Source organism: Desmodus rotundus, chromosome 4 (genome assembly GCF_022682495.2).
Source record: "Desmodus rotundus isolate HL8 chromosome 4, HLdesRot8A.1, whole genome shotgun sequence".
Lineage (NCBI taxonomy): Eukaryota > Metazoa > Chordata > Mammalia > Chiroptera > Phyllostomidae > Desmodus > Desmodus rotundus.
In genome coordinates this window covers 117868179-118012357 of record NC_071390.1, presented here as the reverse complement: position 1 = coordinate 118012357, position 144179 = coordinate 117868179, and positions in this window count along the sequence as shown.

Genomic DNA, 144179 nt, shown 5'->3' with positions numbered 1-144179 from the left:
TCCAGCCCTCCGCCTTGTTTTATCCGGCCAGGCACCTTGTTTCTACCCCGTGCCTCCTCCAAGCTCTCACTTAACTGTTAAGGAGTAGTTACATTTATACAGTCCTAACATTAAATTTGGCCCTTTGAAGGCAGCCGCAAGACTGATGTGGCCCTGGTGAAAATGAGTGTGACACCCCTGTTAAATAGTTCTTCAGAGAGCAGGTTGATAGCTTTGACTTAATCTTATTTTTGCTCAAATTCTTCCATGGTTATAAGGCTGGAAAACCAGAGAACCACATTGGTCTTTCAAGCCAACTAAGGACTTCTAAGATTAATGAGCTAGCTAATGACAGAAGTTAATAAATGAGAAATATAGCCCATAACCAAGCATTTGTGGTGAATGTTACAGCTCATAATGCTAATCATTGCTCCAACTGATATTTTCCTCTAAAGTTGCATATCTACACATATCCAATCAGGCTTTTAATCAAACTTTTCAATTAGTTCAGCTTTAAAATTAAACATACGTGCGTAGAGCAAGAGCAGAGTGGCCTCTCTGAATATTTTCACAATCCAATACGGGGTCACTGTCAGCCAAGTGCTATGTCAAGAGTGAGGTAATGAGTTGTAGGAATGCCTTTAGGAGGGACCTGGAACACCCAAAATCCCAAGTCTGGACACTGGATAAAGACTCAGTGTAGATATTCATAAAAGTGGGACCTCAACACACTGTGGACCATAAGAACTCAGAAATCCAAACACCCAATGCTGGCACTTGGCTGTATCATGGGTCACACCGGAGCCCTGCCAGACTTCCACTCCACCTGCCGCTTAAGACCAACACCTGACTCTCTACCTGCCAATGCTGCCAATGACTGGGACTTTCCACCAGATGCTTGTTCTGCCCACCTCTATGGGGAAAGCCTGCCCCCCCACCCACCACCCACCATCTCTGTGTGTACACTATTGGCTTATTGGGGGTAGTCTCCCCTAATAAACCTGGCACTACGGAAAGACACAAATGTGTGTGAGTGACTCCTTTTGGGGATGCTATCTTGCTCACGACAATATTCAATTAGTCATTGAAACCACCCTATTTGATTGAATTGACCACTTCCTTAAAATTTTCCATTTACCAAGCATCCATACTTTTAATCAGACACAGACCCTATGAGACCTGTACTTCCTTCCTGATTATGTCTCCCATTTTGCAGATGAAAAAACAGAGGCTAAAAGGTTAATAATCTGTTCAAGGTAAGTTACAGGGTTCAGAGCAAACCCAGGTCCACCTGACTCCAAAGCTCCAGGATATCCACTGTGGTGAACTACATCCCAGTCAGTTCTTTCAGATGTTCAGAGGAAATGCATGGAGATTGAGCCAGAGTATTGAGAGATTCCAAAAATGAGCTCAAAAGGGTTTGCCAGACTTAAGTGTAAAAGAGCACAGTCACGGCCGGATTCCCTCTTCGCCCACCGACTACTTAGCAACAAGGGGAAGAACTACGGCACAGGCAGGAATCTGACTTGATGTGTTACTTCTGACAGTTTACTCTTTCAGCCAATTTCATGCCTTTCCAGCCTCTGCTTTGGGGAAATACAGACTGGAAAGGAAGGATCAAGCGTACTCAGAAATACAATCTGAGGTATTATCCCAGCAACTCCCTAAAGCAATTGTAAACATTGTTTGCTTAAGTCTTAAGTGCTTCTGCCTGGCAGTGTACAATGCAAAGTTCAAAGGTTTGCTCATTACTATAATGGGATAAAACCTTTGCCGCTGGCTGTGGAATAATGAAGACGATTCTTGGGGGTTGTTCCTTCAATCTGTGTTTATGAGAGTTAAAGAACTTTGTTGTGTAGCTGTTTTATTTTTCTTTATTTTTTAATTTCTCTGGAAAGCCTCTCCTTTCTATGATCAGTTCTAAGGCTAATATTCAACAAGTTCCTTCATAAAGGGTAGAAGATTACAAGTTGAGTTTTGTCCCCCACAAAAAAAAAACTTATCCCTTAACTTTTCATGGTCAATAAATAACACATTACTATGGTATTTCCTTATTTGGCAATAATGAGAGACTTGCTGGCCTGACAAAGGCAGATGTAATTAAAACACACAACAAATGTGTTCACAATATTGCAAAAAAAATAATTGGCAGGCAACAAATGAGAACATATTGAAAAAATAGAACATCTCTTTCTCCTACGTGATCACTAGCTACAACTGTGATAACAATTACACAAAGCAAAATAATGATTTTCCAACAGCGCACTTTTAGGATTAACTTTTGAGCATATATCAAAGCCAGACTCAACCTATAAAGCATTTACTATTTTTAATTATTCATGCCACATACTCATGCCAGAGACGCACATTCCAAAAGTGGCAATGTTTCCACTTTGGGAACACTGACCTAAAGAGAGGTATTAGGGGGTGTAACCACGTTGTTTCTCGTGCTTTCGATTATTTGTGGCCACTCATATGCTAACAGCATATGCTTGCTCCAGAAACTGTTCTGGGTAACTCCTCCTAGGAATCCCCAGAATTGGAGGATGAGGGGAGGGGAAGCAAAGAAGGGAGTGGGAGGTTTGATGAAGCCAGCCCTTCAGCCCTGCCCCTCCTGACTTCCTGCAAAATGACTGGGAAGCATTCCAGTGGCGTCACCTTCCTGAGCACCTTCTACCTCACCTGCCCAGGTTCACCTGACTCAATGGAGAAACACAGAATCTGCACTTGCTCTCTCTCCAAAGAGCAAGATAATTTGGGAGGATCTTTCCTTCATCTTAGTTTCATCTTTCCTGTGCCCCTAAAAAGAAGGCTTATGGTCTGGGACTTCCAAAAATAGACTATACAGTACATGAAAGTTCACCATTTCTCAAACCCTTTTCTCTCTCAAGTAACCCCTCCCTTCATCAAGCCAGCCTGTGATCTTCTGACTTTCCTCAGGAGACTCCTCTGCCTCTCTGGAAAACGGGGACTTTTTGGTAGTCTCTTGTCTGGCTTAAACACTGGAGTCCGCAGCCCTTCACTAGGTGCTTAATGAGGTGCTCAGTTGCAAACTCAGGAAAGGAGAGGGAAGGTGAGATTTAGTCCCACAAGTAAAAGCCAAGACTGTTGCTCCGATCTGTTCCCTTTGCTCCATCAGGGAGGTCTGTAACTGCTTCTCTCATGACTTTACCTGCGCAACAAGCGATGGCAAGGTAAGCACTGATGTTTCTCTGAGGGTAATCAAATCCACCGTTTATGAAGAAAAGACATTCCTCCTATTAACGTGACTTGCGATGCTGCCCTTTTGAAACAAGAATCCTGGTATTTCACAACGAGACAGTTTGGCCCTTTCCTGAGCCAAGCTACCCTTATAGAAGCCATCATTATACTGGGCTGCACAAAGCGTCTGTTTAGTTTTCTCTGTAAAATAAAAGAAACATTTTTCATTCTTACCAATAACTTTATTGATTTGGATATTTTGAGTATGTCAGCTATCTTCTGCATGACATAACATCGATCGTTCTCAATTAATGTTTCAATTTGATCGCTATCAACTTCAACTGATATCCCCAACTGTGGAGCATTGTCCAGCAAGAAATCTCCAGCACAAAAGTTCAGAAACCGCTTTTGACACATTCAATCAGTCACAACACCTTCTCCATATGCTGCACAAATCTTTTTGTGTGTTTCAATTGCATTTTTACCTTTCTTGAAATACTGAAGTATAATATGCTGAAAATGATGTGCATTTTCTTCCATCTTCAATATTAAAATGGCTATACAAAAATTCACCAATTTTGATATTTTTTTAATGCATGCTGATATGACAGCTATCACAATGCAATCTAACAAAACCATTTTGAATGAAATTAAAGACAACTTAAGAGCTAATAGAGCCCTCTTACAAACCAAACAAACTTTTTGGCCAACCCAATAACTGCGACCAGCTCTTTGTCTAGAATCCAGGAGGAATGGCATCAATTCCAATAAGATCTTTTATTTATTCCAAATTCTCCTCACCAATATTAAAAACCTGAGAGAGGACATTTCCTCCTGCCACTGATGTAAAATGTCCTGCTTGATGATACAGATGAAAGACAAAGAAGAGGCCTGTTATCCAAGCAATTTATATTCTAGTAGGACCATATCAGTAATAATGATAATACATTATATTTTTAATATAATATAATATAATATAATATAGCCCCAACATGTAATGGCTTAAAACAACAAATATTTATTACACTGACATTCTGGGGACCAGGATCTGGGTACAGCTTAGCTAGGCGCCTCTGCCTCAAAGTCTTTCGTGAGGTTGCAGTCAAGCTGTCAGCTGGGGCTACAGTCTCGCCTGAAATCTCAACTGAAGGGAATCCACTCACATGCGACTCACTCATGTGGACCTTGATCCCTTCCCACATGGACCTCTCTACCTGGCAGCTTGCTTCCTCTGGAGCAAGAGAGTCAGAAGAGAGTAAAAGAGAATGTTTAAAATAGAAGCCAAAATCTTTTCATTAGCAGTATCAATAGTGACATCCCATCACTTGTACCATATTCTGTTTATTAGAAGAGAATCACTAAATGCAGCCCATGTTCAAGGAGAGGGGACTATACAAAGGTATGGGTACTAGGAAGTAAAGATACTTGGGGGCCACCTTAGAGGCTGCCTGACACAAAGTCACAAAGACAAGCACGAAAACAGTTAGACAATTTATGTCAAGTGAGAAGTACAAGTTTTCAGGAGGGAGAAATCGCTCTTGTTAGAAAAACAAGAGGTTTCATCATCACAAAAGAGACAGCAGTTAAACTATCCCTTAACAAATGGGCAGCGCCACAGAAAGTGGAAATGACTGGAAGGGCAAGGGAACACGGAATGTTCAGGGAATGAGAGACCATTGTGACTAACATGTAGGTCTAAGAAGACAAGTAATGGACTTGGTTCGTCACTTCTCTTGTTACAGGTATAAGATTAACCCATTGCAACAAAAAAGCAATCTCATGCAGAGGAAAGATGGACGTGGACCCCATGGCACCTGAGTTCAAATCCCAGTTCCTCCATTTAATTTCCTATGTGACCTTAAGCACATTGTATAAATTCTCTGAAAGTCCTTATCTGAGAAATTATGAGAGTCCTGATTGCAGACTGGGTATGAGAATGAAATGCATAGGACTTACCTAGCAAAGCCCTCGGCACATTGGTAGACATTCAATTGTCTTATTCTCTGTATCCATGCTAGCATCTCCCATACAATGGGGCCTCAGAAAACATTTATTAAAATTAAGACATAATTAATTGATGCAAGCACGCTTCACAAACAGTTACACCTCTCAGCCAAATGATGAGTTTCAGCAGTACAGTGTTATTCCTTGGACATCCATTCCCTGCTAGAATAACAATGCACATTTCATCTACCTGACAGAAAAAAGAATGGGGATTAATGAGTGATATTCAAATAAGTGATCTGTACATATTAGTATTATTACTTGCTAAGAGTATGTAATACTGAAAAACGCCAAATAGTAATAAACTAGGTTCCTAGGGCAACTCTATTTTATTTATCTATCAATACCCTTACTTCAGACTTCAGGTATATTACAAAAATAAGAATAATCCCTCAAGACTGCTCAAGAGATAAATAAATCAGGACTAGGCACAAGCAAGCGCCCATGAAAGCGAGCAGAATGAGCGCACAGAAACACAGGCTGTGGGCCTCTGCATTATGGGGAACATTCCACAGCATCGAAATAGAGTAAATCTTTCTCTTTCCTCCTCTTTCATCATCCTTTGTCTTTTCTCTGCTTCCATTTCTGAGTTTGCTCCCTCTCCGACTTTTCATCTACACATTATTTTCTTTCTCAAAGCCCTTCCCCTTCCAAATAAAAATCCACTGGTTCTATTCTGCTTCTTCTCAACCTAACCATATATTTGCCACCAGCAAGAGGAACAAAAGGCCATTATCCTCCAGGATCAACGAAAGACAGTAAGGACACTGTCTAACCCAGATCAAACGTTTCCTGCAGGGCCAGTCTGACTCAGGTATATTCGTACGGGCTCTCGATGAGAGAACTAGGAATGTCGGAGCCTGTGTATCTGGGATACTCTCCCAAAATATCCCCCAATATCCTGACTCCTGGGATCACTTTAGATGAGGAAATATGTGAGAGTTTGTCTTGTCCCCAGAAAAATCCCCTTTGGTAAAGCAGACAGAAACTCTGTAAAAATCATCTACGCCACTGAAAGCAGGAGACACCACTATCTATAATTATCAAGGTTTTAAAAATTGGCTTGCGTCTCAAGAACGAGTCAGATCATCAATCATCAGAATTTTGCACCAGCACTACCACTTGAAGAGTGTTCCTGCAAGTGTGCTTCATTATCAATGGACGAGATGTGGTGAGGACTCTAGCTGCTCACCAAAATCCTTTGTCTCTGCTACCTGGATGCAACCGGACTGTACCCCCCAGCTTCCGTTGCTACCGTTACTTTTGAGTAACTGAGCTCATGTGAATGTGGGAGTAGGTAATATGTACCATTTTCAGGTCCACTTCTCAAAAGCATCTTCAGGCACTGGCACTCTTCCCTTTCTGGCTGTGATGCTGACCTCCAGGATGACACTGAAAGCCACACATTGAAGGTGGCAGAGACACAGAAGTCCTGGTCCCTCAATGACTGCCACGGACCAGGAACACTGACTTGGATTATTATTTGAACAAGGGATAATCTTCTATTGCAGGTGACATCTATTTGACCCAATGTACCTTTCCAAGGTCAATTTGTTACAATAACTGGTGCTGTGCTAACTAGTAGAGGAGGTAGCTGTTTGATGGGGGACCTGGAAACTTGTATGGAGTTCAGATCATAGCAATTGAAAAGCTGTAGCCAGAACAGTGGCTCAATTGCGTAGGGGCCACTAACTCTCTTTAAAAAAATCTGATGAAAGCTAAAGTACCTCCTCCCTGAAAAATTAACATGAGCCCAGACATAAGCACCCACACCACACACACCACAACTAAAACAGGACCTTGGGTTGAAAGTGACCGAAATATCTTTACTAACCACTTACTATAGATAGCTGACTCATTACTAAGCACCAGGGTTAACAGGGAACTAGGCCAGCACTCCTTGCCCTCAGGGAGCTCGCTGTCTACTGGATCTAGACAGAGTTACTTCTGTCTACACTCAGTCTGAAACACTTATCTGTTTAAGAACTACAAGTATCTTAATGGCAAATCCCCATTAAGCCCTATCGCCCTCCAAAAATCACCAGGGGTATTCCTCTTCTCCCACAGATCTCCTCTTTTCTCCTTCACCCCTGGCACACCCCTCCTACTACTGCCAGCACCCTCCCTCACCCCACCCTGATCCCTAGCTTCTCTCCCGCATTACTGCCCCAGAAGTGGCAGAGGGAGGCACTGTGAGGCTGGGTCCCTGCTGCCCCCTGGTAGGCACATCCAGCACTGGCCTGGAGAGCGTGCCATCCTGGAAGCCCTGCAGCCTCCATATGGCATCGCATTCACCCTGCAGAGGCCCTTCCTGCCCCGGAAGAAGGCTGAAGAGGGACGTGATCTCTGTCGCAGAGGATGGGCAGGCCAGGACACACTCTGACAGGCTCCTGCTCTTCTCAGGTCCGCATCCTTCTTCCATCCTTTTCCTGCATGTTTTCCTCCCTTTGACCCCTTCTTTTGTCTTTAATTGCTTTACTTTTCACATACTCCTACCTATGTCTTGAGCTTACACCTGGACATTATTTAAAGACACAAATTCAGCTGTAACTGTAAACTGAGTGAGCCACTGCCTAACGGGTATGATTTCAGGGGTTTGAGGAAACAATACGACCAGTTACGCATTCCTCTACCCCCGAAAACTTCTCCCAAACTACTTATGATGACTAAAATTGCTTTAATTGATTCAATAAAGACATATTGACTACGTACTACATGAAAGGTAGAGGCCTAGGCACTAGGGATAGAGTAATGAACAAAACATAAAAATACGTAGCAAATATTGTTATTCCACAGTTAGTACTCCCTTTAAATGCAAACACTGCTGAGCAGTAACGCACAGATTTACAAAAACACTGAATTATTCATGCATGTCATCAAATTTCTCTGTCAGAGTCATGCATTGGTAGGTGGGGGGGGACTATTTAAGGAGTAGGGGCCTCTTTCTGTTTCTCCTATGATCACACCACAAAAGCTTTTATGACAACATAATTTTGTAGAAAGAAGACACACTTCACAGTTACATAGATACAGATTTCATTATGGCTCCATTATTTGCGAGCTGCGTGTTCATCGGCCAGATAATTACCCTCTCTGAATCTATATTCTTTCATCCTCAGAAGTAGAGAAATCCATCTTGGTGTATCATGATTGTGGTGCGAGATCACACGAGTTAACACCCAGAGCAAGATCTGGCATAGAATAAACCCCATAAACATTAGTTTCCTTGCCATTCCCAAAGTGGCCCCGTTTACAGCCCAAGACCAGCGAGCTGGGGTGACTTTAATGATGCCAGCACATAATGGCCGAAATAGCTTCAATAAGGGATCAAGGCTTTGATTTCACGCTTGGTGTTTTACTATAATTAGCAAAATCAGTCCCCCTCATTTGCGGTTTGACTGTACCTATTCCTTTGGAGCTCGAAGGATGCCCTGGTAACTCATGGCACTGAACCTAGGAGGTTAGACTCCCCTGGAGCCCTGGAACCTGTTCAGGGTATTGGTCTTTCGTGAATGGCCTGGCACAGAGGCCTCCCGGGGGTATGTGAGGGGGAAGTGTTGTCAGAACTCAGGGAAACCAGGGAGGGGAAGAACAAAAACACCTACCTAGTGTCATTTCCCCCCTTTGATGTCATTTTGTGTCATTTTATTGACTGCCTCTAGGGAATCAATTAAAACAGTGCTAATTTATGGGTCTTAATGAACAAGGTATTATGCAAACTGTTTGTAAACTTGGCAGGCTTCTTGAATGGAGAACCCTCAAAGCACTGTTGCCTGATGTGACATTCTCTTACAGCCCTCCGTTCCAGGTTCCAAAATGGCCCAGGAATGCACTTGAGTGCATTCGTGTGTGTTGCTTGCACATTACATGTAGTAATGTACTTACTAGCCCCACCCACACCCCTCCTTCTCTCCTAAGAATGGCAGGATATTGACTGAAAAACTCGAAGATTGTCTTTTTAATGCAAATGGTGCTTTGCCTTACTCGATCGCTTCTTGGACTAACCAATACACCTATTCCTTAATCAACTCACGTAATAAATACTTGTATTTTGAAGTCCCTGATACCAGAAAGACAGCATCCCAGGCTGTAGAAATGTTAAGGTGAATAAAATCCAGTCACCTGCTTTAGAATTCACAGGCTAGCTAAGGAGACAGACACAGTAACTACAGTGCCACAGAGAACAGACCCTTACCTTTGGGGAGCAGGGAGCATAAGGAAGTCAGGATGAGCTTCACTGCATCACTAGGGAGAAAGTCCCCTCTCTCTTCTCCTGTGCTGATTGGCCTGCCGGTGCCTTAGAGCCCAGCTCTTCAGCCCAGCGCTGTGTGGCTCTGTGAGCTCTGAGCTCCTGTTCTAAATCCCATTTCCTATCTGCACAGACTCCTGGCAGGATCTGTGTGTGGGCCCTTCATGTCATGGTTCCCCTGGCCTGAAACAGGAGTTGCCCTGTCTCATGTGCTCAATGCCATTAGACCTGGTCACAGCCAAGTCCCACTCACCCAGGGTCCAAGAACACCTGCCTGCTTCCCAACCAGCTGGCCGTCCCAGCGTCTGGTCGAATTTGAAACTGGACATCGAAGTAGTAGCCCAAATCATTATCTACTTCCTGCACAAAAATGTTCTCCCGACCAGAACATTCCTTGTCACTGCGCAGAGTAGTGTTCTACTTCCAGAGGCAGGGTGGTGTGAGGCTAGGAACCCACTCCACGGCCAGGGCTGCCAGGGTCAAGTCCTAGTTCTGCTACTTGCTATGTGCGACCCTGGAAAAACTACTTAGCCACTCTGTGCCTCGGTTTGTTCATCTTTGAGGCGAGGATAATCACAGTTTCCCCCTCCCACGCTTGCTGTAAACAGAGCATGAGCTTCGAGCAGCTCGGGGGGCAGAGTCGCAACACATCAGTTTCCATCCCAGCTCCTTGTAAGGCTCCTCCTCTCTCCCCTTGTCCTCACTTTGACCTCCATGTTCAAATCCGGTGATGTTGTCTTTTCTTTCTTCTCTTCCTTCTTTTTGGCATATCTGAGCTGTGATAGGACAAGGAGGTGCACATTCCTCAAAATGTCACGATTCCAAACTGGGGAAAAGATTTCTACTTACAAGATGGAGCTAATGGCACTTCAACATAGCAGAATGTTTTGTGGAGATACTTTCTGGGTAGTGTCAATGAACCAGCAGCGGGTAATGCTTCTGAAATTAAAGCTCCACCTATCCAGTCTACGTATGTGTCATAAGCCACTCTCCTCGCTCAGTCTGGAGTTTACAGTGACGTGGAGTTTGCTATGCCCCAGGTAGCTTCCTGACAGAGAGGGGTAATTCCTCTAGTCTAGGAGTGAGGGTCCTGCTTACTAAGATTCTGGGTCACACCCCATCTATGAGAACCCTGTAGAGGGCCTTTGCATCCACTTCCTTCGGTGTGGCTCTGGGGTGGGTAGACGGGCTTTCTGGCACTGCGGACTTCTCTGTTCCCCTCCAGACAGTGAGATGCGAGATGGCAAGACTATGTCTTAGGAGTCTTCATATCCCTAGAACTGAGCTGAGTGCTGGCATGTAGTAGACACACAATCAGTCTTTGAGTATTTAATTAACTTAAAGGTAAGGACTTGGCTCTTTGAAGCACTTTGGCAGCCCCCAGGGACAGCTGAGTGTGGACGTTTTCGTTTCCGATGAAGAACCGATGACACAATGTGCGTGGCGATCGTCGGCACGCACTGAGCCTCACTGGGCCCGTTGAGGGGGTCCTGCTGGAAGAGGCAGCCAGTTAACACCGGTGCTTATGGCCACCTGCAGCAGTTAATACACTTTGCCTCCCAATACAGACCACATTGGAGAAACCGAGGCAGTACAACATTCTCATACTTTCTTAAAGGTAAACTTTCCTCTCTGCTCATAAAAAGTGAGCTCGCCGCTCTCTGGAAAAATAGGGAGGGAAGCCAGACAGCCTGGGCTGGCAGCACAGCCCAGCTTTACCAATTGCTAAGTACATGACCTTGAGTGAGGTATTTAACCTCTCTGTGTCTCCAGATCCTGATCCCTCAAAGGAATGCTGGGAGATGAGGAGTAAAGGAGCTGATATGTGTACAGAACATAGGGCAGGCTTGGCGCTCGGGATGCGCTAGCTGAGCGTTTGCTAACAGTATTATCTGGGTATGATGCTGGATGGGAAGAAAACACAGCTATGAATACCACTGTCACTGAGGAAGAAAGTTCCCTGTATCTCTGGTCATTATGGGAGAGGCCTGGGTGGGAACAGTAATGACCGTAATTAACAGCAAGTTTCTAGCCCTGAATGGTGTGGCTCAGTTGGTTGGGCATCATCCCGAAAAGCAAAAGGTCACCGGTTCGATTCCCCAGTCAGGATACAAGCCTGAGTTACGGGTTCAGTCCTGATTGGGGTGCATACAAGAGTAAACTGATTGATGTTTCTCGGTTACATCAATGTTTTTCTCTCTCTTTCTCCCTCCCTCTCTCTAAAAATCAATAAATAAAATCAAAAAAATAAAAAGTAAGTTTCCATGTCTCAGAGACCCTGGTAAATGGAACCACTTGTCAGTTTGCGCCCTGAGAAAAAGCAGCGCTGTAATAGGCCATAAAATTGCTCTAACCTCCCTTCCCTAAGTCGTCACGTGCGGCCAGATCAATGCCTCCCTGGCAGCGCTGGTCTTTCGGGAGCGCTGTCAGCCACACCTCTCCGCCGCTGCATCCGAGCCAAGAACAGCAGCTCAGGGGACTGAAAAAGAAACCTAAGTGCCAGGGGCACCGCACCAGGCCGAGAGGAAGGCAGTGGAAGGCAAAGTGGCAGGCAGGGGCCAAAGGAGAAATGGAAGAAGAAACGTCAGCCTGCCCAGGGGAGCACCAATCTTAAGAGAAATGACAGTGGAAAAAGCTTGTTAATAGCAACAGGACACAAAGCCAATTCTTTCTTTTTCTATAATTTCCACAAGACCCAGGTGACACTGAAACCTGATTTGTGCTCTCTGTGCTGCCTGGTATTTAGCCTACAGGTCTCCACATTTTCTCTTTAATCTTTTAAAGTATAATAACTGCCCTTGCCTTCCTGCAGCATGTGTTGGAGACAAAGAACACAGGAATATGTCATCGTCTATAAAGGCCAGGAAGAGTGTAGTGACCAGCGAAGTGCTAAAATGACATTTGCACTTCGGTGACAAACAAGCCCATTCCATTCCAGGTAAAGGCCAGGGATTTTTCCTGCAACAGTAAAACACGGGAAAGTAAAGGCTGCCCTCTGCAGGGCACTGTGGGAATGACAACTGCTCAAGGCACACTCGGGAGGAAGAATCAGAGTTGGAAAGACATCTGCTTTGAGGTAGACACCACCTGAGAACTTGGCCTTGACCAATATTCCCCCAGCCCCAGCACACTATGAAATAAGCACCCAATCAGGAGAGAGCATCCTTGTTAACGCTAGTCAATTCAGCTACCTACTCATATAAACAAGGGCTTTTTTGAAATATGATTTTGAACAAACTGAACTTGAGAGACAAGCTTTTTAACACCAAAAGAATTTTAAAGTACATGCATTCGACTAATGCACAAACTGTGGCTATTTCTAATGCACTACTGGACTAGAGAGACAGCAGCTGGTCTTCACAGCACCAGAGGGGAAAAGGAAGAGTGACCATCGAGAGCAGCGAGGGCACTCCTGGCTCCCTCACATGAGTAGCTGCCTGGAATCGGGCAGTGCTCTCTCCACTGTTGGACTCAGTTTCTTCATCCATAAAATGAGGTGCGTGCAGGGAAGGGTCCCTGAGATTCCTTCCAGCTGAGACCTGTTATGATCCATGACTTTTATTTTGCACTCTGAGCCAGCAGCGGAAGTGCTCCGAAAGAAGTAAATGGAGCAGAGGAAAAACTAAACTAAGGATGCCGTGCCAGCCTATCCATTTTCTACAGCTCATGGCTTCGCCCCACCTGAGGGTCCTTCGACTTAGGACAAAAGAGTCTGCAATCCTGCCTCACACATCTCTGCGCCATTTTTAACTGCGGGTATGATTTTTTTTAATTATTTACCAACATAGTGAAGTTTTGGTACCCTGACTTCGTATTTTCTTAGTTAACAGAGACCAGAAATGTAGTTGTTAGCAGGTCATGATTGAAGGAAAGTTTTGGTTGTAAAAAGAAAAATCCTTAACTGAACGACGAATTCTGCGGTCCAGGAAGGTTCGTGTGTGGGGGCACAGCAGCGTGGCTGACTGAGGAGGGCAGACCAGCACGCAGCACGAGTGGCCAGAGGTGGCTCACATGCCTTTTGTCACCGGCAGCAGCACTGCGGCAGCCCAAAAGGACCCGTGTCATGGGGTCATCCTTCAAACGCCAGCTGGTGAAGCCTCTTCTCAAACCTTTAGCCCATTTTCATTGGGTTGTTTTGTCCTTATTGAATTGTGAGAGTTTTTTATATTTTTTTAATGTCTTTGGATGCATTCTTTGTAAATATTTTTCTCCGAGTCCGTGGTTTGTCTTTTCATTTTCTTAACAGTGTCTTTGAAGAGCAGAAGCTTCTGTTTGTAGAATCCAATTTAGGATGTTTTTATTTTGTGGTTGGTGCTTTTTCGTCCTATGAATACTTTGTTTAACCCCCCATCACAGAGATGGTCTCCTCTGCTTTTGTTCTTGTGTTTGCCTAGCTTAGGCTTTATGCTTTAGGTCCGTGAACCATTTTGAACAAATTTTTGTCTGTGGCGTTAGGTGTGAGTCTAAGGACGTATACGTGCCCATGTTCAATTCCCTCAGCACCATTTGTTGAGAATGGTGCACTTTCTCCACTGAATTACCTTGGCGCCTTTGTAGAAAATCAATTGACCATGTAAGTGTGCGCTATTTCTGGACTCTCTCTTCTAGTCCATTGATCTTTATGCCTATTCTTTCACCAATGCCAGAGTCACTTCGCCAAAAAAAAAAAAAAAAAAAAAAAAAGAGTGTGATGAAAATAACCACAAGAAAATACGCCCCACATCATTACTCATTAGGGAAACAAATCTACAATGTGATATCACTACACACTGCTGTAATGACTGCAGTAAAAACATTGAAAACACGAAGTGCTGGCTAGGACGGGAAGCACGTGGCGCCCCCACACTTTGCTGTTGCGGTGCCACCACTTACCAAAAGAAGTTGAAGTTTCTTAGGAAGCTAAACACACACTGGTCCATACGACCCACCCATCCTACTGCTAGATCATCAAGAAAAACAGACGCATATGTCCTCACAAAAAAATCTGTAGGTACATTTTCAGAGCAACTGTCATACTCAGACACGAGAAACAGCCCAAATGTTCATTAGATAGTAACTGGATAAACAAACTCAAGCTCATCCACACAATGAGAACCACTCAGAAGGAACAAAAGGGTACATTCAATAACATGGACTAACCTGGGAAGCAGACTGTGCCCAGTGGAAGAAGCCACACACACAAGCACTGAGGAAACAGCGGAAGTGTAGAAGGTCAAAACTACAGTAACAGAAACAGTGGCTTCCAGGGGCTGGGGTAGGGGCAGAGTTGACTATAAAGGGACACAAGGAGATTGGGGGGCAACAGAAATACTCTCCATCTTGACTGTGGTAATCACATAACTTTATACATGTTATAGACTCATAGAAACTCACAGAAAAAGGGGGAGATTTTACTATATATAAATTACGCCTCAATAAACCTGACTTTAAAAAAAAAACTAGTTGGCAGACACAAGATTGGCAGTTTGGTAGTGTGAGAGAGGCGAAAGCTCTCTAGCCTCAGGTGCCAGCCATTGGATTAATGTGGCTTTATGTTAATTAAATTTATTAATATAACTCTGGGATAAGAGTATCTGTCTTCTGGTTTCAACAGTCCCAGGAGTGATGGGAGCAAGGGAAATATGCCAACCTAGCAATATTCTATGAAATTAATTACCTCCGGAATTTGTGTAAGAATGAACCAACACAGGTGTTACACTCAAATAACAAATTAAAAACACCAGTCTACGGAGAGATTTTATAATATATCCATAAGAGTTTGTTGCTTTGCTTGAATCTCCTAGATGGCAGGGTTGGAGGTTATGCTGAGATTTTACCACCTCCATTCATTATCCACTGTGGGAAAGGAGCTCTTGTTTTCAGCTGCATTTCCTTGTTTCTAGTCTTCCTGTGGGTTTTTTTTTTTCTCCTTTTTTTGATCATCAGGCCCTTGGCCCCTGAGAGGTGGCTCTGGTCATCAGCACACGTGACCATGTCCAGGAGAGCCCATCAGGTTACCCTGATGGAGCCCAAGGGTGGCACAGACCTGAAGCCCCCAGGTGCACACGGACCTCCTGGAGAGTCACAAGCTCTCAGCCTTTCAGTTCCGCCCCAGTCACGACCCACCATCCTGGACAGTGTCAGTGCGGGTTGGCTGTTCTGGCTTTGTGTTTAAATCTCCTCAGACCAGACCACAGTCTTTTACATTACAAGGCATTTACGGCTCCCAGCTCCAGCCTCCATTTCTGATATTATCTCCTGCCCACCCCTCCCCAGCCTATGTCCCTTCCTGTACCTCCACTGGAGTCTGCCTAGTCCTCCCTAGGACCATGGGACTGCTGCCCTGCCCGTCAACCCAGAGCCTTTCCTCACTTTTGCTCCTGTATCCACATGTCCTCAGCTCAAACGCCCTTCCCATGAAAAACATCCACGTGTGGAAAATCATGGTCTTTCTTCAAGGCCAGGGCAAAGGTTATCTCCTCTATGATGCCCTCCACACTCCCCCACCCAAAATTCTTCTCGCAGTCTCCCGCTTCCTTGGGGCACTGCTGCACCCCCAACGCCCCTTCCCACCCTCAGGGGAAGCCACCCGAGTGCCCCCCATGCAATAAGGGCACCGTCAACCTTCGTTAAGCTGGACTGGACGTACCCCTATCACATGGTGTCCCCTGCTTAAACATCCCCTTGAATGTTTCCAGATAAACAATGCCTCGCAGGACTATGGAAAGTTTCCGTGAGAAAATTTTCACTCTCATATTGAGACTGTGAACAGACCTCCACAATAAGGAGCAAAACAAATTCAGTCAATCCAAACAGTAAGTCTTACTGAACGGACAATTTCCTTGCTGAATTCAACTGCTTTTTAAAACAAAACTATACTCTAGAGGGTATTAAGTGAAACAAGTCAGAGAAAGACAAATGCTGTACAATTTCACATATAATGTGGACTCTAAAAAAAATGAACAAATACACTCATAGATACACAGAACCGCTGGTTTTCACAGGGGTACAGGGTAGGAGATGGGTGAAAACGGTGAACGGGAATAAGAGGTACAAACTTTCAGTCAGACAATAAACAAGCCACGGGAATGCAGTGTCCAGCCCAGGGAACACGGTCAATAGTATTGTGACTACTTGGCGCAGTGACCCTTGGTGACTAGACTCATGGGGCAGTCACATTGCGGAAGGTCCATAAACGTCAAATCACCATGTTGTACACCTGAAACTAATGTAATGTTGTAGGTCAACAATATTTTAATTTTAAAAATGTAAAAACGATTCCTAAAATAGGGTTTTTTTCCGTGTGAAAGCAGCCTCTACTCAGCAGCCACACTGCCCTGCACATGGAGACACAGACTAATGTCGCCGTTGGGCGTCCCAGGGCTCGTGCTCCCGTCTTCAGTCCATCACATCAGCTTTGAGAGGAGCTCTATGTTCCCTAAAAAGCCAACAGGCTAGGAAAATGGTAAGAGACTGTTTTTTATCAGAGAAAATATAGTGCCTTTATTTTGTCTCTAATCTTGTCTTCCTCCAAACTTCCACCTGCTGGTTAGAGAAAAATAAATTAACTACACGTCTAACCTGGTTTAAATTTAGTCTGATCCAATAATTTAAACAGTTGCTTTAGGGAATATCCAGTCTCTCCTGAATAAAATTTCTCCGTCTTTCAAACAGCCTTGCTCTCCCACTACGTCTCCCCCTGTAGTGGCGATGACATTGATGAGTGGGGGTGGGGAGCTGGGGTGGGGCAGAGGGTGAGAAGCAGCCGCTACATCAGGCCTATTGGCTATGAAGAACCAAGCACCCTTAGAACAGAAAATGAGAGACCCTCACAAGTGCCAATAGATCTCTCCTCTCTTAACTACGGCCCTCCCACCTTGGTGTTGGCCCCTCCCAGAGTCTCAAAACAGAAAGCATTATTTCTACAGGGAGTATATATGCCTTCCTATTCCCAAGCCGAAAGAGAGAGAGAGAGGAAATGCTTGACTGACCCCCTCACCTCTTTCTCTCTTCTGTCCTACCTCTCCCCCTTCTCTGGAAATGGCAAGACTTAAGTGAACTGCTAAATCAGCCCCTCTTTAACCCCCTCCCTAACCTACCATGCCTTTATTAACTTTTACTCATCCTCCTATCAGTGTAGAAGCCTTGTCGTGATCCTGGGAAAATTTGGGACTTCGCGAGCCCTGGGAGGCTGTGGCCATCATTCAGATCTCCGATTAGAAGCAGCTCTTCCTTGTTTTAATTTGCTGTTGGTTCAAGCTGATGGGCAAACACCTCAGCCAGGTCTACTGAATATGAATGCGCCACAACAGAACCACGACGTGTAGTGACAAGCTGTCAATTTTCCCAAGAGAAGCTTCAGTTATCTGGACACTTTGTTAAAATGCATTTGAGTCAAAGCACATCTAACCTTTTGCCTCCTGTCAATCACAGATTCTTCCAGAACTGTCTCCCAATCTGCTCCTTCCGACCACTGGCTGGCTTCAGCTGAGCACGATCCTTCTTGACCTTCACCTTTACCCTCTGCACTATGGCACTTTAAGCACTTGAAGTTTGTACCTCTTATACTCCTTCACCTTTTTCACCCGCATCCCCACCCCTTTTCCTACGGCAACCATCAGTTTGATCTCTGTATCTATGAGTCTATTTCTGTTTTGTTTGTTCATTTGTCCTTTTTTTTTCTCTTTTTAGGTTCCACATATACATGAAATCATATGGCATTTGTCTTTCTTGGACTTATTTCACTTAACATAACATTTTCTAGGACATAGTTTTTTCAAAGCAGTTGAATTCAGCAAACCAATTGTTTTATTGTCCAATAAGACAAATATTTAGTGTAAGTTTTTATATTTAATATTTTATATTTTTAATAGGTGGAGCTTTCCAAAATTCCTCTCTTACAATTCTTTTGTCTCCGAAAACAACAATTCTCTTACCCTACTTTGAGACTGGCTCCACTATCAGTGCAAATTCCAAGCCCTGAAGTTCGTTTCAACTTCCCCTGTCTGTTCCTGTCTCTTCCCCTCAGGTCCATCAGAGGTGCCTCCAGGACCAATTACTCTCCTGGAAACTGGGAAGCCCATTCAGATGGCACTTTACAGATGACTGTGACATTAACTCTTGCAACCCAAAAAGGGCACTCTGAGCTGGCCTCAACCTTCATAGGTTTCAGTCTGAGCCCTTCACTCCACTATTCAAATGCAGTTCTTCAATGAATTCAGACCTTCTCTTCTAACTTTTAAAAATTTCACCCTGCTAGTTTATCTATGACACACACAAACTATTCCTTAACCTGAGAGTCAGGAAATCTGGAAACTTTTTCGGCCTCCAGCACAAGCCAGCCTCCTGACCTTGAATGGGTGTTCTCGCCTTCAGCAGCCTCAGTGCCTCATCTGTGTGTAAATTAAGGAGGGTTGTTGGAGTAACTGATCCCCTGGGCTCATTTCGCCCCCCAGTGCCATTAGTTCCAATAAACGTGCATCTTCCTTACACATGATTCTTTGCATTCCATGGAGGCAAATAATGATAACTTTCCTTCTCTCTCCTCACACCTGCTGCACCTTTAAATTAAGACAAATAAGAAGCAAAGCTCCCTAAAATATAACTTAATTTCTTCCCTTTCCAAATGTTAATGGACTTTTTAACAGGTATGTTTCACCCAATTCCCCACTCCAAAATTTTAAAGAACAATACTTTCCATCACATTAGCCAGAGCCTGCCAGCGTTATGAAAAAGAAAGCAATCAAAGTTAACAGAAATAAATGAATACAGAAACTATTTTTATTCAATGTTCAATTGTATTAGGCCAGTGTATACATCTCTCTACCAGCCAAGAGCTGATACTTTTTTCTTGAATCTCCTTTTCTTTCTTTTACTTCCACACCTGTTTTCCAAAGTCAACACTCACCATTCTAGCACTCAGAACATGCTTCCAAATTCCTCATTTGCTCACTACTTGCATTGTCCTCTGAAACTTCTTCAGTCTCTGTGGGAACAATGTTACTTTTTTGTGGTCACTATTGTTGCCAATGTTCTTCTCCTTTTCTTTATATTATATATACTCTGTAGTCATTGTATTCTGGTGAACTTCAGATTCCTCTGTCTCTGAATTTTTCCAAAAAATTAATTAATTAATTAATTAAAAGAGGCCCTTTGCATTACTTGTCATGATATTAAAAGTACTACCTACATTTGAAACAAAGGTTTTGTCCAAGACAGCCAAAGTATGGAATGATTCTAACTTTCTTACACAGATACTGTAGTTGAATCCTTGCTTATATGTATCTATAAGGATGACAGAAGGGTTGATAAGGAAATGCTTTGCAACATTCACAGAAGGAGTCCGTGCACACTCTGGTTGTATCAAACAACTGGTTAATTCAATAAAGATGCCAAAAAATAGCAATCAATTCAGTGAAAAGAAAATCAATCCCGAGGTTGTTTGGCTGTTTTGTAGACAAAACAGTCAGTGGAGTGATTGAGTTTTTCACTTTTCAATGAGTTGTTTTGGCCTTGTGTGGCTGCAGCCATTAACTCATTACTCACCCAGAACTCCTGAGCAGCTGAGAGAGGGGGATCATTATCTTCCAAGTATAGATCGAATATTAACAATATGCAAAAGGCCTGCCAGGGTAAATGTGCTCAATGACCCCACTTGAGAAAAATGAGTTTCCCAAATATTTTATAGCATATGGAGGTAAACTGACTTATCATTTCACTTTCCAATTGTAAAACTCTGTGTCCTTTAGTATAACTTTACAGAGAAATTAATGGATTTGAAATATATTCATTTCATCCATAAATTAAAGTGAATTTTAATTCATAGAGTGATACGAAATAATCCTGGCAACGTACTGAGATTCCCCACATTGATTTCACGCAATATCAAAGTGGAGGAATTTTGCATACATCACAATGAGCTCCCATCTATGCTGTATACATACATGCCAGTCTGATAAATATGTATGTTTTCCCATATGGCGTTGAATGTTAGCTTCTAATTTACCTCTTAATTTTTAATTAATTTTAAATTACATTCTAAATGAAGCCGACAGGAATCTAATTCTTGCACTCATTTGCATATCTGTGAACATGCTGCTTGCATTGTTTATTCAGCCCCTGTCCCTGGGACAGGCAGAGGTTCTCCTCACCCCGTGCATGCGGCGAGCTGAGGCCACAGAAACACCACGGTGCCCTCTAAGGCTTCCAGAGATGCTTCTGATGCAGAATGAATGAGACTGGCTCCCTGTTCCCCACAGGGGCCACAGAGGATTCTGAGAGGCCAAGGTCAATGGAAGTAGGTAAGCCCTGTGTTTTCTCAGAGGGCTAGCAGTAGATGTGCTACATCTTTAAAAAATAAAACTATATACTTTTTTCACACTTTGGGTTTTTGAAACATATAATGCCCAGAACCCTTGAAATATTAATACCAAATCGGACACATCCTACTTATGTCTCTGGATGGATGGGCTCCTAACCCAACCAGAAGGTGGCAGCACTGAGTGAAAGCAGTTTCCCCTGCCACAAGCAATGAATCATGATTTTCTTGGTCTGATAGGCTGTCCTCTGGCACCACCAACAGCAGCTGAGCTCTGTGGGTACCTTGCCTTTGATCACAAAGCACCACCCATGCAACTCCACTGGATCAAAAACCCATCGGAGGCAGGCAAACAGTTCGGGATTCAAAGAGATTTGTTGCCTTCCTGCACTTGAGCTGCACCACCAGACAGGACTTCAGGGAGACCCCCCCACCTCCTCCACCTGGAAGTATGGCTATTTTCCTCCTTATTAGCAACTTCAATGTGCCATGGTATTGTGAGAATCTTAACAAACTTGCCCTGCTAATAGAAAAGCAAGCACCATACTGAACACCTATAGGAGCTTGGTGATCATGTTCAGGGTTAAACCCACCCATTCGTAATCCCAGCTTTTCTGCAGTACAGCTGTGTGGCTTTGGGCAAATTCCTCAACCTCTCTGAAGCTTTACTATCTATCTCCATATGACAAATAAACATATTAGACATGATTATCTTTTAGGGTTGTTATAAAGACTAAACAAGATGGAATCTCCTGAAACATTTTCTTCTTTTTTCCTTTCCTCTCTAGTGGAACTAGACATCAAGTCCCACCTGGCAGACGTTAAATGTGGTACCTCACAGCACATGAAGGGATCAGACTAGACCTGTGGGGAGCATATGCAGTTCTCCTGATCTTTACTCCATTGAGCCCAGGCCTGCTTTCTCGTTTCTGTAAACTTCCACAACTGCCCTATCAAGAGAGAGACTTCCCCTTTCAGCTAAGTGTTTACCAAAATCAACCCAGGCCTCAGTGGACCGAATGTAACATTAAATGTGTTGGGATAATGGGCTTTCAGCTGGACTGTCATCGTACAATCAATCAATCAATCAATCAGCCACAGAACAGGAACATTTCCCTGGAAAAGAGCAGAAAAATATCCTTCCCTCTGAAATTGTCAGGACTCATTTACATTGAGCATTGCCTGGGGCTCAGAGAACTTCCTTCCTCCTGGATGCTGGGGCTTACCACTGATCTAGCCTATGAGGTACTTTACATTGAAAAATTTTTAAAGACATCACGATCGCTTTATTCATTTAAAGAGAGATTCTCTCCCTGATACGTCTGTCTCTACAATCAGGATAGAAAACGTGCAAGTAAATACTACATTTATCTAAGTGTCACTGTACGCCATGTTGTAAAAAATAATATCTTCAGGGTCAGGGGAAATGTAAAGATTGTGTGATAAAGACAAAACCTGGGATAATAGAATAAGTATCGACTCTGAAGCCAACTATAAGTGGGCTTTATGCCAGTTCTGTGCGCCTCTGGGCCGACCGCTTCACCTCACCTTTGTCTTCTATAAAATTGAAGCAATATCAACCCTGAAAATCCAAGACGCGGAGTTGCCACGCAGAGAAGAATGCCTCCTATACTGCAGGTGTTCCACAGTCGGTCTGTTCCCCACATCCCCACTTTGCAGTCTTCTTGGTGATGCACAACTTTGGGAGCTCTGGGTCACGGAAAGCGACTGACAGCTGAAGGACAAATTTGCTCCAAAGGTATTGACAGCCTCCTGTATGTAACCCTGTGCTCGCTCAGGAGGATGCAGAAGAGAACAAAATCCACAAGGTCCCCATTCACAGAGCCTCCATTCTAGGTGGGAAGATAGAAGATAAACAACTAAACTAATGAGGGGGTAGTATTACAAACTGTTAATAGCACTCTGAAATAATAAATACACAAAAGATGTTAGGAATAGAGAATGGGAAGTCCATGAAGAGTTTTAAGCACAGGAGTCGTTACCTAATTGGCATTTCTAACAGATCACTGCAGCCATTTGGAGGAAGTGGATTAGATGGTTGCAAGTGTGAAAATGGGCAAATAAAAGTCTCTTTGCTCTGCTACAAGAGGACAACAAAACGGTAGCCTTCACTGACTTCAAGATAGTCTTCAAAATGATAAATTAACAACTTCTGTGTGTAAGGGGTGTGTCTTTCAGATGCTTTAGGGGTAAAAACAGTTCTGTATGATGGGAACCGATAAGTTAATGCAACGGTTCTCATCTCCAGCCTGCACCACTGAGTAATACAACACAAGACTCCAAAGTTGCAGATGAAGACAGGCAGTGCCAAATTTGGAATAAAGAGCTTTAGAAAGCTGCCAGCAGGCTCAGGGCACAGATTTCAGATGGCAGAGGAGGGGAAGATAGTGAACAATGCCAGCTAAGTCTCTCTGTAAGGAAGGAGCCAGGACAAGCTCTTACCAGGGAGCTGAGCTTGGCCACTGGAATTCCATGTGTGAAGCACAATGTCAGTCTCTCCACCTCAGAGGCAATTTGACACAATCTGAAGAGGTTCCTGCTGCCTGTGAGTTGGGCTTTTGTGGAAGAGATGTGGCAGAGAGAGGAACTAGGTTAGACCTGTGAATGTGTATACATACATATATTGATACATATGTGATACATAGACATGACCAAATTACTTTGGTTCATTAGTTTTACTCCTCCCCTCCAGTCTTTTTGAGATGTAGCTGACATATAACACAGTGTAATTTTCAGGTGTCCAACATAACGATTTGATATAGCATATATTGCTAAATGATCACTACAGTAACTTTGGTTAATATCCATCACCTCACCTAGCTGCACATTTCTTTCTTGTGATGCGAACTTTTAAGATCTGCTCTCTTAGCAGTTTTTAAGTTCATTAGTTCTATAAATGATTTTTCTGTGATACAAATTTCTTGCAAAATAATATCATATCCCATGACAAAGTTAACAGATCAGAGTCTTTGCACAGAGAGCCTCATCTCTCAATTGCTGGGATTATTAGTACTTTGAATACAAATTAAATGTGTTCCTTGGTCAGGAAACTTCTGCACAATAATAGTAAAAGACTGGATTCTTTCAACAGACTGGTTTCAGTGAATGAGAAGGGACCTCAAGGGATGCATCTCAGAAGAGTCCAGCTTTGATGCGGGGACAACAAGGAGCAGGCGAGGGCAGGTGACACTGAGGTCTCAGCATTGATGTCTGAGCAGCACAGGCCCAGCTGGTGCCAGAAGGTCACAGAAAGAGACCACAACCAGGAGGGAAGGGACAGGGGACACTGAAGAGGAAACTCACCCCCATACCATTGTGTTCGGAGGCCGTCCCACCCATTCTCTTGTTTTCTGTGGTGTTCCTTTGCTTTGTCTGTTTCCAGCCGGAGAGTCAGGCTAGACAGGCAGCAGACAGACTCCATCTCATTTCTCACTCTAATGCCCTCCTTCAGATGGAAGGAGCCACAGGCAAAATATGTCCTGGAAAGGTCAAATTGAGACTGGAATAAAATATGGGGGGAAAATTCAAAGCCAAAGTGGCTTTAGCTTTTCTGTAGCTTCTATGAAGTCACAAGCAAGAACTAGGGACATACATGTACTGGACAGAACAAGAAGTCTTATGCTCCGTGCTCTCTACAGGGAGAGATGAGGTGAGTCCCTGGTGGCTGATCAAAGTTCCCCACCTCCCTGGGGTAGTGGGACAAAGGAACCACAGGAGTGCTGCGCCCTCTCGTGGGAAAATGAGGGACAGCAGCATTCATTTGCCCAGGTTCCCCACCCCACACCCACATGCCCTGGTTTTTTAAAGGAAGACTCAAGAATAAAATCCGATGCTGAATTGACAAGAAAAGTACCATCAATCAAAATATTCTCTAGTACATTTCACACAAAGTGACTTACAAATTAAAAGGACTAAAATGTGACGTCTCGCTAATGCCTTAATTTCTCAGAAAGAAATATAATACAAATAGCTGATAGTTCTTGAACGTGTACTTCATGCCGGACAGGCAGCAATCCAGGCACTTTATGTGCATATGCCGTCCTCACGACCACCGCAGGACACATGCCTTTACTGTCCTCTTACACGGGAAAGGGAGCACGGAGCTGTCCGGGAGCTCGCCCCCGGTGACACCGCGGGGAGGTGGCAGAGCAGGCACACAGCCACGACCTCGAGCTCTTACGCAACACGTTAGGCTGCTTCCTGACACAGTCAGTGCAGCGCACTAAGACTAGATGTTATTGAGTAAGGTCAGGGGACACAGGACTTTGAAAAACGTGTTCCTAGAGCACAAGACTTGGATTCCGAATTGCTTCCCCAAGCAGAGAAGTGTAACTCCCTGAGGTTCCTTCCTACGACACATAACTTTACAAGAAATAACTTCCTGAAAATCACTTTTATAACAAATCAGGTCCCCTTGGCAGAATCACAGAAGCCGGAACCAAAGGGCAGGCTCCCTTGAAAGTCATAATCATTGCATCACCATCTCCATCCTCACCGTCATCACCACTGCCACCGTCAAAACCGTCATCGTCAGCGTGACTAGCATTTACTGTTCACTCTGTCAGGCACTGTGTTCACTGTTCTGAGGGTATGTGGGTACAAACCGTTACTGTATAGGTCAGTGAACTGAGGTGCGGTGAACTTTGGAGATTTGCCTACAACTCCGCCCACAGTCACGGATCCAGCTGACAGCGTGGCCACTCACAGCCCAGTGCGCTCCCGCCCCTAGATGAAACACCCACCAGCAAGCAACATTTGGAAGAATAATGTCATGTTTTTTCCATTTCCAACTATCTTATTAACACTAATTTTCTCCAAAAATGCTCTGTTGCTCCTTTGAAAACCATTATCTTTGTTCTTTTCTGGATGACATGTTGTCATTTCAGCTTGGTTACTTTTGATGCAATTTAATCTGATTTTGCCAGAAACCGGTTATTCTTCTTACATCTGTTTAATCATTCAGCAGCTAATAGGCACTTTCCACAACAGCTGATATGGGGAAGAAGAGAAGTGAGTACAGCTCACCTCACACACCCCAACTCCGTGAGCTGAGCATGATTCACATACTTTGAATTCGGAAAATGCGTAAGCTTTGTGCCACAATGAGGTGCCCAGGCAGAACTGGCTGCCAGGGACACAGAAGGTGAGAGGCCCACCCAGCTCCTAGCTCCCCACAACCTCCGAAGCAAAAGCCAACACTCAGAAACCCAACTGCTCTATTAAAACACATGAAGCAGCTTAATTTGTGAAATTCAAGTCATGGTTTTCTTTGAATAGGAGTAAACTTCTTTTTATCCAGAAAAGAAAATTAAAACCTACAAAGCTATAGCTAAGTGATCTGTGTTGTACCCACCCCCGAATCCCAACCTGTTCTCTGGACTTGTGGTCCCCGCAGCAGAACCACTTGGTCCGAGATGAGGTCGCCTTGGACACACTCCTTTGAAGAGATAAGATCTCTGGGATGATAAGAGAACTTGCAGGAAATGCCAGATAAATAAAAGTACATTGTAGTCTCTCTGCCAGGAACCATAATATTTCCCCAGCCATTTTCAGGAAAAGCTGGGGAAGGAGGTTGCTGGGCCATTACAGGTCATTTTCTCTCCTGAGTTGCACCACCCCATGCTCCTTTTTCATTCCAATTGCTGCCTTTCCAGAGAATCATATGGCCATTTTTCTCCTCCCTGTCTAACACCAATCGCACTCCGGGGCTGCTGTTCTCACCATTGACAGTGTTAATCTCCACAGGAACCAATGTGACTCAGAGGGTCAATGTGTGCTTGGCAAGTCCTGTTACAATCGTTGCCAGCATGTTACTAGCAAAGGCAACATAATCCACGGTGATCACATTTTTGTTTTGTGAATTTGCAGGTGAGTCATACAGCTGAAAGGCGACAGACTCAAAGGAAATCTTAGCTTAGCACTTTGGAATAAATCTTACCACAGCCAGCTTCTATGCAAGCCACAATCCAGCATCACTCATTTCATAAGTCAGGGAGTCCACTACTTGCTAAGGATAAGGCTTTCCTGGATGTTTTCTCTGTATCCATTATGCTGGGGTCATGCCTTCTAGCTACAGATAATAAGGGCCATTTAATGAGATAGCGATGCTGTTGGAAATAGTGGCTCTTTTTCATTAGAACCATCTCGTTTTTCTGCGGGTGTTTCCATTTGCTAACATAAAGTCTTCCCTGTGTATTCCTGTAAGATGACTCCAACGAAAGAAAGCTGTTTGGTCAATTGAGAAATGTGTCACAAAATCTGGGTGGCTGAAGACAAGTTAGAGATTACAAAATCCAACCCCCGCCCCCAGCTGGTGCTGGTATCCAATAGATGCATCCAGAATCACGTGGATTAGTACACAGCAAACAGAACCTCCCTCTCCTTCCTGAAGTGTACCATTCAATGGTGGAATGCTCTAACTATAAGAAAGCCCTTTCTTCTATTGAGCCAAATCTACCCTCTGTGCCTTTTACCAACATATTATTGTCCTCCTCTCTGGGGAAGCACAAAACACGTTCTTCCCTTTGTCTCCATCGTGTCTCTCCCAGGCTCCTCTAGCACACAACCCTTCCTGCCTCAACATCAGGACTCTTCGCATGTCTTCAGTGTGCCTGGCTCCCCCACCAAGTGAGTTCCTTAAAGACAAAATGCACGTCTCATTCTTCTTGTGCAGTGACCGCCTACCTTTGGTGACACCCATCCAAATCCTCCGCACTGGCCTTTATTTCTCCCAAGGTCAGGCTCCTGCACACTAAGCATTTTCAATTCCTTCAAGTATTCCTCAAATCACAGCAAGTAGATACTGGCCTCTCTTCGCCTTCTCCTTCCAAGTGAAGTACTAATGGGGGGAAAGAAAGCAGATTATATCATGTAATGTCTCCGTGGCAAAAACTATACTTTAAAATCTCATGCTGTGTGGTGAGGGTAATGAAGTAGTTCAAAAATTCTATAAAGGATGCTCTGGGTCCTTCACACAGCCTTGAAATCCTACAGTAAATGAGAATTTTACAACAGGAAGAGACCGTAGACATCACCTCATTCAATCAGTACCAAGGAGGGACCCAAGAATCAAAGTGAATTGCCCAAGGTCACAGCCTGTTATTGGAAGAGCTAAGACTAGAAATGTGTCTTCTTTTTCTCTATAGCACGTTCTTTACAACATACTACACCAACTGAAAGGGAATAGCATACCAAGTACTTTGTATCCTCCTGAATAGTTAGCTGGCGATTTTAAACATGGAAAGTGCCTTCTTAAATCTTGGGAGCAAAATTTCAGCACTCTCTCTCCTCCTGATAGCATTTATGTGGTACTAAATATTCCAGCAGGGTTTTAAGGCTTATAGTTACTGTCCTTGGCTGTTAGATCATGTCAACAGAATTTCTAGAACCTGATAGAGTCTTTCATCTTTGTTCTTATCATACGCCAGCACTTAACACAGTGCCTGGCAAATGTTAGACGTTTAAACAATAGTTGCTGACTAATTAATAACTCTATAATTATTCATTGATGAATTCATGGCAAAAGTTCAAACCCAGACTGAATTCTCCTACCATTGGCCTTCTTCCTATTTCTGGATCACATGCCCAAAAATCAATTGATTTATGTTCAGGGAACTTAAATACTAATGTTCATCCAAACAAAATATAGTTTGAAACTCAAATATACATACAAGACTATTCCAACTTGAAAATGGGCAGCATTCTGAAAAAGGATATGTAAACTAGGGATTAGAACCCGAAACATAATCTCAAGAAAAAAATAAAAGGAAGCAGAAAAGGAGAAGAGAAAAAATAAAATCTTGTTTCCACTAAAAGGTAACTGGCATGATATTCCCTATGTGTAAGTGAGGCACATTAAGAAGAACATGATATAGAGTAAAAGCAGCACCTACTTCTATTTCTGAGTCTACTTGTAATGGCACCTATGACCTTGAGTTAGATAGATTTCCAGGCCTGAGAAATAAGACATCATTTATGAGACTATTTCTATAGGGACCATCAGTCCCGCTTCAAAATGCAGGGCATCAGAACTCAAATTCCAGTTCCTAAACCAGCCTTTTGCCAGGTGAGAAGAAAATTATCGCTGTACTCATTGTGATCAAAAGAAAGCTTTCGGTAACCCTGAAGCCAGCACCTGCTGTCATTTCCAGGTCACTTTGCCAATGTGCAGTAGGAACTTTCTTAACCAATGTGATCGGGAAAATTAGGTATAAAAATTGGTTCAAGCAGAAAACTCAAAGAACACATATCTTAAATATTTTAACTTAAACTTCAAACACACAAGTGTATCATGTGTCCATCTTTGATATGTAAACACTACCTGAATTTGAGTCAAAGTTCTTTTTCTATAAACCACTCCCAAAACGCCTCCTCTACAAGTGGTGGCTTCGGTTTCCTAACATGCACAACACTAAGATACCTGAAAAGCAATCTGCCTGCATAAGCCTTCTTGATTGTTACATTTTCAATCTTTCCAAAACGTATCATTGTTTTTCAAAGAAACAATAACTCTACTTCCATATTCATAGTTTACCCACTACATATACATAACAATAGTGTTGCATAATTACAAGTACAGTGGACAGAAATGGACTTGGAAACAAATGAACTGAGTCTTGGTAAGCATACAGCTCAACTCCTGGGAGCAGAAGGAACTGGGTACACTACAGGGGAACCTTCTCACCCAAAGGGCCCACCCAGCCTTGCTTCCTGTGCAGAGGGCATGGAGAGTGTCAGCGCATCTGGTGAAACAGTTTTCAAAAGTTCCTTCCGCATGTGTAACAGTGAAGCCTTCGTGAGTCTCATGATTGCTGACCCTTCTCCCCAACTCTCCTGGCTGTACTTTGATAAGACCCCCTTATATGGGTGTCCTAGGAAAGTCACAACAAATTATCACAAAGTGGGCTGCTTAAACCAACACAGATTTATTCTCTCACTGTTCTAGAGATCAGAAGTCCAAAATCAAGGTGTCAGTAGGACCATGCTCCCTCTGAAAACTCAAGGACAGAATCCTTGCTTGCCTCTTTTAACCTCTGGGCTCCGGGCGGTCCTTGAGTTCCTTAGCTCACGGCACCACACTCCAAGCTCTGCCTCTGTCTTCACCCAGTCCTCTTCCCTCTGTGTCTGTGTGCGTGTCCTCCCGGGGCCTTGTTATATGGACACTAACCAGTGGCTTTAGGGGCCACCTTAATACCACATGACTTCATTTTAACCTAACTAATTACTTCTGCAAAGACGCTATTTCCAAAAAATTCACATTCTTAGGTTCCTGGTAGACACAAATTTTTGGTGGACGCTGTTCAACCTGGTATGCCATACTTTGACAATTCCCCTCACCACTGGGCCTGAAGCATGTCCTTCCTCTAAGAATCCCCCTCCCCCATTCTTTAACACAGTACATTCTCACATCCTTCAATACTCAGCAAAGAAGCCACTTCTTCCCAACTGTCTTCCTGGGCTGGGTTAGGGGCCCTTCTGGCTGCTTCCTCAGAGCCCAGTCACTGCCTCCCTGATATACCATTCATTCCACTGTGCTGTCAATGCCTGTTTTCATTTGCTGTCTCCGCCATCAACCCACTCATTCAACAACCACTGACTGTGCACTTGCTAAGGGTCTGCACTATGCTAGCTGCTGGGGACGCCATAAAGGCTAAGACAAGTCCCTGATTTCTGAAGGGCAGAATGCTTTGAGAGTTTAAAGGCGAGGAAAACACCTTTGATCTTGAATCTCCAGAGCCTAGCACACTACCCGATGTGCATTAGACACTCCATAAATATCTGTTGAGTGAATTAATTAGTAAAAACTTCAGAAGGCATAGCAAATACTAATGGGTAGATGGGACAGTTGGAAATCTGAGCATATGGATTTTTACCTGGAATAAAAAGGTTCAGGTAACTTGAGATATAGAAAGGAAAATGCAGTGCCTCCTTTTCACTTATTCATCAAACACTTTACCTGAAGTGCCCAGCCTCCCAATCGATGATTTTTTTCATCCAACTCTAAGATATTTTTTATTCTCTCATAGATTAAATAATGAAGTGATTACTTATCTCTTAATTTTTCTTCTTTTAACAAAATCAAAAACACTTAAATATTCAACACGGTAGTATTTTCTAGCTAGATTACATTTCCTCTCCCTCTCCCTTGTGATTAGGAGTGACCATGTACATAACTGAGTTCTAGCCCATGGACTATAAATGGAAGTGATATGTGGCATTTCCAGGCCCGGCCCAGAAAAATCCCCCAGGATTGCTCCTGCGTCCTCCTTTCCCTGTCTTGCAAACGATATTGCTCCCAGGAAGTGAAAACCATTGCTTGGGGGAGCAAAGATCTCTTAGATATAATAATTGGTGGTTCTTCAAAGAACAACCCTACCTAATAAAAATGTTACTTCTCAGTATTTAATTCCTCTTGTTAGGGAGAAGTTACATTTAATTAAATTAGTTTTAGTTAACTGGGTTTGATTAATTTCATTTTTCTCCTGAGGGGGGAAATGAAAAAACACTTGAGGAAACAGTGCTCTGAAGCAAACTTGGAAGCGACATGTTGGAGACAGTAGAACTTCTCAGACTAGGTCTCTGAGTGACCACCTGGAGGAGAGGTGCCCTGGTCACTAACAAGTACCACTGATGAACAAAAATCGTATTTCGATTTTGTTTGAACCATTAAACATTTGCAAGTCTGATATAGCCATTAGCCCATCCTAAAGACTGTAACTACTACTTTACCCACTTTACACATGGGGGAAGCTGAGCTCAAAGAACACAAGTCCAAGGTCAAGACTATTGGTGAATGTTAGAGCAGAGATGTGAAGCTTGTCTCGATCCAAAGCCTGAACTATTGATCCTCATGCTCTGTTGCTTCCCCAACTGTCAAAAGCTACTTGTTTCCACTGCATTTGATGATTTTCCAGTCTGACTTACTGCTGAAAGCAACCTCTAGTTTGGGGGTTAAAGTTATAGTGGTGATAAATGCCTTCAGAAAAGCCGATAATGATTTCAGAAAAGTTGAAAAATGCTTGCAGAAATCTTAACTTTAATTCAGGGTTACAATATTGCACTACAGCAAGTCCCTCATAATCAAATGTGGGTAGTATTGTGATATGAAAGGTAGCATGCAGAAATAAATTAATATTTCTTTGGATAGACACAAAAAACAAGATACATCAAATCAGGATAAAACCCATCAAAGATTCAAGTACAGATGAGCCATTCTCAAAGGGCTGTGGAATTTGGTTTCACATGCACTAGGAAACATCAAAGTTTTCCCAGCTGACAATGCAAAGTCAGGCTGAAATTTTCATGAGAAATCTTATCAGAATTATTTCAGAACTTACGTTCTAAATATCTTACCAGGTAAGATCATATTCCAGACAGTGATGGCCTTTGTCCTAAGTCTGTGAATCTATGGTTCTCCCATAGAAATTGCATATGATGTGTCCATGTAGAAACTATTTAACTTGCTTTATCTGCAAAAAAAAAAAAAAGTATTATCGATTCACATAGAAGGTTTAAGAAAACTTTCATTATCTATATAGGTTCACACATCTTTAATGCAGTGTAAGTCTTAGAATTGCTGAATAAAAAATGTAATATAAAAAGTTGGCTACAAAGCCTACTGTGGTGATAAATGGGAAGAGCATTGCTCAAACCTTTTTAATTCTCTATATGAATTTTATTATGCACCCTTTTCTGATGGCCTAGATACACAATTGAACAGAGGTCTCCAGAGAATTTTCCTCCTTTTTGCTTCATTTTATTTCATTGCTACTAAAATAAGTTAATTCACTGCTCTGGGACTTAAATGCATCACATTCCAACCTGGAATATAGTAAATGGGGGGGCGGAGTTATTGAATGCTAGATGGAGATTATAGGCTCTTTTAGATGAGCGTTGGGGCGGAATTGTCTTCTATTCTTATATATTTAAAAGGGTGCTACCACTTTTGAGCACATTTCCAGATGCAAAATTAACATCACAGAGAAACAACAGGCTCACAACTTTTATATTTAATACCAACTCTTCTGTATGCCGTGAGTAGCCCTGCCTTTTAGCATTTAAGAGATAAAACCCTGTGTTAAATTTTCCAATTATTACCTGTCTGGTACCGTTGCAACAGGACCATATCAAGTATTTGAATTTTACTAGGGAAACGTAATTACAGTTTGAAAAATAGTAGAAAATGCATTCCTATCACATCCTTAGTGGCAGTTTAAATGCTAAAAAGAAAAACGCTTGGGGTCTAATTCATAAGAGCTTTAAGCTTCATTTACATTTTTTCTGTGCAGTTTACTTGGAAAAGAGCATAATGCATGGTTTTCAAGTAAAATATGCCATTTTGGGATTCATTCAACTTGCTCTCCATTGTCCTCATGGAGGGCCAACCGTTCTTTTTGACGACCCTAAAGGGCACCGGTAAATGAAGTGGGTGGAAAGCCCTCAATATTAACTATAAGAAATGCCAAAAACCATTGTGCAGATTATTTAGAAAATTTACAGCAGTCTCCAGCAGTCAAATCTGCGGAAAGCCTATTGTGCTTTTACTGTGCAGACTGTTTTCCAAGCCTTTGTGTAGAATATTGAACAAATTACATGACAATACAGATATTTTTGAGGGCTGCTCAGAATTCACAAGATTCTGACCGTTTCCCAGCCAATCCACATTCTTTTACTTAGTTCGGTGTTTCTCAAAACATGGCCTGTATGTTAGCAAGCACCAGAATCGACTGAGATTTCAGTTAAAAATATAATTTCTTAGGCTCTACAACACTGACTCAAAAATTTGGAGAGTGAACACCTGGAAGTTGAATTTTACGAGTTCTGCAGGTGGTTATCACACACATCTTGTAATGATAAGCACCCGACAGAAAAGCCCATCCCTGTGTTTTAGACTAATGCACTCAAAGAGTTCAGTTTTAGGTAGGGCCATACACACTGTTGTTTAGTGGCCAACGATTTGTTAAACCAAGTTACCTAGCTGGTATATGACCAACACAGGAGGAGACCAGTATCATGTGTGCAGGAGACCATAATCGGGTCCTAAGCATGAAGTGGTGACCTGTGAGAACACAATATGACCCTCAGTCCTTCCTGCTTCTACTGTTTTCTAGGTGCTCCGAAACGGCATGAAGAAAAGGCCAGGACCAAAAAGCATTTCTCGCAGTGCTCACTGACGTATTAGGAGTTGAATATTGCAGACAATCAACCAGTTATTTATTCTGCACACTATCAAGCTACCAGGTCCATTGTCTTCCCCCACTGAATTCGTTGAACTCATTGGGTGGTTTTGGCATCACGTTGGGCCTATCCCAGCCTGATGTCAGAGGAACTCTGGGGCCCAATTTAACTATTCTAAGAAGGAGTTGTTGCTGTCTCTAGTGTAACAGTTGTAATACGTTTATTGGAAGAAGGCCACAGGCCTTGATAGGTTTGGCTAAATCTACTCCAGGTTAGAGCTGGAAGTTCTACTTCTTTTATTTTAGTACTTCCTTGTTGATTGATAAAAGAAAAATCTTAAGTAGTAGAAATTCCTAATTACATCTGGTGAAGATTGTATTTCCATGCCCAGGGAAACAGAAGTGATACGTGTCACTTTTAGGGCAAAACATTTGTTTGCCAGTATGAGCCTGCCAGCAGAGTCTGTCCCTGCCACAAGGACCGTGAAGGTGCATAATCCCAATGGTGCAATCACAGGATGGTGACCGCTGTCATCTTCCTGGACCACTGGGTCATCCCAGAGAGTGACCTGGATATGCAGTCATCTTTGTAAGCACTGAGGTATGGGACCTCTTTGTTACCACATCCTAACTTATCCTACCCTGATTAACATAACACCGTGTGGTATAATATATCCACATGTTAGCCTTAGCAAATAGAACATTCTAGACTGATACCTGGCAGAAAAGTTACAATGACCAAAGAGCTCCCTCTTGAAGAACATTTCATCTTCATGTTCTGAAGTAGTATCAGTCTCTGGGTGGCATGAAATACTTTGAAAACTTTTCTGGGCCTGGGAAGGCTTTGGGGATCTAATTCAGAAGAGATCATTTTGAAGATCAAATGAGATAATGTATGCCAAAGGGTTCTGTTTACTGCACAGAGCTATACAAACAGGAATCGGGCTTGACAAAGAGCCCATTTAGAGTATACTTAAATTCACACCGATTCTAAAGTAAGCACTCTATCATTTTGCTTTGCCTTGTAGGGATTTATTTTTAGGATTTTATTTATTTATTTTTAGAGAGAGGGGAAGGGAGGGAGAAGGAGAGGGATAGAAATATCAATGTGTGGTTGCCTCTTACACAGCCCCCAACTGGGGACCCGGCCCACAACCCACGCATGTGCCCTGACTGGGATTCGAACTGGTGGCCCTTTGGTTCACAGTCTGGCACTCAATCCACTGAGCCACACCAGCCAGGGCCCTTGTAGGGATTTTTGATTTAATATTGCAAACAGAGTAAAATTTGTTGGATAAAAGGGAATCCATATGTTATAAAATCAATTACATTTTCTATTTTGCCACTATTTTCCTCATTTATAGTCATGCCTTTTTTTTCAAGCTATGTGAATGAAGCACCTGCTTGAAGCATGGTAGGTGTGTGTGAGAAGTGGAAAGCTAGAGAAAGTGTTCTTAATGGGCCTCCAATGTCATCATCTGCACAATACAATTAAAAGCTTCTAACCTCCCTTATGTTTCCACCCAGAAATACTCTGAGTAAAAGTGCTATCATTTCTATTAAGTGCTAAGTGTGGGAAAAGGTCTCAGCAATAAAATCCAATTTTTATGCATGTAAATTTGTTTGAATAAAGTTGTTTTTCTTCTGAGAAGTGGTAGGGATTAATTAAGCACAGGTATCTGGATAAGAAAAGGTTAATAGAAATATTAGAACCCTTAACTCACTCGTAAAGCTTGAAGACAAAGAAAAAAAAAAGGAGAGAGAAGACTTTTTTTAGGCACTTCTAAGAGAAAGAAACCATTACACTGTTTTCTTCTGTGTCAGTTTGCCCTAAAGGGATGCTGCTTCCCGAGCTTAATGAGGGCCCTATTTCTTCTTAGCCCTTCCAGTCTATTAATTACTGTGGCAGGTGCTTAGAGACATTTCAGCAATCATTTGTAAAATGATAGGAGCCCTCGTCATTCTGAGATGTGGATTTTAGCCATGTAAAATTAGCCAAATGAAACAGATGTTGCAAATATGAGACCTTATTAGAATGCTTTCTTCTCATTACCCAGCAGAAAGGTATGTTCCTCACACCCCAGCCACCTATGGAGGGGGTGTCTAAGAAAGCCAGGGCTGAGCCTGCTGCCTGTGTCCCTTTCTACCGCACCTGAGGGTACCCAAGGAGCTCTGGTTTGCATCATCGACTCGACAAAAAAAGCCAGACAGAAGCAGCCCACCACGACCCAAGAACGGGACTGCCCAGAACCACCCCTCCTACACATTTCTCAGAGTAAGTTCCCTGACCTCCCTTCGCAACGAGGAGGTCAGTGACACACAGGCCATTTAATGAAGACTTGGGGAAACTGACTTTTTAGGCATGCTGTTAGCACTGTACGATGGGTGTTTGTACAGCGGAAATGTCTTCTGTTTGTGGTGAGTAGGTCCTTTTATAATACAAAAGAGAGAAAGGAGAAGAAAGCTATCGAGATATATTCTGATAAATGGCACATACCATTTCCCTTCCTTCTTTCCCTATCCCTCTGGAATGTACACTTCATGTTCCAGAATTAATGCACTCAATAAATACTGAATGCTTACTGTGGGCATTACTCTGGTTACTGAGGAAACAGCAATGAAAAAGACAAAGTCCCAGTTCCCGTGGAGCTAACACTCTAGTGGGAGACAGACAATTGTGAAAACCGATATATAATATAATGTTGGGTATACACATGCTTAGAAGAAAATAAAGCAGGGTAAAGGGAAAGAAAATGAAAATGCCCCCAATTTTCAACAGGATAGTCAGGAAAAGCCTCACTAAAGATGTGATCAGAAAGAAACAAAGAAATAAAATGAAGTGAGGGAATGAGCCATGGGGAAATCAAAAGTGAGAATTCCGGGCAGCAGGAAGAGCAGGTGTGAAGAAGTTTAGCAGGGAGCAAGCTCGGTGCATTTGAAGGACAGCAAGGTGTGAGGATAGAGAAGAATGAAGCAGAGGGTCACAGGAGTGGAAGTAAGAGCGGTCTTTTCACATTGACTTGCAGGTCACAAGAGGACTTTGGATTTTGTCCTACATGCAATTGAAAACTACTAGGAAGTTTGAGCAGCTGAATAGGTGATCTGATTTCTTTGTTCAGATCATTCTGGCTGCTATTTGATTGGGAGTAGTCTCATTGGGCAGAGCTCAGGAAACTGATGGGGGGAGGAGAAAGAAATCAGAATCCCGTTTGGGACAGTGTATCTCATCACTCACCTCATGCATCTTCTCAGATTCCTGTCACTGCCTGTTTCTCTCTTTCTCTAGGTTGGAGCCCGCCTGTGTCAGGTGGCCCTCTGCTCTAGAACTTAGGCAACATTCCACATCAAAGCTCACGGACCCTGTCTTCCCAGGCAGCACAAATGGAGCCATACGGCAACCCAGAAGGGCAGGGTAAGCTCTCCATGGGGTCAGCCTTGATCGGCCTTGACCACTGAAAACCACAAGATGGGAGGAAAAGAGGCAAACCAAATCTTCTCTTTTCTCTCTCTTGTAGGCCACTCCAAGGTATAGTGCTTTCTTACAACCCTTCAGGAGACCTGAGTACCAAGTAAGCAAGCCTGTGGGTGACCTGCCGTGTTCTTTCATAGCTCAGTGTACAGCTAGAGCCAGGGCAGTAATGTACCTCATGCATAGCATAGCATCTCCCCTTGCTTCACTTCCCTTCATTCCTCACCTCGGGAACCTGAACTTGCACTTTAAAATACATTGATAGTATCAAATGCTTGCCTCAGGCTCTGTGCTCTAGAGGGTCTGCCTTAAGATGTGCATGTGAGGTTGAAGATGTTCTTATTAGGTAACCAAGAAAAAGTTGGGTATACAAATCAGTGTTTCAAGAAAATGATTAAGACTAGAGATATACATTTTGGAGTCAGGTATAGATGATATTAAAACCACAATGCTGGATAAGGTCACCAAAGGACAGTCGATAGTGAAGAGAACTGAGGTTTTACTGAGGGGCACTCCAGCACTTAGGAGTAGAAATGAGAAGTCCAAAAAGGAGTCTTGGAATCAGGTAGAAGGATAAGGAGGAAAAGGTGGAATTCTGAAAACCAAAAGGAAAAAAAATGCTTCAAAAAGGATTGTCAGAGTTACTGGTACGTAAAAACAAGGAGTTAAAACTGACCATAGAGTTTAGCACATGGAGGTCATTGGTGACTGGGCAAGAGAAGTTGTTGGAGTGCTAAGGGTACAAGCCTGATGGCGAAGGTCCAAGAGAGGAGTGGCAGGAGAGAATGGGCAAATGGGCAGGCAACTCCTCTGAGCAATTTTGTTAGGGCAGAAAGGAGAGAGATTGGGAAGGTGTGCTTGCCTGGGTGCTTCATGAAGCACACGCCAAACCTGTATTAAACATGTAAATATTTTCTTAGGGGGACTGCCTCTGTGACAGGAGACAGAGGAGGACCTGGAGGAGGCCGGCAGAGCTGACAGACAAGGCAAATCTGACACTGAGTGAAGAAGAAAGGATGAAAGGGTTGAGTGGAAGTATTCTAGAATGTCCAAGGAAAGTTCAACCAAGCCATCAGTTCTTGAGCCAGAGTTGGCCAACAACAGAGTTCTGTGTCGACCAAGAAAGAAACTGGATTAGTATCCCTGCCAAACTCGGTCATTGGTGGGGAGCAGTGTACCCGGAGCAATGGCTCCGTACAAAGACAGGATAGATTCCAAATCTCAGCAGCTGGGGCCTTCGACCAAGAACACTCACTTCAGTTGGACATCTACAAGCACATCCTCAAGGCTGTCAGAAAAGGTTATTAGAGAACATGAAGGGTCAAGGGAGAATTTTGTTTTTTAGGATGGTAAATGACCGAGTAGAGAGAATCCAATGAAGCTAAAGAGAGAAGGCAGAGGCAGAAGCAAGCCCCTGAAATGACAGAGGGAGGGCGGAGGGTGGGGCCGTAGCTGGACGGGTGCCACAGGAAGGAAAACAGAGTCTGCAGCAGGAATTCCGCAGACTGGCAAACTGCCTGGTGAGGGAGCGAGGAAGGCCTTTCCTGACCCCCGTACTTTCTCAGGGAAGTCGGAAGCAAGGTCGTCGGCCAAGCATGAGGAGTGGGGAGCGGGTAATGAAAGTCTGAGGAGAAAGAAAATGTGGAGAAATAGTCATCAGGAACTGTGGAGAGTAAATCGATCAGGAAATGTGGTAGAATTGTGGGGTTCACTGTCTATATGCAGACAAAATACACAAAAGGATTTGTTACATCGTAAAAAAAGTGTCAATGAACGATAAAGTAACTGTAGGCTTATTACATTACAGATAGTGAACAACAAAACACTGTAGCAAGGACTTTCAGACTAACGTCCACAGGCTCTACAGCAGGACTGCTCGATTTCTACACATGTCATGTACATTTACCCATAGTTCCTGCTTCCCACTGGTCCCGCTGGCTGGTGGCCAGAGGCGTCATGCACCTCACAGACAGATCACGACACAAGCCTGCGCACCTGGCTGTTACAGCAGAGGCAGGTAGGGGCAGCTGCACTGAAGGCTCCTCTCACCGCCACCAGATCGAAGGGACTGAGTGGCTCCCATTCACACACATCTGAACTTACTTTGCACATAAGCAGGTGTCATCATGTTTCCCTCAAAAGGAGATATTAGCCACAAATGTCTAAAGGGTGAGGAAGGAGCAAAAGATTATTGCTGGTCACTATTCAGATGTAAGGCCAGAATTTGGTGCACAGCATGGAGGTGTGGAGGGAGACCCAGGCATCAGTATATTTTTTTAATTGTATTTAGTGATTTGACAGAGAGAGAAAAAAGAATAAAAAGAGAGAGAAACATCAATTTGTTGTTCCACTTATTTATGCATTCACTGGGTGCTTATTGTAGGTGCCCTGACTAGAGATCAAACCTGCAACCTTGACGTATCGGTGTGATGCTCTAACCAACTGAGCTATCTGGCCAGGGCCAGACACCACTATTTTTTGTTTAACTCTCCAGTGATTCTAATGTGTAGCCAGAACAGAGAGCCAGCATGCTAAAAGAGTGCAGGAGAGGGAACAATTCATTCCAAGTAGAGAAATGGACCATATTTTTTGTGATAGACTTGAGTTGGGCTTTAAAAAAGGATTTTAGCAGAAGAAACTGAGCAAAAGGAGCTTCTAAGGCTGAAGGAAAAACATGAAAATTTAAAAAAAAAATACACACTCTAAGAGAGGAACGTGAATAGTAAGCTTAGAAAATGCTGTGTTCCTTGAGGTTAAGATGCCAAGTGCAAAAAGCAGCATAATGATAGGTGACTACAGACAGGGCCAGATGAACAATGGGAGGTTCGCCCTATTCCAGGCAATGGGGAGCCATTACAGGTATCTGAGCAGAGAAATGACATATAAGGACAAATGACATTTTACAACGCCACAGAACGAAACACCAACTAGAATTCTGATCCTATGAAATCATGAGGAGTCTTGTCTAAACAACCTTTCATCTTGTAAAAACACATTTTGCCCGGCCTCACTGTCTCACTAATTCAGCATGTGAAGAGATTTCTTAACTCTTCACTTTGAGTCACTTTCCTAAGATCATCGAGTGAGTTGGAATAACACGCTGGGAGTAAACGGAGTCAACGATCCTGTACGCAAAGCGTCTCTGGTGCAACGGACTCTTAACTATCGTTAAAAAGCAGGTTTCCGGTTCATCTTTACCAAACTAGTTGAGACCATTGAGGGAAAAAGCATGAAATACCCAATCTTAAAATATACAGGGGTTAGCAAAAGTAGGTTTACACTGTGAGCACATGAAACACGGCGCACTTGACACAGTGCACTCGAGGAGCGCGAGCAGACCACGAGAGTGGGTCAGGAGTGAAGGCCAGCAATTGAGCACTTACGAGAGTGCGCCCAGGTATGCTGGGCCATGGAGACATTCTTTTGCGCTAACCATAACCATAATCTGCATGCCTTTTTCCACACAAATAACTCTAAGCCTACTTTTGCCCACCCCCATATAAATTTCCGGGTCTTCATATGCTTTTTAACATCGATGAAGAGCAATCCAAGTTCAGGGAACCCCAACCTTGGAAAAGCCTATATAGAGAAATATATATACACACACATATACATATATACACACCCATACTCATAACCCTTTAGGAATGATTTTCAGATTTGCAGAGAAAATCTCTTTCTGCTTATAATTTTTCTTCAGTTAATATTAATGTCAGTTTGCATTTTCCTTGAATATATAGCATAATGACGGGGAGAATGCAGACTGACGGTACCCCCGTGGCAAATGAAGGGCAATCTGGCTTTTCCTTTGCCCCAGTTAATCCATGAAGTGAACGTTTCACAGGTGACAACAATGGAGCTGATCATATGTGATGGGCCATGAGAACTGTGTTCTATCATCATAATACAGAATAAGAAACAAAAGAATGGGCTCAGATTCCTTTGCAAAGAACCAATGAAAATTTTTTTTCAGTTTAATGTGTGATAGGAACACTTGGAAGGCACTGTACATTTCCACATCAGTGGTGAATGAAAGAGAGTTTCACTCTGAAATCACTTATTCATGGATATTATGAAAATAGAAGCTCATTTAAATGATGTCTACCTATTGTTAGTGTACTGTTCTCATGGTGTGTATAAAAGCATTATGATTATTTTCCTATGGGTGTCTTTAATATTACTCATTAACCAAGAAAACATAAAGAGTAATTCAAAAGCGTCTCTTGGAAATGGACTTGCTATACAGAAGGCAATGGAAATGCGCTCAGAAAAGACACAGATAGCTCAGGACTTCTTAGACGGCAATAACACTTGAAGGAAGAAAATCACTGCCGGTTTCCAGGTTGATGCTACTGGACATTGACAGACCTCTCCTACCTGCTGCCTCCCATCTTTACCCCAAGTGTGTTCTAGATCCTTCCCCTGGCTCTGAATCTGGCCTGCCTTGTAGAGAGCAAGGACACTGGACAGGGAATGTGACAAATTAGGCCTCAACATGCACCGAAGATGGCGATGACAGCTCCAAATGGGACAAAGCTTCAGAATCCCCAGAGAAAGATGACTAAGGAGGGCAGACCTGGGAAAGCTCCTCTGAGAAAACCATTTCCATCTCTTTCCTGAGCCCCTCCACTGTGGAAGCCACTTATCCTGCAACACTCAGAGCCATGTCTGATGTGTTCTGTTGCTTGTGTTTCTCAAAAGGTAAATTTAGTCCTCTGCCTCTAGTTCCCTTCCACTCGCCTCTCCCTAGGTAAGATGGAGATCAAAACTGTTTCTTTCTCTCTCTCCTTCCCTCTCTCTCTCCTCCTCCTCTCCCCACCCCCATCTCCCTCACTCTCATTTTTCCTTTTTAAACTGAGAAAGAGGAACCCACAGGGCTTAGAGGTCCATTAAGATCTCCAGCAGCCCATTGAGTCAATAACACACAAAGCAATTTTGATTTATGCATGCCCAGAGACGTTGCATTGAGAAAACAATGTGTTTTGAAATTTAAAAAATTTACAAGAACCAAGATGGAGGCATAGGTAGACACACTGAGCCTCCTCACACAACCAGAACTGACAGAAAATCTAATGGCAAGGAAATCCGACACCAAGGAGATAAAAAATAAACATTCATCCAGACTGGTAGGAGGGGCGGAGACGGGCACCCGGGTGGAGAAGACTCACGTGGCCATGGCGGGACTGAGACAGGCGGAGTGTGGGACGAACGGGACAGGCAGTCTGACCACTAGCAGACACTGTGGCCCCACATTCACACACAGATAAACCCGGACTAATGGCGGGGAGTGAAGCAGACCGCACAACCCAGGGCTCAAGCGTGGGGAAAATAAAGCCTCAAACCTCTGAGTGAAAATACCCGCGGGGGTTGAGGCGGCAGCAGGAGAGACTCCCAGCCTCATAGGAGAGGTCGTTGGAGAGACCCACAGGGGCCTAGGGCATGCACAAGCCCACCCACTCGGGGCCCAGAGGGGCCCAGTTTGATTGTGGGTAGCAGAGGAAGTGAATAAAATCCGTTGGAGAGCAGAGCAAGCGCCATTGCTCCCTCTTGGCCCCTCCCCCACGTACAGCATCACAGCTCAGCGACCAGACCAGCGTTACCCGGCCCAAGGGAACACCTAAGACTCCACCCCTTTACATAACAGACGCGCCAAGACAAACAAACAAAAAAATGGCCCAAATGACAGAACACTTCAAAGCTCCAGATATAATTCAACTAAGCAGCGAACAGATAGCCAACCTATCAGATGCACAGTTCAAAATGCTGGTAATAAGGATGCTCACAGAATTGGTTGAATTTGGTCGAAAACTAGATGAAAAAATGAAGGCTATGCTAAGAGAAACAAAAGAAAATGTACAGGGAACCAATAGTGATGCGAAGGAAACTGGGACTCAAATCAATGGTGTGGACCAGAAGGAAGAAAGAAACATCCAACCAGAAAAGAATGAAGAAACAAGAATTCGGAAAAATGAGGAGAGGCTTAGGAACCTCCAGGACATCTTGAAATGTTCCAACATCCGAATTATAGGGGTGCCAGAAGGAGAAGAGGAAGAACAAAAAATTGAAAACTTATTTGAACAAATAATGAAGGAGAACTTCCCTCATCTGGCAAAGGAAATAGACTTCCAGGAAGTCCAGGAAGCTCAGAGAGTCCCAAAGAAGCTGGACCCAAGGAGGAACACACCAAGGCACATCATGATTACATTGCCCAAGAGGAAACAGAAGGAGAGAATCTTAGAAGCAGCAAGAAATAAGGACACAGTTACCTACAAAGGAGTTCATATAAGACTGTCAGCTGATTTCTCCAAAGAGACCTTACAGGCAAGAAGGGACTGGAAAGAAGTATTCCAAGTCACGAAAGCCAAGGACCTACATTCAAGATTGCTCTATCCAGCAAAGCTATCATTTAGAATGGAAGGGAAGATAAAGTGCTTCTCAGATAAGGTCAAGTTAAAGGAGTTCATCATCACCAAGCCCTTATTATATGAAATGTTAAAGGGACTTATCTAAGAAAAAGAAGATAAAAAGTGTGAACAGTAAAAATGACAGCAAACTCACAGTTATTAACAACCACACCTAAAACAAAAACAAAAGCAAACTAAGCAAACAACTAGAACAGGAACAGAACCACAGAAATGGAGCTCACATGGAGGGTTATCAATAGGGGAGCAGGAGGGGGAGAGTGGGGGTAAAGGTACAGAGAATAAGTAGCATAAATGATAAGTGGAAAATAGACAGGGGGAGGGTAAGAATAGTGTAGGAAATGTAGAAGCCAAAGAACTTATAAGTATGACCCATGAACATGAACTATAGGGGAGGAATGTAGGAGGGAGGGGTGGATAGGATGGAGTGAAGTGGGGGGGGGAGTGGGACAACTGTAATAGCATAATCAATAAATATATTTTTTAAATTTTTTTTTAAAATTTACAAAAATACGTACTGGCTAATACATCTTCACCATCTTTACTGATGTCTGTAAACACACATGCCAAAAGAGATAGAAAAGTGGAAAGAACAACCAATTGAAAGAGGTGCTTTGCAGCCTGGCAATGGATACGGCACTTGGTAACCAAACATCATAATTCACACTTTATGAGCATTCCCTTGATTAGACTTTTTTCATGTTTAGTATAACAAATGCTTTGTCTCATCCAAATCTCTTTTTAATTAATTTGAAACTATGCTACAAAAGCTTTGAATTCTGTCCATTTACCTTAGAAGTGTGCAGCCCTTTCATTAACCCCCCTGAGCAAACTGTTTTTTATGTATATTAGGCCTTATAAGACCACATGTTGGCTGCTGAGTCCCCTGGAACAAAAGGGGGTGGAAAATGATGGGGACAATGGTAGGGCAGGCATTAGTGTGCTGGAGCATCGACTCATAGCACCCAGGAGACCTAAAAGAATACAATTGCCTACCAGAGATCCTACCTGATGACTCCCAAGGCATAGCTTACACGGCCTAGGATTTATTTTAGAGGAACCCTATAGCCCAGTGCCTCTCCTCATGGGCTCCTGGGAATCTGTGCGTATGCTTACGGGTGCTGTACTCATGCATTGCATATTCTCATTTCAGTGATCTTTCCAAAGCAATATCAGCGCACTCTGGATTATTTGGATGACCCCTTACATTTGAGTGCTGTCAAGTGAGGATAACCTAACGTGGTGGCAGTTAACTTTTCGTGCATTGCTTCTGAAACTTGAGGTCCACATGTGCGTGGTGGAGTGTGAGCTCAGGTGTGGGGGGTGCTGCTCTGGTCAAAAGCTAAGGATGGAAGGACAGCCTTTCTCTTCTTACTCCCCAATCTTGGTATGTTCCAAACTAATGTTTCCTCTTCTGAACATTATTTCAAGGCCAATGAGAATTTCTCTCAAGGGTCTCTATGTTCACAAATTAATTTGCCTCTATAGTGCATGTTAAGCCCAGAGCAACCTCCCTTCACATTTCATTCCTGATTCTTCTACTCCTCACTTCAGGTGGGCTCTGTCACCTGTATTAACAGACCACAGCTTCCAGACTGGCAGAGCTACATGCTGTGACTTGAGAGGTACTGAGAAATCTTTGCTAGTGCCCAGGAAAACACTCACAAGAGTCCCAGGCTGTCAGATATGTCCCAGCAATCCTTACTGGACACCAGTATTCAGGGAATATGGGATCAAATTCCAGTCAGAGAAAATTCTTCCTGATCTATGGATTTTCTGGAGCTGATTGGGATGAACCAAAATGAGGAGAAGTGATTGGGGAAAAAAACTTCTAATATTCCCCCCACAAGAATAAAAGATGTAAGCCAAGTGAAAACACGGAGTTGATTTCCCAGACGATTCCTTGGATTGATTTAGATGCAGCCGTCCCAAAGTTCATGCAGTTCTGATTAATACCCACTTTATCTCCTCCGTTGCTCACTTTCTCACAGATGAATTAAATAATGCCTCCCTGGGCCACCCCAAGTCCTGCAGGAGCACAGCCTTGTTGCTCAGAAGTGGTCTGTTATGGTAAGTATGGAAAGCAATCATAATAAATTACTACTTCTCCCTCTCTCTCCCCCCTCCCACCACCCCCCCACACACACACCTTCCCTTTCCCATTGCTGTCTTACAGCAGTCCTCACACTTCAATAGGCTGATTAAGTTACATGACATAAACAGCAGGTTGAAAATGAGCCATCTTAGAGGCGGGGCAATAGAGCACAACTTTATTTCATGTAGTGTGAGGGCAATTAACACAGGTACTGTTGATACCTGACACCTTCCTAATCTTCAACGTGACAGGTAAAACCACTCTTTCCTGACCCTTCCTGTCTGCTTTCTCCCTCTGGCACCTCTTCAGGTGTTAGCTGCCACGCATTCCCTCCAGGTATTTCTCTTCAACCAAATCAATTCTCTGATGCATCTCCCTCAGGGCTCTCTCTGTTTCTGAGTCTCGTGAGGCACGCGGAGGGGGGAGAGTGAAGGCAACGCTGTTTCCAAGAAAGGAAGAGAAAAGGAGGGGCTGCATTGTCTTCTAATCACCAGCTCAATCAGAAACTTGGCAGCCTGGAAATGTCATGCATAATATATGGAGCAAGCACTTTTAAAAGTGGATTATAGGGGTTTTTTTCTGATATAAAGCCAGGTGATTTTTCACTGATGCAGCGAAATGAAATAATCCTTTCTTTGGTCCTTCCCTGACAGTCATTTACATATTATCTTATGCGTGGTTTTTTCACCCTGGGTTTCTTTCTCCCCTATTTATTTAACAGATACACATCCTTGAAATTTTCCTTGTAATTTTTTTGTGTATTATCCTGCCGTTTTCATGAATACACTAAAATTCATTCATTTTCTTTCATCAGCTTCTATTCTGTTGGACAAATGAAGTTGTTATTAAAAATACGCCTGGATCTAAAGAAGAGATGCTGAGCTTTAGATACAGGAAGAATAAAGTTTAACTACTGCTGATAAAATAGGTGAGTATTGTTATATCTCACAGAGCATGTAGTAAATGTGATTAAAATCACTATGTTAAAGAAATAGAACATGGGTACCATTAAGCCAACCCTCTCTTTTGTACACAAGTCTGCTAAGTAATAAGATCTTTGTACAGAGGGCTAATATTGAAACAGACTTGGCTCACACCACACAGTGAATCCATCAACAAGGCTCCCTCTCTGCTAACTTCAAAATATAAACCAGATCCAAAAATTCTCACCAGCTCCGCTGCTACCCAGCCTGCCCAAGCCAACATCACTTCTCACCTGGACGGCTGCAATAGCTTCAGAATTACTCTCCCTGCTTCCATACTTGCTCCCAAGTAACAGTTCTCTTACAGCAGCCAAGGGGGACCCAGAATATGTGAGTCAACCCATGTTATTCTCCCACTCAAAACTCTCCAAGGTCTTCCCATCACAAAATCCAAAGTCATTAACCAAAGACCCTAGGTCACTTGTCTCTCGCTGTGACTCTGATTTCACCACCTTCCTTTCTGCACCCCGCTCACTTCATTCCACCCCGCTGTTCCTTAAGCACACAGAGCACACTCCCAGCTCAGGGCTTGGACGCATATGGTTCCTACCTAGAAGGTTCTTTCCATAGATCATCTCAGGGCTCACTCCCTTATTGTACGCAAATCTGTGCGTACATGTCGCCTGCTCGAGAGAAGCCTTCTCTGATCACTGATGTTAACAGTCACCTCAAACACATCGTTTCTGCCTCCTTCCTTTTCCCAACTCAAATGTCACCGAATTTTGATCTCTAAATGACATGCCATTGTGTATTTGTATATTCACTATGTCTGTACTGACCACAGCCCTCGGTGTAAAATAGGTGAGCAGGGCCTCTGTCAATCATTCAGTGTTGTACTCCCAGAGGCACAGAGTCGGCAGGAGGCCCCAGCCTTCTGGCCCGCGGCACAGTTACAGCTCTGTGTATAGGGATCTAGACAGAAAAAGTAAAGAATGTCTGTCTTCCTTTCCGTGGCTTGTAGAATATCCGATTTGGAATGTCTGAGGGTTAGTACGAGGTAACCAAACATCTAGTTTTGGGCCAGTTTGAAATATTAAAGGACAAAAATAAGATCTCCTGGGAAGATCTTACCTTCTAATAGCAAACCTTTTCTTAGTAAGGGCACCTTAGTTTTTTCTTGTGGGAAGAGGCTGGGCATTTGTAATTTTCAAATTACAAAACCCTTGTGAAAGCCAGAGCAGGGGCATTGCTGGAATGTCACGTTGAGTAGGTGACTGTAAACATCACTGAGGCCCTGATAAGGGGGTGACAGACAGAGGCCAAAAGTATGTGCTCTGGACCCAAATCCTGGCTCAGTCACTTATATGCTGTAATGGTTAGTTTTATGTGCCAACTTGACTGAGCCGCCAGGTCTTCAGACATTTGGTCAAACATTATTCCCGGTTGTGCCTATAAAGGTGTTTTGGATAAAATTACCATTGGAATCAGACCAAGTAAAGCAGATTGCTCTCCCTAATGTGGTGGGCCTCGTCCAATCAGTTGAAGACCTAAACAGAACAAAAAGGCTGCTCCTCCCATCGGTAAGAAGGAAATCCTCCTGCCTGATGGCCTTCAAGCTGGGACATCATTTTTTTCCAGGCTTTAGAGGAGAACTTCAACAGAAGTTCCTTCTGGGTCTGGAGCCTGCCAGCCTTCGGACTGGAGCTCCACCGTGGGCTCCCCAGGCCTGTAGATCTTGAGACCTGTCAGCCTTTGTAATCACGTAAGTCAAGCCCTTACACTAAACACTTGTATGTCTTTATCAGTTCTTTTTCTCTGGAGAGCCCTGACTACTAACACACACGCTGTTGGTATCCTTGTCAAATTACTTCACTTTTCTATCCCTGTCTGTAAAATGGGAATAATAAAATTCCCAGCATCCGTCATAGGGAATTGTCGTGAGCCATAAATAATTACTGTATCCATTGATTAAGTAGTCACTGGCACATAGGAATCATTCTGGCACAGTTAGCTATCATAATCATTCTTTCAGCCAGGAGATTTTTTTAAAATAATGTTTCTGTATTGAACAATTTGCCCTAGGTACAATTATGGAAGGGGTATAGCAACTTCTGTCTTAATGTACTTTAATTTACCTTACACCAGGACCCTAGAAGAGAGGATGGCATATAGGTTACCCATTAACAAAATAATCACTGACATCTTTACCTAAATATCTGCAACAACTGAAATATCCCCAGTATAGTTATTTAGCCTTTATAACCAAAGGAAAAAATATGGGGCGGGGCACGGTGGTCAAGATTTAAAAAGTTGTTTTCTAAGCAGCAACAGAGTTTAAGGTTGGTATTCAAAATCCACTTTACAGATAAGAAAATGGGCAGAAAAGACATTAGCATTGCCAAGGTCACACAGAGGACTATAAACTCTCCAGCCCACTCTGGACCTCACTGAATTCATGCAACCAGCAACAAGGCAAATCTCTCTTCTAACGCACTTGGTCTCTGACACCTTGAAGCCACTAGAATCCCAGGCTCATTCTGAACAATGATACATCTCATACTACTTCAGCCTCCCTGGGCCAGTCTGGGACTTAAGCTTTAATTAAATCCTGTAGAGTTGCATTTTTGAAGGAGCTATTATCTTTAAGTGATTCTGGTTTATGAGTGTCTAGGAGAAGATGAGGGAGAGGGAAGGAAGAAGGAGAGCAAGAGGTGACAGCGATGAGGAAGAAAGAGTACAAATCAAACATCTTTGATCTAAGTTGATTAGTTATGCGTTTTTGCCAGCGGTAATTGAAAGACACAAGGAGAATGTGAATTACCGGCAGAGAGCCATCGCGTGGGGTAGATGCTCTTTCTCCTTCACCTGTGTCAGTGACAGAACCCAAGTGCTGGCAGTGCATCACGGTTTTCCAAAGGCGATTTTGGACGTCACGTAACACCGTTCTTCACCCTTACAATTTACATTTAGATGCTGCCGGAATAAGTTACGGAAGCAAATCTAAGTTGAGTTTCCAGTCTCAATCAAAACTTCTCTTTTTTGTGATGTTTATTTTTCATCCTATACAATGTCATTACACGGTGAGGAAATTTTCAAGGACAGTGTTTTTACATTGCCCAGTTTGCCCTGAGCTATGGATAAAGCAGGGGTACAGCTTCTTCTAGAAAATAAAAATGAACTATTCTTCGACTTTCAAAGAGCAATTTTGGATGGACAGTTATTTGGGGGATTCATAAAATGGTCCAAGCTACCAAAAATGGTGCTCCTTCCCAGATATTTTCACTCCTGCAGTACAGAAACAAAGAAACAGCTCCTTTCTATACAAATACAATGGACCCGGGCTTTTCTTTGCAATATTTATGATCATATTATATTTTTAATGTCTTTGGAACCCTAGAAACAATTGGAACTACATAATTAGCTGACAGTGCTATGTTTTTAGTGCACACAATAAATCTAGGTGTAAATTCCATTTCAATACTGTAGCCTCTGAGGTTGCTAGCCATTTGATCTTTCAACGTCCACATGTGGTACAATCTAATTCAACAAATGGTGATTGCCTGCTATAGATGGGGCACTGTGTTAGGCACTGTGGTGGTTAAAAACAAGAACACAGTTCTTGCACCTAATGCACTCACAGTGTAGTGAGGAGATGGAACTTGTAAAAGAGACAGAATAAATGCACAGGCTAAAACAAAATGTAGAATAAGATAGTATCGCGAAGCTATATACAAGATGCCCTGTGAGGGTCAAATGTTTCTCTCTCAGCCCATGAATCCCTTTGAGGTCATGCTATCAGCCTTCTATTATCCTGTTCCTCCCCCCTGCTAGACTTACCTTCAGATCCACAGGCCACTCCTCTTCACTCCTTGAAGATGCAGCACCTGACTCACTGTCTCTCTCTACCACTGCTCTTGGTGATTTCAGCATCTACTTGGAATCCCTTCCAAAATCCTGGCTTTTTAATGTCATTGCCCTCTCAACTATGATGATCTAATCTTCCTCCCACCTCAGCTTCCCTCTTTGCTATACACACTGTCATTACGGATGACTGCACTGCTGCCATTGGCTCAATTTCAAGCATCCCCTTCTCTGAGTTCCATCTGCTATCCTGGCTCACTACCTCTGGTACCCCGACTCCAACAATTCATTGAATCCAGCCACGTTTACACTGTCCCTTAGTCTACATTCCACAACCCATCCTTATTACTCACTGCATTGCACATGTTCTAACCTCCTTTACACCCAACCCTGATTAATTGCAACCCACACTCCGCACCTGCACCTGAATCACAGGCACCCAAGCCACTGGGTAGGGGAACACATAATTATGCTGATTAGTCACACTTCAAATTTATGACTACAAACTCCAAGTGGGACCCTGCTGCTTCCTCACAAGCATATTACATTTCCCTGATCCACTCACAGTCTCCCACTCACCAAACGAATATTCCATATCTTCTCTCTCCCAAACTTCTAACACCTCCCCTGCTATCCTTTCTCTAAGCTATGAGCTCAGAAAACAGAGGCAGTCAGAAGAGAGTCCAAATCTTCCCAGAGCCATAAATTTGCCTGCATCTATACCTATATACTCTTGCTTCCCTCCGGTTAAAATGGGTGAACTGTTTATGCTCCTATCAGAAGTCCACCCCTTAACTTGTCCATTGGATCTCTTCTGCTCTTGCCTCCCCAGAGATTTTGTACATCCCTCACTTACACATCACTGAATTTTCCCTCTGGATCATTCCCATCAGTATACAAACATATGATAAGGTCACTTATTTTTTTTAATATCCCTCCCAGATCTCATATTCTGTCCCCCATTACCACTTTGTTGCTCTCTTTTACAGCAAACCCATTTTTTGTTATTTACACCTGCAGTGTCAGATTCCTCTCTGTCAGTCCTCGCTTGACCCAGGCTTTTATCGCCACCTTTCCACTGCAATTGCTCTTAATCTCCAACACGGCAATGGTCATTCCCCAGCTCTCATCTAAGCTCTTACACTGTCAGGATAAGACAGGGTTTACTATTCCTTTCTCCCTAAAATGCTTCCTTTACTTGGCCTCCAGGACAAGGATCTATAAGCTGACAACTTCAAAGCTGATACTGCCAGCCATGACCTCTGCCCAAGTTCTTGCTCTGTGACTCCAATTGCTGACTCGGTGCTGCCCCTTGTACACCTAACAGGCATCTCCAACTTCACATGTACAGAGATTACACTAAATCGTCCCCTCCAATCTATTTCTCCTATAGTCAAGCCCGTCTCCAAAAAGCTATCCATGCCGTCTGTCCAGTTCTTATGTAGAAAGTTTGAAACCATCTTAGTCCTCTTCCTTCCTGCATCCAACTCAACAGCATATCTTGTTGGTGCTGCTTCAAAATATAGCCGAATCCAGCAATTTCCTACCACCTCCACTATTACCCTAGTCCAAGCCACTGTCAAACCTCATCCGGATTTTTGCAGTTGCCTTTTCATGAGACCCCCTCACAGAGCCACTAGAGTAGTTTTTTTGTTTTAATGTTAATTGTTTTGTGTCATTATCTACTCAAAATGTTCCAGGAGATCCATATGTCATTCAAAATAAAAGCCACAGTTTTCTACAGATCCACATGAATCAGATCTCGCAGCCTCTCCGAGATCACCTCCCACCACTCGCCCCTGGCTCCCTCTGCTCCAGCAACACCATCTCCCTTGCTCTCCCCCAAACATGCCAAGCACAGGCTTGCTTTGGGACCTTTGCCCCTGCTGTTTCCTTGGGCCTGAAACACTCTTGCCCTAGGTATCTAGAAGGTGGACTCCCCCCCCTTAATTCAGGTCTCTTGCTTGAATGTCTGAGTTAGATTTCCCCAAATACTTTAGCAGTTACCTTGTGCCTTGTCACACACTGTCACTTCACTGTGCTTCACTTCCCATTTTAGTACTTACCATCACCTGAAATATTACATGTTTATTTGTTTGTTTGAAATGGCAATGAATGCCTTGAGAACAGGATTTTGTTTCTGTTCCCTGCTATATGCCGTGTCTATAAAGATGCCTGGTGCACAGCACGGGTACCAAATAAATATGCATAAAGTGAATAGAAAACGCCTGCCATGTTGCTGCACCTCGCAGCAGCACCAAGAGAAGTGGGAGTGAGGGACAAGCCCTTCTCCATGATTTTCACCAGTTCCCTCAACTCTGATTGACATACAGGTCAATAAAAGCACTGGGTTTTCTCTGTGGCTGCAATCGAGGTAACAGCTCCCGGCTCCCTTACAACCGTATTGCAGCCCTGAAGCCCTGCCTACTAAGGAACTTCAGAGAACCCACTGCTACCCTGTCCCACCCTTTCCACCTCTCCCAGCTCATCATCCTCTCCAATATTTCTGTTATCTCTCTGGCCACTCCTTTTCTATCTTTTTTGTGGGTTTCTCTTTTCCTTCTTCTCACCTTAAATGTTATTTCTTCTTAGATTTCGTTTTCTGCCTTCACTGCTCATTCTCCTTGGTTGATCTCATTCATTCACATCAACCACCATACATTTGTGCGTGGCTCACTAATCTATGTCCTCATTCCAGGCCTTTCCTATTCTCCAGCCCTGTCTATCTGGCGATCCTCTGAGCAACTCCACCTGGTGGTCCCAGGTACACAAAGCCTCACATGTATGTATTCACCAGAGTAGACTAGTTTATGTCGTAGTTATATGCAACTCCAAAATCTCTGAGGTTTAACATACAGAAGTTTATTTCTAGCTCACTCAAAGTCCCCCTCAAATCCAGGTATCTCTCCAGAGTAACTTCTTCCATATCCAGAAACCCGGGTGCTTGAATCTTTTTAGGTCCACCATCTCTACACAAAGCCTTCCCCATGGTCCATATAGCAAGGTAAGAGACTGAGCAAAAGATCTCGCATTAATAATTAAGTGCCTTAGCCCTGACTGGTGTGACTCAGTGGGTTAGGCATTATCCCACAAAGCGAAAGTTTGCCAGTTTGATTACCAATCAGGGCATATGCCTGGGTTGTGGACCAGGTCCCCAGGTGGGGGCGTGCAGGAGGCAACCAATCATTGTTTCTCCTGCACATCAATGTTTCTCTCCCTTTCTTTCTTCCTCCCTTCCCCTCACTCTAAAAATAAATAAAAGTAAAATCTTAAAAGAAATAATTAAGTACCTTTACCATAAACAATATGTTTATGTTTATGCGTCACCTCCACTCACAACTTATTGCCCAAAACTACTTAAATGACTCCATGCAACCACAAGAGGGCTAGGAAGTTCGGTCTTCCAAGAGTCTTGAAGGAAAGGACAACCACCCCTGGCACCAGTACGTTTTCCAAAATGTTCAAGGCTGATAGGCCCCTGCCAAGCACCAAATCATTGTGCAGAATGTAATTATGGAGCAAAAGATAGGGCTCAGCATGGAGGCCAACACCATCACCATTGCAACCCCACAACACTGATAGAGCAAGTGGCCATGATGTTGGCCTTGGCCTTCAGTGAGTGAACCATACTCACAGCCAGCTGAGGCACAGACGGCACCAAACAGGTCACTATGACAATGGCTTAATCAGAAGACATTGAGATTCTGGAGCACACAGTTGAGGTAGTCATCACCTCTCCAGAAAGCCAGCTCAAGGAGCAGACAGTCATCGTCTAGCATGGGTGACCACAGGGTCCCAGTGGGCTGGGCTGGTGCAGGGGTAAGAACCCAGAGTGCCTGCCCATACCTGTCTGACCTGGTACAGAGAAAATGGGGCACAGAATTCAGGCATTCACAGAATATGTGGGAATGTAAATATACCATTTCTTTGCTTTATAATAAAACATGAACCTCCCCCCTAAGAAAAATGTCCAAGACTGATCTCATCAACCTATCAAGATAACCCCACTTTTTCTACTCAACCTGGCTCTTCTGCCTCTATCGTAACAAATGGTACCAATATCCACCCAGGTATTCAAGCCAAAAACATATCAGATCCTAGCCCCTGTTTTCATCTTTCATATCTAATTATTCTTCATATCTTATAGGTTCTACCTCCTTAAATATTGCAGTAACTGGACCCCTCTTCTCCACTGCTGCCATCACTACCTTACTTTAGCTTCTCGTCACCCCCCATTTGCACGTCTGTAGACTCCTGACTGGCCTCCACACTCTCAGTCTTCTAATAGGTACCACATCCCAGGGAGACATTTTCTGATCTTTCAATTCAAATACTCCCCTGACCCCAGCCTCCTTCTACTGCCCTGTTCTATGTTTTGTCCAGATCCCTTGTCACTATCCGATGTTACAAATACGTAGGCTTTCCCCGACCTGCTGCGGCCACCATACACAGAAATGTGCACTGGAATGAGAGCTCCTGGAGATGAGAGGCTTGGCTTATTCAGACCTTCAGCTCCAGCTCCAGGAAGGATGTCTAGCACAATGCAGATCCTCCGTGTATGTTTGTGGGATGAGTAAATTTTCCATCATGAAGCACAAGAGATCTTTCTAAAACAAATCTGACCATGTAATTTCCCAGCTTAAAACACTCCAATGACTCCTTATTGTATTTCCAGGTAAAATTCCTGCTCCTTAGCAAATTTCTCAGACTTTCCTTTAACTGTATTTATTTCTCTGGTAACATCTTAAACTACAATCCTCTCATTCTCAAGGGGTTTTTCTCCCCTCGTGGAGTGTGTCACTCTTTTTCTCTCTGGGTAAAGTACTTCTAAGGCAGCTGCTTTCTTTGCATTTTTAACTCCAATTTGTTCTTCAGGATTCAGGTCAAACAATGACTCCTCTTGGGGTCAGAGCCCCTCTTATGTACAGCGAACTGTGCTAGCCTCCAGGTTACAAATAGGGAGCATGATAGACACTAGGTTACAACTAGGCCCTAGGCGAGATGCTACATCACAACTATGAACATGACCTAGCACATACTGGTAGCACAACTAGTTCTAAAATCTAACTCCCAAACCTAACTTAATGTATTGTTCATGTAAAATAGTGTTATTAATATTGTTATTTTATTATTACCCCCACTATTGCTATGTTTCTTTTATCCAATGACTTTAATTATCCGTAATGACCTGAAACTCAGAAATAAGCAAACGAGGTCTCTGAGAAGCCAAATTAATGTCACAAATACAACATACTTTATTTATAATCTGGCTCCCTAGGGCCTCCCTCAGAACCTAGTTATTGTACAGTACATTCTGATTAAAATACATTTCAAACAACCTTCGCTCTTTGGCTCCTCAGCCCACAAGATGGGAAAATCAAGCAAATACTGTTTTATTGAGGGTCTACAAACAAAAGACACTCTGTGGAATTGTGGAAGGTATAAGAACGTATAAAAAGTGCCCGCTCCAAGGGGTACATGGGAACTCTCTATACTTTCCTGTCCATTTTGCTGTGAACCTAAAACTGCTCTAAAAGAGTTGATTGATTTTTTAAAAAATTAGGTCCCCATTCCTGCCCTCACCACCACCCACTTTAAAGAGGTACCCCAAATAAGAAGACAGGATCAAGGCAAATACATCATGAAAGCAAGAAATGAAAACTGACTTTTTCAAGTAGAGAGAATACAAGAAAAAATATGAAAATCAGCAATAACAACTTAATAATTACATAAGTTTAGAACTACTCACTAAAGAGATGAAAAACCCTAAAGAACTTCCGATCTAGGACAGTGGGAAAGGCAAGCAGCTGGCAGGTAAGGTCTGAATTTTCACCTAGGTTGCTCTCTGCCTTGCTGTGCAGTCTTCCAAAAGTCCTAGCAGCTCTTTGGGCCTCACTCACTTCTGCCTGTCGTGAGGGAGTCGCACCAGCAGCCTTCACCAAGGCCCACTGAGCTTTAAAATCTCGAGATCTGTGCTCAGAGTTCTGACCTTGAACCACCAAAATAAAAGTAAAATACATTACTGTACTCTGATTTTAAAGGCAGGCAGAGAAGGGTATTCATGTATTTTAGAAGGCTTTATATAAATGGTAATTTTTGTTAAGTTTGCTATTTAGCAGGATTAGTTTCAGTTATCTGGAAAATCTACTTATGTGGAAGACCACTATCCCCTATAGCGCCAGTGAGTGAGGATTTCACGGTGTTATTTAAACGGCCCCACATGAGTTGACCAAAATAGTACAAGGCCAGAGAAACAGAGAAAACCTGCAGTGGATTCCTCTCTCCCTGCAGTTTCTATAGAAAGGACTGACCAGTGGGGGTAAATTTTTCATTCCCAAAGAGCACCCCATTAAGAAGGTAGTGTGGCAAGGAGTACCAGTCACCTCCTAAGGCCGGACAGGCAACCGCTGCTCTGTCTCTGTAATCACATCCCCCCACACCTCGCACCACTCCGAGCAAGGCACAGACACACTCTGCTGAGAGCCGGGCATGCGCTGTCTCACAGGGCCTTCCACCGGGAAGTTATTGGTAGCCGGCAGAGGGTGTCCAGATGAACCCCTGTCCAAGTGACTGCTGTTTTAGTGTCTTAAAACTTTAGTACAACTTTCATTTCATGTGGATACATCACAGGAGAAGACTGCCAAGATGAGAACGGCTGCTCACATCAGTGCCCAGCTGAGGTACAGGAGGGCTGACTCCTCGGGAAGCTCAGGCTTTCCTTTATTCGTTCATTTACCAAGTAGTTCCAGGCCCCTGTTATGGGTCAGGTCGTCTGCTGAATCCAGAAATTCAATGGTGGGAGAAGAACACTAGCCAAAATCTTTGCCTTTACATAATATACTGTTTGTAAAATTCCAACAGTCTTATGTGCTATTGAGGATTAGTAATACTTAAGAAAATAATATATTGGAATAATCCCTATTAAACTGACATTTTCATTCTTTTTTGCTAATATAAATAACGCTGCATCTAATAACCTTGCAATAGGTTATATTGCACATTAGTAAATTACTGTAAGATAAAATTTTAAGTTAGAATTACTAGGTCAAATGATTTGTACATTAGTATTTTTTATTGGTACATTGCTTTCTACAAAGACTGTGCCAATTTACAGTCCCACCAGCAATATGTGAGAATCAAATATTTTTATCTTTGCTGATCTGTTGGTCAAATAGTGGTATTTTAATCTCTATAGAGATTAAATCACAGTGGAATTTTGTCCTTTCACTTAAGAATGAGGTTGTGTATCTGCTTGAGCCATTTGTATATCCTTTTCTGTGAATTATATCATTTAAACATTAAAGCAAATAAAGAGAAAAGTGGATTATAGGGTGGAGCAAGGGATGGAGGGTTGATCTTGTTGTGGGGACAAGGGACAGCAAGGAAGCCTTTCTTTTACAGAGATGGCATTTGAACTAAGAACTGAAGGTTGAGCCGGCATTAACTTCTAGTCCATTGTTTATGGCAGCTGGTCAGTTATTTGCCATCATGTATCAATATTTCTCAACTAGTATGCAAAAGCTCACACAGCCAAGTACACTGGGAAAATGCAAAGTCACTAGATTACTTCACACTGCTCCATTCTGTCCATTCCACTCAAAATCTATTAGACAAAAAAATCTAGAGAATTCTAATCTCTTGTAGGGTTATCTTGAGCCACACCCACCTCCCCTATTCACTTTCACCTGTCAGGAGGGCTACTCTTAGAAAAGTATGAGAAGTTTCTGATGTATCACTAACAAACTGAGCTTCAGATATGATTCGGGTTTATTTTTATCTCTGAACTTTAAGTGACTTGATGGATATGTGTTTATTCTAGTAGGAGCAGGAGTAGTAATACAATAGTAGTAGCTCTTGCTGTTGTAACTATTGCAATAGTAGTAGCTGCTGTTATAGTTACAGTAATAGAAATAAGTAGTAATGCTTGTTAACGTAGTCATAGTAGTAATGGCAGAGATTACAGTTAAGAGCTGTGTTGGACCTGAACTCTACCACTTACTAGCTGATAGGATTGGACCAGTTATTTAAATTCCCTACATCATTAGAATGGGTTAAAACATCCACCTTTTAAGAGTGTTGCAAGAAATAAATGAAGTCTATAAAAAGGCAGGTGCTAGCACAAAACAAGCACTCCATAAGTCTAAGCTACTTTAACGTATTATCTTTATTATTGTTGTTATTAGCATTATCACATATCTCTACATCCTGCAAGAGGAAGTTGGAGGAAAGGGAAAGCAAGGCAAAGTAAGTCTGAGGTTGAGGAGCAGGACTAATAAAATACTCTCCGTCCAATCTGAATCAATTTCGTAAGGGAAGAAACACTTTCCATACAGGGTTCTCATCATAATTTCCTTTTGAAGTAGCTTTTAATCTCCCTTTATGCACTAATACAAGTCAAACTAATTCATGATGTGCTTTAAAAGAAAATATTATATCAAACCCCAAACAGGGAAGGGGGTACTTGGTGTCTTCAAGGAGGTAGACCTAGCATGGCTTTTGTGTTCATAGTTACTACTTCTTTTATGTATTTATGTATTTATTTATTTATTTATTTATTTATTTTGCTTCTCTGGAGTAGATAAATTACCAGAGAGGTAATTACTCCCTGGTTTCTACAACCCATTCTTTCAGAGAAAAGCAAGTCATCCTTAGCCATTGAATTCTCACTGCAGAACCCAACGGACCAATGTAAGCCTTCAAGCTGATGTCGCTTAGGGTTTCCTATAGCCTTGCTGTGTGAGAGCCTTTTCCTCTTTAAAGACTAGTGAGAACCCCATGACTTAAGAACCCAAGCAGCTGGACACTTAATCTTCTTAGCCTGAAGCACAATAGCTTATTGACAGACCTGGTAGAAAAAATATAAACATTTTGCCCTAAAGACAAACTTAGCATTTAGTTCAACTGCATGCAAATAACTTAATCCTTTCTCTTATTTTTCTTAGCTGCTCAAAAGGCAGTCACATTCTCTTCGGAGATTAGGCAGAATGTGATGACTTAATTCACATTTACTTACATGCCTGGCTTAACATTCTTGTGAATGTGCTTTTTGAACATTCTTCCTAAAAGCACTGCTGTCACTTGCTCTGAGAAAAGTGTCTGCAAGTCCAATCATTACAGCAGAGGCCCAGAGTACTAAAATGTGTGCAGGTGAAAGGCTGGATCCTGGTTCCAGCCCCATTCAGGGAGGCAGCAACAGAGGTCATTACGGACTCCGGCTTTGACGGGCACCGTGAATCGCAGCCCCGTGGCTTGTCAGCATTTTCTTGATGGATGGTGATAAACTTTAGCAGAAGGTCTGGGAGTAACAGAGGTTTAGCATTCAGGGTCACTGTTCCATAAGTTTGTGGGGGTGGGAGTTAGTCCTGATGCTCCTTCTATTCATGAAGGCCTGCCCTAAAACCAGTGAATTCAGTATAGTATGTCTTCCTTTCTTTCTTTCTTGTTCCTTATTTTTTTAAACTCACACTTATCGAGTACTTACTAGGTATCAAGCACTTTGCACATATTAATAATATCCAACACATTTTGAGTGCTTCTATGGGCCAGGTACTATTCTAAATATTTTGTTTAGATTGACCCATTCATTGCTCACAACAGCCCAGCACAGTAGGGATTGTTATTATCCCCATTTACAGATGGAACGGGAGCCCAGAGGGCTAAGTACCTGGTATGAAATCACACAGCTAGGAAGCAGAATCCGCATAATTTGGGAAAATGCTATCTGTGAGTACCTAGGGACTTATTTTAACATTGGTAATGGATAGGAGGAACAGGCAAGACCTTCTAAGCCATCACTATCTTTTTAAAATCTACAAAGGTTTACAATAACAAAGAGAATATGCTTTAAATGCATCATCCAAGAGTTAATGGTAGGAAAAAAGCACCATTACCAAGGGGGTGGGTGGGAGGGGGATAAAGTGCTATTTGGGGACAAGTGGGCCTGTCACTGACCCTGCCCCTGAAATCTTATCTTATAGGTGGTCACAGATATGCAGCTACAGTACTTTAGTGTCCAGAAGATCTGATTTTGGAACCATAGGACCTGAGTTCTCTGTCCGAATATGTAACCTTGGACAAGCCACACTTTCTACATCTCCATTTTCTCACCAGGTAATGGGGTTCATGGTAACACCTGCCATATCTACCTAAAGGGACTGCTATCAACTCAGGGGCAGACTCTACAAGACAATGTTTCACAAACTAAAGAGTTTTAAGCAAATGTGCTATTGTGTTATGTGGAAATGCACTTATTTTGTGGGAATATTTTTCTATATAGACACAGGATTTATGACTGTCACTTCCTAAGAAAAAGGAGCTTTAGCTACAAACATGTTGTTTCTGTTACACTCTAAGACACCTTAGGGTAGTGATGGTGTCAGCTATTTACTCAGTTCTTGGCTAGAGACCGCTAGCAATTTTAATCTCTGATATCCCACAGAAATTTTTAGTCTGACTCTCTAAACCAGACCTTGATACCTCTGTATTGTCAAAATGGCTTGAAAGGGCCCACCTATCCCAGGAAAGTAAATAAACTTCCAGTGAGCGGGTTAACAAAGCTAAATAAACCTGGGAAGAAGAAAAACTATTCTTCTAAACTTCACATAGTTCAAAAACATAACCAAAGCAAATCACGAATAGTAAGAAATAAAACTTGATTCAAAATGGGAGACATTACAGATGGGATTGTAAAGTAACAGACCACCCAAAACGGATTTCACAGAAGGCAAGGCAGACCTGAAGCTGCTCACAGGATCATCGGGAAGAGAGGAACCCCAGAGGTCCAGCCATGTTTTCTTCAGATCAAAAGTGCTATGCGTCTATAGACTTAGAGCAACAAGGTCAAAAGAAAAAGCTTTGAAGGTCCTTGGAAAATGACAGAAAAGTAGATTAAGATACTAGCACTTACTAAAATCTTGATTCTATTTCTCCATTATTCCACCTTTTCCCCTCCCTTAACCAAGTGATCCAAGCAGGTCTTACTTACCTCCCCCCACAGGTCACCTTTAAAGATGAACTATATTTTAATTTATCTCAGAAGCCCCTATAAATTTAAGAATCATAAACTTTGTGAACATATTTCAATTCATTTATGATTTCCAACAGGGTCATCCCTTTGTGAAATGAGTGCTATAAATGTAGAACTTTCTAGAAGGGTAGTAATGACAGATACTATCAACATATTCCCCTACTTTCATTTAATTTTCAGAATTGTTGTAAACATGATCAGTGAAACCCTTTTCCACACTGAACTCCTTTATTTGTGTGTTTTGTTGTGGTTGTTACTGGCCACTCCCACTGTCTATGCGACTTTACCATCAAAAGGGACAAGCGTGATGTTAACATTCACGTGCTGAAAGAAACAGACAAAAATAGCCAAAAAAGTGAAAAATTAAAATGAGGAAGATTAACTGTCAGATATTGTAAAAAGCCAGAAAGCACAGAAATTTTAAAATCTTCCCGTGAATTCACTTAACCCTTTCCTGTTCTCAGAAAAGATGAGAGCCCGATAGATCCCTTGTAAGAGTCACAGGCAAGCAAGTCACTTTGCTCAGGAAGGTGCTTTGCTTTAGAATAAATGTTACTGCTGTCCCTTGCAATCACGGGGGGGGGAAACAAGCAAGAGAACAGGTGTAAACATCTCTTCCTATAATTGGTCTGCAAAAAGCTATCTTTATTGTTTGATATGAAATATCACAAATCACACCACCAGCACAGTCATTTGAATATAGGTTGCAGTAGTGGGTCTATAGCCAAACTACCATCCTTGCTAGATATCTTCTCACCGAGTCTCATCCGAGAGAAGCAAGGGCATCTGTATGTTCCAACACAAGAGGATGAGCACTTGGAATAGTCATTAATGCTGTTTGTCACTTATTTCCAGGTCTGGGTGGCAGGGCACCTGGTACATTTGCACTTCCTAATCAGGGGAGGCCCTGTAATTCTCTGGACCTTAAGTTATAGGGGAAGTTACTTGTCATTTCTAGGCTGAACATTTAATTGCCAGTGTGATTAGAAATGCTTGGGTACCCTTTTCTCTCCAATAGGAAGCAGCAGCATCTTAGATGGAGAAAGATCTGTCACCCTGGTCACTGCATGACTCTGTGACTCCAGTGAGTAGGGGCTCTCTGCCAACTCATGGTGATGCTTACCATATTCTCCCTGAGCTCTAAATTTTTGATCTCCCCTACCAGGCTGTAAGCTCTTGAGGATAAGAACCACACCTGATTCACTTTTACATTCTTCGTGAAGTATAGCACCCACACGGACAGCAGAGGCTCGATACTATTGCTAAAGGTATTTACAACTGATTCATCCCACAAAGTAATTAAATATATTTTTGTATTATGCAAAATATTCAGTCTGCTCTTATTAAACTATTATCTCTATGTAACATAATCACTAAACTTGTCATTCTGTGCAAACCAAGTATTTTCATCTTGGGCAGAGTGTATGTGAATTTTTCAATTATTAAAAGGGCAAAATTAAAAAGATAAACATCATGTAGATGATATTTCACATGTTAGGAAAGACACACTAACTTCCTAAGATGCAAATTATTTTCCAATATTAGTAAAAGGCCCAAAGTCAAGCCCACTACTTGTGATAATGGTAATATATATTTATTCTGACACAGGGTAAGCTAGCTGGCCAAAATGATAATAATATCAAGTGATGACCTGGATGAAAACTATTATTTCCAACATCTATTGGTTCATTTTCCTAATGGCTGTTTTTGTTTTGACCAACGCTGTTTCTTTATGTTGTGAATGAAACTGCTAAACTCGAATGTTGTTTTCAAAGGAACACATCTTTATTCCCTAGTCTGCTTGTGTTTACTGTTTCATAATGTTAATAGATTCAGCAACTCCTCAGGGTTAAATCTCTTCGAAAGAGTTGGATCTGTAAAACATACTCCTTGGATTCTTAACTGAGCATTAGACTGAAATATCTTTGGTTAAGATACCCTTTCCAAGTACTTTGTTGATGTGTTTGATTAGCTGTCTCCCTTCCTCCCACAGAGTTCCTATAGCAAACACAGATGCAGGAGTCATTTTATTTCCCCAAACATGGGTAATAACTCTAGTACAGTTAGTCAATATTTATAAACAACTTTCTTCTAACACACTTTTGTGCATTTATTTTTTATAGCCTCTTAATTATTCATCATTATTACTTTCCATAACTACTATTTTGTTGTATTTAGCTCATAAAAATTTATATAATAAAAACCATGCAAAACCACTTCTCAAATATGTATGATTCCTCAAAGTTCTCTTAAACATTTCTTACAATGATAGTTAAAACAACTGACTGCAACATATACTATTACCCAAATTCTCCTCTTTGTACATCTATTCATGAGCAAACAAATGCTACTTCATTCCCCACCCGTCCTTTTCTTCCTCAGAGGAAGCAAAAACCTATATCCCTGTTTAATACAGAATTTTTATTTTAATGGGTACCTATAACAAGAGTGTTAAAAACAAAAAAACTTTCCTTCTCTTTACATTTCAAAACTTTAATTAAAATGTCTCAGCTGATCTACCTGCTAATGACTATTTGGACAATGATGCAGAGAATCCTTTTTCTCAAAGGAATGAACACCTTCTAAGCCAAGAACAGCTTTGGGTCCAGATGTTGCTGTTGTTCGTTCTCACCATTAATCACCAAACATTGCAGTAGGACCCACCATGGTTATTATTCAAACAGAGACTCAATTAAATTCCGAGGCAGTCCATTTAATCTTCATCAGCTCAAACAATGGCAACTTCATCTTTCTCAAACAAATGTTGGGTCAGAGAAGAGAAACTTCAGAGATTTTCATTTCATTGAATATTGTTATAAAGTAAATGGATTTACGGCTTGACTTTCGAAAAGGACGGCCGCGGCACTTTGCTGGAAGGCAACGCGGCAGGGAAGACAGGCCATCCTGCACCAGCAGGCACAAGTCGTAGTTGTTTCGTGACTTTAAAGAAAAAAGATTCATTTGCTTCCCTAAAAGCTGTGATAAGTTAAGAAGGAAATAAAACATTCTGCTTCGACTCTGCAGCGTGAAGATGGATGTGAAGCAGGGAAAGGAGGGAGGGAACTAGAAGTGGAGGAGGAAAGGGGGATACATCTAACACATATTATTCACTTCATCTAGTCCAAGGAGGAAAATAGCTCCTTGGAAGGGTCCTGTCAGAAAGTCGCCTGTGGGCATGATGAAAGAGGCATTTCTAATTAAAAGTGGCATCAAATTGCTAAGACCTTTCCTACTATGGTCCTGACATTGACGTTTTTTTTAAAGTAAGGTAAATGCAGAGGAAGTGCTACCTAGATGTCTTCGGCCATTAGTTTGGATCATGACTGCTTACTCCAAGGGACTCCACTGGGATAGTAAGAGTTTATTTAGGAACTCTTTCTTCCTCATCTCTGTACTAGTCAGGATTCTCCAGAGAAATCGAATTAATAACAGACAGACAGATAGATATTATAAGGAAGTGACTCACACGATTATGGAGGCTGACACATCCCAAGACCTCCTGGGCAAGCTGCAGATCCAGAACAGAAGTTGTAGTTCCTACTGAAAGCTGACGGGCTTGAGATCCAAGAAGAAACAGTGTTTTAGTTCAAGTTCAGAGGCAGGAAAAGATTGACTTTCAAGTCCAAAGTCAGGACATCAATATTCCCTCTTAGCCTTTTTGTTCCATTTAGTCCTTCAACTGATTGGATGAGGGCCACCCACATTAGGGAGGGCAATCTGCTTTACTCAGTCTACTAATGTAAATGTTAATCTCACCTAAAAATACCTTCACAGACACATCCAGAACAATGTTTGACCAAGTATCTGGATGTATCCATGGCCAAGTCAAATTGACACATAAAATTAAACATCACAATTTCTTACACTTTGAGCAAGTTGGAGATAGTTAGAAAGTTTCCCTATACAAGTACCCTAATGATCAGAAGAGAGGAATTTGATGAAAATTTAAGAGTTTTAGTAATTCCTTCCAAGCTCATTCCTAAAGCAACCAGATCCTGGCAAAATAAGGTGAAAGATCATGATGATGATGATGATGATGATGAAGATAAGGATAGTAATAGCAAACACAATATAGCACCTTTCCTGTGCCAGGCACTGTTGAAGCATACTTTACAAACTCCTTCAATCCTCACAGCAACTCTCTGAGGTAGATGAGAAAACTGAGGCACAGACACACTAGTTATTCTGCCCCAGGTCACAAAGCTAGGAAGTGGGGGAGTCAGGAGTCCCATCCAAGTTATCTGGCTCCAGAAGTCCACATGCTATTTCTTGTTTCAGTGAGCATTCATTGAGTGTTCCTTGTATGCAATGGGAAGGACAGGTTTCTGCTTTCCTGAAATGAAACAGTGGTCCAGTGTGGCAGTGTTATAAACAAGGGCTGTGATACTTACAGAATGCACCACTCATCCTGTCCCAGAAATCAGGGAGGCCTCATCATCTGGGGGATTTGTAATGTAGGAATGAAATCGACAGACTGTCTAATCCAACTTCCACCATTACTCTTCTCTAACTCCAGCTGAGCTCCACCTCACACGAGAGCAGGGCACATCTCTCTGGCCTGGACTACCAACTAACTACCACCTGACCCATCCACATCAACAGTTCTGGTCTAGTCTCCAACCAGAATCTGGAGGCATCTTCTCAAAAAAAGAAAGAAAGAAAGAAAAGAAAAATGCACTGGATCTCCTTGAGGAAAAACCCTTCAATTGCTTCTTACTGCTCTTAGGACAAAAGTATTTAGACTAGGATGACAAGCCCTGTATTACCTGCCCCTCTTTCCCTGGCCCATCTCATACCACTGTGCTCCCCTTTGCTCTTTCTTGCCAGGACACCCAGCCTGTGTCTTTGCTGTGCCCCTCCTGCAACAGGGCCTTTGCTCATGCCATTCCTTCTTTTGGACAACTCATCCTAGAAGACTGTACTACAATTATGTTTTTTCTTTCCTTTCTAAGATGAGAAATCTAATTTTATTTCTTCATCTATTAGATCCCCTAAGAAATCTCCATCATCTCTTCCTCAGGAGAGACTGCTGACCTCTCTAAGCAGGTCAGATCCCCCTACTATAAGTCCTCATAACAGTTTATGCCTCTGCTTACAGCACCTGTCACAGTAGCAATTGTACATTTGTGATAGGTCCAGAAGATCCAAGAGGCCAAGAATAGCATCTGCTTTGCTCACCATTGTATCTCCATTGCCTGACAGTGTCTGAACACTGTCAGGCAATGTCAGGCATAGCAAATGGTAAAAATACTGTCTGGGTCAATGAATGACAGTATAGCAAACCTAGGAGGTAAAATAAAACACATGACCAGAGCACTGAGGCAAGAAAGGGCATTGCATATATAAGGAAGGGTGAGTAAGCCAAGACAGTAAGTTAGAACTAGAACTCAAATGATGCAGACATAGGACTGAAAATAGTTTAGGGACAGATCACAAAGGGCTAGGAATTCTAAGGAACACAAGCTTTCAATTCTACAGGCAATGGGTAGACACTGAAGGATTTTCGAGCAAGAGAAATAGAAATGATCAATGATTTCAGACATAACTATACATTGAATTCATTCAGAGAGTTAAAAAAAAATGCTGATGCCAGAGTCCAATCCCAAGAGAGTCTGGTTTAATTGGTGTAGGGTATGGTCTGGACATCAGTTTTAAAAGCTCCCTGATGATTCAGATACACAGAAAAGTTTGAGAACCACCTTAGAAAAATTATTCTGGGATCTGTTTTTGGTAAATTGGAGAGGGCCACATTCATGGCACAGAAACTGGTTAGGAAGCTCTCTTAATGCAGGCAATCCATGCTAAGCATCTGATCTAAGGCTGACCTCGAGAATGGAAGGGATGGTTTCTTATGAAAGAATTTTGGAAGAATCAAACTAAGGTGGATAAATGGACATGGGAAACATACATGAATAACTGGAAAATGACTCCAGGGTTCCCAGCTGGGACAACAGCATAGATGTGCTGGGACAAATTAACAAATTTAACAGAAAAGGGAACACAAAAGGAGAAATGGGTGGGAAGCAAAGGAAAAGAAGAGAGGATGCTGAGCCCACTCCCCAGTCAATTTGGCCTTCACCTTCCTCCCCTGGCCCTAGAGCTGACACCACCAAATTAAGCCAATGTTAGTGCGCAACGACCCTGCCTGTTACCAGTGAAAGTCAACAGATTTTGGCCGCCACAGGATAACAGGACATTTATTCTGCCTCTGATGGCCCTCTCCTGAGGCCTCCCTGTTGGGGAAATCCGATATAGATTTTTTTTTTCCCAAGAGGACTTCAGCATTTCAGCTGTCACTGGCCCCTGCCAAGAAAGAGAGGGCACAGTTCAGGAGTGAGGATCCAATCACCATGAGCCCACAGGTCACAGTTTCCACCTTGACTCCTTGAATTGTGTCCCCAAGCAGATGGGAAGCCAGCGCGGACCCAGAGCAGATGCCTGTACTCCTGCAGAGCATGAGCGAGCTGTGTGGGTCTTCCTGTTCATTTCTTATCCAATAACAAGCCTCCAGTCCCAAGATCCACATGGCTGGCAGACTGCTGCACACCCTACAGGGCCGAATTTGTCGTCTCTATTACTCTTTTTAAGTTAATAATTAACTGTGCACACACCTCCATAAACATTATTTATAGTTTATTCTCTCTCCCCAAATGAAACAATTAGAGGAAATATTTTTAAACACAGGTTTGTCTCTGCCCTGCCCAGTAAAAGCGTGTTGAGAAAAGCTGCAGTTTTTCAAAGGTAAGGTTTGATCCCTTAGGGTATATAAACAGAGGCTGAGGAGAGGATGTTAACAGAGAGGGTGCAAGTCAGTTTTTCCTGCCTATAGCATGACTTGAGGACGAAGCACGCCACCGCATGTCGGGGCAACCTCCAGAAGGGCCAGCTTTAGCAAAAGTGCAGCCCCCTTTGTCCTGTGTCTGCCTGCAGAGGAGCACCAGGGCACCTGGCCATCCTCTCGGAGCCCTAACCTGGAAAAAATGTCCCTGCTGCATTTTCCCATGGGGGTGGGGGACTTACTATGCTAATGCTGGCCACAGGTAACTCAAGGACCTTCAGAATCCACGAATTATTTTGGGTGCCTCGTATTAGGAGTGTATGTGAGAGATTCTTTGCAGTAGCATCGCCTGCTTCTCTCCTCTACTTTCCATAAGGGTTACCGGTGTCTCCCAGAACCGCAGAGTGCAGTCTACCCTCCCATTGCCAGACTGGTCATGGAAACATTCTTCCTCAAGCAAGCTGGAGAACTGGGGAGATTCCTTTACAACGCAGTGGGCTCAGGTTCTGCCACTTACAAATGTGGTGGCCTTGGGCAAGTACTTAACCTCCCTGTATTTTGATCGCACCACCTATGAAGTGGGTTAATGATGGTCCCCAGTACAGGGCTGCAGTGAAGGTTAAATATATAAATAGGCACGTGCTTGTGCCTGGCACACAGTAATTGCCCCCAGCATGTTCGCTGCTCTCATTGTTTTTCTAAGAAGCAGTGCAGCTTAGTGACTAAGAACAAGCACTCCACAGCCCCACGCTTGGGTTCAAACTCTGGCTCTCCCATTTCTCAGTAGTGTGACTTAGGACAAGTTATTAACTTCTCTGTGCCTCTATGTTATTTAACCTATAGAAAAGGAATAATAATAGCATCTACCATAAATGGGTATGGTGAAAATTTATATATATATATATATATATATATAAAATATATTATATATACTCATGACCCCCAAAATTTTTGTTAAAACCTATTTTCCATGTGATGGTATTTGGAGGTGGGGACTTTGGAAGGTGATTAGGTCATAGGGGTGAAACCCTCTTGAATGGGATCAGTGTCCTTATAAAAGAGACCCCAGAGAGCTCCTTTGTCCCTTCTGCCATGTGAAGACACAGGGGAAAGAGAGCTCTCTCTGAACTAGGAAGCAGGCTCTTACCAGATACTGAATCTGCCTGTGCCTTGATCTTGGACTTCTCAGCCTCCAGAATGGTAAGAAAAAAATTTCTGTTTCTATAAGCCACAAAGTCTGCACTATTTTGTTATAGCAGCCCAAACACATTCTCTCTCTCTCTCTCTCTCTCACACACACACACACATACACACACACACACACACTAACTTAGAACAACTCTTGGCAAATAGTAAATAATATGCTAGCCATTTTGTTATTATTGGGATGATGATGATGATGATGATGATTACTACTATGGGTTAGGAGGATAATACATAAGCAGTAAGTAGTAAAGCATCAGTTCATACAATTGGAAGTCTTAGAGCATCTCACTTACATGCAGAAAGAACCCTGAATTTTAGGCCTGATAACTCTTCCCCTCAAAATATCTGAGCCTCATATTCCTCATCTATAAAGTGGGATAGTAAAATAATCCTTACTCTGCAACATTATTACAAAGATTTAAAATATTTGTAGAGCTCTGTTTCAAGGGACTGAGGCTGATGCTCTTCCCCTCTAGAGTCTGGCCAAGGGAAGTGTGTACAAGGAATCAAGTAGACAGATAACTAAGTGCTACTCTCTAAGTGGCTTGCAGCTACACATAACTCCCTAGAATAACCCACTGAATTTAGGAAAGTGATTTACATATGATTAAAGTTTATTACAAAGGATACAAATTAGGACCAGCCAAATGAAGAGATGTACAGGGCAAGGTCTAGAAGGATCCCAAACATGAAGTTTCTGTGTCTTCAGGACACAGCAGTCTCCCAGCACATCATATATGGTTAACAAGCAGGGCTCACCCAAGCCTTGGTGTAAAAATCTTTGACCACATGACTACGTCAATCTTAAGCCCCTCTCCCCTCCCCAGAGGTCAGGAGGCTGGACTGATATTATATGGCCCAAAGCCTCAACCTTCTAATCATATGGTTGATCTTTCTGGCCTGGCCAGCCCCTCTTGGGACACTGCCTGGAGGCTCACCACAGTCACCTCATTAGCATAAACTCGGTGAGATCCCAGGGACTTCACCATGAATGACAAAGATACTGCTACCACTTGGGAAATTCCAAGAGTGAGAAAGTCCTTCCCAAGAACCCAGGATGAAGACCAGAAGGACTCTTTACTGTACAATGGATGGAAAGTTTATAAAACTGGATTTCAATCAACTACCTAACTTGGTAAGGCAAACTCAAAAAATGGGAATAAACTGATACCTTTTCCCTTGACTGTAATCATTATACACTAAAATATATACCATTACAATACATGGGCCTCCACTTACTAATGTTAATTATTATTATTATTATAATAACTGCAATTTATTGAACAGTTAATATATGCCAAGCACTTCGCGTAACTGAAATACATACCAACCCCATCCACAGGAAAAAAACTGAGGGTTAGAGATGAACTCCGCATGCCTAGGATGAGCTTCGGCAATCTGTGGCCCACAAGCCGAAGCCGGCTCACCACCTGTGTTTGTGTGGCCTGGGACCAAAGAATAGTTTTTACATTTTTAAGTGATTGAAAAATATCCAAAGAATGATCGTATTTTATGACATGTAAAAATTATACACAATTTAAATTTCAAGTCTATAAATAAAAGTTATTCAGAACACAATCATACCCATTTGTTTCCACGTAGACTACAGAGGCTTTCACCACCTGGGCACAACCAAATAGTTCCGAGAGAGACTACGTAGCCTGCATAGCCTAAAATATTTCCTATCTGGCCCTTTACAGAAAGCTGACTGACCCCCGGCAGAAGTTCACATGGCTTGTGAGTGACAGAGGTGGGATATAAAGCTAGTTTACTCTGGTCCCAAAGTGCCTAATTATAGTGGCAACATCTCCTCATTATTTTGAGCCTACTCTGTGCTCCAAATGGACAGAACCATGTTCAAACATCTCAGTTCAGCCTCAAAAACTATTAAACCGATAGGAGAAATTTAGTTCAGAGACTTCAAAAGTAACCTCCTTAAGGTCACCAAGTCAGCTCTATGCAGCTCCATGCCCTCACTCCAATGATACCCATGCCTGAATCCAACTCTACTCCAGAACAGAGCAGATAGCTTTCAAATTTCACATTTTCACTCTGCCCAAGAGAAAAACCAAAAAGATTCGTTCCTTTCCCAGAGGGGCCACAGTTTCTTTCTTTCTGGTATAGAAAGAACAGGAAAAACTTAAATGAGGTCCAGACCTGCTGAAGTGGCCCAGGATAGAGTTCAACCAGCAGGACGCCATCACTACTTGTGGTTGCAACCCCAAGGCCATTTGCCCAAAGGCTTTTACTTCCTTTCTCCACTCTGGGAGCCAGACTCTGGAAACCTCCAGCTGTCATACATTTGGAAGAGAACTCAGAATAGCAAAACTGATGTAATTGAAGGGCTGAAGATAAATACCTCAGGTTCATGCCAAAAAAAGGCAGGAAAAACATCTATGAATATTTGAAAGATCACACATCAAAGGAAGAAGGAAATAAGAAATTGCTTGCTACTATCCGAGGAAAATGAATAAATGGAGCATCAAGAAGCTTAAACTGTTCCGAAGCACAGAGAATGTGTGGCGCACCCAGCCCAGAACTAGCTTTGCTCAGCTCCTTCTGGAAGCAGTGGGAACCTGCCAAACTGATCCGCCAGCTCAAGGAAGCAGAATGTTCCTTTTAATTTCCAGTTGGGGTTTATTCAGTTTGTTTCATTACAATGTAGATTCTTTTCTTGAAAACTTAATAATGACAATGAAACTGTCACTGAGAATGGCTGGTCCTTACACTATGGTGTGAACAGCATCCTTCTTAAGAGTTAAGTTAAGCAGGCTCACACTCATCTAGTAAGATTTGGTCTGTAGACCCACTCCAGGCACACGCAGTATCATTGCTCTCCTGAAGAGCCACTTTGGGATGAGAAGGGGGAAGGGAAATGGATATACTTGGGGGAAGAAAAAGGATATTCTGATGGGGAGAGGGAACTACAAAGGAAGACACAGAAGATACATTGACCAGAGCTGGGCTATTGTCCACTGGGGTCCTTGGATGGGTTTCGGGACTGGTCACTGGGCTCCAGCACATCTACTTCAGGGACCTGGCAGGCTATGGCTGAGATGAGGAGGCGGCCCATTGCCCAGCCTCTGCTGGGACCCAGCTTAGTTCTGGGGCTCCAGAGACATCACCCTCCCTGCGGTCACTGGATTCTCATGATGTTAGCACCAGCAAAAGTGTCTCTGCCAGTGGGTTGCAGGCAGCAGGTATGGACAGGTGGGAACCGGCACTGGAGAGAAAGAAGTTGAACAATAGAAGTTAGTGCTAATGATTTAGGTCAGCTGACTACCATTATGTAAAAACTCCCAGAAATAAGTGAGAAGATGCCCTGTGCATGAGGCCTAAAGTGTTATTACTTCTTAGGTGGGGATAATAATGATATAATAGATATGAAGGCTGTGGATATACAGAATAAATTATAAACATTTTGCTGCATTATTCATTCCCACTGTTCATCACTGCACAAAATTAGAGAAACCTCTTCCTGGCAGGGGTTGGCCATTGCGTTTCTGACTTGGTCTTATCTGAGTCTTCTTGCTCTGTGCTGCAAGCTCTTCCTGGACCACATGCATAGGCTGCTTATCAGTATCAGAACATTGCCTCAGTCTCTCTGTCCTCGGTTGTTTAATGTTCACATTTGTGTGCAGCAGCTGCATCAGTTGCAGTTCTCTAACTCCGACTTGCTACAGTGGGTATCTATGTAATAGACTGGGTTCTCCTCCTGTGTGTGCTCCTCCTGGGGGACGCACCTGTTATCCGAGAAATAGATTCTCTTGTTCTGCATGACACCTCTCGCTTCCTGGTCTCCTGCTTAGTCTGTCTCCCTATGCTCCGCAGGAATTTTATGTTCCATGCTGCAAAATCCAGTATGGATTCTTTGTGGAAGGAACAAAAATTCCAAGTTGCCTATTACCTGAAAAAGAATGTTCCCCATTATATAGAAGCGACATCCAGAGGCACACTGTCAGGTGTCTGACAGCACAAAGCGACCTGGGATTTATTGATGAGGCAGTTCCTGCCCAGCATTTGTACCTGACACATCTTCTGAATCATCAAGTCTGTTGCATTACAAAATATGAATATTGAGATTTTGTGTTTGGAACCATAGAAACTAGTCTAAAATGACAGAACAGCCACCATTTATTAGGCAGCTACTTTTTACCATAAGTGTTTCCAGTTTCACAATAACTCTGCAAATTAGGCATAATCCCCATTTTACAGAAGAGACAGAGGAACCACAGAGGGTTTAAAGAACTGGCAGCCTCTTTAAGGTCGAACTGTGCATAGGAGTGTTGGGACTCTAACCTGGAGTGTGTGAGCCCAAACCTTGGTCTCATTCCCAATTGCACACTTGCCCAGGAAGGAAACAACAGCATGTTACAGTGTCTGAAATGTCAGGGCCATCCTGAAGGTGCTAGGACAGCCATTTGTATTGAATAAGTGATTAAGAATAAAATATTATCTTTTTTAATCTTTTCCAATTTGATCAAAAGGAATGCTGTTTGATTTTAGCTCGTATTTCTTTGATTACTAATGAAACGACTTTTTTCATTATCATTAGTCATTTTCTTCTTTCATGTACAGCCTTTTCATGTCTTTTGTTCTTTTTCCATTGTAATTTGAAAGTTTTTCTTACCCATTTTTAAGACGACTTCATACACTGAGGCCATTAATCAGTTCACCATCATATTCATAGTATCATAAACATTTTAGCCCAATTTATCATCTTCCTTTAAATTTTCATTATGATCATCATTCCTTTTAATTTTGATTATAATGATCATTTATGTGTGAAAGTTTCAAATACTTATATAATTAAATCTAAATCTTTAGATTTACCTTTGCATACATGTTCCTTTACCTTTGCACCAAATTTCCCAAAAAATGGTCAGGCCCAAGTAGGATTATGATGCATTATCCACACTTCCGTAAATGGGTTGATAAAATACTAGCATATTAATTTACAATGAGGACCATATTCCAGCAGCAACTCAAACACCACATAGGTAATTTGCAGAGTACGAATCACTTTGCCCCACTCTCTTCCATTGTGGAGTCGACATTATATCCAGACCTGCAAACTTAGTATTATTATTCCTTTAAACTGGAGAAAGAAACTCAGAAAGGACTCACTTAAATAATGGCTTAACAGAATGAGCACCCAAGTCTCCTCTTCACTATTTGGTTTAAAAAAAATGTAAAATGTATGTTTTGATAAGAACACAGTCCTTATTTGTGCCAACGCATGAAAAAGCAACACAAACATTTTATTTTGCCAAACACAAAAATCACTTAAAACATTAAAAAAATGAGAAAAACAGATGTAAAATTGTCTAGGAAAATGGACAACTTGATGATTTGTTTGTCATCGTCTCCCCCCTAGCCTTAACGTAATACCGTAGCATATCCCACGACAGCTCCTAGTGGGCCACTGCCACCGAGTCACTAGCTGTCATGGAGACAGTGTGAACATGAGATACCTTAGTAGGGGTTATAAAAATGCAGATTCTTCTAACATTACAGAAACAAGTGGAAGTGTTTTGTAAACCAAAAATATTCAAATGCCTTGAGAAGCAGCGATGTTTGGAACCAAAACTACTGCATAAATATCTGCAGTCTCACCCAGGCCCTGCTTCTCCGGAATTTACATCTATTCACCGTGTTTAATTCTCTGGCTCCGGCTTGTTTAAAAATAGTGTGCAAGGGCTTATAAGTCTCAGCTGACTTTGAGGGGTACCTGTTGGAGGCACGGAAGAAAGCTGTACAGGTAAACAGACAAGACTGCCCTCAACCAGCAGCTGTGTGCCAGTCTTTCTGCTCCGTGTTTCCACGGCTCCCCGTGCCCTTGAAGAGACAAGCTCTGCTCGTGTAAAAGTGAAGACATTCTCTCCCTCTGCCTCTTCCACATTGGGAGGATTAAGATATTTCCATCTCCTCTGAGTTCTGTGACTGTGAAAGCCCCTTGGCATCTCAGATATTAATATGGCTCGCACTGATGTGACTTAAACAGCCTTTTTAAAATCGAATCTATAATACTATGCTTATTTACTATTCCTTGGCAGGTACCAGATCTGATTGAAAAAGAGTTTCTCCAAACATTAAGTATTTGGAACAGTCAGGTAAAGATAAGAAGAATGTATTAAGGGATTGAGGGCAAACAGAAAGTGAAGATGAGGGCAGGACTGAGAAAATTAAAATAGCAATGAAGTGAGATTTTGAAAAATGACATTTGTGAGGACAAATGAAATTAGCCAAATTTAACTCTATCTGCCATGGAGCACATTTTCAGCAGTATTTAAAGCATGGTCTCCTCCTGCTGTGTAGCAGCAAGTTTTGCCCAATTTTTTCTCATTCTGGTTAGCACAATTATAGTTAGCACTTAACCATTTCTATGCTATTCACCATGTTATTTGTTGCTGTTCAGGATAAAATGTGTGTATCTTTCTCCTAAAGAAGAAACAGGGCAGGTAGCTTTGGACCCTGTTCCTCAGTAAAAAATACAGAATCCAAATACAGATGGTACTTATATTTCAATTCCTCACTCCCTGTTCACCACTGATGTAAACATCTTCAAAGAAGTACTTATTTCCAAAAGCCTCTTTCTTCTTGCAAAAGAAAATGTATTTTCAAATTCTTGAAAAGGCTTTACAGAGAGCCCTGTGACTTCCCAATTAAAGGGCCCATTCAGCCCATATGGCAGCCATCGCCAGTTCCTGGGCTGAAGACAGCAAGGCTCTTACTCTGCCACTTCGTGAGATTAGCAGGGAAGTGGCAGGCATATTGTCAGATGGAATATTGCACCATTTTGGCCCCCAAAAGAGATGTTAAGAGCTGTAGACTCGTGGCATGCTGCTCAAGAAAGAAGACAGTCAGCTTTAGTAATGAATTCACAGCTACTGCCCAAAATGCAAAAAAACTTATTTTTCTTCCCAACAAAGAAATCCAAGGTAGAGACCATTACCACTATCTATTCAGGGTCATTCCCCGCTCCGTGGAAAGCAAAGCTTCCCCAACAACCTGACTACTAAATTTCTACAGAGCTTGCCTGTACCCTATGCCAGCGACTCTCAAAATGTGGGCCAGCAGCAGCATCACCTGGGAACTTCTTAGAAATGCAGATTCCCAGTTCCTGCCTCAGACCTACTGCATCAGAAACACTGGGCATGGGACTCCACAATCCAGCAAATCCTCTAGGTGATTCTGATGAGCACTAAAGTTTGAGAACAAGTACTTTATACCATGCTTTTTTTAACCCTCATTTGAGAACAGAAAACATTATTGTGATTTAGAGAAAGCACACCTGGCCACAGCAAATCTCTTCACCTCTACTATCTCTGATGCTGCTTTTCAGCAATGTTGTCGTAAAACCCTTTGAGAATCTAATGACAAACCTCTGAGAATCAAGGGAGAAAACACAAAAATGCATAAAGGCAAATTTCACATTCAGTCTCAGGAGGTTGCTGAACACCCTGAAACTTGGCTGTGTATCCCATCAAAGGAGCATCTACTTTATCTTTTTCTAAGCATTTTTATCTGCTCTTTGCAATAATCTGCAAAATCAACAGAACAAGTATTATTATAATTTGTAGCAGAGGACTTTGAAGCTCAGAAACCTAAGGGTCCTGCCCCAAATCTCAGAGCTGGTTATGAGCAGAGGGAGCTCATACCTGGGGCTCAGCTCCACCTACAAATTCTTCATTTTACGTTTTACTCCTCTCACCCTCTCTGTCCCCAATTTAGAATGTTGTAAACAATATAGTGATTGGTCTGATTTGCTAAAATGAAATAGAAATGTTCTGTTACTTAGTAATAAGAGTGCATTATTTTCATTGAAAAAAGAAGCTGGAAAGAAAACCTCCAAATACTCTTTGGTAAATGGTGGAAGGATCTGGAAAAGGTCATTTGATGCACAGCTGTCCATTAAGCCTCATTTCCATCCTGAGACAGCTGAGCCGGTCAATGTAGTTGAATTCGGTTCAAATATAGTTAATTGAAAAGAAATCAGTCATAAGAGTTGTTGATGACTGAAAGTCTCAATTTCCCACTTTTCAATTTGTCACTCTGACCAAATATAAACTTACTTTTAGTTATGAGAAGTATCTTCAATTCAATTTTCAGTTATGTGGCAGCTGCTGTGTACAAAGAGCTGTAGGAGTAATAGGAAGATATATAACTTCCCTGCTCTCAGGAAACTGACAAATAGGTAATGAACTCTTAAGAGTGAAAAATATGTGACCTGTCCAAGAGAGTGTTGTTGCATTATCAGTATTGTAGCAAGAATCCAGAAAGCATCTGCCTGCTCACCCATACATTCCTGACTGTAATGAAATATTCCATGCTGCCTTATCTCCTGGACCTCCCAATTTGCTGTATTCCATGGTAGCTTCTGTATCAAAGGTAGAAAGCTTCCCTAGCTGTTGCAGTCCTGATTCTGTGTCTGTGGTTGCTTCTTTATCTTTGTTCACATGACTTTTTTTAATGATCCCTGATTTCCACCATCTGATCAGCTCCCCTGAAGCCTATCCAGACCATCACCTCTCATCTTGTCAGGGACACCACTCAATTAGTTTGTCTCTATCATCATCATCATCAATTTTTACTCTCAATCATATCATCCCATCACCATATACTATACTATACTATATATACTATACTATATATAGCATCTCCAATCTTTAAAAATCTTCTCTTGACCTCATATATCCCTCCAACTGCACCCCTCAATCTCTAATCCTCCTAACAGTAAAACTCCTCAAAAGAAGTTCTGAACATTGTTTGCTCACATTCTCTCTTGAATCTATCTGGTCCAATCAGGATTTAAACTCTAATATGCAGCCACCATGTGAAAGCTCTCCACTTGTATAGTCAAAACTATACAACCATGTTGTGAAATCCAGTGGTCATTTCCCAATCCTCACTTTATTCAATGTATCTCCTCCCTGAAACACTTGCTTTGCTTAGCTTCCAAGCCGCTGTCTCTCAGGTCTCCTCCTACTTCATCGGTTGATCCTTATCAGACTTTGTTTCTTTTTATCTTTCCAACATCCTAACATTGGCAGGTCCCAGGGCTCAGTCCTTGAACTTCTCTATTGACACTCACTTCCTGGATGACCTCAGTCAATTCCATATCTCTAAATACCATCAATATGCTGATATGTCCCAAATTTTTATCTCTACACCATCCTGAACTTGAGACCATTTATTCAACTTCTCCCTTGACATCTCCATTTGGATATCTAAGTAAGTTCCTCAAACCTAACATACACAAACTTAAGTACTGATTTCTAACTCACCACCACCACTAAACTTATTCTTCCCATGTATTCTCCTTACTGCATCTTTCTAGTTGCTTAGGCCAAATCCTTGGTGTCATCCTTGACCCTTCATCCCCTCTCATGTGTTACTACTAATTTATCAGCAAGTCATCTCAGCTATGCCTTGGAAATTTTCCAGGATCCACCAACTTCTCACCACTTTCACTGCTGTTATGTCATTAAAACCATTGAATTTATTACATTATTGTAAAATTTAAAAACTTATTTTTAATAATCTCCTAACTTGTCTCCTTGCTTCCACTCTTGCCTACCTGCAGTCTATTCCCAATACTGCTGTGAGAGTAAAATTTTTAAATATGTCAGATTGTCACTGTTCTACTGAAATCTCTCTAATGGATTCCTGTATTACTCAGAGGAAAAGCCAAAAAACTTGTTATAGCCTAATTACCCAATATGATTGGCTCTCGCACTCTCTCTGATAACATCTCTTTAGACACGTTGGCTACCTTGCTCTTCACTAAGCACTAAAGCACGTTTCCGCCTGAGTCTCAGCACATGCTCTTCCCTTTGCCTGCAAATTTCCTCAGATGTTTACATCACTTACTCCTTTATTCCCCTTAGGTCTTCCCTCAAATGTCATCTGCGGAGTGCATGCACCCCAACCACTATCTGTAAAAAGTTTCCTATAGAGAAACTCACAGTCTCGCTACTTACCTTGCTTTATTCTTCATCATTGCTCTCATTGCTACTGACATAATTGATATTTATTTTATTTCTGCCATGCCCACTAAAATGTTGTTCTGTGACCACAGAAACTTTTTTTGGTTTACTATTAAAGCCATACTCTAACATAGCAACACAGCCATAAGTTAGGTGTTCAATTAATATTTGAATGAGTAAATAAATATTATACTCAACTACTTATTGTCTACCCACTCAATTCTAACCCAGGATTTTTATTGTAAATCAATTCTCCAAATCAGACCCTTTTCTGAATAAATATCAAAGGAAACCAGAGCAAATTCCTCTTTTTCTATCATTAATGTTGAGACCCACAACATTACTTTTATTGTTGTTCTATTACAGGTGTCCCAATTTTCCCCCTTGCTTCCCCCCCGCCCCCGCCACAGTCAATCCCCACCCTGTTGTTCACATCCATGGGTCATTTATACCTGTTTGTTGATTGGACCCTTCCCCTTCTTTCCTCCCTTATCCTCCTCCCAACATTAATGATAGGAAAAGAGGAGCTTTTATGGCTTCTTAACAATGATAACCTAAAAATAAACATTATCTCCAATTTTCATATAACTCTGCAAGTTATTTATCATCATCTCAGTTTTACAGATAAGGAAATTGGAATTCAGAAATGTTACATGGTTCATTTAATCAGTGTCAGAGCTGGGATCTGCATCCAGCTCCCTCGAGCTCCAACGTCTGCACTGTTTAAAATCCCCATCCTTACCATTCACTATCGGCCCATTCCACAGCCTCGATTCCTTATTGCTGCCTACAAAAAAATGTTTCTGAAAACCAAATATAAAAAATATATAATGATAAAATATAATTACTTAATAATACTATTGCTCACAATTGGCAATATCTAAGAAAACCAATGACCAAATGTCTGAGCTAGAACGTTTAGAGATAGTTAACTTTTCTACCAAGTCTAATTTCTAGGTTTTATAGAAAACTGCAACCTACAGAGGTTAATTTGCCTGACGTTGGCTTGCTAGAGTGGGAAGGGTTGAGTGACATGGTTAGAAGCAGTGTTTTAAAAGCCAGATAACCTGGTTCAAAGCTAGATTCTACCTCTTATGTGTGACTTTGAGACAAGATTCCTAATCCTCACTTTGAAATGGGGACAATACCTACTTCATAGAGTTGTTCTGCAAATTATAATTTTATATATACATGTGTATAAGAATATATATTGTGCTAGGAGATAATATATAAAATTATACCTCTATAACTTTACAAATTATGATTTTATATATATGTGTGTAAGAATAATGTATTGCACTAGGAGATATATATACACCTATATGTATAGAGATATGTGTGTGTGTGTATCCTAGCACAATACATTACAGCTATTATTACACAGTAAAGCTATTATAAGAGCTCCAGTCCTCTAACATATACTTAAATTTATCTTATAAATCATTCTTTTCCTCAAACGGAACAAAATATTAACCTCCACAGGAAGGTACCTACTGTTGAGTCACTGTTCAATTACAAAATCCAATTTTTCAATCTTCTTTAAGAGGATAGTTTAAAACAGTGTGAACCCTAATGATAATACCAGGGATATTTTTGCTGCTTTCTAATTTGGGCATAGTACTGACTTTAACTGCTGCTTTCTAAGAAGGAGATGGAGAAGGAAAGAAGGAGAAATGGAGTCTTCTAAGGTGATGGAATGAACACTCTCAAACACTTAAATGTGGATGCACCAAATTCTTAAGTAGTGGAAAAGTACATTTGAAAATATAAATATATATTTTTCAGGGATTATCAAATTTGTCCAATAACAACAGAAACTGTGCTCAGAAGGACGGGGAAACATTACGTTGTTCTATCTACTAATACGCTTCAGGGTTGAGTTCAAATGGCCCTATCACATAGTAAACACAGTTTCTCATGAAACTTATAGGACAAAAGGTTTAAAAAGTCAAAGACACTTGAAAAATAATCAAAGGAACTAAGTAAATTGGTCCATGCCCTGCTTAAGGCCTTTCCATGGCTCCCCTTCATCCTAAGGAAAAAGCTCACATTCCCTGGCATGGTACCAATGCCCCCCAGATCAGGCCCCTATGTGCTGCTCAGTCTTTATCTTTTTTCACCCTACCCTTCACTCTCTAAGTGGCAGCCCCCACGCCTGCATAAATGCTGTTCCCTCTGCCTGGGATATGTCTTAATGGAAGAAAACAAAATGAAGAAGCAACTGCTTCAAGCTCTGGCAGGAACAAGATGAGCTTTTAGAAGTGAGGGGATTGTTTTACAAGTGGTAATTGTACTAATGGTTTGAAGCAAGAAAACCTGCATTTGACAACTGAACCATTTAGCAACTTATGCCATGTAAAGTTAATTAAAAATACACAAAGGTAAAGTTGACTGACGCCATGCAAAATATGGGGTAATTCAAAAAGAACGGCACACTTTTAAAACTATATTACTCAGTCAACCAGATTATAGAAATGTGTGGTTTGAATGTAGCTTATGTCAAGAACTTCATTTTGTAGCCCTCTTCCTCATAACCATGAGAATATAAAGAACTGTACCGAGGCTGCCATTTTACCGTAAGGCTGATATGCTAAAAAGTACTTGGAATGAATTGGACCACAGGATTAGCATGTGCCTTGTGATATGAGGGGCACATTTTCAATATTTGTATAGAAATTACTGTCATGGTTCCTTTATAAATTGGTCTTGAGCAAATGTTAATGCACAGTAAATTTTTGAGAGTAATTCTTTCTGAATTACTGAACACACACATGTATACATACACATACACAAGGACTGAAAGAAGTTATGGGAAAATAATATTTTTGCGGCAGTAGAATTTTAGGTTTCATCTAAATCCTCTCATTTTCTTTGCCATAGTAAAATTATCCTTGCAATATAAGCCTTGAACCTAAGTCCTGCCACACTCACTAATAATTTGGGCAAGTCACTTAAGCCTTTGCAGCTTCATTAAGAAAAATTGAGATCATAATTCTAATCTCACAAGATTGATATGATGATTAAATGGTATATTTTATTTGAAAGTACCCCATAAATTTTAAAGCATGACACTAAATAAATTTTTATTATAATTACATTAATATGCAAATATTTTCTTCTCTAATGCCCCCTCCACAGAGAGAGACCTGGTGTCCCTGATGTTCCTGATGTCCCTATCTAAAATAGCACAACTGCCACCAAAAATAAGTCACCCCCAATGCCCTTATCAGTGTTGTCTTCCTCACTGCACTTCTCACTCTCTGAAATTATTATTTACAATTGGTTTAGATGTTTATTGTTTTCCTTCTAATGTAAGTTTCATGGGGGCAGAAGCTTTGCCTGTTAATTGCTAGATCCCCAGCTCCTAAGAAAGTACCCAGCTCAAAATGGGCACTCAGTAAATATCTACGGAATGAAGGAGAGCGGGGAGCAATGGAAGGCAGCGTCCATGCAGGTGTAATTCCCTCGTCTCATCAAGAGGAATTCGACACAAATGGCCAAAGGAGAACAAATGTACAGTGGGTAAGCTAACGAGAGTAACTGGGCAGCTCTATGGTTAATGATTTAGCTTACCCTCCGTCTTCAGAACTCGGTACTAAATCCAAGAGAAAACAATATTGTCTATTTAAGGGAATGATTTTTAGTGCTCTCTCCTATGGCACAAATCTAGTCTCATATCAATCAGGTGAACTGTGAACTCTACTCTTAAGCTGTTGCTTTGTACAATTGTCAGATCCTGATATTCTCTTTTTCTGGTTTAAGTGTTTGTGTTTGCTCATTCCTCTCTAGCGGATTTTAAAATCCAAATCACTGCAGTAATTCATTTTTTATTGTTCTCTTGCTCAGCCTCAACACATGTACAGTAGTAGTGTTCACTCTTCAGGGGGATAATGGCATTTTTGGAGATTTTACTGTAGTCATTACTCTTGCTTCTTTATTAAGAGACTTGACTTTAATCTTCTGCTTCAGCTATGTGGTTTATCTTATGAATATTAATATACAACCCAAAGGAATCTATCCAGTGAATATGAATTAGAGAGCGCTTTTTTATATTGAAGAAAGAGAAAGCCATTTTCTGGTACGCACATCTTTTGGGGTGTACGAGCTCTAATTTAATCAGCATGTAGTCATCATGTATGCCACCAGCACTCCAGGCCATGAAGTAATTGAAATGATTCAAGCTTGTTTAATAAAGTAATTTCAATTATAGCAGGAGTTGAGTCAGAAAATGTCAGCCATACAAAGTTTATGCTGCTTGGAATCAGCCATAGGGCACCAGTGCTCACTGGGAAAGTGCCATTGTGGAAATGAGTTGTACTTTTTCAGGCTTTGAAATACCAGTGTTCATGTGAGACCAGCTTCTCTTGGGGTGATATGTTGGTCAACAAAGCCAAACTCCATTTTGTCCTGATCATAGTGTAAAGAAATTTACCTGTAGCCCTGGTAGGTGTGGCTCAGTGGTTGGAGCATTCCCCCATAACAGAAAGGTTGCAGGTTTGGTTCCTGGTCAAGGCACATACTTAGATTGCGGGTTCATCCCTGGCCTACACATGGGCATGGGTGACTCCTGGTCTTAATGTGTATGATACCTGGTCCCAGCACAGATCCCCGATCTGGGTGCATAGGAAAGTTAATCGATGCATTAACCAACTGATGCATTGGTTAATCAATGCATCTTTCACAGTAATGTTTCTCTTTCTCCTTTCATTCTCTCCCTTCCTCTCTCTTTCTAAAAAAGCAAACAAAAAGGTCCTTGGATGAAGATTTTTTTTTTAAAAAAAGAAATTTACTTATAGCCAAGAACTCAGAACTGAACAAGTCAGAAAGTCCACCCTCTTTCCTCTAAACATAACCAGAAGCTGACACTTCACCACAATCTCCACCACTCCCTAATGTCCCAAGCCAAGTCATCATTTATGTTTGGAGTTATTGATGACAAAGACAGCTCTACATCCTCTCCTTAAAAATATTAGAAAGAGGGACTTCCAGCCAAGATGGAGGCATAGATAGACACACTGTGCATCCTCACACAACCAAAATAAGGACAACAACAATTTAAAGACAAAAAACAACCAGAACTGACAGAAAATCAAACTGTATGGAAGTCCAACCACCAAGGAGACAAAGAAGACACATTCATCCAGACCAGTAGGAGGGGCAGAGACAGGCAGCCGGATGGAGACGGGCAGCCGGGTGGAGAGGACTCACGGCAAGGTGGTGGCTGGTGGACCCAGCAAGGTGGCAGATTGTGGAGCGGGGCGGGCAAAGCTGCAGCTGGCCAGCGAGGCAGCAGCTGGTGGACCAGGTGACAGACCACACACCCCAGAGTTCCCACGTGGGGAAATAAAGCCTCAAACCTCTGATTGCAAACACCTGTGGGGGTTGAGGCAGCAGCAGGAGAAACTCCCAGCCTCACAGGAGAGGTCGTTGGAGAGACCCACAGGGCCCTAGAATGTACACAGGCCCCCCACTCAGGAATTAGCACCAGAGGGGCCCAATTTGATTGTGAGTACCTGAGGGAGTGACTGAAATCCGGCAGAGAGTGAAGCAAGTGCCATTGCTCCCTATTGGACACCTCCCCCACATACAGCATCACAGTTCAGCCACTAGCATTACCCTGCCCTGGTGAACACCTAAGGCTCCGCCCCTTTACATAACAGGCACACCAAGACAAAAAAAAAATGGCCCAAATGAAAGAACAGATCAAAGCTCCAGAAATACAACTAAGCAATGAAGAGATAGCCAACCTATCAGATGCACAGTTCAAAACACTAGTAATCAGGATGCTCACAGAATTGGTTGAATTTGGTCACAAATCAGATGAAAAAATGAAGGCTATGCTAAAGGAAACAAAAGAAAATATACAGGGAACCAACAGTGATGGGAAGGAAACTAGAACTCAAATCAACAGTGTGGACCAGAAGAAAGAAAGAAACATCCAACCAGAAAAGAATGAAGAAACAAGAATTCGGAAAAATGACGAGGCTTAGGAACCTCCAGGACATCTTGAAACATTCCAACAGCCAAATTATAGGGGTACCAGAAGGAGAAGAGGAAAAACAAAAAATTGAAAACTTATTTGAACAAATAATGAAGGAGAACTTCCCTCATCTGGCAAAGGAAATAGACTTCCAGGAAGTCCAGGAAGCTCAGAGAGTCCCAAAGAAGCTGGACCCAAGGAGGTACACACCAAGGCACATCATAATTACATTACCCAAGATGAAACAGAAGGAGAGAATCTTAGAAGCAGCAAGAGAAAGGGACACAGTTACCTACAAAGGGGTTCCCATAAGACTGTCAGCTGATTTCTCCAAAGAGACCTTACAGGCAAGAAGGGGCTGGCAAGAAGTATTCCATGTCATGAAAGGCAAGGACCTACATCCAAGATTGCTCTATCCAGCAAAGCTATCATTTAGAATGGAAGGGAAGACAAAGTGCTTCTCAGATAAAGTCAAGTTAAAGGAGTTCATCATGACCAAGCCCTTATTATATGAAATGTTAAAGGGACTTATCTAAGAAAAAGAAGATAAAAAATGTGAACAGTTAAAATGACAGCAAACTCAGTTATTAACAACCACACCTAAAACAAAAACAAAAGCAAACTAAGCAATCAACTAGAACAGGAACAGAACCACAGAAATGGAGATCACATGGAGGGTTATCAACAGGGGAGTGGGAGGGGGAGAGAGAGGGGAAAGGTACAGAGAATAAGTAGCATAAATGGTAGGTAGAAAATAGACAGGGGGAGGGTAAGAATAGTATAGGAAATGTAGAAGCCAAAGAACTTATATGTATGATCCATGGACATGAACTATAGGAGGGGAATGTGGGAGGGAGGGGGTGTGCAGGATGGAGGGGGTGTGCAGGATGGAGTGGAGTGAAGGGGGGGAAATGGGACAACTGTAATAGCATAATCAATAAAATACATTTAAAAAATATATTAGAAAGAAAATTCCACTTTTCTTTATAATATATGATTGCATATTGTACATCCTTAAAGTCACATTTTCCATCACCAGTAACAAAAAATATTCCAAAATTTTTCAATATGGTGATGTTAGTATTTCATAAATTATAAATTCTACTATGTTTTCCATTCTCTTTCTTCCCCCTCCTCTTTTCCCTACTTTGTTTTATCCTTCTACCCAGTACCTCTTTTGGCACATTCTACCCAATTAAAGTCTTGGGTGGTCTACTACCACCAAGATCTTTAGTTCCCAAATCGAATTCTATTGTTTTTGTTCTGTTTACTCTTTTCTTTAAAGACTTCTTTTTATATACAGATGGTTTGCTTTTTACTTACCATCATCCCAATATCTAGTACTATTACCTACCCATACTGTTAAGTAAATAGATAGTTGGACCATTTGCCTTCACTGTCATAAAACCAAGAGGCCTTACTAAATTCTCTTTATGTTGGTTCATCCATTCTCCTCCAAATAACAACTCTCTCACCTTAATCACATTTGGTGCAGGTCAATTTATTAATGTAAAAAAATGATTCATTTTAGATATGAAGTCACAGTTGCCTCCAACGATAACAGAACTCTTGCTGATTTCATCAACACTGCCATTGTTTGAATCTTCTTTTGGTCTAGTTCTGGGACTCAACGTCCATGGACATTAGAGAGGTAGGTCTGTTATTATGTTAAATGAAGATAATGAGCATCTCCTCTGTAAATACCCCTTCCTATGTTTCCTCCTACTAGGGACACCCACTAATCAACTACAGCAGTCACATAGCTCAGTCTAACTTCAGTTGAAACAGTCAGGACATGCAGTGAGATAATAATTAGTGTCCATTGTATTTTTCAAATATATGTGTAGCCTAAGGATAGATGTCTAACATCTTACCAGAATAAGTAGGTAAATTAAATATTATCAGACTATATATTTTACAAAGACTAAATATTCCATAAAGTTGAGTATTAGGATCTTCAAGTGCGATTTCTTCTTAGGAGTTGGGACCACTTGTTTCTTCCTACAGAAACATTTCTAAACATTTTGAAAGACCATGCAATGACAAAAGTTAGTATATAAATATTTACTCTCAGCAAAACTTTAGTTTAACCTTTCTTTAAAAATCCTACTTCCTAGTTCCTCATTGATCCGTTCTCAACCCTAGCTAAGTCATACTCTCAGTTGAAAACTATAAAGAATAAAAAGCTCCTGGTTTATGTAGTACCTTCCCTTTATAATCGTCAAAGGAGTATGTAAATGCAAGATCATTATGAGTCCAACTTTATAAACGGGGAACTTGAGTCTCAGAGAGGGTAAACAGCATTACCAAGGTCAGCTAATAGGAGGGGTTCAAAGAACCTAGTCCCCATAAGTTCTAATTTCCCTCATTACCCAGAAAGCCATGCTACTGCTTTAGTAAGGAAAATGTGCTTTCACATGTATTGCCAGTAAATTGTCCCTGCTTAGCCCTTCAGAAAAAGAGAAGAAATTAAAGGTTCAAATACCATATTATTTCAATCATATGTTGAATCTAACAAACAAACTGAACTAACAAGCAAAACAGAGACAGACTCATAGATGGAGAGAAGATAACAGCTAGTGTGGGGGGTGGGGGGTGGTGTTGGGTGGAGGAGGCATTGAACAAAAAAGGGGAAAGGACTTGAGAGCATGGACAACAGTGAGGTGATTGCTGAGGGAGGGGAGTAAAAGGGGACTAAATGATAATGGAAAAAAATATAATAAATATTATATTTTAAAAGAAATTAAAGATTCAAATTCTTTTTTGGAATGAAATGATTACAACAACAGAATTCTATGCTAAATACTCTAATTTTTATATCATTTCATAAGAAATCCTTCTCTACCAGAGGATTTCTGATATACTGATTAATGATACCAACTCCTTACCGAATAGCAATACCTACTTCTGTTCTTTTTATGGCTATAAAAAAAAGAGGTTTTTATTTTTAACATGACATGTAAAGTTTCTAAAGAGTAATAGTTGAATTCAGAATAGAATTCAGACAAACTGCTAAAATTGTGAACAGATAAGCCATGTACAAAGAGGCCTTTCAATGTTAATCTTCCCAAGAGAGAAAAATGCAACAAAATTAAAAGGTAAAAAATTGTTTCATTCTGATGCAATCATCCCTGAAATTCTATGAAGTGTGCAGAAATGGGTGCCCTGCTCAATTCTTAGGGGACAATGGGAGAAAGAAGAGTGATATGTGGCAATAGGAGGTGTCAACCTCTCTTGTCTTCCATCTGGCTTCTCAGAGTTAATGAGAATTCGTGAGGCCCAGGAGGTCTTTGTCCACACCCTCCAATGGCAGGTAATATTAGGGCCCACGCATCCCAATGCTACATTAAATGTTTTCAAAATGACATCTCAATTGCAGACAGTTCTCTGCCTTTCTATAAAGCACACACACTGACTGATGAAGTCAAAGACCCAGAGAATTTATCATAATAATGATGGAGAATAAAATTAAGTTTTGTAATTTACTAAAATTTGCATTAGTTGTAATTTAAAGACACCTGATAACCTACAAACTAGTCTGAGTAATAACCACACTCTTTAAGCGCCCAGTTTCGCCCACTCTCGGTAGAAAACTTCTACTTTGGAGAGAATAATGTCAATGCCATCCAGCTGAAATTATTTTCTATTCTTCATCTCTCATACACACTTTACATGAAACCATGACAACTGTGTCTGCATCCACACCCGGCTCTACCTCCCACTCTTGCTTCTGGTAGAAAATTTTCCCTTCAACTGATGGTCATCAAAACCTGTCTTTCTGAGAAACGTACGAAACATTACCTTGCCTCCCCAATGTCAGAGCCTCTAATTAAGCTTTCAACAATTATTACTGTTATTGTAACTATTGTTATGATATGAAATGGGTAGTCTAGAGAATTTTGCACATGATGGTAGTGTTAAGTACTCTCCTAGGGCAAAAATTGGACTAGCTTCTCTGTTTTGGAGTAATCATTCATTAAAATTGGGAGAAGGCAGGTCCTTTGGGGACACTGGGCAAAAAACTCTATATACTTTCATAGAAGTCAAATAAAATTTAGGTTAATATTGAGATCTTTGAGGAGAAAACTGAGTAAGTTGAAGGCAGTGCAAAAAAGGTGGGTATAAAGAGAGATGTACAGCCCCGCCTTTTTCATTGTCCATGGGGAAGAGAGAAGGGCGTGTTTTAGACTAGCTGTTTGAAACAGCAAAGAATTTTAAGCACCATCAGATGGAGTCACTTCCTTCCCCTCTAGCTGTCTTCTTGAGTCACAGTGTCCAAATTCTCCCAAATGAAGGTGACTGTTCCACCTCCGCCAGCAATCACAGTGACCACCAAATCCTACCTCAGCAGCACAGGCATATTTGTTTGTCTTTTTTTTTTTTAAAATTGTAATCCACACCTGATGTAAATACCAAGGCTGTCAAACTCCACACAGCACAAGAATGAAGCCTCCCTTCTCTCAGAGAATGGACGCAACCATAAATGATATAACTAACTTTAGGGACGCCAGTCAGAGGTGACCCTCAGTGGTACTTCTGAGCCATCCCAAAACAGATTTCAAGGCTTCTCATGCTCTCCATCTGGCAACATATGGGATTTGTCCATTTATTAGACTTGTAATTACCAGGCTCATGTAGGTGCAGCTAAAGGCATTTTTCTTGCATTTATAACTTTAAGAAAAGGGACCTTTATTGAGATTGTTCTTTCTTTTACAATTCAATCCAAAATCCACTAATTTCCTCTTTCCATTCATCTTCCAGAAATCCTATAGCCAAGACAAATGGGATTTATTATAGCCTTCTTTCCGTAATACTACAATGAGCAAGAGTATTTCAAGAATTCTATTCATCATTTATAAATAAATATTATGGTACTAGCACTTAGGCAATCTAAAGTGACTTTCCTGAGCAGATCTCAAGCTCTGTAGTAACACAAATGCATTAAACCTCCTAATTTCCTTGCAAAGCAAGCTAAGTAGCCAGAGCTAAAACATGATTTCAGTACTTCAACTACATGGCAGGTCACCTAGAAATGCTCCATCTGTTAAAAGAAAAAAGTGGTGTGGAGGGGATTATGGTAACAGCAAATTAATAGGAATATTAGCACTGTCTCATCTGTTTCCAAGTCCAGTTTCCCAGGGAATGTTGGGTAACAGTGAAGGATTCACTTGTTCATCATATAGTTATTTAAGAACTACTTATTAGGTGGCTACATGGTGCTGGGCACTGGGTTAGACCCAGGGAACATAAAGAAATTCTTTCTTTGTGGAGTGTGCAGTCCAGTAGAGCAGGAATAGCTGTTAAAAAAATAATAATAATAAAATACCATGTAATAGACAAAATAATGGAAGTGTATCCAGAATTTATCAAGGGTGTTCACCTTTCAGTGTCTCTGGGACACACTGGAAGAAGAGTTGTCTTGGGCCACACATTAAATACATTGCAATGTGTAATCACAAGAAAATCTCATAATATTTTAAGTAAATTTATGATTTTGTGTTGGGTCGCATTCATAGCCATCCTAGGCCACAGGTTGGACACCCCTGAAGGTAGTGGATAACTTTCTTTTTGTAAGAAAATGAAAAGATATTCAAGAAAAGGCTGCCTTAAGATACAACGTCCAACATAGAAGGTTGAGTAAGAGTTTGGCAGTGTTGCGTGTATTCTCTTTCTAAAGAAAAGGTGTCTTTGTTGATAGTGATGAATGTGATGTAGCAAATTTTCATGGGTACTGTGAAGACAGACTAAAAGAGCTACGTGTGATTTAGAAGACAATGGTACTTCCTGCCCCTATCTGCTACTTCAAGACGAGTGCTGGGAGGGCCTAGCCAGTAAATCTTATAAAAGTACCTCTTCTTATAAAGATATGAATGTCCTGTGCTCTCTGTTTTTTCTTCTGTCATAGCTGCTTATAAAACAGGGATAGAGTTAGAGTGGAAAAATGGGCAGCACTCTAATTTTACAAATGAGGAAATCACAGCTCTGAGAAGTTGTGGTTTTCCTCAAGCTACAAGGTTGTTAAGGAAGAGTCCATGCATGTCAACTGTGGTTGAAAAATAAAATTTACCGCCAACTTTTAAATACTAGTGACTATATTTCTAAAAGTTCTAAAAAACAGGGAAAAAGAAAATTTTAAAAAAGAAGAGTCCAAAATCCAGAGAAATCAATCATATTAACCTCTGATTCTACAGAGAAGCTCCAAGTCCACAGGTCACTCTATTTCCCAGTCACATGCTCCATAGTTAATCATACGTGTCCCTATTTCACATAGACTATGAGCCGCCTAAGGGCAATGTCTCAAGATAGAATAGGTTTCACTAAAGAAGCAGGTAAACTCCAAAATCACAGTGGTTTAAAGCAACAAAAGTTATTTTTAACTCACACAGAATTGGTATACAAGAAGGGGACATCCATTCAGTGACTTGGGGATTGAGATTTTCTGAGGCCATTATCTCAATACTGGGCATCCACGGCTGCCACATCAGGGACTTAACTATATTAGCCCAGTTAAATGTTCACAGTCCATTGGTCAGAACTTGTCACATGGCCCCAATTCAACTGCAACAAAAGCTGGAAAGATACAGGGAATTATATGAATATTTGAGGAGCACTGAGATCACTTCTTCTCATAGAATCTCCAGAAATAATAGTACAGTGTATGGCACAGAATACATGTGACAAGGCTGTACTGAACAAAGGAATATATAAAGAAATCACTCTAGTCATGGTATTTTGTAACACTACCAAGGGATACAAAGATATTCAAGAAATAATTGCTGTGTTCAAGGAGCTGAAACCTGATTTTGAAATTAAACACAAATATACATCCAAACCAAATAAAATTAACCATCCACAGCAATGGAAACTAGATGACACATGAATGATCTTCAAGACAAAAGAAAAGAGAAGTCAAGATTTAGAACAGTTCGGAAATCCAGTCCTCTGTTGTTGTTGTTGTTGTTTTTTTATCCTGAACTGAAAACATCTCTCTCAAAAGATCCAAAGTCCATTTGCCTCAGAATGTTATTTTAAACTGAAAGACAAGGAAAATTATGAAGTAATAAAATGTACCTTCAAACATTTTGGAATACAGTTGCAAACATGGGTATAGTGTTAGGAATCATTTCTAATATTTTTTTTTTCTCTACAGAAACAGAGTATTTCCAGAGCTGAGCATTTTCTGTGTCATATTCATATGTGATACCCCCACACCAGGGCAACAGATCTGACCCTCACTGATATATCCAGACTTCCTAAGTGTACTAGCAATAGGAAGTGACTGCCAAAGGACAGCAGGAGACATTCTTCATGGAAATTCTAGAGAATGTTCAATAATATATGAATCATTTGAAGAGTATTCATCATTTTCTGGCAAAATGCTGCCCCTTTTTTACAATGTATTATTAACCTTAAGTAAAGGAAATTAAGAACCAACAATAACATTTTATAGCAACATTTCTCAAGCCGTATCTCAAGTTCAAAAGTTTGCAGGTACCAGCTGTGTAAACTGATATAATTTTGAAAAATCAATTTAGCTATATGAATGGTCTTTAAAATGGTTGTATGTTATGACAATTAATTTCCTTTATAATAAATCCTATACTAAGGTAATGCTGACAAAGATATCATCATGAAAATATTCACGCAGCATTACTTATCATTGAGAAAAACTTCCGACAACCTAAATGTCAAATTCTGGGGAAATTATTAAGCAAATTAAATTATATCCAGACTTCTGGTCAAGATGGTAGCATAGGTAAACACAGCTCACCTCCTCTCACAAGCCCAGCACAAGTAGCAGCCATCTCAGATTGCTTTATAGCTCAGGCAGGGTGGCCCTGGGAAAAACACAATCGGGGCCTGACCTTGGATTCGACCACCTGGGAAAACCCCAGAGCCTGTGCGCCCAGTGGACAACTACAGACCATGTCAGAGCACCACCACCCTGCCCCTCCATAGCTGATCCTCCATGGAAGGTGGTGGTTGGTAATCAGTGTTCACAGCCAGTCCTTGCAGCTGACTTGCCTACATACATCCTTCCCTCCCATTTACCTGTCAGCAACAGTCAAGGCTCAACTACAAGAGGAGGGTATACTCAAAGGGTGCACATCGAGTACCCAGCTTGGGTGATAGGGAAGGCCATGCCACTGGACCCTACAGGACACCTACTACATTAGGCCACACTACCAAGACTGGGAGCATGGCAGCTCTACCTAATACATAGAAACGAACACAGGGAGGCTGCCAAAATGAGGAGACAAAGGGAAATATGACCCAAATGAAAGAACAGATCAAAACTCCAGAAAAAGAACTAAACAAAATGGAGATAAGCAATCCATCAGATGCAGAGTTCAAAACACTGGTTATAAGGAGGCTCAAGGAACTTAGTGAGGACTTCAATAGCATAAAAAAGATCCAGTCAGAAATGAAGGATACAGTAATTGAAATAAAGAACAATTTACAGGGAATTAACTGTAGAGTGGATGAAGCCAAGAATCAAATCAATGATTTGAAACATAAGGAAGGAAAAAAAAGAAACCAATCAAAACAACAAGAAGGGAAAAATATCCAAAAAAACATGGATAGTGTAAACAGCCTCTGGGACAACATCAAGCATTCCAACATTCACATCACAGGTGTATCAGATAGAGAAGAGAAAAAGGAAGAAATTGGAAATCTGTTTGAAAAAATAATGAAAGAAAACTTCCCTAAGTGAAGGAAGTGGACATGTAAGTCCAGGAAGCACAGAGAGTCCCAAACAAAATATATGCAAAGAGGCCCACTCCAAGGCACATCATAATCAAAATGCCAAAGTTTAAAATAAAGAGAGAATCTTAAATGCAGCAAGAGAAAAGCAGTTAGTTACCTACAGGTGAGTTCCCATCAGACAATCAGCTGATATCTCAAAAGAAACTTTGCAGGCTAGAAGAGACTGGCAAGAAATATTCAAAGTCATGAAAAGCAGGGACCTACAGCCAAGATCGCTCTACCCATCAAAGCTATCATTTAGAATTAAAGAGCAGATAAAGAGCTTCCCAGACAAGAAAAAACTAAAGGGCGTCATCATCACCAAACCATTATTATATGAAATGTTAAATGGACTTATTTAAGAAAAAGGAGAAGATCAAAACTATGAACAATAAAATGGCAATAAATACATATCTATCAACAATTAAATCTAAAAAACTAAGCAAACAAGAACAGAGACAGAATCATAAGATACAGAGAGTGTTTTGATGGTTGCCAATGGAAGGGGAATATGGGGGAATGGGTTAAGAGGTGAGGGGATTGAGAAGCACAAATAGGGAGTTACAGAATAGCCATGGGGATGTAAAGTACAGTATAGGAATTGGAGTAGATAAAGAATTTATACACCTGACCCATGGACATGAACAATGGTCTGGGGATTGCCTGAGGGAATGGGGATGATGAGTGGAGAAGGGCAAAGGGGAAAAACTGGGACAACTGCAATAGCAAAATCAATAAAATGTAATTTTTTAATTAAATTAAATCCATGTATGGGTATATTATACAACCATTAAAATTGATAATTACAAATTCAGTACTATCTATGAAAAGTTCAAATCAGAGATATTACTGTTCAGGTCTTCTGCCCACTTCTTTTTTTTTTTTTTCACATTTTTGTATTGTTATTCAAGTACAGTTGTCTCCATTTCCCCATCACCACTCCCCCCTCACCCAGCCATCCCCACTTCCCACCCTTGATCCTATCCCCCTTTGGTTTTGTCTATGTGTCCTTTATAGATGTTCCTGAAAACCCCTTCCTTTTTCCCCTATTATCCCCTCCCACTTCCCCTTTGATTACTGTCAGTTTATTCTTAATTTCAATGTCTCTGGTTACATTTTACTTGCTTGTTTGTTTTGTTGTGATTAGGTTCCACTTACAGGTAAGACCATTTCTTAATTGGATTGTTTGGTGTTGAGGTATATGAGTTCTTTATATATTTTGGATATTAACCCCTTGTTGAAGCTTTTTTTGCACATATCTTCTCCCATACAGTTGGTTGCCTTTTTGTTTTGTTGGCAGTTTCTTTTGTTCTATAAAAGTTTTTTAGTTTGATATAGTCCCATTCATTTATTTTTGCCTTTACTTCCATTACCTTTGGGGTCAAAGTGATAAAATCTCCTCTAAGACCCAGGTCCATAAGTTTAGTTCCTATGTTTTCTTCTATGTAATTTATTGTTTTAGGGCTTATATTTAGGTCTTTGGTCCATTTTAAGTTAAGTTTTGTAAATGGGGACAAACAGTAGTCCAGTTTCATTCTTTTGCATCTGGCTTCCAGAGGCCAACAGATATATGAAAAGATTCTCAACTTCACTAGCTATTAGGAAAACACAAGTCCAAACCACAAGATGCCACCTTATATCTGTTGCAATTGCTATTTTTAACAAGTAATAACAAGTGTTGGAGACGTTGTGGAGAAATAAGAATTCTCATTCACTGCTAGTGGGAATGTAAACTGATACAGCCACTGTGGAAAACAGTATGGAGGCTACTCAAAAAAAAAAAAAAAAAAAAAAAAAAAAAGAGTTACCATATGACCCAGAAACCCCTCTTTTTGGTATGTACCCAAAAAATATAAAAACATTTATTCATACAGATATATGTCCCCCTCTGTTCATTGTATCCTCATTCATGGTGGCCACACATGGAAACAACTGAAGTGGCCCTTGACAGATAATTGGTTGAAGAAGATGTGGCACATATATACAATGGAATACTATTCAGCCATAAGAAAAGATAAAATACTGCAATTTGTGACAGCACAGATGGATCTTGAGATTATCATGCTAAGTAAAATTAGTTAGATGAAAAAAGTCAAGAACCATATGTGGAATATAAAACAAAGCAAAAACCAAGACAAACAAAAACTCATAGATGCAGACAACAGTATGGTGGTTACGAGAGAGAAAGGGGGGTGAGGATTAGAAAAGGGGAGAGGGGGTCAAATATATGGTGATGAAAGGAGACTAGACTTTGGATGAGCACCCAATGCAATACACAGTTGGTGCATTGTGGAATTATACACTTAAAACCTGTATAATTTATTAACCAATTTTACCCAATAAACTTAATGAAATTTATTAAAAATAAATACATAAAGTAAGGGAGTTGTGAGAGAAATGTTAAGTAACTTACACTGACAAACGGCAAAGCCAGAATTCAACCCAGGCAGTTTGTAACCAGAACCTCTGCTGTAAAACACTACACTGAATTCCCTCTCTTCCTCTTCCTACTTGACATCCACGTCAGCTGCCAGGAAACTCACTTCTCAGGGCTAGCTGTGGACACACACCAGTAGTCTCATAGCTTTGCCAATTGAAGGCTAGATCAGGTTGCTATTTTACTGTTTCTTGTGAAAAAAAAGACAAAAATGAAATTCAGAGGTGTGAAGCTACATAAATTAAAGGAGAACAAAGAAAATAACAGAAGCAAAAAGTGGAGATGGATGGAGCCCTGATGCATGGACCCAAGTGAATGAGCAAGAATGTCCAGAATGAGAGATCCTATTGGTAAGTCTGTTTCAAAGCATTTCTTTAAATAATTTTTATTTTATTTTATTGTTGTTCTATTACAGTTGTCCCAGTTTTCCCCCATTGGTCTCCACTGACCCACTCACAACCTTCTTCAGTCAATCCCCACCCTGCTGTCCATGTCCGTGGGTCCTTTATACAAGTTCCTTGACTAGACCCTTCCACTTTCTTTCCCCCTTACCTACCTCCCTCCTCCCCTCTGGTCACTGTTAGCCTGTTCCTTGTTTCCATGTTTCTGGTTCTATTTGGCTCATTTGTTTGTTTTGTTCATTAGGTTCCTCTTATTGGTGATATTATATGGTATTCGTCTTTTGCCACCTGGCTTATTTCACTTAGCATAATACTCTCCAGTTCTGTCCATGCTGTTGCAAAAAGTAGGAGTTCTTTCTTTCTGCTGCATAGCATTCCATTGTGTAAATACCTCAGACAAGAGTTTGATCTCCAATATATATAAAGAACTCACATGACTCAATACCACGAAGGCAAATAATCTAATTAAAAAAGGGCCTGAACAGACACTTCTCTAAGGAGGACATACAGAGGGCCCAGAGACATATGAAAGGATGCTCAGCATCACTAGCCATCAGAGAGATGCAAATTAAAACCACAATAAGGTACCACCTCACACCAGTCAGAATGGCCATCATTAACAAACTGACAAATAACAAGCTGGAGAGGATGTGGAGAAAGGGGAACCCTAGTGCACTGTTGGTAGGACTGTAGGCTGGCGCAGCCACTATGGAAAATGGTATTGAATTTCCTCAAAAAACTAAAAATGGAATTGCCTTTTGATAAAGCAAATCCACGGCTGGGGTTATACCCTAAGACTCCTGAAACACCAATTCAAAAGAACCTGTGCACCCCTATGTTCATAGCAGTGTTATTTATAATAGCCGAGTGCAGGAAATAGCCTAAGTGCCTGTCAGTAAATGAGTGGAGCATTTATTTAAATAATTTTTTAAAGAAGCAAGAAAAAGGGAGGGAGGTGGGAGGAGAAGAGGGAAAGAAGGAAGAATGGAAAACAACAAGTTTAGTAACAATGAAATAGTCAGATTCAAAGTCAGCGTGTGTAAGGGAGGACAAGAAAATGAAAAAGTAAATAGCTGAAAATAGGAAACCAATTATAAATCCAGTTTAGGGGTTTAAAAAGGACTTCAAAGAAGGGGTACAAATAAGAGGGTTCCACCACTGAACAAATTCAGATCATGAACAAATTTCTGTTCAGTTAGTTCCAGTGGGGAGAACTGCTCTGCAGCAGCGGGCAGAAAAGGCAATGCGTGTGCATCTGGGACTCTGACAGGACTAAGTTGAGAGCTGGTTATTTAATAATCTGTCACCCAATTACATCTAAATCTACTTCAGATTCTGTGTGCAGCGGAAGAACTAGCATGGCAAATTAGATGGAAGGGGGTAGAATGCATTAACATTTAAAGAAATATAATTTCAACATGAATAATGTTGATTTATTTAGGAAGGAGGAAGTTAATCTTTTAAAGGAACATGAAAAGTAAGTCAAACAAATTTAAGAAAACTAATAATAGGAAAAATAAAGAATTTTACAGAAGAGTATAAAGTCCTTAAGGAAGCTATATTTTGAAAAAAATAATGCAATAGTCATCAAACATAAATTTCTACTTTTTTATTGTTAACTTGTGTAAGAAAGTAGCACTTTAAAACATTTTTTAATAACAACTGAAAGAATAGACTTCTAGAAATATTGCTTCTTTTGGAAGTGTTAATGAATTAAAATGAACAACTTTGTAATCTAAACAGAAATTACCCCAAATATTCAACCATTTGTTAAATAGTTACTGAGTACTTATTAAGTATCAGGCACACTATTAAGGGACTGTGAATCTAACAAATAACTGACTTAAGTCCACTTCAAAAATTCCTTTAAAAAATATAATAGGTGACAAAAAATTTCTAATCCATCAATCCTTTGTTTAATGTATTAAAAAAGTGTGGGTCCATTTACCAATGCCCCCCTCTTATATCTAACACAAAATGGGTTTTTTCCTGCCATGCAGGAAACATTCATTAATGATCCACAATCAAGTCCATTTTATCCATGTGACTTCCAAAGGTTACGGAGAATGTCAATCCAATAGCATAAAAGGCGGCTAGTCCCAGAGAAAAAATCTTGTGAACAGAGCCCTAGAGAGTGTAGGCGGGCTGCCAGTGCAGGATGATGCTGAACTAGCTGCACGGCATGTAATCTTTAAACCCCCAATAAAATAAGTAACATTTATAAAACTAAGTTCCACTTCAAAGGTAAAGAAGGAAATGCTTAGTGTTACACTGGGACTAAAAGAATCTCCGTGGCTCCATTCTCCGGCAGTCACAGTCACACACAGGACCTCCCGTTGGACTACCAAAAGCCCTAGGGTTTTTTCTTATGGGATCAACTTGGAACACGTGGCAACTCTCAACATCTAGAAAGTAGAGTCAGCCCCATCCAAACTACATAGAATGAGGGATGGTTCTACCCAAGGAAGCTAAGGATGCTGATACCAGAAGACTGGAAAATGGATGCTGAGCAGGCAAAAAATTCAACATGTATGTCATCTTTAAATCTATATATGTTTGTCGTTGTATCAAGATTTCTTTCATTTTATGTCTTTCATCTGGAGTCACAGCTTTGCTTTGCTCTGTAGGATTCACTTTGGGAAAGTTCCAATTAAAATCGTGTACGTGACTATAAACATAACTGAGCGACTATTTTTAAGTATAAATTCTCTGAGCTATAAAGGAAGTAGTCTTAAAGAAAAGCTTTTACACACTTCCCATGCTGTCTAAAAATACAGAAAAGTGGAGCTTATCCAGGACGGTAAGGCCTGAAAAGTGGTATGAACCAGGTCAGGACTGGGAAAACAAAGAAAAGAAACAACTGTTATCACTTTGAAAAGACAATGATGACTCACCACCATGACTTTCTGTGAGCATCCTTACACCCAGGTGGCAAGAACTAGGAGTCTATCAGCTCAGCATTTACCAGAAAACACACCACCCATAAAGACCGAAAGTAAAGAAACTTGAACAAGTTAGCAATAGATCTGTCCTGGATCCCAATTATATGTTACTTCCTTAAACTGCCTATCTAAAACAACTCAGATAACTATAAAAACTTTAGGTTGCTTTTTACTGTGGTTACCACTCAACTATTTGTCATTTGCCTTCTCAGGTTATTTTTGACATTGAATTTTAGCCATTTATGTATGCAAAAATAAACCATTTGATAGGACACATGAAGCTAGTCCAGTAACATAGACTACAGCTGACAGTTTTAGATAACAAATGTCTACATTAAGCTTTATGCTTGGACTCACTTTAAAATAATGTTGAAGATTTTGACATTGCCAGTTATACACTTCACACTATGAATTTGGAATCAATTGAGAAATAGACAGAGTGGTCAACAAGATATCAAAATATCAGCTTAATTGCTGATAGTGAAGCAGGGTGCAGCCAAGAGGAGGGCCCCAAGAAGGGATTTGTAATGGGGTCCAGGACTCGGGGTGTCCCGGAAACATTAGAAAAATATATGTAGGATGTCTTCACCCCCACAGGCCTGAGCCAAGGGGGATGGGACACATGGAACAGGGCCATTCAGAGTTGTTTTGGGTAGCAAGAGCTTCGCAGCTAACCCCTGGCACAGTCATTTAACATATCTATAACCTTTAACTGGTTTCATGGATGTGTTAAGTAGCTGTGGCCCTGCTTTGAGCCAGGGAGATGGGAGTGGCTTCCACCCAAGATGGGACTGGGAAGCAACTCCCCCTGGTTACAGGGCCTGCGTGAGAGCTTGGAGATGATTGGCTCCAAGCCATGGGGCCACACCTGCCCAGACTTACTATGGCAGCCCAGTAAAGCTGGAAGAATACAGGGATGCTGGCAGGTGTAGCTGACTGTAGGAGGAGTCGGAAATGGGCTGCAAAGGAAGATGGGAACTGGGATTTAAACCTAGGCCCGGCAGCCATAGGTAGGAAGAGAGACCATGTGGCTCTGAAGGGAAGGAGAGACCATGCGGCTCTGAAGTAGGGGAGAGACCACGCGGCTTCAAAGAGTAGGGAGGACCACAAGGTTATGGGGGAGAAAGAAGAGACCATGCAGCTCTGAAGGAAGGAGTGAACCACGAGGCTCTGAAGCAAGTAGATAGATAGAGGTCCATGTGGTTCTGAAGTGGGGAAAAGGACCACGCGGTTCTGAAGGAGAGTAAAGAGGACCACGAGGTTTTGGAGTGCTTCTTCTTGCCACGCGGCTTAGGCAGCAGGAGAGACTTTGCAGCCATAGAGAAAGGGGAGAAAGGACTCTTGCTGCTGGGCCATGAGAAGGTGCCACATGGCTTTGGATTAACTGGAGATTGCAGCGGCCACACAGCTGATGGTGCTGGGAGCCTGAATCACGGACTTCTACTTCTTTTCCTGAGACACGGTACCCCGGACTGGGCACAGGGAGAGGGAAGGACTGTGCATCTGTGGGTATTCTAGAGGACTTTAGTATCTTACTGAAGACATTAGGTCATTATTCTAAGTTTGTGTAACTTTTGAATAAACAATTCCTTTCCTTTTCACCAGTCTCTGGCATTGAGAGACGTCTTTCCTCTGGCGGCGGGCATTGCGAACCTAGCAGGTGGGCGTGGGGGGAAGGAACCTCCAGAGACAGAAAGGCGGAATCCTTTCTGTAATAATTTATCGTGAACCACCCCCACCCTCTTGCTCTGTAACAATAGTACCAGATCAAGACTGTGCCTGGACCTGCCCCATATGGTTTTCCTAACACTTTCCCTACAGAATAAACGCATGTACCCTTTATAACACTGAGTCTTACTGCAGAGGCAAACTTAACACATACAGACAGGGAAGGAAAACACAAATGTACAAAGCACAGGCCGAGAGAATGAAGAAGAGCAACACTCACTCTCTACACCTCACCCAGAAGGCTGTAGACAGTAAGTGTCCAGGCTTGCCCACTAGGTGAAAAGTAAACCACTCCTGGAGAAATAAGTAACAGACAGAGAACAGAGATGGTAAGAGGACCTGGCTTTATATTCTGACAAATACGCACAGAGGTATAGAATGCTGTTTCTTTCTGAGCAATCAAACAAAAATTTCCCCATTAAAAACAAAGTCAGAAAAAATGGGTTGCCTACTTTTAAAAAAAGGCCTACCATTTATTCAGCATCAAATGTGTCAAGTACTTAAATTCTATTGTTCAAAACAACCTTATGGTTATCTTTATCCCAATGTGAGAGATTGGGAAACTAAGTTTCAGAACATTTAAGTAACTTGCCCTAAACCCTTTCTCTTTCTACTATATCACAATACTTCTTGAAAAACTTTTTTTTCTGCCAGTAGCTAAATCCCCTTCCTAAATTGAGGGCATCCTGCCATTGTCCGAAACTTGTCAGTAGGCAGAACACCCCTTGCAATAGGGAAGCTGAGAAAGCTAGGCAATTTCTCTCCCTGAACTCATAAGCTAGACTTGGCCAATGAAATATTTATACCTTGGACATTAACTCTAGATCAACTGACTTATAAAAAAAAAAGTAGGAGGCAGTTTAGAGATCATTAAATGGTAAAGACAGCACCTTACACCTAGTGGCCAGCAGCAGGCCCTAATATCTGTTATCTACCACCAGGCTCTCCCCCTCCCATGTGGATCACCTTGGCTGTCCTTCAGCCAACAGATTCACTTAATCCCTGCCTATGATGGTCTGGATTATAGTTCAGCAAATATTTACTCCACCCACCCCTGCATTCCACTGCAGGCAGAGTATACCTCCCAGCCCCACTGATGTTGGGCTTGGCCATATGTCATGCTTTGGTCAAAGGAACAGTAGCCTACATGATGTACAGAGGCTTACATGTGCTTGTGGGGTTTGGCTTGATACTTATGCTTCAGGGATTGGACATAAGAAGAACATGCCCCAAGAAGGCTCTTCCCTTTCTCTGAGCCTAAGGAAGGACAGACATGCAGCACATCAGAACCCAGCTCAGAGACTGGAGCTGAGCTCAGCCAACCTGCAACCCAAAGCAGCGCTACCCAGTTGTATTGGGTTGGCCAAAAATTTGTTTGTTTGTTTGTTTCCATAAGATGGTTCTAGTAGTGCTAGTTGTCTAACTTGATTCAAAACAATTTTGTTAGATTGTACTGTGACAGCCGTCATATCAGCATGCATTTAAAAAATATGTATCAAAATTGGTGAATTTTTGTGTAGCCATTTTTTTATTGAAGATGGAAGAAAATAAACATTTTTAGCATATTATGCTTTATTATTTCAAGAAAGGTAAAAAACGCAACAGAAAGGTAAAAAAAATTGTGCAGTGTGTAGAGAAGGTGCTGTGACTGATAGAACATGTCAAAAGTGGTTTGTGAAGTTTCGTGCTGCAGATTTCTTGCTGGATGCTCCTTCATGGTTGGGTAGACCCGTTGAAATTGATAGCAATCAAGACATTAATTGAGAACTATCAATGTTATACCATGCAGGAGACAGCCGACGTACTCAAAATATCCAAATCAATAAAGTTAGTGGCGAAAATGAAAAATGTGTGTTTTATTTTACAGAAAAAACTAAAGGGACTTTTTGGCCAACCCAGTATGTATTTGTTTCCTGGATCTGCAGTAGCACATTACCACAAAGCTGGTAGCTTCAAACAACAAAAATGTACTCTCTCACCATTTTGGGGGCCCAAAAGCAATTTCACTGAGCTGAAACCAAGGTGTCAGGAGCGTCATGCTCTTAGAGTCTGCTTCCTTGCCATTTCTGGCTCCTAGATCTGCATTCCTTGGCTCAGGGCCCCTTCTTCCATCTTCAAAGCCAGAACACAGCATCCTCAAATCTCTTTCTATTGCCATCACATATCTCCTTCTGCCTTCTAGGTCAATTGGCCCTCTACCTTCCTTTTATAAGGACTCATATGACTGCTTTTGGAGCCCATTAGGGTTATCTACCCATCTCGAAAACCTTAACTCAATCACACCTGCAAAGCCTCTTTTGCCATGTAAGGTAACAATCACAGGTTGTGGGGATTAGGACGTGGATATCTTGAGGAGGCCATTATTCAGCCTGACACACCAGCCAAGCCCATCCAGGACCCACCAAACTGCAGCCAACCTGCAGGCCCCTGAGAGTGATAAATAAATACTCATTGTTTTAAATGCCGGAGCTTTGGGGTGATTCATTGTGCAACATTACTGTGGCAATAGCTGATTGAACACATCATCCACTTTCTGGAGCCTTCCCCTTAATTTTCTGAGCTACTAGGCATCTCCAATAAATTCCTATTGTGCCTAAATGAATTAGAATCAGTTTCTATTACTTGCAATCCAAACAAGTTACCTGACATATACTAACCATAAGAACTGGAATAGCAAATGATAATACTGAGAATATAAATCACAAGCTGGATATTTTTCTTAGTACTTGTACCATAACGATCTGTTTGGAGAAAATTGAAAAAATAGAGAAGTCTGCAGATGGGGAAACTTTGACATGAAGTACATGAAGTGGATAACACTTCTTTTCTAAACAAAGTAAACTAAATCAAAACCCTAACCTTCCAATGAGGAGATAAGTAATTAAGATACATGTGGTAACACAGAGAGCAGTTGTTAAAATGACCACAATAGTGTATGCTGTCCCAAAGAGGCAATGACAAGAACTCTGACAAGGCTACTGAATCAAATTGGCATTTTTTTAAAAGTTTGTTTTAACTCCTGGTTATTCTATCCAAAAGAGATTCCACAGGTCAGATAAGTGGCAATGAATTAATGTCATAAAACAGGTATAGAGACAGCAGGAAATTGCAAACCATTAGTTAAGCCCTGTGACTCTTTGCCCTCATTTTACATCTTAAACAAAGTAAAAGAGGACAGTAGATGGAAGGTAACTTAGAAATGTGGTGTTCCGTAAAGGCCAGCCAGAAGAGCTTCAGGACATTTATTTGAAGTCAGGACATTAGTGCCAGGGTGAGTAAAGGGAATGTAATAGTTTTCCATTTTGACAAAAGGGCCTGGCAGATCTATATCAAAGGGAAAATGTCCAAGAGACAGAGTGATGGGATAATAGAAACTGGAATTAAAACTTGGCCTCCAGGGAGACAAAGAGCAATGATAACTTGGAGTGCTTCCAAGGTAACTCGGGAGGAATGTGGGGGGTGAGGAGCATACAAGAACAAAGACGCCTCGATATTGGGTGGATATAAGCAAAGATGACTCTTGCATCGGGAGACCTATGTCTGCCTTCTTGAAAACAAACAAAGATCCCATGCTGCATTTCACTGGAAGAATCAGAGCTCTTCCTTCCTGAGCCAATTACTTAGAATAGAAAGGTCTTCTAGAGGACTTCTGACAAATGAACTAAGTTAATGTGACTGAGTCACCTCCTACCAAAAAAGATGGACGTTTTGGATAAAATATGACCCCCAAAATGCATAAATGAGTTTCAAATGCAGAAATAGAAATACACAGGTGCTTTAAAGAAAGAGACACAAAAGGAGACAGAGAAAGACAGAGACAGAGATTTCAGAGATTTAGAACAGGAAGTGTGAGCTAATCCCGTAGCCTTCCAGCCAAACTGTACTCCCGATGTGGGTCCAAGGCCAGGGTGAGGGAATGTGGCAAGGATCAAAAGAGGCAGGGAAGCTGGAACTGACCAGGCCTCCTGGATTGGGCCACAAGCCCCAAACAACATCAGTAGGAAAAAGCCTATTTAAAAAAAATCATCTGTTAAATGGCCCCCATTTAACCATCTGGCCAGATGGTTAATGCTTCATTACTTTTGCAAACCTCCCAATGCCATTCTCTTGGCCAGTGGGTAATTCCTTGGCATGCCCACATACTTCTGCTTTCATTAGTTGCTATGCTTACCAAGAGTCAATAATATTGAATCCTAAACCTGTCATTGCCTGGGTACTTATAATTGTAACTCTGTAATTTAATTAAATATTAAGAAAATTGATGGAATGTGAGCATGACAGACAGGGATTTACTGTTCCTATAGAAACAGCTTGAATTGTTTGAAAAGACTCAGTGAAGGTGAGATGCTAAAAATATTGCCATCAAATTAGCTATGAATTAAAAAAACTGATTAAGTGTGGGGAATCTTAAAAATTTAGAACTCTGCAGTCAGATTGATAAACAATGTCTTTAAGTTTCCTTCCACTACAAGTTCTTAAAGAGAGTAGCATCAAAGATGATACATTACGGGAGAGTAGCATTAAAGATGATACATTACAGGTGTCATAAAATTTCAATAGCTGGAAAATGACATATACTTGACACATTTTAAGGTAAAATAAATATTTAAGATATTTATATACTTTTAAATTCCCTACATTAACTCATAATGAAAATCCTTACTTAAAATTAAATTTTAAAAATAGTCATGATTGAATCAGTTCTTGAATGAAAAAGTCCATGGACTGTAATGTAGTAAATAGATTTCTGACTTGGGAAACTCATTCAAATATCTTGGGTTATTTTTAAGTCTATAAAATGAGGAGAGTAAAAAGATAATTTCTGAGTGTGCTTCCACCTGGTACATTCCACAGAGTTACTACTCTCCTGTAAGAGTTAGCCTATGTTGAGATTGGGGTTAAATTTAAGCAAAGAACCTAGTACTTCCTGGCAAAGTAACTTACTTCCCTTTGGTTGTCAGAAGACACAGCACTGCAAATAACAGAGGAGGCACCTGGGAATAAAAGATAGCCAAGTAAATAAAAGAACAAATTTAAAACTCACTAATCCAAGAAATGCAGAGTTAAGATTGAAAACCTAGCCTGGTACCAGCATTAAGTAAGCTTTTTGTCTTTTCCCCCACTACAACAGTGCCAATTAAGAACAGAGTGTCGGCTGAGAGAGGTGTATAATAGAAAATGCTGACAGAATCTTAACTCTAACAGGCAGAAGAGAGTAGCTTTAATAAGGTGTCTGAAAGCAAAGGAATTTTTTAAGGAATGAGGAACAGGGGAAATTACTAAGCAAGATGAGAGGAGCCGGAGGTAGGGATGAGAAGCTGTTACCCTGCAGGGGGCAGAGCTGAATCAAGTCATGCTCTAAGCCAGCCCCCTTCCCCCGTTTTAGGCCCCACTCCCTCCCCGGCCAGCTCATTCCTACTCATTCCTGACTGAACTCTGTCCTACCCCAGAAGCCAGGGACCTAACGGTGAGTCTGCACTGCCACCCCCTCCTGAAGACTTTGCCCTGTCTGCACAGAGAACAAATGTCCATGTGATAAAGACATTTTAAAATAAAATCATATTTAATGTAGTGTCTTCTAAAGTCTCTTCAGTATGAGTCTGGGCAAATTAAATCAAGAAGGCATTTCAAGTGGAATATCAAACCAAAGGAAACTGAATGATACTGTGCAATGCAATCACCCTGAAATATAGTGGGAGTCCTCCCTGATGCTGCTTTGAGGACTGTCTTTTCCTTTTTATTTTGGGGAGTATTTGGGTATATATCTGAGAGACACCAGTATTTCTTACAATATCACTGTCATACCTCAAAAAATAACAATAATTCCTTAATCATAAAATATTCAGTCAGTGTCTAAATTCTTCAGGGTATTTTTAAAACCATAAGTCATGCAATAGAGGACAAAGCTGAGAGCGCTACCAATTGTTCTACTAGTAGAATACTTCTACTAAGAAGAGTGAGGTAAAATCAAACCTGCAACCTTGAGACACACACAATCACATCATAAACGCTCCCTAAGCCAAAAGCCTGCAGCTGGCAGCCAGACCACACCAACTCCTGCCTCGTCCTGTACACGCCCTCCACCCTCACCCCAGCTTTACTCGGCCACGTTGTGTCTATTCCTTTGAGGACCCTGCATATGATACTCATTTTACAACCAATTGCTTAGAAAATTGAGGGGAACTATTAATTCCCACAGCACTGTGGCAAGGCCTAGACTCCGTGACACAGAAAGGCTGGTAGTAAACAATCACAGAGCCCTAAGCAGGGCTGCTGCAAAGGGCCCGTTCGCAGAAAAGAAGACGAAAGAATGGCTCTTGGTGGATGGAGGACGGTGAAGAAAAGGGGCTCGTGGGTTGGACAGTCTGGGTTCTAATTCCAGCTCTCAGCTTACATGCTGTGTAACCTTACACAAACCGCTTATTTTCTTTGCACCTTAGTTTCCATGTTAAGTGAGATCAATAGCAAGATCTATCTCAGAGCCCGATGTTGAAAATGAAAGGGATAATGCATAAAAAACATCTGGATGATCAACTGCCCTCGATACAGGCCTTCCAGTGCTAAAACAGGGACAGTACCGGGCAACCTGGGCTGGCTGGTCACTCTAGAAAAGAGTGTCTGGTACACAGGAAGCACTCAGTAACTATTAACACTTACCAGTGGTAGTAGCAATTGAGGTACAAGTAGTGTTTTAGTTCTTAATCAAAGGAGATGATAATAGCCTATTTCCCAAACCATTCCCAAACAGAATCTGTTTGCTCTATATTTAGTGATCTCACCAAATCTGGAGCATTCAAACACATTGAAAGGGAATATGTGTCCAATTTAGTGGACTTGATCCATGCTTCCAAAATCTAACTGGATCAATGGACTTTCCTTAAAATGAGCATCTGCCTGGGTCCGTTAACTTAACATATTTTATTTGGGACAGGGAGCTCTATATCCTTGTTATAGTTCCTTGGTCGATTCCAGTCAGCAGCCAACTTAATTACTTCCAAGATTTCTTCTAATCCTCAAGTTTTATGTTTCAAAAAATTTCTAAAATTCTTATTTCAAATACAAAAATATATATCAGATTCCCAGGAGGACCAGACATGTAAGTCATAAAACTTGCCCCAAATGAAAAAAAACCTTACCCATACGTTTTGGGGATGTTTTATGGGTTTTGAGGTGAGTTGTTGGAAGGGGGTTCCAACATTTAGTGGGGGTTCCATTTTATTTTTTTTTTAACTGGATAAAGTGAAAAATCACACCATCTGCTTCTGAGCCCCTGGTGGGTTTATACAAGGAGATTCAATCATATCAGACGAAAAATGAGTAACTGTCTGATTCCTCTGACAAGTGACACAGCCCTGTCGTGTTATCAAGCCTGTAGCAAGAGACTAGCTGTGACATGGAGACAGTGGGGAATGTTTCAGGAGCTGTCTTACCTTCGGGGAAAGGGAGAGGTGTTAAGTGGTGTATACCAGGTAACACAGCAAGCCGGTGGGCAGGCCAGAAATGGGATCTGCATCTGCCAGTCCACAGTCCATGCAGTACAACCTCAGGCTATGGAAGAGCCCCTTACCTGAGCCAAGAAGCAGACAGAAGAGAGGGACTTCCATTTAGAGGTTCCTAAACGCTACTCTGAGAAAAGGAAGAAAGTTCCCCTTTCATGCTCAATCAAACCTAAACCAAGGCGAGGGCATGAGGAAGTGTTATTTATTTTTACAAGATGAAGACCACTGCATGTGTACTCACTTCCTGTCCGTACCACAGAAGGGCTTGCTTTCCCAGTCATTCTTCATGCCTGGTCTCACACAGTGCTACTTGGAAGGAAGATTGGCGTAAGAAGATCAGGGGCGATTCCTACAGCAGGGCTAGAAAAAGGAGAGATTGTCCATTTTCTTTACAAAGCCATATAGTATGAGTTGATTAATTTCTGAGTGCATGACCCAATGCAGAAACTTCAAAGGTATAACAAGTGGACTATTAAATGTCACTGGAGGGCCTGAAAAAAAGATAATTTCTTTTACCCCAAATCTTAACCTATTCCCAAGAAATAATTCAATCTGTTTAGCATGAAACTGTTTGTATGTAGTTATAGATTTCCTTTCAAAATATTTTCATCTTTTCCACTTCTATTCTCTGACATGTGGTGATGCGATTCCTCATGGGTAAGAACCCAGCCTGCCTTTACACACACACACACACACACACACACACACACAGAGCTTCAACGTACTGGCTGCAGCATCCCACACTCAGGCTACTCGATTAACATTTTGGTATTATTCAATTATAAAAATAAATAAATGTATTAAATAATCTATATAATTACCTATAATTTTAAAATTTCTAGACTGTATGACAATAACTAGGTATTTTGAACTAAGGCCATGTGTGGAGGAAGAAAACATACATTGAGTTACTTTTTATACCTCAAAAACTAAATAAAATAATGGTCTGATTATGGGTTTTTGTGTTTTTCTATATTCTTTTCCTAATAGTATAAAATCACTCCATATTTATGTAAGCATATATATTTTATAGTTCTACCTTATTTTTCATTATGTTATAACAGTCTTCATAATGAGAATATACTAGTGCCTTTTCCAGAACCTAATAGCATATATACACATGTAACAGGTATTTTTTTTATTATCGTTGTTCAGCATGTACATAATGAACATCTGTTTGCTTCAAAATCCAAAAAAGAAAGAAATGTTTACAAAGCTGACAGGTATGAATCAAAGCCCACACACACAGTGTGTAAGAAATAGTACTTTCTGTTTTTATAACTCAACTTGCATTCTGACTCCAAGGGCCCTTTTTCTCTGGACAGGTGAGAACCTCAACCCTTCCCCTGGTGCCAAGGAAACAGGGAAGGTGAAGAGACACCAGTTCACACCGGGTGGACCTACATTTATTTCTTTTTTTAAGTATATTTTATTGATTATGCTATCACAGTTGTCCCAATTTGTCTCCCTTTACCCCCTCCACCAGGTACCCTCCTTCCTCCAGTGATACCCACCCTCCTTAGTTCATGTCCATGGGTTGTGCATGTAAGTTCTTCGGCTCCCCTATTTTATCTACTGTTCTTAACATCCCCCTGTCTATTTTGAACCTACCAGTTATGCTTCTAAATCCCTGTATCTTTCCCCCATGCTCCCCCTTCCCCCTCCCAGCTGATAGCCCTCCAAATGATCTCCACATCTATGATTCTATTCCTATTCTAGTTGTGTTCTTAGTTTGTTTTTTGTTTTTTAGATTCAGTTGTTGATAGTTGTGTGTTTGTTGTCACTTTAATATTCATAGTTTTGATGTTCTTCTTTTTCTTAAATGAGACCCTTTGACATTCCATATAATAAGGGCTCGGTGATGATGAAGCCCTTTAGCTGTACCTTGTCTGGAAGAACTTTATCTGCCCTTCCATTCTAAATGATAGCTTTGCTGGATAGAGCAATCTTGGACCTACATTTATTTCTTATAGCACAGTAGTGATCACTTTCCACCAAGTCAGGGTGGAGCCTTAAAGATGGAGCTGAGACTCTAAGAGTAACAAGGGGTATAGAAAAGACAAAGCAAGACTTGGGCACCACAAGTGCAGGGGAAAGAAGAAAGAACACCCAAAAGGGGAACGCCCAAACTCCCATCTAAAGCGGAGTCCATTAAAACAATCTCATTTTATGTTTTTATTGAACTTACTGGGGTGACGTTGGTTAATAAAATTATATAGGTTTCAGGTATACAATTCTATAGCACACCATCTGTACATTGTACTGGGTGTTCACCACCCCAAGTCAAGTCTCCTTCCATCACCATTTATCCCCACTTTACCCTCTTCTACATCCCCCACCCCCTTTCCCTCTTATCATCACCATACTGCTCTCTGTGTCAGTGAGGATTTTTTTTCTGTGCTTAATCCCTTCATCTTTTTCACCCCAGGCCCCCTCCCCTCTGAAAGAAGTCAGTATGTTCTCTATATCTATGAGTCTGCTTCTATTTTATTTGTTATTTTGTTCATTAGATTCCGCATATAATTGAAATCATATGGCACTTGTCTTTCTCTAACTGGCTTATTTCACTTAACTTAATATTCTCCAGGTCTACCCATGCTGTCACAAAAGGTAAGATTTACTTCTTTTTCATGGCTGAGTAGTATTCCGTTGTGTAAATGTGCTGTGAACCCACAAAGTCCTGAAGATTGTACAAAGGATTTATTTGATCTTTTCTTCTGAGTTGTCTTTCCTTCCACATAAGGATCTCATCAGAAGAAATTCTAGGAATTCCTGCTTTCTGTGGATCCCATCCATGTTCTTGAAACCATGAATACCAATCAAGGCTCTGTCTTTTTGGGTAGAGGAAGAGCCCTAAAGTTCACTGAAGTTGAAAAAGTAGATCTTTAACATCTTTTAGAGTTGAACAAAACATCTTTATCTTGCTAATATTGACTATCTTTTATATCTCCATTTGGATGCATGCTATGCAAAGTCAGTGTTTATTTACTGTAATTAACAAAGACCTTTTTTCCACCAAGAAGAAGCGGGGGAAACAAATCCCATCCTGCCACATATAGGCTGAAAGGACATGGAAGATAAGGAAGTTACTTACTCAGTAATTTATGAAACAAAGTTGACATAGTAGCATGTTCTCAAAGGGATCACAGTCTCATGGAAAAGACAGACACAAATATCTTGCTACAATATGAGTACTCTCTAAAAAGAATTTTAAAATTGCAGTGGAATTACAGATTGAGAAATCGAAATAGAAATAACTGAATGCAGTTATTTCTGCCTAAAGGTAGCTGAAAAAACTTCATAAAGGAGCGGTATTTCAACAAGCCTTTAAGCATGACTTAGAGATGGCCAGGGAAGACAGTGGATGGCAAACCACAGGCGCAACGCATGAAAGGATTAACCACATGACATGCTATAGACTCTCACGCAGAACAGTGAGACTAAAATACAAGGGTGATCAGGGAGAGGAATGGCAACATAGAAAGACAGGTCATGACCAGATTTCATGTAAGTGATCCCTGTACAATTGGGCAATTCTGACACCTTAGAAAATAGTCCATCATAAAAGGCTCACCTGGTCCTAAAGTAGAGCTATCTAGAGCTAAGATATGAACTGGAATTCTGTCCCAAAGTCACAGAGCAAAGAAATAATATATATATAAATTGCCAACCCGCCTCCTGGTCTACGCATATTAAAGAACACACTCTCTCTTCCTAGCCCCTCATTCCGTAGTTTTCCCATTAAAGCCTACAAACTTTGTGATCCTCTCACTAAACTGAAGAACGTCTTCCCACCTCACTCTCCACCTCCTCTCAAGCCAACTATATCCCTCCTCCAATGGATGAATTTAAATTCAGAATCCATATCCTTATTAGAAAAGGTAGAAATGGGGTCTTTCATTTTTATTTTTCCCCTCAATTTGCCAGTGATGAGATTGGAAGAAACTGCTCTTGCAGTAGATATTGATGCCTCATCTTCCTTTATATTCAGTTTCCAACAATTTCAGTCAAAACCCAATAGCCAGAAAGCAAGGACTGGAATAGCCAAGTATCCAGTTGTATGAATGCTGATGCCAGTTCAATATCTGATATTCTTCTTTTTTTCCAAGATAATGGAATGATTGCCCTAAGAAAATCAATATGCTTTTTTGAAGGGAAAAAGCTAAACACATTACAGAGTTAGGTACTAATTGGAGGGGGCAAACTGCTGTTGATGGCAAGATTCTCAAAAAAAATGGAGTGTTCCTCTTGTAAAGTCCAACCATTGCTAGCTTCGCATGTGCATTTGTGTTTGTGGGCTATGAGCATAGATGTTTAAAGTGTAGGGTTAGAGAAACTATTTTTTCATGATTTTGTATATTTGCTTTTTTCATGAGGTTGTTATTCTATCACTGTGTCCTACTATTTGAACCTCTCCTGGACAAAGTAGGGGGAATACAGAGGAAGCTACATGTTGCTTTGTTAACTCAACTTCCCGACATTTCCACAACTGATAACCTTGGACCAATGCCATTTTCAGCTGATTTGCTGTTGTAAGCTGAATTACCTTACCCAGGTTTGGGTGCATTCTCATGTTCTTTACACAAGAAATTATCCATATAATAATTGAAATGTTTTTTATCAAGAAAACTAAGTAGTTTTTTAAAAGATAAAAAGAAAATTATATATTATTAAAACCAAGAAAAGATTTTAAGGGCTACCGATCAAAGTTTTGTAAATAGCTTCTAGCCAGCCTTATTATAAGCAGAGCTGGAAAAAATTTTTGGAAAGAGCAGCAGTGAAAATCTTAAAAATAAAAAAGGCTTTATCCACTGTAACAATTGTTGAACACAGAAACACCTTCCCTAATGTAACCAACTCAGCTGAGTACATTTCCATTTTATCTATGATTGTGCCTCAAATGGGTAAACAAAAATCCTGAACATAAAGGGTTGCTGATTTTCTCTTTTTTCCTGGTAATTTGTTTTTGTATAAAATACATCTTTGACTGTTGAAATACAAAATAACAATTGTGACAATAGACAAAACTGGTCATCTCAACACACCATTTCTCTGATACACTTTGGACGTGACAAACTGTCCAGCTAGCTCTGGAGACTGGCTGACAACTGCCACCAATCCTAAAATAGTCCAGACACTGCCACCATTACAAAGCAAAGTAGTAATTCAGAAAGCATTGGAGCGATATAAAACAAAATCTTTGACCTGCAGAAAGCAGTGGATTTAATCATGAGTGATCCTTGCACAATTGGGTAGTTCTCAAGTCTCGTAAAACTGTCCTAAAAGGTTTGCTGATCCTAAACGTGGGACAGCTAGGGGTAAAAAGTGTCCTGGAATTATAAGATCAGAATTGGCTGCTACCCTGGCTGCCTGACAGACTGAGCCTTGTATAATCAAATACAAAATTTTTCAGCTTCTAGAGACCACCATAGAGATGACGGTTCAAGCCTTCATTTTACAGGTGAGGAAACTGATTCCCAGAGAGTCTGGCAGACTTGTCCAAAAATCACCAAAAGCTAAAAATCCCCCATTCATTCAACTCTCTAACTGGATGTAGCAAATACAATGGTAAAGACTACTGGCACACTCCCCTATTCTCATTCATTCATTCAATATTACATGTTGGATGTCTACTATACGCCAAATACAATGCTAAAAGTGTATGTCTACTGGGGAAAACAGATGATACAATAAATAATATTAGTATCTATTTTCTCCCTTTTGAAATAAAATACTGATAGTTCTCACTGTAAAAGTAATATATGCCATTGATAGAAATTTGAAAAACTATAGAAAAGTTGAAAAGAGGAAAAAGATCACCTACTACCATTGAAAACCACTTTCAATGTTTAGTGTATTTCTTGTCAATCTTTTTCTTAAGTATAACTTTCATTCGATCTTCCTTTATTTCCTTTCGAGCAGCTGGGATCTTCCTGCATGTGCAATTATATATCTTACCGTGTAGCAGTTCCTCGTGTTATTACAGACTCTTTGTAGTCATCATTCATAGCAACTGCAAAATATCCTAAAATGGATATAATCATTGATCCAGTGCTATTTCCACTTTTGGGAGGTTATGTATTTATAAATTATGAGCATAGTTTCAAAAAATGTTTCCATATTTTGGAATACTACCTTTGGAAATCAATTTATGATTGATACCTCAATTTGCTCCATGGGGATTTAAAGCTGTTTCCTAAAATTTCCAGAATTGTGATGGGAGTCAGAAGGTGTGACCCTCCTGGAAACACATCATCTAATGGTTTTTTGACAGGACACTTCTTTGACAGGACACTGCCACTAAGGCTGTGATAATTGTACAGAATCTTTGTCACTTAGCCACCACTGGCCTGCCCACTGCTTTCTCACCATTCCCAAGGTTCACTGTTCTCAACCATAGACTAGATTAGGGTAGCTTATCCTGCCTTGTGAAATTTTCTGTTGTGTGAAATTTTCTGTTGTGAGTTCCTGCATGTTATACTGGGATGCCCAGATAAATTTAAATTTCAAATAAACAACAAATAATTTAAAAATTATTTTTTATTTTAAATCTAAAATTCAAATTTAACTTGGTATCCTATATATCCATGTTCTAAATCTGGCAACCCTATCAACTCTACCACTTGCTACTTGTTAGACTTGAGTGATTTTCTTACACCTCTCAACCTCTTCTGGAAAATGAAGAGAATCACGTCCATCTCACAGGATAAACAAAACTCACAGAGAGACAAAGAAAAATGCCTTCTTCCATTCCTCCATTCTGAATTTCATTCCTCTTCTTCCTTATCCACCCCTCCCCCGCCCCAACTCTGGGGCACACCTTGATTTTATCCCACATCACTATAGATCTGGGACTCCCAACCAGTCCCCCACCCCATACCCCTGCACTCGTGAGTCTGAGGCTGGTTCCATGAAGTGGCTCACAACAAAACTTGGCTCTAGAGAAGCTGGCATAACACGATTCAGTGTGATAGTGAGTGCTAAGGAAACATACTATCGGGCTACATATAGTAGAGAGACCTACCCCAGACTATGGAATCAGGGAAGGCCTTCAGAAGGATGTAATGTCTGAATTGAGAATTAAGGGATGAGAAGGAGTTGGCAAGGAATGGGGGAAGGGCAGGTGTATGCAGTCTTGAAGGCAAAGAGAACAGCATACGTAAAGACTCAAAGGTACCAATCTGTCATGGAATTGACAGAGAAGGACGAAAAAGTGCTGAGAAGTTACTAGCTCACCCAAGGTCCTGTGGGCCATGTTGGATCATTGGATTTATCCCAAGAACAGTAGTAACCATGAGCTAGAGGGGCAAAGATTAAGCAGAGGGGCTATATGATCTATTTTACAAATAAGAATGATCCTCTGGCTATGTGGTGAAGACTGTAAGGAGGACAAAACTGCTAACAGAGAGATGAGTGTTAAGGATTGTTGCATTCATTCAGTCAAAAGATGACAGCCATGGTGGATAGATTACATATCCCTCCTGCCTTGATAAAGGGAAAAAGATTAAAAGTGGGTGCCTGAAATGAGGCAGGACAGAAAAGGGAAGCAAGAACATCTTGGACAGTTTATAATCCTGCCTCTGTATCAGCAGGATCTCCTACTTGCTTGTAAGAAGAAACCTATTCCATGGCTGAAGCAAAGGGAGAAATTTATACAGTACCTATAAACTCCAGGGGACTTATGCCCACACAAGAACCTGCACATGAATGTTTACAGTAGCTTCATTCAGGACTTCCAAAACTTGGAAGCAACCAAGAAGCCCATCAGTAGGCAAAAGGACAAAAGGTGGTACCTCCAGACCGTGGGATGTTATTCAAAGGTAAAGAGGCCAAGACTCAAAAAGATGTGGAGGAAACTTAAATGTATATTCCTAAGTGAAAGAAGCCAACCTGAAAAGGCAACATACTGTATGATTCCAACTATATGACCTTCTAGAAAAAGCTAAACTATGGAGACAGTAAAAAAACATCAGCGGTTACCAGGAGTTAGGCAGGAGGGAAGGATAAATAAGTAGAACACGGGAGATTTTGAGCACAGCGAAACTGCTCTGTGTGATCCTCTGATGGTAGTTACAGGTCCTCATACATTTGTCAAAACCTATAGAACGTACAACGCAAAAATAAACCCTAGTGTAAACTATGAATTTTGGGTGAAAATGATGTGTCAAGGTAGGTTCATCCATTGCAACAACTGTGCCACGCTGGGTCCGTGAGAGACGATGGTGGGAGAGGTTGTGAACGCATGGGCGCAGGGGATACGTGGAAACTCTGCACTTCTTGCTCCATTTTACTGTGCACGTAACACTGCTCTGAAAGTAGTCCGGTCATTACACACACACGCACAGAGTTGGCTTTAGCAATAGCTGGATACAGAGTATCGACCAGTGTTTTAGGGACCAGGTTTCTCTCACTCTCCATCCCTGGTTCTAACGCCTCTGTGCGCACTGTGTTCTCAGACTCCACTTGCTACCACGGTGGCTGTGGCAGGCCCGGACCCTCCATCCTTAACACTCTAAAACCACTGGAAATGAAGATCTCCTGCTAGTCCTTAGTGGTCCTAGTAAATAACTCAGGGCATCTAACACACATGGTCAGATCATATCATCCTGAATCAATGTGGCCAGGTCTGAAACATGGATCGAGGATAGAGTCAGTTCTATGGGGACCTCATGGACTCAGATGGGGAGGAATGATCCCCAAACAAAATCTGGGGGTTGTTACCAAAGCAGGGTGAATCCATGCTGGATGTGTAAGAACAATAAAGATCCACTATGCCTTGTTCATCTTGAATTTTGGAAACCCAAAGTAAGGCTGAAGAGAATGCTTCATCAAGAACATGGTGATAGAAGAGAACCCAAATATGAAGCCAGCCCATGTCATGTATGACAAGGGATGGATGATAGTCAAAATCTTTAACTGGTATGATACAGGGACTCACAACTCAGAATGGATATCAACTGTTAGGTCTGTCAGTGGGAGCTGGCCCACACCAGCCCTGCCTGGGGAGGCTGCACAATTTGTCAGGCTGGGGTTGATAGAGTCAATACTTAGGAGTCTCCAAACCAAACAAAATGGAACGTTCTGAAGCCTTAGAGAAAGAAAGAAAAAAGCAAAGCAGGAAGCTCAGAGATCATCCTACACAACTGATCCTTTTCAAATGACTTCAAAATAATTCTAACTGAGAATTCAATTCTGTTATCCTTTCCTACACTTTCCTTTCAAACCTGGAACTCATACAGGCCAGACACATTTAATTAAATAAGAAATTTAACGTTAGATTGACAAGGGATGATGATTCCTTACGCAGTTCAAGTTTTCCAAGCAAACATTCACAGGGAGCATAGAACACGTTTTTTATCATTTTTTTTACATGAGCAAATGATCCTCTAAGGTACTTACTCCATGTACCACCCCTGCTGAATGTGTACACATAAAATTACATCAAAATTGAATTTTGTTAAATCCAGCCATATTTCAAAAGTAGCCCAAACACAGATCCCTCTTGGTAAAAAGTATAATTTAATTTCATAAAGTGAATTGGAATCCTGTGTTTGGGACACCTAATTTACAAAGGGTCATAAATAAGGGATCATAGAGCAATAAGTATTGATTGAGGGTTGACCCACATGCCTAGCGTTATGCTGATAAAGAGAGAGGATACCAAAAGAAATATAAAAGCACATTTCCTGCTGTTGTGAAGCTCACAACTTTATTAGGGACTGAAGTCCTTTACACAAATGGAACATTTAAAGAAGAAAATAGAAACATATAAGAGCAATACAGGTGCTAAGTGGTGTAATACATCCTGTAAGGGCCAGAGAGACCAGAAGGAAACAGATTCTGTTCATAAAATGCTTCAGCAACCTCAGATAAAAGTCTGTGATGAACACACAGCCAGGATGCACCCGAGAGGCGGTGCAATCCAAATTACCCCCCTGGGACTGTGGGCTCTCATCTCAGGCCTGCTACCAACTCACTCTTCCGCCTTTGGCAAATTACCTCACCTTCCCTGCAAAATGAGAGAAGCAATCAAGCCCTATTCTTCAGGGCTGGTAAAGAATACACAATAAAGAAATGGGAGACTCAGTAAAAGATGAGGGGCTAATAAATCCTGACTAGTTAGTGTCCGGCCCCAAACAGAATGCTACGTGGAACATATGGCATCTCCGTTTGTAGGCGGTTATGTATCACTGATCTGGGTGAGTTTGTCAGAGAGGTGAAAGGGGCTGCTTACACAATCTGTTATTAATTACTGTGAAGGATATTTGCAACGTGGAAATGCAGATAATTTCTCAGATTAAGTGCAGATGTCTGCCCCCATTGTAACATGAAAGCATAATTGTCATTAGCAAAACCATATTTTTCTTACATTGAAAAGGAAGAATAAAATACTGCAATTAAATATTTTGACCAACACCATGATTAAAAGGCTATTTATGCTGCAGGAGTGGTTTCTAAAAACAGTTTTTTGTATGCTTTCAACTTACCATACAAGTCATATGGGGGTAGGGTAGTTGTTTTTTTAAACACAAATTTACTTTTTTTTTAACTTCTTTTTTATTAAAGAAGGTCCCTAAACCCTCTGATTGGCTCACATCTTGCTGATCCTGCTGTCCAGTCCCTCCCGCTCCACCTTACTCACATAGCCCCCCAGTATTTTCATATCTTTGGTAAAACATAACAGTACCTCATGTGCGAAAACTGTATACACCAGAGGTTAATCCAACTGGCTCTGGAGCCAGACTGCAGAGTGTTGAGTCTTGTGTCATTGATTCCTAGTCATTCACACACACAACCTGTGCCTCAGTTTCCTCACCTGTACAGGGGGGACAACAGCATCTCTTTCACATGGTTGCTATGAGAAAAGATGAGTGGTATGGTGAGTGATAACTCAGCCAATCCTACATTTTATATTCTCTGTGCAATAAGAAGGAAAACAAGGTATTTTAAAATTTGGCCTTCTGGGACCACTTCATAAACCTCTTAATGAATCTTTCAGCCAGGGCTGGGTCCATTCCAATCTATATTTCACATAGCCACCAGCAGAATGTAGGTAAAATGCACATTTGATTATTTAAGTCTTTTAAAGGAGACTATTCAAAGGCTCCCATTACTTCAGACAGATTTCGAGCTCCTCAGTGCTGCAGAAGATGCGGTCTATGACCCGGCCCTGTCTGCCTCAATGGCTAGTCTCTCCTGACTGCCAGCCTAGAGCTTAACCCACTGACATCAAACCCCTTCCAGGTCCTGCAATGCACCAAGACATCTGTCACTGCTCAGTCTTCATCCATCCTATTTCCTCTGCTCTAATTCTTCCTACCTTGAGACTGGATTAACTCCAACTTGGCCACTAAACTTAGGCTCAGAGATTGCCTACTGCAGAAAACCTTTCCCTAATTCCACAACCAGCTGGGTCTCCCCTGTAGTTCCCCAATATCCTGTGCATCTCTTCATCATTGTAGTATAATGTAATGATTAAGTGTTCAAATTGTGGAGATAGACTGTGTAGGTTTGAATCCTGGCTTGGCCTCTTATTTGTAGTGTGACCTTGAGCAAGTTTCTTAAAATGTTGTCCCTCAGTCTGCTTATCTATAAAATGGGGGTAATAAAAGTATCTACCTCATGGGAATGTTGGAAGGGATAAATTAATTAAGGGCCATAGTATTAAAGGCTTAATATAGTGCATGGAAGAAAGTATATACTTGATACTGTTAATACCATATTATATTTAATTTTCCATTTATGAGCATCTGGCCCCCTGAACTACAAGCTTCTGCTATTAAGCATTGTTTCTTACTCATTTTCTTAAATTTCCAATACTTAGAAAAATTTCTAGTATTGTGCTCCTCAGTTCTCCTCTCCTTCCTGGATATATCATTAAAATACATTTCCCACACCACTCTTGCATCTACCTACTCCCAGCCTAGAACACAGGTGACTGAGTTCCATCCAATAGAACATGAGTTCATATGAGATACAGCATTACCAAACCTGGCTACAGTAGCCCAAATAATCTTTCAAAGGTTATTTCTCTGTTGATGTGGCTAGAAGCAAAGAACTCATAGCTCTGAGTATGGTGGTGCCACAAGAGACCAAATCCCTGGGTCACCCTCATAAGGTCAGCAGTCTCGGGGGGAACATTCACACTGGACTTAGTGAGCAAGAAGCCAACCACTGTGCTCAGCTACTTAGGCTTTTGTTCCATAATTAGCATCACTCTCCTTGATTAATACAGAGGAAACTCAATTAAATTTTGTTGACATGAGTCAACAAATGAATGACTGACTCAAAAATCAACTAAGAAATATTTGAATACGGTGAAACTCATGAACCGAAAAGGTTAACACTAAGAATAGAACAAGATGGCTTTAAGAGTTAAAGAAGCCTAGAGACAAGACAGGATAGGAAAACACAAACCATGTGAGGCATCCCTACTCCTTCTGCCCCTGCCCCAGCCAAAAACAGAATTCACTTTGCCTGCTGTTCTCTGGCCACCTTTCGTCAAACAGGCATTTTTTTTTAAACCATAAACAAAGAGGAGTTCAAGATGAAGTTTTCCCTTCTGCTGGACAACTTCACGACCCCCAGGATTAGACAATATAGCACTGGGGATTTCAGGTGAAATGATGGAGGTTCTTTAATAGGTATATATAGGCAGCTTCTCAAGAGGGATAGAAAATGTAGCCCTGGAGTTTAACCTCATCTATTTTCAGAGACTATTGAAAATCAGATTGATGGTAACAGACCATGACTACCTACTGGTCTCAAGTGTTCACATTACTTACCTATTTTCCCTGAGGCATACAAAATTATAAAGGGGAAAAAAAGATAAAGAATTCTCCAAAATGGAGACAGGAAAGGACTCTCCATAGGGGCAAAAAGTTGTTGAGTGTAACAGTCTCTGAGAAGATGAAATTTTGTGTCTATCCAGGATGTTAGGGAGGAGGAGAGGTGATGAGAAGGACAATACGGCAGGGGCCCCTCAGGGATGTTCATTCAATCCAGAATCAGAACACCAACCCAGATGTGCCCCTTTTTATGCTTCTCTAACCTTTGGGCTGGGCTCTCCTCCTTTTGCATTTGTTCAGATTATGTACAAACTGTGGAGATGGTCCTAAAGGAGGTCCCATGATGGGGAGTCTCTACATGCTGATGAAAGCTACAATGCTGGAGCTAGACTGATCAGAAGGGTTGGTCGGAAAAGAAGAAAGAAAACAATGTAAAAAAGTTTTTACTTGTTCACCATCTTATCTTGGGCTATTTCAATGAGCTACAGCTATAGAGTTGGTTTAGTGACAAATCAATTCACCTCAATAAACACCAGAATTTTCTCATGTGACAAGCATTATGCTAAATGCTGTAAATAAAGAGGTAAATATGGCAAGTTTCTGGTCTTTAAAGAGTTCAAAATGCAGCAGAAAAAAATTAAAATGTACAAGTAATTAAAATGAAATATGATATGGATGTAATACTAATATGGCTGGCAGTTTACTGAGAGGTAGAGGAAGGGACAGGAATGTCAGAGGAACTTAGAAAGGAGAGGACATTTGACCTGAGACCTGGAGAATATCTTGATAGATACCAAGCAGACCAGGTGAGGAAAGGGTAACCTAGACAGAGAACAGTAAAACCAAGGTCAGAAAAAAAAAAAAAAAAGAGAGAGAGAGAGATGACATGCTCTGTTTAGGAAAAGTCAGTAATCTGGTATGTCTAGATGTGGGGGTACATGAGGATGACTGAATAAAGAAAAGCTTAAAAAGTTAGACTGAGCTGGCTTGTCGAGTAGACAGTCTTGGATTCATGTCAAAGATTCGCATTCTATTCTGAAGGATGGAAATGCACCACAGGTTCTCAAGCAGCAAGATCGCCGGTGCATCAACTACACGTAAGGGTGGATCAAAGAGGTGCCAATTAAGAGTCAGGCAGCTGGGTTAATAGACTGTTGCCTAGTTTAGAGAAGTGGTAATGAAAACGAAAAGGAGAGGAGAAATATAAAAAAATATGTCCTCAATAGGATTTGAGGGTTTTGGTGTCCAGGTGAATATAAGTGGGGTGATCTCTAATCTTGGACAAATGGGTGAATTCTAGTACTGTACTGTTTACTTTACCACTTTGCTTCCATATTGGTTATGGGGCCTATCCATTAGTTTCCCCTTGTCTCTCTGATATGAGAAGATGATTATACCTGTGTTCTGCCCTTTACTATAGAACCACATTTATACAAAATCTGACTGTAAATAATTTCTCATGAGTTTTGTTTGTGAACCAAGGGGTTAAAATAAAAAGACAAAGAAATTCAGCAAGGAAATCTTAGTTTATAAAGCTCTGGAATTCATTTGAACCAACTGTTGCCATGGTTTTGAGGGTCTAAAATCAACATTTCAAGGTAATGTGAACATCTAGATATCACCGCAGCATTCAGTTATCGAGGAATAATCAGAGTGCCATACCCCATTAGTGACCAAACTCCGTTAAGACTGTTCAAATGCCTCAAATTGGTATTCAGCGTAATCACTGATGCTGTACTACTAATTATAGCATGACACCATGCAAAAGTAGGACTTTTTTAAAGGCTAACAAATGGCATTATTTTAATAAGTTCTCAGGAAATTGCTTTTTGAGGACGCAATGGAAGTACAAGTTTCTCAATTAGGGGAATTATGTGGAATTGATGAGATATTTGAGCATGCATGATCTTCAGCTAGCAATCCCACGCCATTGGAAGGGCTAGCTAATGAGAAAGAGGATGATCTGACTCGTTACATGAGAAAATGATAACGGAGGCTACAAATGAAGGGCAATGAAAGACTGCTTGTCTCCCAGCTGCACGCACCAAATTCTTGTTAGCCCTTCACCTTGTTTAGACCCAAAATAAAGATGTCAAGATGGACATAATCTTTAAGAGAATTATAGCCAACTTTATTTAGCAATATTTATGGGCAAGAAAAATAAGTAATTTGTTAGTTGGATAACCCAAAAATATCAATGTAGTATTTGGCTCTTATTTGTAAGTTGGGTAAGAACTGTTTGAGATAGGAAACCAGATGAGAGAAGGTGACAAGTTGGAGAACAAAAGATCTTGCAATTCTTCCCATGGCCAGGTTGAATATTTTTGTTCTAAAACTCTCATACATAGGAATGCACACCTAAGTTTTAAAAAGCATCACCCTGGCTGGTGTGGCTCAGTGGATTAAGCGCTGGCCTGTGAACCAAAGGGTGGCCAGTTTTATTCCCAGTCAGGGCACGTGCCTGGGTTACAGACCAGGTCCCCAGTAGGGGCCTCTTGAGAGGCAACCACACACTGGTGTTTCTCTCCCTTTCTCCCTCCTTTCCCCTCTCTAAAACTAAATAAATAAAATCTTTAAAAAATAATAAATAAATAAATAAAAAGCATCATATGGTCCTACATGTACATGTGTATTCTCTCTCTCCCCACCCCAAACCCCTGTGTGTGTGTATAAGAAGCGGGGAGGGAGAAGTATGAGGAGGGAGTAAAAGCGAATACCTTTTCTTCTTTATTTTCAGTGCAACAGAGTATCCATGTTACATCTCAGCTTACCAGTTATACCACTTGGAAAGGCTCAGGAATGTTTTCTTTAACCATTTTTTAAATTTCCTGTGAGAAACTGCCTTTTTGTAAGGCTCCAGTTATTGACAATTGTCAGAAATGGGTTTCTATATTTAATAGGCCAACCCAATCCTTTACTATTAAGTTTTTCACCTGGAAATTGGTACAGGCTTGCTTGAGCTCTGATGTGGCAGCAATGGACAAATTCACATGGACTACCAAAACCCTGTAGAGAAAAAGGGACGGCATGGCCACTCTGTAAGTGACAGAGGGTGAGAGGGCTAGAGAGAGCCCAAGAGACTTTGACCCCTGCCTGGACAGGCTTTTATTGCTTTTCTGGGCACATTACATCAAGGATAGTCCTCATTTACTATGCACAGGTTCACTGAAGGTGATTACCTTTTACAGACAACAAAGGACAGAATGCTGCTAATTACTTCAAAGAGAAGGATGTTACAGCTCAAGGGGGAAAGTGGTTGAACTGGTTATACTCCATACTTGGGAGGTTTAGCACAGACTTTAGGAAGTTAAAGATACTCAGTAAACATTTGCTGCCTCAATCCAGGGTGAGGGAGTTTTAGCAAAAGCAAGTCTCACAGCAGCCTAGGTACAATGCAGGCCTGATTCCCCATGGGAGAACCTGTCCGTGGGCATGGGTCCTGCCTGCAGGACTTCGCACCCACTGGCTTTTCCAAGTGGGAGCTGGGCTACATTTCCCACGCGTGGAACAGTTCCCTGTAGAGCTCCACTAGCTCAATGAGCCTATTGTTTGCAGTGATTATCATTCTCTGCAGATTTGGAAGTGCTGGCTCAACTCTAATGTCCAGAAAGTTCTTCAAAATCTTTTGAAAAGATCCTTACTTTTGACTTTGTAAAAGAACTTGGTTTGACAAATGTGCTCCAGAAGTCCCCAATTTGTCGTCAGTGGGCAAGATTAATTGAAGTCAAGCAGGAACAACACTCACTGACAAAGTGGGGTATGATGAACAACTCCTAGAGGGGAGGGGGTTTTACATAGACACATAATGCATACACCCATGTATGTAGCATAAATCTGCACAGCACCTGGAAGGAGAATGACTGGTGACATTACCAGGGAAGCATAAGTGGCCTGGGGCCTGTAGACTAAACCTACTCTCTGAAACTTCAGGACAAATTGTACATTATCTACCTGAGTTACCAAAGTCACAGAACTCAACTCTGTTCTGTAGGGAATTACACTATGAAATAATAGTCTTAAAAATATAAAGATATTAATGCTGCTTAGCCATTTTGTTAGATGTTTGACATAATTTGTAGTCTGAAGTCATTGCACCTTCAGTCTTATATCAGAGCAAAATTCAAGGAATAAGTCAGTTGTTCTCAGCAGGAAGGAGAACACATTTTCCAAAAGAAGCAATAGACTTGTTAAAGGTTTGACATATCACGAACATTTTGATTTTGTGATCAGACTGGTTGGTGATTTACTTATCCCCTGACTTTACTGTCAGGTAACTTGTAAGTTTACTTCTCGGCCAAGAACTGTGGAAAATCTTAGGAGGAATTGGTAGGGCAAATAGGAGGGAAATACAAAGATAAAATAAAGCTCTACTGGTGCCCAAAATGACAAGAAAAACAAATGGAAATGATGTGTACTGCACCTGTGAGAGAAAAAATTATGGCCCTTTTTTGCATCTGAACCTCACAGGTTTATTTTGAGAGTTGAGAACTCCATGCCAGCTACCTCATTCACTCCTCTAAAACAGCCTTTATTTTAAAAGAAATTTACAGAAATTCTTTCTGAAGCTAAGAAAAAAGTTTTAATTCCTTAGCTTTTGACTATTTCACTAAACTCTTCTAGAATCTAGAGAAACAATGTGATTTGGTATGATTGAGATATGCCAATTCCTAGGTTGCCATAATAAGTGAAATCTTGGTTATGCAATGCTTGTGTCCAAGGAACAAGGTCCCTTTATCAATCATTTAACTCATCTTCCCAGGAAGCAGGACAATGTGTTATTTTTCTTATTCCCTGAAAGATTCCCAGACTTAAGGCACTAAGAGGCAAAGCAAAATGACAGAGGAACTGTCATTGATGGCCCCTGGCCATCTACTTCACTGAAGGTATAACATGATTAGTTTACACTGGTGAAAGTCTTCAAATAAGGAGGCCATTCACTGAGGTGGCTCTAATGTCTTGTAAGCAAAGGCAAATCTAAGCCAGAGTCTGTCAATGCACTTGAATTAAGTACAACCAATCACGAACAGCCAGCTAGACTTTCCCAAACAAGGGAACTGCTTGGGAAGTCCTAACCAATCAAATAATATATTTGTCTTGCTGCCATGGCTTCTCTATAAAATCTCTCCTCAGTGCCTGTGGGTGAAACATTCCTAACAATTTTAGGTTTGGTACTACCCAATTCAAATCCATGTATGTGCAGATAAACTCGTGAACATTTTCATGTGCCTCAGTTCATCTTTTAACATACCAGAACATCAAACTGGTTACTCCAATGGTTAGCCTTCACAATAACAGTAATCTTTCATCTGCTGTTCAATTTGATGATCCTCAATAATAGTAATATATTAAACTCATTCACTCAACAAGTATATATGAAATATCAACTATGTGCCAGTCACCATATTAGGCACCAGGAACCCAAAAATAAATGAGACATGGTGTCTAACTGCAGAGGTGCGTCTCACATGATGAAGATAAAGATGAAGGTTAATAAACACAGCACTTGAAAGGGCTCAGAGACAAACACAGTGTAGAAGCTCAGTGAAAGATATCATTAATGTCAATTACCCATGATTCTGTTTTAATGCCTTTCCACATCACATTTCCTAGGATGGCACTAGACACATATGGGCACTTGATAAATGTTGAGTGGATGGATGGATGGATGGATGGATGAGTGTGTGGGAAGAGTAAGTGAATAAAATAAAAATAAATTGACAACTTAGGAAAAAAATCCTTTAATATGTCATGTGTTCTCATTTTAAGTTTGGGAAAGCTGATCAGGCTAATTGGAAAGTATGATAGAAAACCACTGCCATTCTAAATATTCAGAAAAACTGGATAGAGTACTACAGATAATTAAATATAAAGCTAGAGGGCCAATTCATTGCTTTTCTGTGGGTATACAGACCCAGTTAACTTTACTTCACTTTTTATTTGTGCTCATCCTTAGCTTAAGCATTATTTCTTCAGAGATAACTTAGCAGATCTCCAATCCCACACACAGTTCGAGTCAGGGTGTCTCTTAAACACTTTCACAGAACCGTGGACTATTACTTCATACCATTGGTCTCAATTTGTCCTTAAATACACAATGATTTGTATGATTTATTCTTTTTAACTGATGCCTGCCCCCCACAGTAGAATATAAGACCATCAGGAAGAGTAGAGGCGCAATCGGTTTTGTCCTTCCAGTGACAGCTCCAACACCTGAGACAGTGCTTGGTGTGTAGAAGGTGCTAAATAAATATTTGTTGAATAAGAGAAACACACCTGTCTCACTAATTGACAACTGTGAATATGCAAGAAAGAATTCTTTTTAAGAGTTCTGTAAATGATTGCTTTTAAAAAGAAAAGGTTTTTTTTTTACTATTCATATATAGACACTAGAGAAATAGATACTTCTCTCATGAAAAAAATGGAGATGAGTTTATTTCAATCATTCAAGCAAGCCCAGCTAAGTGCAGAAAGTAAAAGAACATATCCCCAGTGTTTGGGGCCCTGAGAATCAGGAAACTCATGAGAATAGTGGGTGGGAAAGAGGCCAAAAAAGTTACACAAGTCCCTGCACAAGGAAATAGTGAGGCCAGAAAAGAGGAGAATCCCTACCCCATGACAGGCAAACCCTTGGTAAGCATCCACTGGATCACAGCACAGTGTGTGGCAAAAGAATTGTGGGAAATGGGAGAAAATGCTATGTGAAAGTTTGTTTTTCCAGTGGTATAACTCGTGCAAATCACCCACATTCGTTTCTGATAAGCATCTGATATGTAATATGACATCGTTCTTTTGTAGGAGTCATGGGATAATATAAAAGAACACCAAAACCACAGCTCACATCATTCAAGAAGTTCTGATATCAAAATGTCTAAGGAGAGACCACGGGAACCTGGACCTTTGTGTTCCTGGCCTGCTTCCATTCACTGCTGCTGGTCTCCACCTGGTCCCAGCCCCCTTTCAACACCAAAACAACTCTCATCACATGAATTGGCAGCAGAGGGCATAAAATGTGGCATATGCATAAGAAAAAGAAATAGGAGATCCATCATTGCAGTGACATTTGCTCTTAACTCAACGATGTTTGGCTTAGAAGATCTCCTCCTATCTTATTGCAACTGCTCAGCACCTTGTGACTCTATGCTCAACTCCTTGGTGCTCAGGTTCTCTCATCTGCCCCTTATGACATGAGAACAGTAGCTACAACTTTGAGAGCACTCACTGCATTCTGGGCACTGTGCTAAGCACTTCATGTATTATCTCAATTCTCCCAGGCTATGCAGTTGAATAAATCCCCCATTATAAACATGAGCAAACTGAGGCTCGCAAGTACCAATCTCCTTCCCAGATTCACACAGCTAGTAGTAACTGAGGAAGCTAAAATTTAGACCAAAGAAACTTGACTCCAAAGCTTGTACTCAACCATCCCAGCCACAGCAGCTAGAGAAACAGAGAAATAGCTGGGATAAAACTTTTTAGATAAAGAGAGTGCAGGTTGTCACCTTTTGGCTCTGTTCAGTATATAAGAAAATTAATTGAGTGGTAATATTGCTTCATCTTGGGACAACTTTTACCTCAAATCCATTCCTCTTAGAGAGCACTGAACTCCTTAGTCTAACTGTAGTCATCCTCAGTCATGACTAACATAGAAGGCAAGATAGAGCTTTGCAAAAACACCTGAATGAAATGTCACCTTTGTTTCCACTCTAGACATTTGTGGGTAGCTAGTCTCTAAAGATGGTCCCTCTGCAGATATCCTAATAAAACCACTGTGAACCTGGTCTGGCCCAGTGGATCACTCTAATAGAATGTGATACAGTCACTGGGTGACTTCCAAGCCTGGGCCTTGAGGATCTTCTCTCTCTCCTCTTCGTGCAGCCCACTTATCATGCTTTAAGAAACCCACGCAGAGAAAACTGAGGTTCTCCTGTCAACTGCTGAGCTCCCAGCAGATGACCAGCACCCTATTGCCAGCCATAAGTGCACCAGCTTGGGTGTGGCAACCCAGTCGAGTCCCAGATGACTGAAGCCCAGATCACATCATGAGAAACAGAAGAATGGCTCCAGCTGAGCCCCTTCAACCCACAGAGTTGGTGCAGATAATAAAATGCTTGTTGTTTTGTGCCATTAGGCTTCGGGATGTTTTGTTGCAAATGGTGACTGGAACATAGCCTTTCTCTGGCCCCTGGGTTTCTGGAACAGAAAAGTCATTATTCTTGTCATCCACTAGGGAACACTTTGCTTGCAACATCATTTGTTTAAATGAGAAATGTTTCTTTTGTTATATTTTCCTTGATGAAAAGGTAAAGCTAAAAAAATCATAAAGCAAAATGTAATTACTATGTTGACTGACCATTCCACAAAGAGCTTATATATGAATATTACGTTTCAGATGGTAGCTGTTTGGAATTAGCCTCAATTCTTTAACAATCAAAACCCCCCAAAGACTAGTTGAGGGTGAGACTGAGGAGCTGGCAGGTAATCAGGAATTTAGAGAAAGAAAATGTTTATCTTGTGGTCCTTGTCACAGCTTAAAACTCAATTTGGGGTAATGTCTGTAAATGGAGAATAGCTATTAGCAAATCAGTTAATTAGGGTCTTGTTGGCCTTTCCAGTGTCAGCTCTAATTATTTGTTTGTCTGATCTGAAGTATCCTTAGATTATTTACAATCATTCCTGCCAACCAACAAAAGATAGTAAGGTTGCATCTCACAAGGATGTGGGAATTAGAGGATAGCTTTTATCCTAGATGCTCAATCTCAGGCAATATTTTCAGAGCCTGAGCCTTTTCCTCAAGACAAAGTCTCTTTCTGAAGTTAATAAATGATTTTCACAAAATTTTTTCAAAGAGGGCGATAACTAATCAATTTGCTTCAAGAAAAACATTCCCTAGATCCACAGACATTGTTCAGAATTAGGAGACAGGGATATTTTTTATGTTCTGTTTTGTTCCAGCAATTATTTCCTTGCATAAGTTCTGGGGGGAAAAATATCCACTTCTGGAGGGAAACTTAGGCAGAGGACAAATAATCACTCTGCTCAAAAGTGATAACTACCCAGTGGCCACACTAACTCTACTTCTGTCTTCGTTTCTCAAAAGCACACTGTCTCTTCTCTATACATAGGTCAAGCTTATTTTTCTTCATTCTACAGCTCAATTTCACCCTAATTCTATATCTGATCATTTTTATTCCACTTTGTTATAAAATAAAAGAATCCAGGTTCCATTTTTTAGTTTGAGAAAAATAGAAAATTTCCTTTTCTCTGGCAAGCTGAAAAGTGGTTCCTATAACAAAATAATTACCTAATTAAAGTTCTCAATTCAGTAAGTTACCACAAGTCCAATTAAATCAAGCTGCCAACAGGAATATATTGTACCTGATAAGAACAGCTGATGAATACATGAACACAAAGCATGAAGATCATGCTCTCCATTAAACTTAGTAAAGAAGTTATTTATTCTTTCCTTTAAAAGATGCTATATCTTCCCAATGAAATATTTTCTTAATATGCCAATGAAGCTACATATCTGGCAGTGAAAATGCTAATATCTACATGCTAATTCAGGAGTTCAATTGAATGTTTCCTTTGGCAATCAACCTCTAGTCATGGATTCATGAAAATGAAAGGCATAAAACTACCTTGGCCCTTTCCCTCATGGTGGGGGGGTGGTGGCAGTGGCCATTTTGTGTGAATGACATGCGAACAATGAAAAGAACGCCAAACTTTGCACGTGACAGCACTGATAGATCTCTTTGACCCAAGAAAGATGCGTGTCCACTTCCTAATTAAAGAACCCCATTTCCTTCCCTCTTTGAGTTCTGTGACTTTTTATTATCATGCTCACAAAATTCTTTCTATAGGCTAATCTCCTGGGGTTTTTTCCTCATTTCTACTTTCAATTTCATCTACTGTATTTGCCTCTGCATTGAGAGGAACATTTGAGACACCTATAATGTCTGCCCTACTCTGCCAGAGGTGCTACTCCAGTGGAGGAAGTAAAAATGCTGGAAAACAGGAAAAAAGGTTATTGAACTGGATATGCAGGTATGGTGTCTACAACTAGCCAGTTGGGAGGGAAATTCCACTGGGGGGAAAAAAAGAGAGAGAGAGAGAGAGAAGAAAAGAAAAAAGCACTAGAAAGGTTTCTGAGGTCAAAAAAATGAGACTGAAAGAATCAATTCCCAGAGGCTTGTAGATCTTATTTCCGGTTCCTGTCGCCATATACCGTTCTATCTTTACAATGTCTTCTTTTTTCTGAAGGTGTCTAAGGAAGTCGTATACAGATGTGGGATATTCTCCAACTTGTGAAATATTACAGACACAACTAGTCCCTGTCTAGATCCTACTTGAAATTTAAAACAGCTATACCTGAGAAATTTGGGAAGTTTACAGAAATTCCGAAAATATCTACTTTCAATTGTATGTAGCATACTGTTTATATTTCTCAAAATAGTTTATAATTTTTATATTCACTTTATGAATATAGGTGTGGTAGATATTTGACACCTGGAAAATAGAGATTTGTCTTAAAGAATTCTACCTTTATGCTTTTGAAACCACAACAGAACCTAAAAATTTCTCCCCAGAAGGATGAATACATTTGCCAAGTATTATGAATTTATAAGAGCTTTTTTCCTACTATCAAAGAGAATTTCTTAACTTTGTCTGACTGGTACTCATAATATCCATTCATTTTCCAGGACTAATATTCATATCTTTTCTAAATATACCAATGCATTTTTGTGAATCCAAATTATCTTTGGAAAGCTCCTGTGAGATTATTTCTTACTTTACTAGAGAGCCCTTTGAAGTCAGTAGGAGCTCTGAGCATGGATCAGTTCCATGGAATAAGAAGCCCAATGAGAAATGGGGCCAATACAAAAATATCCAAAGATATAGAGTGATGCTTTCCTATCTATGATGTTTCCTAAAAGGCTGAACTCAGAAACTGTTCTAACGAGAGAATTCTTCAAGGAAAAAAAATAGTTCCAAAAAGTGGCCAAGAGCTGGTCAAAAAGAGATCAGTCATTTAAAATGAATTTTAATAAACACTGATTATAAAGTTGGTTGGAAAGAGGAAGACTTAACCTTCTTTATAGTTAACCTTCTTTAAAATACAAAGTTATCACACCCTCCTTTCTGAGAACTTTTCAAGTCTACTCACACTATGGGCCTGTCCACAATTTGGTAGAAAGCTCACAAAACCCTCGGAATTTCCTAAGTGACAGGTGTCTTTAGTATGCTAATGACATGACACTTGGTAGAGAAGCCCCTAGATAGCTTCAAGATGGCAGTTGGTCAGGTTTCAACCAACCAGATAATTAGAGGGTTAAAATATTCAGCTCTAACCCCCAACCTCTGGGGAAGAGGAGTCAGGCTTGAAATTGAGTTTAATCACTAATAGCCATTGGTTTAATCAACCATACAATAAGGAAATCTGGGTTAAAAATCCTTATGCAATAGAGTACAGGGAGATTCCAAGTTGGTGAGCACATCCATGTACCGGGAAAGTAACACAACCCAACTCCACTGGAACAGAGCTTCCTGTACTTAGGAGCCTTCCAGATCTTGCCCAGATCTATCACTTCATCTGGCTATTCATTTGTATTCTTTATAACAAACTACAGTAGTAAGAACAGCATTTTCCTGAGTTCTGTGAGTCATCCTGGAGAATTATTGAAACTGACAGGGATCATAGGAACCACCCCCCAAATGATAGTTATCCTGGAAAAAAGTGTAGATAGCTAGGAAATCCTATTATCACATGGTGTCTAAAATTGGAGCAGTCTTATGAGGCAAGCCCTTAACCTATGGGGTCTCCACTAATTCTGGGAGTTAGTATCAGAATAGAACTGAGTTGCTGGATACACAGTCGGTGTCAGAGAATTAGGTGGTGTGTGTGGAAAAATGACAGTCCCGCTTTGGCAACAGATTGTACCAGCAATACATACCTGACTCAAGCTGGGTCAATCAGATTTTCTTTCAAGAATTTGAAATATGCACCCCGAAGTAACTATCTAAAAATATTAGATATCCTTAATTGGTCTTGTGAAAAGAGGACATAAAGATTCAGAGTTGTCCCATCTTTATGCTCTAATCTAGGCATGTGGTACCAAAAACAAAATTAGTCTATAGTCAGAAAGTAATAAAGCAAATCTATGGAAGGAAGACCCTGTGGCTACAGACACCAGAAAGAGTGAAACACAGCGCATGGGTGTCTTGAATCCTGCCAGCTTGAACCCAGCCTGCCTTGAATGTCTCTCTCCTGAGATCTGACTGCAGTGCCGGGTCTTGAGTTTCCTGAGTCCTTGTGAATTCTAATAGTAAATCCTTTCTTTTATGTTGAAGTTTATAAAGGCTGATTTAGGTCCTTTTAAACAAAGCCCTAACGTAATTATTAGAATCACAATAATAGTGATGATGATGATGATGTGGATAACTAATGTCAGATAAGTGCTTACTATTTTCCACTCTCCAAAACACTTCATTTTTATGTTTAATTTTCACACCACATCTATGAAGTTGGTATTATTATTATTACTCCAATATTAATATAAAACATGTAGTACTTAAATGCTTGAAAATACACATAACTTGTTCCAGATACAATGTCTCAATTGGTAGACCTTATGTGACAGTCTTGGTCAAGAATCCAGTATACAAGTTGAACAAAAACAAAAAAACCCACTTTACAATCTCGTTTTAACATAGCTCACCAAATATATCATCAAATTTAAAATGTCCTCAATGATCAGAAAGAATTATTTTTTATTTAATTCCCCATTTTATTTTGAAAAATTTCAAACATAAAAAAGTTGTAAGTATAATACAACACGTTCTCATTCTCTTTACCTAAATTCATGTTAGCTAAATTCAGTCTTTAACATTTTGCCACATCTGCTATATGTATATGTGATATATATTTATATCACACTTATCAGCACAACAATAGACCTTTTGTCCTAATCTGAAAGGAAGTTGCAAGATTACTACACTCTTAAACACTCCAGCAGGCATCTCAAAATAACAAGGAGCCCCAACCAGTATGGCTCAGTTGTCTGGGCACCGTCCTGCTAAACAAGGGGTTGCTGGTTTGATTCCCAGTCAGAGCACACGGCTAGGTTGTGGGTTCAGTCCCCAGTCAGGGTGCCTATAGTAGGCAATCAATCAATGTTTATCTCTCACATCAATGTTTCTCTCCCTCTCTTTTTTTTGCTCCTTTCCCCTCTCTCTAAAAATAAATAAACAAAATATTTTTTTAAAAAGAACAAGAAGCTGGTGCATAACCACAATAATATTGTCATAACCAACAAATTTAACATTATACTATAATTTTATCTAATATGTAGCTCATATTTATATTCTTCCAGTTATCAAAAAATAAAACACTTCTCTAAAAATAAATAAATAAAATCTTTTTTTAATGTAGAGCTTTTGTATGCATTTGAAGTTAAGTTGTTATCAGCTTAAAATAGACTATTATCAGTATAATATTTTTAGGTAAACCTCATGGTAATGATTAAGCAAAAACCTGTATTAGATACACAAAAAACGAGAAGGAATCAAAGCCTACATTATAGAAATCATCAAATCACAAAGGAAGAGAGCAAGGGAGCAATAAAATAAAGAACAAAGGAACTAGAAAACAGACAGAAAACAACTATTAAAATGGCAAGAGTAAGTACTTACCTATTAATAATTACTTTAAATGTAAATGGACTAAGTACTCCAATCAAAAGATGTAAAAGGGCTAAATGAATTTTTTAAAAAACTATATGCTGCCTACAAAAGACTCACTTTAGCTTTAAGTACACACAAATAATAAAAGTCAAGGGATGGAAAAGGGACTTCATGTGAATGAAAACCAAAAAAATAAGGAGTTGCTGTTCTTTTATCAGACAAAACACACTAAGCTAAAACTGTAAGCGGAGCAAAGAAAGTCATATAACAAAAGTGTCAATCCATCAAGAGGATATAACAATTGTAAGTATTTATGCATACAACATTAGAGCAACTAATATATAAGGCAAATATTAACACGTTAAGTGAAAAGATACCAATAGGATAATAGCAGGAGACTTTAATACCCCACTTTCAAGAATAAATAGATCATCCAGACAGAAAAATCAATAAAGAACTGTTGGATTTAAACTATACATTAAATCTGATTAAACTAACAGATATATACAGAGCATTCCATCCAAGAGCAGCAGAATATACATTCTTCTCAAGCACACATGGAATATTTCCCAGGGTATATCATATGTTAGGCCACGAAACGGGTCTTAATAAATTTGTGAAGATAGAAATCATATTAAGCACCTCTACCAACCACAATGGTATGAAACTGGTAATCAATTATAAGAAAAAAAACTGGAAAATTCACAAATTTGTTAGGATTCAACAACATGTTCCTGATCAATAAAGTATAGAAGAAATAAAAAGGGAAATTAAAAAATGTCTTGAAAGATTTTGCCTCAATACTATAACTTCATCTCTATCTATTAGAATAGCTATCATCAACAAGATAACAGACAGCAAGTGTTGGTGAGGGTGTGGAGAAAAGGGAAGTTCTTGCACTCTTGGTGGGAATGTAAATGGTGCAGCCACTGGGGAAAACAGTAAACAGGATCCTCACAACTTAAAAATAGAACTATATCATGTGACCTAGCAATATCATTTCTGGATATATATCTGAAGACACCAAACCAGTATCTCTAAAAGATAGGTGCACTCCAATATTCATTATAGCATTATTCATAATAGCCAAGATAGTAAAACAACATAAGTATCCATTGACAAATTAATGAATGAGGAAAATCTGATATATAGATAGATAGATAGATAGATAGATACACACACACACACACACATATATATATATTCCATTGTGTACATGTATACACAATGGAATGTTATTCAGTCTTTAAAAAGAAGGATCCTGCCATTTGTAACAACATGGACAAAACAGGAAGTCATTATGCTAAGCGAAGGAAGCCAAATGGAGAAAGATAAATACTGCATGGTATCACTTACATGTGGAATGTTAAAAAAAAAAAAAAAAAAAGTGGAACACATAGAAACAGAGTAGAGAGTAGAATGGTAATTTCCAAGAACCGGGGGTGGGGGAGGAAATAAGAGAGAGGCTGATACAAGGGTACAAACATTCAATTATGAGATGAGTAAGTTCTGAGGGTCTAATACACAACATGGAATTATGGCTGAAAATACTGTACTGTAAAACTTAAATTGGCTAAGAACGTGAAACTTAAGTGTTCTCAGCAAAAAAATAGTAAATATATGAGATGAATATATTAATTAACTCAATGGTGAGAGTCCTTTCATATGTATACATATATCAAATCATATTATGCACTTTAAATATATTATAATTTTAGTTGTTAATTATACTTCAATAAAGTCAATTTTCAATTAATAAAACTTTAATTGATCTTGATTTTTTTTAATCCAAGATCTCATCAAAAAATTACACATTGTATTTGGTTGTCATTTTTCTTCAATCTTCTTTAATCTAGACTAATTTCCCTTGCCTTTTTTAATCATTCGAGATATAGCTTCATTTTAATTATCACCAAGAAAAAAATACTGCCCTTAATAATTGTAAAATGTCATCATTGTAAGATGAATCCTGTTATATGTTGAAATTTGATGTTAAAATGTGAGAAAAAGGTACCTTTCAGAATCAACGAATAATTATATTTCTGTCTGAATTTGATATGAGGGGAAAGTTGCAGGTAATAATCAAAAGTTTGTAAAACATGTCCAATAAGATAGGGGTAAAAAAAACTACAATATTTAACTGAAAGAATAGATGAAAAGGCAATTTTATAACAAGCGTTAAATTTATGAAGAACTCTTAAATGGAAGAGAATGACAAGATTTTGTCATATTCTAAGAAGACAAAATAAGAAAAAAGAAAGTACATGGATTTAAACCATAAAGGCTTCAATTTAGACAAAGTAATTTTTTGCTCAGAAATATCTTTAAAAAATTATTCAGAATGACTGGTGATTCAGCCCTAGCTGGGAAGCTCAGTTGGTTAGGGCTTCATCCCAATATATCAAGGTTGCAGATTCAATCTCTGGTCAGGACATATAGGAGAAGCAACCAATGAAAGCATAAATAAGTGAAACAACAAATTGACGTCTGTCTGTCTCTCCCTCAAAATCAAATACATACATACATACATATATACATACATAAATGGTGAGTCTTTTTCTCCAGATATGTGATCAGAATATGCTAAGCTGGGAAGTGAACTTTTAGACAAACTTTTTTTAGCAAAGATATGTGGCCTGGTAGAACAGGCGACAAAAGGCATTTTGAAGGTGAAATGTCAAGGCCTGAAGCACAGAAGTCACGATACTCAACTCAGAGACATGACAATAATTTGTTTGGATGAAAAAGGAAAGTCCAGGGAAACATGAAAAATGTGTTTGCTAAGAATAAAAATGGAAGAACCAAAAGGTCCTTGACAAAGGAAGGAAAATTCAAGGGTCAGTGAAGGACTGTGGAAGCCAGACAGATGTGTCTATGATGCTGACGATATATAATAGGAAGTCACTCTTGATTTGAGAATTGTTGTGACAAAAACCAAATTTAATGAGGCTTTTCCCCCAGCACTTAGTGTAGGTTGGCTTGGAACACGTAAAGAGCAGGGTTAGGGAGACCAGGCAGTCGCTGCAGTGAGCAACCCTTACCAGGGACGGATGCAACCGTCCACCCCCACACCACCCATACAGGCAGGAGTCTGAAAATCTGCCTTTAGGACATTTTTCTCTGACTTGCTGTAAGCCCACTAACCCACTGAACACCTTTTAAAACAGGAGGCTTCTGTTCCTTCCTAAGGAAAGATTAAGATAAGAGTGAGTGGTTAAGATCTTTTAGACACAGAGAGCCCAAGGAGAATGGAGGCTGTAGATTCCAAAGCCAGTCTTTACCTACCTAACAATTTTGCACACTTCTGGGCACCACTGTGGAAAAATGAAAACAAAGGACTTTTTCCTTGTTTTTCTCATACTCATGAAAACAAGGTATTGGAACTGAGATTCCATGCCTACTGGAAAACTTTATTACTTCTATGGTCAGGTCAATCTTAACAATACAAAGCATGTTCCAAAATCTATTACCTAAAATATAATTCAAATCTCAGCATGACGCTTCTTTAATTTTTGATAATAAGCATTTGGTGTTCAAGAGTATATAGCGTTGTAAATTGAGACAGCTAATAACCCTAAGAATTAGCTTCTTTGAAATCAGTGACAAGAGTGCCCTCTCGGGCTTTTTTTTTTTTCCTCCTGACCTTGACATTCTACAACTGCTAATGTTGCTGATGCTTTTAATTTTCTAGATTATAGTTGTCCTATAAGTGATTCCAAAGAACAGACATGTCTCTCTCTGGCAACTGCCTCTAATATGCCACCTTCATCAATTCACCAAAATCAATGAATCATTCTGCCCTTGACGCCAGAACCTAGATTTGCCCACAGGGCAATAGTAAAAGAGAGAAAGGAGAGGATTCATTGCTACAGTTAAAGTTGCCACAACAGTACAACCGCCATCAGCAGTTGCTTAGTTTATCAACTCTTTACAGATGGGGATGGGTCTTCATTGGGTTTTGTACACCTATGCCTCTCCCATTGGAGGTATTTGGTAAATGTGTATTGGCCTAAAGAAAAATACCTAACTCTCTGGGGAATGCATTGAGTAGTTTTAGGAAGATGTATTCCAAAATGTTTCCATGCCAACAGTCCCTTTTTTCTGATGAGCACTCCTAAGAAGTTACCACCCGCCCCCTCCGAGGCACCTCGCTCAGGTATGTAGAGCCTGCTGCCCGAGCTGTGCAAGTGTTGCCTTGACCACGATCTGCTCGGGTTCTTGGAGTTCTTCTCCAGGGCAGAGCATGTCATCCACTCACAAAAAGAATACTTTCTTCCTTCCAAATCTGAAAATGAAATGCATCCTCCCATTTCACTCTTCAGGGCCTTCATTATGACCCCAAAGTAATTTTGAGGCATTCGATTTCATTTCCATGACAGCAGATTTATGAGTATTTACTGACAGTAAGCAATGACTACAGGGAAGCCCCAGGAGGAAGCTCAACTTCACTGTGTTAGTTTTAACAATAATAAAAGTTTCAAAGGAGTCTATGTGCCTTCCACAGCTCATTACAAATAGCATGCCACAGTTTCAAGATCTCAAAGCAAATGACTGAAACAATAAGATATAATGAAGTAAAGAAAGGGTGAAAAGGTTAGAAAGTAACAGGAAGGAAGGTAAGATTGCAAACCTGGGCCCATTTTAGTCCTTTGATCCAGGTCTTTAATGCACTTTTCATGTATATTTAGATTTGTTTTTTTAACATGAAGACTTTTACTTTTAGTTGGTTTTGCAACAACCCTCATATTCTGAGTTATTTGGAATCCCAGATAGACTTTTGCCACTTTCTGGTTATTTTGAATAATAGCTTTTTAGTACCCTAGATGAGAAAGTGTCCAAGAACCTCTGAATTCCTATACAGCAGTAAGATTGTTGTTGTTCTGTCAAAACACCACAGTAGAATTTAACTAAAAACTAAAGAATCCATCCATAATCATTCTCGAATTTCACCTGTATATATTGAGTGCCTACTGCATGCCAGACACCTTTCCAGGCTCTGGGCATTTAGCAGTGAACAAAACAGAGAAAAACCATTGTTCTCAAGGAGTTTACATTGTATGTGTATGGGGGTAGACATAATAAACGATTCAATGAGAAAGTAAGTAGTATATGACAGGGACAGAAGTGCTAAGATGAAAAGCACAGCAGGGAAAGGAGTTAAGGGATTCCAAGGAAAGGTCAGAGAGAGCAGGACAGTAGGAATGGCATCACTGAGAAACTGAAGTGCAAGCAGAGACCTAAAGACCAACCTGCACCAGAAATATCCTCAATGTAACTGAGACGAGCAGTCGCAGAAAAGCTGCCGCGCCTGGACCAAAGTGGGCAATGGGAGGCTGGTAGGAAATGCAGTCAGAGAGAACAAGGGACCAGACAGGGCTGGGCTTTGCAGTCACAGTCTGGCTCTGTCCGGCTGGAACTCAGAGTGAGGTGGAAGCCACTGGAAGCTATTGATTTGGGGAGAGAAGAAATACTCTTATTCCATGCGAACACCTTAAATCATCTTCAGTTAGTTACTATTGCTCACCCTTAGGTTTTGTAGGGGCTTTTTTAAAGCCTTATTCTCAAAACAAAATTGTTTCAAGACTCATTCTTTACTCTTTTATGAACTTGGAAAGAGAGAGATTGGCTTCCATTCTGTTTCAGAGAACACACATGGAAGCCCAAATTCTACACATTGATCTTCAAACAGAATTAACTACTTTGGGAAAAAAGGATAACTCAGGCCTATTGCATATACACCCTTCTCATAGACAGAAGGATGGGTGGATGAGATGGTCCATGAATGCTAATAGAAAATCTATTACCTGAATCACATTAGATTAGCCAAACAGTGTTACTGAGGGCATCCAAAAAACCTGAAATGCTAACATCACGGACTATGCATTAAACAGAGGTGAGATACTAATACATAGAAAGACAAATGGAAATTCTTTTATTACTTGAAATAAATTTATCTATGTTTTCTAAGCAACTACCCCTTCCTTTGATCATGCAACAGAAAAGCTGCTTATCTGTCAGGTAAAGGCAGTGACTAAAGCAAAGAGGCAGGCAGATACTTGATGGTTTGTTGTACAAGTCCCTTGCAAAAAAAGACCTCCATTTGAGTCTGCCATTGTGCCCAGAATTGGGTATTCCTTTGGGCTAAGTCATTATCTCACTAAAAGACCTTGACAAAAGCACATTAACTTCCCAGGCCCTAGTGATGCACACTAACTAGCTAAAAACCTTGGCAAACAGATCCCTAAGGGAAAGTAATATAAACGGGCATTGGCTCAAAAACAGCACTTTATCCTTCTATTAATAACACCATTTATTAAGCTCTTACTATGTACCAGCTTCTAATATTTCAACAGCACAGAGGTAACTACTATTCTCATTAAAGAGGTTGAATAAATCTCCCAAGGTCCATAGATGTAAGTAGTAACTCTGGAATTCAAACCTTGCATGTAACACAATGCAAAAGTACCTTACTAAGGTACATAGTAAGTGTTCAATAAACAATCTACAAATGAATAAATGAATGAATGAGTGAAACTCAGATCTGATTCCAAAGCTCAGATGCTTAACTATATGTATTTATGCAGTGATATATGGTTCTTAAGAACTTCCCCACATGCCATGGAGACTTGGAGTTGGAGACAGCCCATAACAGTATTTCACCCAATAAAGCACAGTCTTGTAGGATATTTCTTCCTCTTCCCCCAGCTTATTCTATATGACCACAATGCAACTTGGAGAGAATCTGGAGCATAGAAACGCACTGGGCAGGATGTTTCCTTGTGAATGGAGAGGAAAAGGAGGAGGGCCAATAAGCCGGCACAGGAAATTGTAGGAGGGCTTTGCAGACAAAGGGCTAAGAGAACACATAGAGATGAATGAATGCTGTAGTGACTAAAAGAGCAGGCCCAAGAGTCATTCAGGGTTGGGTTAGCAGGCAACACCGTCTCTTAACAGTTGTGTGACTTAACCTTTCCGCACCTCATTTTCAGCATCTGTAAAACAAAGATAATTAATTGTACCTCCCTTACTAGGTAGTTACGAAATCATGTGGGGAAATGTGTGTAAAGCACAGTGTCTGGCACATAGTAAGTGTTCAAATAAAAGTTAGTTATCTTCATTATTAAAGAGTAAGATGGTAGTTCCCATGGACAAATGTCAAAATTTGACCTATGATCCTCACTAGAGTCAGAAACCACCATAATTCTCACCCTTGAAGATCTTCATAAAATAATATATATATATGATATAGAGGATTTGAAAATATTCACCTTTCTGAAAGCAGGACACACCCTCCAATGCTAAGGTCCCAGTTTCCAGACCACTGTCTGGGGGAGGTTGAAGCGAGCCTTCCTCCAGTAGTTTCCCCTTTAAGAGATTCTGCTTCATGCCAGCGTTAATTTCACAGTCCTTAGTGTTCTTTCTATTATGCATGAGTTCTCTGCAATTCAATTTTACAAAGCAAAGGAGGGAAAACTCAGATAGGTCTTCTCTTTTGAAAACAAAACAGTTTTAGTCCCTGTGGAACGGAGGGCCTGCTGATCAGATGAGTTTCATGTAGCCACAGCAAATGGGTTTCAGCGCATTTCTTAAAGAGAGCCCAAAGACAAACTCCATGCTTTGCCTTTATGTTTGCGGGACACTTTACGCTGCATTCCTCTTTGTAAGAGTGCATCAGTTCTCTGAAATTTACTCTGCTGTCCTCTGAAACTCAGCTTCCCTCCCTTTACTAGACAACCATGAAAGCTGAATACAAAAGGAAGGGGGTACTTAAAGGAAAGCCCCCATTCTGCCTCCATTTGTCCTGCTTCCAGTAGGTCGTCCCATAACACCATGATGTTCCTTCATAGTCTGGGTGTGTCAAATGCTTTGGGATACCTTGACCAGATGGATTGCCATTAAATGTTCCTCCAGCCCCTGTGCTGGCTGTGCAATGTGCAGCGGGACCCGTGGCATGCCAGAAGCCAAAGGGCCATAGTATATGTGGGATCTTTGTGCAAAAAAGAAAAAAATCACTCCTCTGATGTCGCAGGGATTGGCAAGCAGATAGTGTCCTTTTGCAAATTAAAGAAATGGCACCCCTTCCTCAATACTGTCTTGAAGCACAAGCTGGATTTTGGCCCCCACTCACCCCTATAGAATGAGGGCTGTGTCCTCAAGCACAGAAGACTCTGCCACCCTTCCCACAGTATCTTCTCAACCCTACCCAGTCCGGGCAGGGGCTTTGTTGAGGGAAGCTAGGGAGCAGATGCCAAGCTTAAGGCCTGGTTCATAAATTCCTCATT